Below are 117,393 nucleotides of genomic sequence, written 5' to 3'. Positions count from 1 at the left end.
GAAGAGAAACATAACAACGCCATACAGTATTTAATCATTATGGGAAAATCTGTAAAACAACCATATACGAATACATATGTGCTATACTACATTTATAAATCACCCCTAATGACTTACAGATACAGTAAATATGTTAATTTATGTACCCTGTTTATGAGGCACCCCTGGCTTCATTCTAGTTTTCTGTAGAACTGTAGCCGGTGTTAGTACTCTATCTCCCTGAACAGGTATTTCTCTTTATTTATGCATAGGTATAGTTCATTTATCTAGGTGACTGGAGGGTCTGATTGCTGCTGTGGGGAGAAGCACTTGTTTAGGGTTTCTATGTGCAACAGATTGATCTGTCCTTTCTATGTCATATCAGAGTGTCATTGCTAGTCACTGGATGGTGCTATACATAGCTGGGTGCAATATGATGCAATTATGTGCCAAGCACACAGGCACCAATCACTTTGTAAACAACAATTCCTTTTGCTGTTAACAGTAATGTGGATCCCACAAATGCCTATTTTGCAGGCTGTATGCACAAAACCCACTTCATGCAAAAGTGTAGCTGCATTAATATAGTAAGAATGCAATTTTATTTTGTTAAATAATATTTTCAAAATAAAAATTCACAAACATGGTTTGGAAGAGACTTTTTTTTAAAAGTGAATTTATTAGGGAAACATTTAAAGTGTATTCAGGAGTAATTCCTTAGATTTTGAGGGTTTGTCCATGGATTTCCCTGTAAACTACTATGAGTAAGGCTGGGTCTGTCTGCAGTTGTTGATGCATACAAGTTACAAACTTGTATCAAGTATAGCCAAGTATAGCCAAAAACTTGAGTCCAAGTATAGCCATCTGGCTGTTCTATTGGTTCTATTGTAGATGTGGGATGTACTACAGCTTTTTGCAGGGAGACTTGGTTGAGTAGCTATTTTCTAATTTCTTGTTGTCCAACACAGTAGTGACAGGGTTGAGTTTTGTGACTAGGACTGGTATTAAGGCAGGAAAGATATTGTCATTTATTGGCCATTCACTGTGAAACCCAGTTTTCCCATGAGATGATTATCTTGGAAGTCTTTAACAGAGCTGCCTACATATTTAACATTTTGCTTTCATTCTACTCTATGAATAGCCAGACACAAGCCCCAACACAACTTTATCATAACATCATATTGAATATTTAGTTAGGTAATTTCTTTTTTAAAATAAGGAATTAGAAACAGATGCCAAAACCATCCTACTTATGCAGCTTGACCATTGCTCATAAAAGAAAATAAATCATATTTATAAGATCCAAATACATCAATGCATCCATCTGGTTCTCATGGAAATACAAGAAAGGGACACGATGCCTTGAATAGTTAAAGTTTTTATATTTTAGGCTTATAATTAACCATCTTAAACAACAAGCACTATTTTTAATGAAACAACAGTGCCCCACACTATGATAGAGTAGCATGTGAATGAAATATGTTTGCATTTGGTTTAAGGGTATTTACACAGTTCTTTGTTATACATATCAAGTAAATCCTCGTATATGACAGCACAAGATGGCAGCTAGTCAATGATTGTCAGGGGTGGAGATGCCAAAGGTGAAATCCAGAAATTTTCAATTTCCGGTGAAATTTCCAATAATATTACAGCTTTTATGCTGGAAGATAAGAGGCAAGGGAGGTAAAGTCACAAGTAAATTGAGGTTATAAGGGTGATATGGAGCCAGGCTTGGCTGTTGACAGCTGTGGCCATCGGCACAGGTGTGACAGGCAGTGCTTACTAGAGTATAAAATATGTACAGAAGTCTCTGGGGGATTTAAGCACAGAGATATTCAGAATGAATTATATAGAAAGAAAGCTTTGACAAAAGGTAAAATCAAATCATTTGTATATATGTAAATCATGAATGGTAACTTCACCCTGAATGTCCCATTTTACATTTATGTCAATGAGCATTGTGCCAGTTCTGCTTCTGCACAGTGGTTGGGTGCCATCTTGGGTTGGGTGTATCAATCTTTTAGGGCTCCATGTTATGTTTATATACCTTACAGCTTTTGTACAGTGGCCAATGATTTTGACAACTTGTTTGTTGGGAGACAGTTTTGCTTTTACTATTTGCTGAAGCCACAAACCTATAAGGTGATAGGATATAATAAATACAATAATTAGCTCTTAAAGGAAACATGCAAGCAGTATGGTAAAATGATTAGTCAAATACTATTATTTTTAATGTCCGAGTAACCCTTTCTATGTAATAAATATACTACATTTAATTTAAAATGTACCGCCAAATCATGCATAAATATGGTAAATGTACTCGCAGTCCGGTGTATATGGACTTGACAGCAATATCAGCCAAAGCATGGAACTGCACCATTTCAGTCCTGTTGAAAACACTGCTATACACTTAAAGGAACAGTAACACCAAAAAATGAAAGAGCTTTAAAGTAATAAAAATATAATGCACTGTTGCCCTGCACTGGTAAAACTGGTGTGTTTGCTACAGTAACACTACTATAATTTATATAATAAGCTGCTGTGTAGCCACGGGGGCAGCCATTCATGCTGGAAAAAAGGAGAAAAGGCACAGGTTACATTGCAGATAACAGATAAGCTCTGTAGAATACAATAGTGTTTTATCTGTTATCTGCTATGTGCCTGTGCCTTTTCTCCTTTGAATGGCTGCCCCCATGGCTACATAGCAGCTTATTTATATAAATTATAGTAGACTTTCTGAAGTAAACACACAACTTTTACCAGTGCAGGGCAGCAGCACATTATATTTTAGTTACTTTTATACACTTTCATTTTTTGGTGTTACTGTTCCTTTAACCTACAGCCACCATCCTATAACTAAGGAGTTATAGTGGAAGGGATTGTGTGGAATATCAGCAGATCCCACTGACGTGGGCAAATTTGGTGGCTAAGTAATATGCTGAGCATTTTTTTAATTTTGTTATATGATTCTAGCAGGGTTAATTTTGGATTCAAATACACATTTTGCACTAGGTAAAGGATGACTGTTCCCCATGCCATTTGCAGTAGCCATGCAGAATACAGACTAACTTGTATATATGTTGACAGCAAATGCATATTCTATCTATGATGAAGTTTTTTTTCATGTAATCTCCAGTTATACTTATAAATAATATACACAGTAATCTTCTGGACTCTGCATCTCCCATGCTGAATGTTCCAAAGACAATATAAAGTTAAGGTTTAAAGTAAGCTTTTGGAAGCCAAGGAATTAAAAATAATTGAGGCATTTCATTTCTCACAGACTTACTCTGTTAAGCCTGCAGTAACTTTACTGACATGCTGAGCAATGGTGTTGCTTAGCAAGTCAGTTCCATCCAAGTGCACTTAATGAATTGAATATGAATTCTTAAAGCAAGTTTACAGCATTGAAAGGCAAAGTTAGAAATCTCCTTTCTTTTCCATGCTCCTGGCTGGGTTGCATGAATAAATTATAGTAATAGTAAGGGATCAGAAGTACTTACCCCAATTAACACACCATAATAAACATGTGCTCCTGTATAGCAACACATAGCACTATATTCCCCTGGGCATGAAAACAACAGATATATCATTGCTCTTCAGTGTAGTTGGACACTCCCATTACACCGCACAGCTATTGTCCCAGACAGAAGTTCTCCATGCATGAACATTAATGGATATACTCTTGCACCACTTACTGACACTTTATAACCCTATATAAATGGTGAAAAAACCCAGACTGTTTCTATTCGATTTAACTGCAATAACAGCAGTGTAGAGCTTGCTACCTAAAACAACCAATATTTGCTTGCAAACATCCTAAGACAAAATGCCACCTGCTGATTGTTTGGTATAGGTTACTAGAAATGGGGCACTTTTTATGAAATGATCCCAAAGCCTGGAGCTGATCAGGAAGTCTGCCTAATGCAAGCTATAATGACAGACAAATGATCAGTAGACAGCTGGATTTGCTTCCATACAAGCAGAGGTATACCATTTTGCAGTTATCCATTTCATTTTCTAAGAAATAACTAGGAGGTGAAGCTTCACATGGAAAATCCTTAAGCTCTTCTTAGGATGAAAACACATGGAGCTACTAGTAGCAGCAACTTGTCACAGCTACAGACACAGACAATGCTGATCATTTACTGATTACTGAATTGTCTCTACATGTGTTTTAGCAGAGGCAATTCTCAGTATGTCCATGGCAGGGTATTGTACAGGATCCCTTATCCAGAAACCCATTATCCAGAAAGCTCCGAATTACGGAAAGCCCATCTCCCATAGACTCAATTTTAATCAAATAACTCAGAATTTTAAAACTGATTTCCTTTTTCTCTGTTATAATAAAACAGTGCCTTGTAATTGATCCCAACTAAGATATAATTAATCCTTATTGGAGGTAAAACAATCCTATTAGGTTGAATTAATGTTTTATTGATTTAGTAGACTTAAGGTATGGAGATCCAAATTACGGAAAGACCCCTTATCCGGAATACCCTTGGTCCAGAGCTATAACTGTACTATCTTTTTGGTTTCTCAATTTTTTTTTCATAAAAAATAATAAATGGTAAAGGAATAATTACTTTTGCAACAGTGAAGGAGCTAATGAGTCAGTCTGCAGATTTAGGAGAATATTAATAAAAGGTAAAAGGTGATGCTGAAATACAATGTTTAGTGCTTCTTTTTACAGCATTGTTCACAGTGTAAAAACACACTGAAGTCAATGGCATGTTGGTACTGCATAGAAATGTGCATGGGGTTGCACAGAAATGTGCATAGAAAAAAAAGTTTGAAAGAATTGTGCAACATATTTGGTATCTTAACATTTTAGTAATTAAACTGGATTCTACTTGTTTTTGTCTCATGAATTCTTGTTCATTTAAAAGGACTTTACAAAATTGTTGAACGCTGCAAATTTTGTCGGCTGTTTCGCAAAACAATCCGCCAATGGCAAAACACAGAAATTCGGCGCAAATCCATGTCTGGCGAATTATTTTACCCATCACTAACTATAATTTATACTAGCGTAGTTATTCCCCATTCTAGGAACTACAGACCTGGTTTTTTTTTTACATTTTACCAAGCCTTTAAATATTTAATTTAGCTTTAAACTGAGCATTATTGATACTAAATTAAAAAAATAATAATTGTGATTGAGACCATGCACAAAAACAACAGGCGAATGTGAGAAACAGTCATAATGTTTAACTTTGTTATCAAAAGGTTAAATCAGACATTATCATGTGGTTCCCTATTTTAAAGAGATTTATAGCATATTTCAGTGAAAATCCTTTATCAGATCTAAGCTTTCTGACAATTCTAAGGTTTCAGTATATGTAAATCTATAACATACCACAATGCCAAATATGTAGATATGTAGTTCAAAAATGGTTCTGCATGTAGAGTAAAGTAGAATGTAATGAAATAAAGTAAAACATGGTGAATAATTGTGCATAAAGTCCCCTTATATTGTGTATACACTAGGCCATATGCTCGGTATTAGGCCAATATTATAGACAATCATAGCTAAAGAGTTATACAGGCCTACTGTAATCCTTCCCAGGCATGCCCCCTAAATCCATCAGGCGTACAAACAGTAGTTGAGAAAGTATATGATCACACACAATAATCCTTCCAAGGATAATTCCCAGATACTAAACTAGATTAGTATAGCAATAAACAATGTACTGCTAAGGACGGGATTTGGTCACCTTTGCTCCCAGTCTTTGAAAAATCTGCAGCTGCACATTGTCTCCTCTAAATAGTATTATGGCAGTTATACAATACAGAATTAATGCACAATTTCTAGAAGTTTTCATGATCATGTAATCTAAAAGGGTTAAAATATAATCTTTTGCTGATATATTTGTAACACTTGTTTGGCTAGGATATGGCAAAACCCAGGCTAGTGATAGGTATAGAGCATGTGTTACATGCGACCTTAATACACAGGAGTGGGCCTCCGCTATATGGGAGGTATTAATGGAGCTGAGGGTGTAGTTGAACTACAACTAGATAGAGCTTGTGTGGTGCAGATAGAATAATGGACGCCAGAAAGGTTCTTGCTCATGAACTATAATACAAGTTTATTGGACAAGGCACAACTTAATAGTGCAGCAGGGTTTATACTCACAGACACAGCAGTATAGAACATGTGATCACCGTGGAAGATACAAAGGTGACACTTAGGCACAGAATAACCCACTTGGAGGATGCACAGAGGATCAGTTGACACCTGAGATATAGACCTTTCAGAAGGGAGTGTTCCGGCCGACTGTGGTCCAGGGGAGAGCTCCTAACACTGGTACCTGGCGTCTAATAAAACCGGTCCCTAAAGAACGACTACAGAGCCGGGGTGGACTAAACCCTTTTACAACTCCTGGTTGGGGCTATTGACTGCCCTTGCTAGATAATCTGACTGTTCTCACCACTTCTAGAGGGTGCTATTAAATAGACTAACTGTGCTGGCTTTACCTCGTTCACGGGGCCCTGTCCCCGACTTAAGGATTAGGTGTTACTCTTTACTGGGGCTTTATGCCTCCAGGCTCAATGACGTGAAGCCTGAGACAACAACAGCCAGAGAGGAAGCCACTTCCTTGTGCAAGACACTATATAGTCTGCCAAGGGGAGTGGTCAACCTGGCTAAACCTATAGGGGGTAGCCTAATAACTGTAATCTGAGTGTAGAGGGCTCTGCCCTATTACAGCACAGATAAGGAAAAGGATAGGGGATAACACCATAGGGAGCTTAACCCTATGGGTCCCTACATATTGTTCCCTTTTGATATTCTTAATGGATATACGAAAAGCTGAACATCCTGGGGGTCATTTATAAAGTTTGCGCAGCACATATTTTTTTCGAAAATGGTTGTTTGCGCATGTTTTCCCCTAAATGCTTACATTTTGCACTGTTGTGCCCATCTTTCCGTTTTTTGCAAATCGCAGTAAGATGCAAATTGCGCACAAAAATTTGCAAATGATGCGACTTGCATAAGCAGGCCCTCTGTGAGTGTTCATTAGGTGAATATAGCACCGGTTCTCTCTTTACAAATATAAATTAGCAATTTGTGAATATAACTTTGCAATTTGCAAAATCAGTTTGGCAGATTTTTTTTACGCCCCAAAGCGATTTGCCAATATGCCATATTTAAAAAGCTTTAAAGGACACGTGAAGCCTACATTTTTCTACACTGTATATCAGTTGGGCAATATTGCCAAAATGGCAATATTTGTCCAGCGTATATCTCCTCCATTTGCCAGCACCGTCACATTTTCCTAAAGAAAATAGCAGCTTTAACCTGGTGGCCATTTTGTAAATACGCTGCACAAATTTTATAAATGACCCCCCCTTGTTTATTCTATGATGGTATTATTGACTTGAGATAGTATTTATACCCTTTTCTAATCTGCTATTATTACTCAGACTCACTGGCCATGAACCTATTGTGCTTTAGTTCCATTATACAAGAAAGGAAAAGGGGGCAGTGCATAGCAATCTAGAAGGTGCAGTATTATGTAATTATAGTCATTGTGCCTCGAAAATTGTACTTGCCAGAGCTCAGCATAATCTCCTGGTTCTCGCAGCACCCACAAAGAGTGATATACGCCATGTATTTCCTTGTCGTAAATACTGATAAATATTAGGTATATTGGGCCTGATTCACTAAAGGGCGATAAAACGTGCGCTATTTTTATTGTGCGCTAAAATTTTTACCGCGGCTTAATTTTGGCGATTTTTCGCACGATTCACTATAAGCATACTCGCGCTTTTTTACGCACGATATTGCATGCGTTATTTAACTTGCAAAGACTATTTCAATGCGGTATTTGCTGGTACATGTGCTAAATTACGCCCGCGAATAGTCGCCGCAAATGAATGGTAGCTTAGAAATAGTGTATAAAAATTGTCGCCGCATATAAATGGTGTATATAAATATTAGCCACATATAAATGGTAGCATATAAATGGTATCATATAAATAGTAGATGCTTATAAATAATAGATGAGCAAATGTGTTCTGGTTATCTTTAGTGAAAAATTAGCAAATCTTTCGAAAGATCCACGAAACGGCAAAAATGTTGTGCGGGCAAAAAAATTGTTGCTGTGACTATTATTTTTTGACGCTTGTATCAATTTTTGTATGTGCGGTGAATTTTTGCGTGGCGAATTTTTTCATGCGTTTTGCCATTGGCGGATTGTTTTGCGAAACGCATGAAAAAATCCGCCGCAAAAAAATTCAACGCACGTCCAAAAATTTGCTGCGAATCCATGCCTGGCGAAGCATTTCATCACTTGTAGCCAAATATAAATAGTCGCGCAAATGAACGCACGCCATGTTAGCCATACACGCCAATACTTGCAGAAAATTACTGTATTAAAAATGAACATTTCGCTGCAAACTGGCGGCTGCGTCACTCTAGGGGAAACACATACTTGAATAAATAACACTGTAAGTCCATATTTTATTGCAAAAAATCATTTACTGTACTTTTGTATAATTTTTCGCCTGCCTGTAGTAGGTGTTAATTTTCGCATAGCCGAATGCGATATTTAACGCGCAAAAGTTATAGTGAATCATGCGATCGTATTCTTTTCAGCGCGGAAATTAACGCATGCGGTAAAACTAGTGCGAGAAATAACCCATGCGATAATACTATGGTGAATTGCGCGCACATTATTTTGCGTTTTTTAACGCAAAAAAGCGTGCAATAACTTTTATCGCACTTTAGTGAATCAGGCCCACAGTCTTTTAACAGCACAACAAAAAAAGTTATAAGGCACGGGCCTACTTCTATCACTCCTTATAAAATATTTTCCTTTGGAACTGACATAATCAAATAAAAATTAAAAACATGATATTTCTGATATTTTACATTTAAAGTCCCGCACATAGTCCTAAATGAACTGTCAGAGAAGGTTGCTTAAAATAAATACATCTTCAATATACTTAGATTCATAACATCACATTAAATTTTTAGCAATCAAAGGAATTCTGCAAGACTGATATTTAAGCGAGCAAATCTGCCCAGGAGCTTAATTAATGAAACCTCTAATAGGAATATTTGGCAAGAGATGGATGAATAGTGCCTAAATATGAAGACTGCCTTTGAAATGTTCACTATGGGAATTTTTTCCCCACTAATCCTCTGTTCTGCCAACTGAATCATACTGCCCTCAATAAGTCAAAGACATAGCATGGGGGCAGAGTGCAAGTAAAATGACATGTTATTATACTGTCTAACACCCAGCTGCTCAGGCTTGCCAAAGGTGCTTGTTTTTTTTTTTTAGCAAACGAGAGAGAGGACATCTTTTATCTGATAGAGATCTTTATTTTAATGATGATGCTGCTATGAGACACAAACACATTTTCACTTTTGTTGTTGTGTTAATGACATTCATATTTCATCATATACATGGTTAGTCTGAGTAAATCTGTTACATTTTTAAAAGCTTCAAAGTATATTTTCTAACTGCAAATCTTTTTGCACCATAATTAACTCCCATGTTTACTATAACAGTCAAACTTATTTCCACAATTGTCTATGAAATCCTTTATTCATCCAGGTTGTGATATAAACTAACTACTAGAGGCAAGTCTAACCGAACTGAAAAATTCCTATTGTTAAAGACCTACCTCTATTAGATACTATTTCCACCATTACATATGCAGTCACCTTGTTAAACAGGATCTAACTAAGATATAATTAATCCTTATGGGGGTCAAAACAAGCCTATTGGGTTTATTCAATATTTAAATGATTTTTAGCAGACTTAAGTTATGGAGATCCAAATTATGGAAAGATCTCTTATCTGGAAAACCCCAGGTCCCGAGCATTCTGGATAACAGGTCCCATACCTGTATATACAATGCCCATATAAATTGAATAAGATCCATATTTGTAATTGACAGTATATTATATTAATACTGATGTAAGAGGCTTCTTATATACATTAGTACATTGGTAAATGACTCAAAGTGATATTTAAGAATGTATTCTGCTGAGAATATGTTTCAAAATAGGTCTCAAGATATAAATTAAAAAAAATATAAATTACAAAGCTCAGATGGTTTCAGATTATAGGGTATAGGAGCTGCAGGTCATAAAAATATTATATTGCCCTTAATTTTCTTAGTATGGTAAAATATGCATGGTGTATTATAATCAAAGAGGAAATAGATATAATACATTTAATACAAATACAATTTTCTTCTGCTTATTGAATTGCTCTTATAAACCCACCAACTCACTAATCCCCTATCTTGGTTATTGCTTATAATGTAATATCCCTCTAAAGAGATCAATCATGTTTTACTGATTATGTCAAGGAGCCTAGCAACCTTCTTTTTTATCATATTCTGCTAGCTATCAACTTGTTCTTGTTTTTATAGGTCTACTACATCCAAATATTTTATGTTCTGTCTCCACATCAAAAATATACATACATACATACATCAATCTCTGCTCTGCCTCTTCCATTATTATCCATCTAAATACTTTACCACTACATGTGTATTACACATTTTCCCAAACCTATGTCTTAATATTTTCTCATCGTCACTTTTTACAACAATTTACATATAATTATATATAATACATTCCATACTTTTCTTCTTCATGGTGCAGGGCTTATTTACCTTTCTTTTACATTTAGTCAGCTCTTAAAGTAAATATAATTGCAGTACTCGCCCAGGTTATAAAAAACTATATAATACTAATGTGAAATGTACATTTTTATTGTTTGATGTGGTATAAAATCACCAGTTTTGTTGATACAATTTAAAATTGCCCATCATTAGCGATGAGCGAATCTGTCCAATTTTGCTTCAGCAGAAAATTTCCGAAACTCTAAAAAAACTTGTGAAATAGCAAAAAAATTCATGAAATGTGTCTAATAGAATTAAGTCTAAAACAATGGGACTTTTCTGAGTTTTTCTTGAAAACATTTCATCACTCATCCGAGTGGCTTCTTCAGTTCAAATGACTGGTATGGAATTCCCCAGCATTTAAACTCTTGAGGGTAGTACAGTCAAAGACATCCAATCACAATGGTTCCATTGAACTTATTCAGTTAGGTGTTGGCTGAAAAAGACAGGTGTAAGAAGGTAAGATCCAGTTACAATGGTACCATGATTCTCATTGATGCAGGTGTTAATCCTTCAACGTACATGACTGGAAGTGTGAACTGTTGTGAAACCCCGGGGTAAGGATGTCAAATCATGTTGTATGTTGATGACAAGTGGTGTCGCAGGCCCCCCTCCTCTGTTCAGGGATGGTTTTTCCAGTCTGCCATAAGTGGCCTCTTTCACACCTCTTTCAAAGAAGCCACTCAGATGAGTGGTGAAACGTTTTCAAGAATAACTCAGAAAAGTCCAGTTATTTCAGACTAAATTCTGCTGGATACTGTATATCATGACCTGGATGAATGAGAATCTTCATAGACACAAATGTGGGTATTGTACAACTTTTTTTATGTAACCGCGCCTTTTTTTGATGTGACCATGCCCTCTTACACAACTGTGCCACAAATTTTATTCAGTGATATTTTGCAGAAGTTTCCTGAAACAATGCCCCAACGGTAAGATGCAGAATTTTGTTGTAAATCTATGCCTGGTAGAAAAAAAAATTTGCTCATCACTACCCATCATATTATTGAAGACTTATTCCCATTGAATATTCCTACTTATAACAGAAGCTAAGCCACACACAGATCTTGCTATCTAAACAAACATTTAGAATCCCAGCAATGGTATGGTATAACCAATTTGTGGTGCCACCAGTTAATGAATGATGAATATCCCTTCAGCACTATGTCCCTTCTTCTTTTGTCAACAGTCTACAATGCAAGTAACATCTTGGGTAGGCTGGATAAGGCTTTGTATAACTCTTTAAATCTACTAATATTATCCCCACCTTGTGCCCCACAATTTGCCTTTACTATACAGTAATACTAGTGCTTTCCAGAAGAAGATCAACTCAAGGGGTTTGGTATTTATATGAATAATTGTAACACTTGTTTAGTAACCTGCAGCAACAATATATAACCCTTCCCTCTACTGTCAAACTACTGCTTAGTTACTACTGCATGCATAATATGTTGCCCATGTTTCTACATAACTTTAAATAAATAAAAAGTAACATAAAACATTATTATCCCCCTCTCCATATACAGTATATGTTAAATCACATACAGTAATTTTTGCAAGAAATAATCTTTATGCTGTTCCATAATTCCCTTGGTCTTACACTAATGTTGATAAGAATAAGAGGATGCATTTACATGAGCATTAAATGATTATGTTCATCCAGCTTTGAACATACACTGTGAAAATATAAAGGACCTAGGCAAGAGCATATAAAAAATTAAACAAGTTGATTTTGTGTCTCTGTGGATCAAATACAAAACCCAAACATCTGCTTAAGCGTTAATTTATTATAATGGTTTGCCTTTATTTTTAGCCACTGTCTGCGTATGATATGCACATAATGTTTAATTATTTTTTTTAATACAGTTAGTTAAATGGAAAAAAATACCATTTTCCAAGTATGACTTTCGTTTATTTCTTTCTGCTCAGATAGGCAAATTTATCTGCTTACCTGCGTTTATGAAACCACGTGGGATAAGTTAAACTGCTTCACATGACACTGTAAAATGAAATAAACAATTTCCAGACACAAGGATACAGTGAATTTACTCAGCAATGAGCAAAATAATTCTCAGAGTCAATGTATGCAGCCATAACACCAACTGCTGACTTGTTAATGCATCTGACTGGCACAATTTTATTCTCAGTGTCTCAAACCAATCTGTCACAACACACAGTTTAATGTAACTAAAAAGGAAAAGGAAGTAGGCAAAACTAGGGTATAAGAAGCTCAATGACAATGTTGGGTCTAGGTGCTGAACCCCAGACATTCAGCTTGGGGAGGTAAATGGAACACTAGTTTGAAGCAGGCACTCAAGCAGATCCCATGATAACACCAAATCATGGCTTATGATTAAGTGTCTCTGTGTATGAAACGCATAAGGCTAATGTGTGTCCTACAGTTATTTTAGAATTTTACAAACCATTAAATAGGAGCTTGTACATAGCAGCTGACCTGCAATCATATACCCTGGTTTGGGGTTAGGAATCCCTACACACTACCACTATTATTTTTTCACACAAACAGTCAAGTCCTAGATCTCCTTTCCCATGCACAGGGAGAGATGTATCTAAAAAAACAAAACAAAACAAAATGCTTTATTGAAACTATTTTTCTTTACACTATAGAGATACAGTTTCTTTACCACCTATCTTTTATTTTATTCTATTGGTTCTGTTTTCCAGTACCCTGGACAGCAGACCATTCTTTACCAGTTTTGTGTCCAGGAAAGCAGGTCTGGCCTGATAATCTGGGTTTGCTGGGTTGATTGGTGGTAGATTATTGAATATGTCAGAAAAACTCCAATAATTTTAGAGACTCAAAAAATAAAATATATTAAATTGTATACTGACCCTTGCCCCCAGTGTCCATATTGCACTGTAAAAACTGCAAACAGTGAAGATAAATGTTGATCAGGATTGGAAGAGAAACCTGAAGATTATTAAAACTGCCAGGAAATATCTGGAATAGATTTTTGGAGAACAAGAAAAAAAGCTACAAATAATGTGAATTAGTGTGGCCTTATAATAATGGATCATTTTTGCCTTTGCCGGCAATAGGTCTATTCATTTTTATGTCTTCATTTATTTTACTGTTACAATAAATATAGCTATATTTTTTCTTTGTTACCTTTAAATGTGTGTTTGCTCTTGGGAAAATATTTTTTGTAAGATGATGCCGCTGAAAATAGTACAAGGTAATCATCAGGGATTTACTGTGCTAGTAAACTGTGTAGTTGTTCAAAGCAGCAATAAATCATTCCTTTTTATATATTATACATACATAATACTGAGTGTCAGAAGTAATGCATCCTACTTAAATAAAAAGATCCACAGTTGAAGTTTAGATTGTTAAATTACATAACATAACAAGGCAAGCTTAGAAAATATAATACAGACTATCACTGTATTTCACTGTATGTTATACTTAATGTAATATCTTTATGGTTATTAGCATTTTCATAAAACTGTTTCTTTTCTTCATCAGACTGGGCATTTTTAGCAGCCCATGAAAGTAGCTTTTAAGGGTAATTTAGTTGTGTAGATTCTGATAAAATCTGAGAACAGCATTGGGTCCATTATTAATGTGAAGCCCCAATTTTTCATTGTTAATACACATACACAAAAACAAAGTGATATGGGCAGGCTATTTGATGTTTTTATGCATTACTCAACCATTATTTAGGCAGCAGTTCTGACAAACTGTCATGAAATCCCACTGGATTGCAGTGTCCTCTCAGGACTCAAAATCTAGTTCAATTACCTTTATTGTAGTGTGTGCATCACTAAGTTCTTAGAAGGTTGCCAGAGCATAATTGCTCCACAGCCGTTATGTAAATTAGACTTTGGCCAATTAAGTTAATCTGGCCATGGCCACATATTTGGCCTTTTGCCACAAATGCTAAATATTCTCCAACCTTTAAAAGGATACTGTCATGATTTTCATGGTGTACTTTTTACTGCAAATAATTCTCTCTACCCTTTAAAAATGTTTTCTTGAACCAACAAATGGTTTTTTAGCTGTAATATTGGTGTGTAGGCAGCCATCTCAATACATTGTGCCTGATTCTGAGCTTTCAGGAGTCAGGAGTCTCGACCTCCCATGTAACTGGAGGAGTCCCAAGCCAGATTTGGATTTCTTACTATTGAGTGCTATTTTGATATATACAGGGAGCTGATATCTTGCTGCCTTCCCATTGTTCTGCTGATGGGCTGCTGGGGGTGATATCTAGGGACGAGCGAACTGTCCTGTTTTGCTTTGCCGGAAAATGCAAAATGGCAAATAATTTGTGAAACAAGACTTTTTTTTCTTGTTTTGATGCGACCACGCCTATTTTCATGATTTCACACACATTTTCTTTTGATGCACGTCAAATTTTTCACGTCAAATTTTCGTGGAAGTCTTGCAAAACAATTTGCCAATGACGAAATGCGGAAATTTGCTGCGAATTCATGCCTGCCGAAAAAATTCGCTCATCACTAGTGATATCACTCCAACTTGTAGCTCAGCAGAAAAGTGTGACTGAAGTTTATCAGAGCTCAAGTGACATGGTTGAGGCACCCTGGGAAATGAAGAACATGGTTAGCCCCAAATCTAGTATATACAGTGGAGGAAATAATTATTTGACCCCTCACTGATTTTGTAAGTTTGTCCAATGACAAAGAAATGAAAAGTCTCAGAACAGTATCATTTCAATGGTAGGTTTATTTTAACAGTGGCAGATAGCACATCAAAAGGAAAATCGAAAAAATAACTTTAAATAAAAGATAGCAACTGATTTACATTTCATTGAGTGAAATAAGTTTTTGAACCCCTACCAACCATTAAGAGTTCTGGCTCCCACAGAGTGGTTAGACACTTCTACTCAATTAGTCAACCTCATTAAGGACACCTGTCTTAACTAGTCACCTGTATAAAAGACACCTGTCCACAGAATCAATCAATCAAGCAGACTCCAAACTCTCCAACATGGGAAAGACCAAAGAGCTGTCCAAGGATGTCAGAGACAAAATTGTAGACCTGCACAAGGCTGGAATGGGCTACAAAACCATTAGCAAGAAGCAGGGAGAGAAGGTGACAACTGTTGGTGCGATTGTTCGAAAATGGAAGGAGCACAAAATGACCATCAATCGACCTCGCTCTGGGGCTCCACGCAAGATCTCACCTCGTGGGGTGTCAATGATTCTGAGAAAGGTGAAAAAGCATCCTAGAACTACACGGGAGGAGTTAGTTAATGACCTCAAATTAGCAGGGACCACAGTCACCAAGAAAACCATTGGAAACACATTACACCGCAATGGATTAAAATCCTGCAGGGCTCGCAAGGTCCCCCTGCTCAAGAAGGCACATGTGCAGGCCCATCTGAAGTTTGCCAATGAACACCTGAATGATTCTGTGAGTGACTGGGAGAAGGTGCTGTGGTCTGATGAGACCAAAATAGAGCTCTTTGGCATTAACTCAACTCGCTGTGTTTGGAGGAAGAAAAATGCTGCCTATGACCCCCAAAACACCGTCCCCACCGTCAAGCATGGGGGTGGAAACATTTTGCTTTGGGGGTGTTTTTCTGCTAAGGGCACAGGACAACTTATTCGCATTAACGGGAAAATGGACGGAGCCATGTATCGTGAAATCCTGAACGACAACCTCCTTCCCTCTGCCAGGAAACTGAAAATGGGTCGTGGATGGGTGTTCCAGCACGACAATGACCCAAAACATACAGCAAAGGCAACAAAGGAGTGGCTCAAGAAGAAGCACATTAAGGTCATGGAGTGGCCTAGTCAGTCTCCGGACCTTAATCCAATAGAAAACCTATGGAGGGAGCTCAAGCTCAGAGTTGCACAGAGACAGCCTCGAAACCTTAGGGATTTAGAGATGATCTGCAAAGAGGAGTGGACCAACATTCCTCCTAAAATGTGCGCAAACTTGGTCATCAATTACAAGAAACGTTTGACCTCTGTGCTTGCAAACAAGGGTTTTTCCACTAAGTATTAAGTCTTTTTTTGTTAGAGGGTTCAAAAACTTATTTCACTCAATGAAATGCAAATCAGTTGCTATCTTTTATTTAAAGTTATTTTTTGATTTTCCTTTTGATATGCTATCTGCCACTGTTAAAATAAACCTACCATTGAAATGATACTGTTCTGAGACTTTTCTTTTTTTTGTCATTGGACAAAATCAGTGAGGGGTCAAATAATTATTTCCTCCACTGTATATATATATATATATCAGCAAGTAATTAGTGTGTTATATTAACAAATAAAATAAATCTTTATCCAGTTCATAAAAAAGCACAATTTTATGCATACAACTGGACAGTTAAAAACTATAATGTGCTTAATATCCTATATATATATATATATATATATATATATATATATATATATATATATATATATACAGTATATATATATAGATCATGATCATAGATCATGAGTTTTCAATAAATCAGACAATAAAACACAATTAATATATGGAAGGATAGTAAAAATATGCCATGTTTGCGGGAATATGATCATAATTAGTTATTCAATAACAGTTCAAGGGAGCACACTTCATTCTTTCACATGCTGTGTATGATGTGACTTATTTCATGCCAGACACATACTGTATATCCACAGCTTTCCTGTTTATAAATAGATGTGCTCAGGACATACACCAGTAAAAATGGCACATTGATTGCTGTACATTTTTGTTGGAGTGGTAACCTTTGCATTTGGAGAAATGATTGAAGACAATTATGGTTGCCACATCCAACAGAGTTCTGAAAATGCTGTGTATCAAAGCACTGATAAACAGCAATGAACAGCAGCAGTGTGAGGGAGATCTGCCATTCTGAAATACCCTGTACCACTAGAGCAATCCGCAATAATTATATGAAGAGAAATGGCAGTGTAAAATATTACAAAGAACTCATAGGGGGGAATTCACAAAAGTGGAGATAGCCCTTTTTTGGAGTAAAAGTGGTGGAAAAACTGATGGAAAACACTTTCTCCAGATTCACAAACAGAAATCCGCCTAAATTCTGACTTAACCGCCACTTTTCCATTTTTGGTGAAAGAAAGACAGTTTACAGACACTTTTGTGAATTTATCGTTTAAACAACATTTTAACGACATTTTTTCCCGACATTTTCAAAATGGAGTAAAGCTTAGTGTAACTCTGTTAGATCAATTCTAAGCTCTTCTGTTTTGTTTTGTTTCACCAGTCTCCTTTTTACACCTAAGGTAGGAGCCCCATTGGGGGATCATTAACATATTAATGGGGATTAGCAGGTTATTGTTAGGGGACAAGTTTCTGCCTAAACCTAGAACAATAGGTGCAAAAAGCCTCATTAACATTTTATAAAACAAGTAAAACACTGATTAAAAAAAGTTAAATTTATCTAAAAAGTTTTTACTTTTATAAAATATATTATTTATATATATAAAAAGTTTTTACCTCATATTTACATAATTATGCAAATTTTAGCTTAATCAATGAGGCAATAATAACATTTTGTGTGAATATATTGTAAACATTTTTATTAAAAGGAAAAGTAAAGCCTCCCAGGCAAATTTTTAGTTTTAGCAGCAGTGCCCCCTCTTTAATCCCTTCACTGACACTTTCCGCAACTTATCTGTGCCCCTATAGCATGTCCAAAACTACAGAGCTGCTTGACAGCATTGGTCCACACCTGTTCCCAGCAGCCATATTGGTGATCAGCAAACAGCATATGCACGCTGGCACCCAAACTGGGATATTGGGGTACAGAGTTGGACCAGCCCCCAACAGGGCACTGGATAAAAACCCAGTGGGCCCTAGTCCTGTTGGAGCTCTACTCACCGGGCATGTTGGTGTGGGGCTGGATTGCTGCTGACCAGTAATGAGTAGGGACTAGAGAAGAAGGTATTTAGACCCTTAAATCTTGTTACAGAAGTGGAATTACACAGAAATATATAAAAAAAAATGATAGATTGTCCTGAAAAAAATGATGTATAGTTTCCCTGTGCCAACTAAAATTACCCCTCAGGAAATGCCCCCAAAGTGAAATGGCATATGAAATGCAAAATCCTGCTGGTAAAATTCTTATTCCAAGGCTTATGTAGATTTGGGACTGGGTTTGATGGCACTCACAAATTTACTAAGAGCTAAAGGCAAATTCATAAAAAAAATGTCGGGAAAATGACAAAATCTGAAAACTGTCTGCTTAAAAAACAAATTCACAAAAGTGGAGATAGAGGTTTGTGAATTAGGTGGAAAATCCCACAAATCTATCTCCACTTTTATTTTGTCTCAATATCACTACTTTTGTGAATTCCCCCCATAGTGTATTAAGACATTTAAAAAATAAAAGTAAAGTTACCAATGTTCTTCATAAAAAATACCTGAAAAAGAAGAGCACCTTACTTTGTTTTGCAGAAGGCAGTTTCCAAATCAATATACACTTATTTTTATCTTCTGAGCGCAGATTGCATTGAAGCAATTTTCTATCATGTCTTAATTGCCTGGGCAGGCTTGAATTTTCCGAACCGCTTTTTCAAACCCTGGTGATTGATATTTGCAATTTTTTAGGACAGCGGTGATTACACTTCAGGGCTGAGATGAAACATTGATTAAATTATGTTCGCAGAAAAACAGAAAAATCATGTATTTCACTGACAAAAAGCAACTCTTCAAAACAGAGAGGTTACAATTTCGAATTGACGTTACTCTATCATGGTGTGAAACAAAACCAGAACATTTAATCCTGAGGATTTAAATCAATGCCCAGATTCTTGGCATCCAAGGCTGTAGCTACACATAATTACCCACTGTTACACATTATTCTGTTAAAGGTAGCTCTCCTTGTCTACATGATTTATTTATTATACCCCTGATTTTTTTACTTAGTGTCATCATATTCTCCATGTATATATTTATCAAAGAAAATTAAATTATAGAGAAATTAAACAATATGTTAAGACAGTTAATATAAAAGAAGTTCAGAAATACCACAGGCCAAGACAAGTGCACAAAGGTCTGTGTTAGGCTGATGCCACACGTGGCGTAGGGCTGATTTTTTCAGGTGCAGGCACATGTAGCCGATATACGCATGAAAACGCGAGAGAATGCAATATACATGTAGCCGATATGCGTATATCGGATACATGTGCCTGCACCCGAGCGTATTCCATTCATTCGGGTGCAGGCACAAGTAGCAGGCATAGGGCTATATTTTCGGCAAGCGTTTTTCTGCTTGCCGAAAAAATCAGCCCTACGCCACGTGTGGCATCAGCCTTAAGAATCTTTCTTCATTAAGAAACCAGCTGCACTTATTGGCTTAAAAGGGCAAATTACATTTGCTTACATTTAACATGAAACTAATCAGCTTCTTAAATTGATTCTATTACCTGCAAAGTAGAGGTTCTTCTGGTAAAAAAGGGAAAATTTTAGCAGCAACTTCATGTAAAGTGACCCATACATTCTAGAGCTGTGATCCCTTGCCAGTGACTTGTAAGCAACATGTTGCTCAAGATTGTAAGCTCTTTTGGGCAGGGCCCTCTTCACCTCTTGTATCGGTGACTGATTGCTTTATATGTTACTCTGTATGTCCAATGTATGAAACCCACTTATTGTACAGCGCTGCGGAATATGTTGGCGCTTTATAAATAAATGTTAATAATAATAATAATAACCCCTTGGATGTTGCTCCCAGTGGCCTTTAAGCAGGTGCTTATTTTTGACATAGCCAATTACAGCCCTTATTTGAATGCTTGTGTTTCTCTCCAGCTTTTTTTCACATTGAATTTAGCTCAAGGGTAAAAAAGTTCTAAATGTATGCCCAAATTCACTTTTGATGTTGCTCAATTGATGGGATACAAGTATATCTGAGGGGTCTAGGACTGTTACAAAAACAATATTTGGAACCAAAGATATATTAGCACAATACCTGCATGCTGCAACACAAGTGGGTCAAAGCAGGAGTTGGCAGAATTTTAAAAATGTAAGTCTGTAACCCTTTAAGCATGCATCCTTTTTGCTTTATATTTCCATTCTGTTTTGAATCACTTTTTTTCTCCTTCACCTTCAGGTTTTACAACATATTTCTAATGATCGTATCTTGCTATTTTGTAACCACTTTATCATTATCTTTATTCTTATACAGCACTAATAATGCCAGCATTGTTGTACAGTATGACAATATTACAGATATTTCGCTTTCAAGTTGTATGTTGTATTGTATTAACTAAAACACCTCAAAGAAAGCATGGGTTCACACCTCCTACCTCATGCTGTAGAATCCAGTATTTTAATCCCACGCTTCAAGCTGGATTGCAGTAAAAACATGGCAAATTGCACTCAATTTTTACATTTGCCTTGTTTAGGTAATAGAGCTGTTTGTGCCAGCCCTGTTTGAGGCTTCCATGACCATGAGACTTGCTACACAGTCTTGAGGCAACTGAGCCTGGTGTTCCCATGAAACTGTACTGCCCTCCAGTATTAAGCCAGTGTTATAGATTTAAACGTCAAATCCTGTTACTTGGAACAAACACACACAAATACTGGGCTTTTGTCAAATCCTAAAACAAATTCTGGATTTGATGCATACCTCCTAAGAAAGTACAGTTTATATAGAAACTGAGGTAACAGAATATCATAAATGAATTATGCATCCTAGCCCTAGTCCTGGCCTCCTTCTTACCTTTTGGATTGCAGAACTCATGTGATGTCCAGGAGTCACACCAGACTTCTATTCCCTCACTATCTTAGCCCTCAAATATTTTATATCTGCCACTTACTGCATAAAATACACTCCTTCATTCTTATGCTCCCTCTTATGCTTCTTGTGTACATCTTCTTTTAGCTCTTATTGTCTGCTCAGGGCAATATATAGTACCTATTCTTTTCTCACTCTAGAATTGACTCTCGCATAAAACTTTCCTTCCTAATTGCCCATTCCAATTTTTAATGTTCTGTCAGATGAGAATCCACATGAAATGTTTTCACAGTTTTAACAGCTTTCCTTAGGTAGCATTTTAGTAGCACTCCAACTTTGTCTTCTCTTGTTTACAAAGGTTAATATAATTGAAGTTACAAAGTTTGCAACAAGTCTAGTACCCTAAAGAAACTAATCAGCAACTTGCCAAACATTTGATAGATTGAACTGAGTAACTAGACCTGATGCAAACGATGACACTTTTATTACATTACCCTACCTCTTCACATAAACATCCCTTCAGTTGTGTCATGAACTATTACCATGTATCTATTTAACGATATATCATAACTAAAGTTTCCTTGGTTTCTGTAAAATGTCTGAAATCTCTAAAAATGCATTCATGAATTTAAGTAGCTAGAAGTATTTGTAGGTGACTGACTGTGCTTTCCAGCAGTGTCAATTTGCAGAATATCCAGAAAACAATTCTTTATTAAAAGAGGTTTAGAGTCAAGGGAGAACATAAGGTACTTCCAGAACCTTTTCTCTTAAATACAGTATAATTTGGGCTCTAGTAAACAAATAAATAACGAATTGATTTTATATTGGATTTGTTACAAATAAGAAGCAATTGGAGTGTTTCAAGGGAAACAAACCCTTTCTTTATCAGGAAAGTAAGACAAAGGAAGGGTTTGTTCCCCCTGAAATGTTGATCTTTTCTGCATAAGTCAGTCTGTGGCTTGAAATAAAAGATCAAGTGCTGCAATATTATACACAATTTACTTTTGTTCCTTTATGAAACCTGCCTAGTTGATCCAGGGAGGGTAAAAAGCCTCATATGAAGCATTTTCAAATTCTTCCTGATTCCAGAATGGAAATTTGACCTTCTTTGTACTAAGAGCTACTTTCAGTTTTCCACTGTAAAAACATTTTTTTTATTTTATTTTAAAATGGAATTCTTCAAATTTGAATGCATGCCTACATGTCTGCTAGAAGAGCCTACTTGTAAATAAAGCATTAGAAATTTATAATATGGTCGCCTTATATATTTATACATAGTTATTATATCTCCTATTACGAGATAGTGACACCTTTGGTTTTGTGATTATATTTTTTTAATAGCAATAATAACTTTTCATTGCATAATTACTGACATAAACAAATAAGTTCAACCTTACTTGATGGTTGAACTTGATGGCAAGGTTGAACTTGATGGCCGTATGACTTTTTTCAACCTAACCTACTATGTTACTATGTATAAACCAACAAATTAGTAAAATATATAACTGCAAGGCTGATGGTACTCTAGGAGATTAGTCGCCTGCAATAAATCTCCCCAACTAACCCCCTGCAAATGCTTTCCCACTGGCAATAATGTAAATCTCCAGTAGCCTGAACCTGTCTTGTGGGGAAACTTTGGGCTTCCTTGGGAAATCAAAAGCACCATGTATATTTTTCCACTGGTGATTCACATTATTGCCAGTAGGAAAGCATTTGTGTTCCATAAAAAAAGCACTCCACTTTCTCATATGGAGAAGGATACTACTTCTTGAAGGGGTCGAGTACTGTTGCTTTATTCTTGCTGATGTTTTTTAACATTTCTTATCTCACTTTGGCTTCTTTAAGGGCAAACATTAGGACATCCCTCATCCCTGCTTGTCTGTATACATAGTAAAGAAGGGGGGAAGCAAACCCTGTGAGGGGTTGTAGTAGCAGGTGTGCTAAAGTGTTTGGTGGGTCCCTGAGGTGAGGTTCTTTGGTGGGCCTCAGGTTCCCCATTCTGACATGTATACACAGAAGAAAAGAGCTGACTTGATTTTTTTGTATCCCTAATAACTAAATGATTACCATTAAAACAAACACATTAAATACACCAATCTTGTCCTGCCTATAAACAAGTGCAGGGCAAATATGTTCACTGTGCAAATCATTCTGCACTGCATGAAGTTTATAAATGAGCACCCCTTGTGCGTGCTGCCTGTGCTGTGAACAATTGTGTAAAGAAATCAAAGAGTAATATGGTGTTATATCTAAATGAATCTGATAAGTCAAAAAAGAAAACATAACTGGGCAATAGCCACTATTAGTATAAATAGGAGGTCACTGGATTTAAAGAGTACAAACAGCCAAGAAGTAAAAACAAACTTTTACCTGTTCAACACAGGATCTTATAAAATATAACCCATGCAGGAGCACTTACGGCAACAGAATGTTGATTTGTGCAAATAAGAAAAACTCGATTACTAAATTTCATTTTACATCACCTCAAAGAAGATTTGCTCATTAAACGTGGCAAACACTTTGATTTATATCATAATCTTGATTTTAAAGTTTTATTTGAAATTGCCTTCAGTTGGTTTCTAAATTGCTTGCAACTGAAATCGAATATTTTACACTTCATTTTACACTTTATACTTCATTTTACGTTAGATAATAAAAATTATGTCCATGTTTCTAATTGGAATGCACATTTCTATTCACCACTTCTCATTTGTCTTCTGTCTTCAATATTTCTCCCTCTTCCCAACCCTCCCCCTCGTCGCTGCAGCACTTTGCATTCAAAATAACCTTGCAATGACTTATCTATACTCATTTGCATAAGGCATACAGGGGCTCTAAAACAGAAATTACAAGAAGCCAGAATGAATCGGATATGCATGCATTCAACAAGTATATTAGTGAATATAAATATATAAAATTGGTAATACTTTTCTATTTTTACATTGGTCATAAGACTTTATTCAAAATTATATTTTCTCTTTTTTAGGGATAGTTGCTTGAAGGTAGGAAACATTAGAATGTTATTACTGTAGCTTATTTGAAAGTGTACATGTGTTTTCTTGGCACCCCATTTGTTTTTAGGGGGTTGAAACAAATTCGGTATTTCTTGTTTGCATTTATGTGCCAATAAATAGAAGTATTTGTAATTCTGAGTACCCTGTATGTATGAGGGTTAGACATAAGAGCCCCTGAATAAACACATCAGGTAAGGCTTTATTTGTTACTGCAAGTGCAGTGGGCACATATTAGTGCACATATCAACGCAATTAATTAAAGGTAATTGTGCTCAAACTCACTCCAAGCATAGTTGCTCTGAATGCCAGTGAGTCTATTCATTGTGCTCTAATGCACACGTTTTAACGTATAGATATTGTACATAGCATATTCAAGTAATACAGGTATGAGATCTCTTATCCGGAAACCCATTATCCAGAAAGCTCCGAATTACGGAAAGCCCATCTCCCATAGACTCCATTTTAATCAAATAATTCAGAATTTTAAAACTGATTTCCTTTTTCTGTGTAGTAATAAAACAGTACCTTGTAATTGATCTCAGCTAAGATATAAATAATCCTAATTGGATGCAAAACAATCCTATTGGGTTTAATTAATGTTTTATTGATCTTTTAGTAGACTTAAGGTATGGAGATCCAAATTACGGAAAGACCCCTCATCCGGCATACCCTTGGTTCCGAGCATTCTGGATAACGGGTCCTATACCTGTACATAGTATAACAATAACAACAGACTTGCTGCAAGCGAATTTTGCACTGATGGCATTTTTAATGCACTTTTGGGCCCCTGATAGATATTGACACCAGACAGGGGTGTACAGAAAAGTGCAAATTAATAACTGCATCTAAATCACAGTAACAGAGTTCAGATTTTTTTAAAGGACAAATGACATAAACAAATGACATGAAACAAAGATAATTATACAACTAATATAGCATGGTTAGTGAACTTTGCATGATGTCATTTAAAAAGCTTTGGAAGCAACTGAGAAATGCAAACTGGGTTTTACTCTCAGTATTTGGAACATTTTTATTTTAAAAGAAATTACCTTTAAAGGGACACTAGCCTAAATATCTTCCAAGGGCTGTGGCACACGGGGAGGTTAGACGCCCGTGACAAATCGCCGGTGGGATGGCATTTCTGTGAGATTAGTCGCCCAGGAAAAGGGAGATTTGTCGCAGGTGACTAATCTCCCCGTGTGCCACAGGCCTTAAGTGATACTGACACAGAAAAACTACTCTTCAAATAATTAATGTACATTAAAAGTTATCTATAGGTCATGTTGATCGTTTTTCACTGATAGGGCTGCTTCTGTAAGTAAGTGTTACCTGAAGTTCCTAAACTGACTGTTTTGCCAACCTGAATGTCCCTTCTCAGCCTGTCAGTTATAGCTTCTAATGCTAACGGACTCCGGGTTCATGTTATGGTGAGACTGTGTCAACTGGAGGGACTACCAGTCCTCCACTGACTCCTGAGCTTTCAGAATAGTTCTGAGGTTCTAACACAGACCTTACAGTATACCTCTTTGCCCTAAACAAACAATCATGCAGTGAGCTCTATTCTATCTGTCCCACTAGGCTATAAGATGAAGATGCTTTAGCATATTTATAGCACATAATAAAACATTATTTAATGTTAGCAATTTATTAGGAAAAAATCCCACTAAAATGAGGGCACAGAAATAGCCCAGTACATTGAAAATGAACTTTTACTGCCTATGAATACATGTATAATTACATCCACAGAGTAGGCCTTGGATAATCCTGCTGTATATTTAAACTGACAAATAGCTGCAGGAACAGTCTCATGTGAAGTTAAATTAATATAAATTAGATTCAGACGTAAGACTCCAGTTATCGCAAGTAAACATCTTGGATTTCAAATAATTCTTTATTTTGCAAATTAAATGCATTATGTAATGAAATATGTCATAAATCCAGAGGTTTCTCCTGCTCCAGATTCCTCATGGCTGCAGTTCAGAATGGCTTGTAACTTTTCAATCAGTACTAAGTGCTGCATGCTGTTTAGCTGCAAGATTAAATTGACTCGGGAAATAGGTTTACGGCCCTTTGTTAATCTGTGGTAGATACAATCATGATAAAAATGAAACACTTAAACACATTCGCCCATTCACATTGATGTGCTGCATATGAAGATATGAAGGTTTTAACAGTATGTGCATTAACACTTAATTTTTCCAAGGTAGAAAGATTATACCACTGTCTATTATAATAAGCAGGGTTACTGCATTAGAGCATATATATTTGACTTACAGAAACATTTAATAATGCTTAAAATAATTTTTGTTGTACAGGTGTGTGACCTAGTTTACTAGAATGCTGGGGACCTCGGGTCTTCTGGATAAGAGGTCTTCTCATTATTTGGATCTCCATACTTTGTATACTAAAGTATTTAAACATTAAATAAACCCAATATGATTGTTTTGCCTTCAGTACAAGTACTGTCTTATTATTACAGAGAAAAATAATTTTTGTTTTATAAATTGAATGATATGATTAAAATGGAGGAGATGGCCATTCTGTAATTAGAGCTTTCTGGATAATTGGTTTCTGGATAATGGATCCCATACCCACACAGTATAAGAAATATGGAATAGATTATTCTGCACCGACAGGGTTATTCACCAAAGTTTAAAACTGACATAAAATTGTTTCAGACCTGTATTAGGTCTATGCCACAAGAGAATAATTTGAATAAAGCTCATGTTTCACAAAAGATCCCTGAGTTGTGGCTCATTTCTTCTGTTAAACTTATTAATTACCCAATAGCTCTCTATGTCAGGTTGCCTATATAAAAATATTTTTGTTTCAGTACATTTTAATTTAATATTAAATAGGGCGTGCTATTTGCCCCTTGTTCGATACAATTTGTCACCTTTAAACCAATTCTTTATAGTCACATGGCAATAGGTGGCAACAGGTTAAGCTTGGTAAGACATTCAGGATTTGTCCAAATCTAAGTCCTTTGGTGCATTCCTACTAGAGGTTACAGTATCGAAGTTCCATGAAGAGGAACAAAAAGAAATGCTGTGCACAGTGCGGCGAAAATTTGTTTGACCATGCCCGTTTTTATGACCACGCTCCTGAATACCACTCCCATTTCTGGGGGTTTTGGGGTCTTGCTGTATGTGTTTTTACTATTTTGAATGAAGGTGAAATTGCCCTTTAAGCTGCAAGTCTCAGTTCCCCCAACAGACCTATTTATCTTATTAGTTACAGTTGTATCTAAGTGCAGGTGTTGAGTATTCTGAGCTCTCTGCCAAAATCCGACTTATCTAATTAACTTTGAGAAACTGTGTATCTTTTTTGGTGCTCAGTGCAGGAGATCAAAGGCAAATTAGGGCATTTTCAATAAGAATCTGGTACTGCAGGCCGAGTTGTTAAAATCGGGACTGTCCCGCGAAAATCAGGACAGTTTGGAGGTATCAGGTTCTATACTGAAGATACCAGATTAACTATTTAGAATATAAAGATAATTCATGCATAACTGGTGCTTATAGGACTGGGGGGTAGTAAACTGCTTTTAGACTTTGCTATACTGTGTTTATAATATTATAGTCAAATACAAATGCTCTGCAGCCTGTGCTTGTTACTAGATACAACAGCTTATTTTGTTTATGAACTAGTACAAAATAGTACTAGTATAACATAATAGTGAATATTATAATATGCTGCTTTACATGGACACCTACATAACAAATGTTCTATTAGAGCCATTAAAATTATGCTGTAGATCAGGGCTCTCCAACTGGTGGCACGCCTGTCTGGCTGCTGTGACTGCTTACCTTTGTGTAAACTTTAAATGGTATCAGTACTAAGATTAACAGGCCCCCTGAATTGCTCATACCTCAGATTCAGGCTGTAAGCCCCTGTATTATTTAAACATGTAATCCCCTGTACTGTTCACACCTTTTAATTGCTGCATTGTTTACCCCCTGCATTGTTCACACCTCAGACTCATGCTCTAATCACCCACATTGTTCTTCTGCTCACACCTCCTCCTATTGGAGCAGTGCCAGCATTGCGTCACTGTATGTACTACCTGTCCTATGCTACCCGTGTGTATGGCACACACAGGCAGCATAGGGCAGGCAGAGTATGGTACACACTGGCAGCATAGGGCATGCAGAGTATGGCACACACTGGCAGCATAGGGCAGGCAGAGTATGGCACACACAGGTGGGGTAGGGCAGGCAGAGTATGGCACACACATGCTCTATGCTGCCTGTGTGTGTCATACTCTGTCTACTCTATGCTGACTCTGCATGCCCTATGCTGACAGTGTGTGCCATACACTGCCTGCCCTAAGCTGCCTGTGGAAGGGGGAACTGGAAGGGGTTTGTTCTGGGAGTTTTTTTAGCATTTGGAAATAGTCATTATATGGTCCCTAAGTTTACTAATTATATGCTGGTGGTTGCTGTGCTATCCACAGGGGAGGAGGAGGCATATGGATTTAGGGTATATTGTAATATGACATAATAAACTTCTTTCATATGAATGAAGGGTGATATCCCTACAGTGAGAACCAACCATTTGGGTTTTTTCTGCACTACCACCATTAATGTGGGTATGGTCTTAAAAGCTCTTGTTATAACATGGGTGTGGTTTGAAGTGGGTGTGGGTTAAAAAGGGGAATGATCAAAATAGACTTTCATTATCAGCCCTCCACCATGTAGGCCTGAAAAATTCGGGCCCTCGGTACCACAGAAGTAGGGCAGCACTGCTGTAGATATATATTTAAGATATGAGCAGATTTCACAAGGTAAAATACTTTCTAGTAAACCAATAACAATTACTCATGTTATGTCTTCTTAAATGATGACTATATAATAAACTCTCTAATACTTTATTTACCAGTAGGTCCTTCTAGCAGACACAAGGACATTCTGATTAGAAATAAGGCAGCTTCATCTTAAAGAGATACTGACACCAGAAATTAAACCCTTTTTTACATCTAACATAACACTGTCTTTGCATAATATTTATAATTTTGATTTAAAAGTATTTGCCTAATGCTTTTACATTAATTATCCAATCTCCCATGTTTATGTACAAGGGGGCTACCATATTTGTGAAGTAGAAGTCCGTTAGAATTAGAAGCTATAACTGTCAGGTTTAGGAACTTCAAGTAACAATAACTTACAAAAGCAGCCCTACCAGTGAAAAATTATCAACATGACCTATAGGTAACTTTTAATTTACATTCATATTTTGAATAGAAGTTTTTTAGTGTCAGTATCACTTTAATATTCAGAATTTTTTAGGTTGTACTAGCAGATACATTAGATAGCTTGAAGAAGGGGTTGGATGGCTTTTTAGCAACTGAGAAAAATTTAGAAATATTAAATAGCTTTTAGTAAAAGTTGATCCAGGGCCATCTTGCCATCTTGGAGTCAGGAGAGATTTTCCCCTCTGAGGCAATCTGGGAAGGGATTTTTTGCATCTAGCAGTTGTGTGTCTTTTTTTTAACCTAAGCTACTATTTTAGTATGTTACTATGTCCAGTGTTATGTGGTGTGTGGGTGGCAGGATAAGCAATAACCTGGATTTAAACCACTGATCTATATGTATTGGTTATTTTAGATAAAACATCTATAGGAACTGTGAACAATTTCTATTTCCTTGTTCAACAGAGGACAGCAGTGCCACATGGTGGTAGATTTAGAATATTATTGTTCTTTATCTTTCCTCAATAATCTTGATTAACTTGATACTATGTGTGTATATACTGTATATATGTATGTATGTATGTATGTGTGTGTATATATATATATATATACATGTTTTTATAAATAACACGATATATAACATTTAAGTTATTACCTTAAAGGAGAAGGAAAGGCTAATAAAGAGTTAATCTCCAGCTGCAGGCATACCTTCAGTTCTCGTAATAGTGCCCTTAAGTCTCCCCATATTTCTCCCGTTCAAATGATCAGAAGCCTTGTAGGAAAAAAACCCGCTAAGCTGTGTAAAGAAAATTCCCATAAAGCCTCGCTCCTGCACCAAGCCCAAGAACGGCGTACATATGCAGTTTGTAAGACTATGAGGAAGCTTTCTGCTGATTGGCTCAGATCCACATTCCTAATTGGGGGGGAGGGACTTCTTAGCATTCTTTAGGGAGGGGGGAGCAGGAGGAGGGGAGAGAGGAGAGAGCTGCATGTCTCTGGCAGAATCAAACAAACAGACAAGAAATCCTGTGTTTCTTTTAAAAGAGAACACAGTGCAGTGTTATTGTAAGTGCTTATGGCTGTGTTTACATAGACATTTCTGATAAAGCTTACTTACTTAGTTTTTACCTTTCCTTCTCCTTTAAAGCTTACTTTAAAACAGGATATAATTTTAGCCATTCACTTTGTGTTTTGCAGTGGCCCTAGTGGGCCCCGGCAGCCCAGACTCGATCCCTGTTGCCGCTTCCCCTGGCTGCTGATGGTCTTCCTCTGACATGTTTCACTTACGTGTGCTCAAGGTAGGACGTCTGGCAGGTGGCAGCGGCCCCTGCAGGGGGTTGGGGGGGGTGCAGTGGGGGCCCCTGAGGGAGATGTAGGTGACGCAGCTGGTGGGGGAACCTGGGGGGGGGTGTGGTGCCCCTGGGGCGGCAGCCCCAGTGGGCCCTGCACCCCCAGTCCGAACCTGGACTTGTTTACTAACATAGGTAATAAATATCACATACCAACTATAATGCTGCTTATTTCAACTAATCAGTAATTAGATGTGAACTGTTACCCAAATGAAACATTTGCACACCCTGCAAAGCTAAGAAAACAAACCTAGATTTATAGGCTCTAACTCTTTAAAATGTGGGTTGTTGTTTGTCCAAATGAAATCTACCCATTAAAACCGAGAGAATGCTGGCACTTAAGCTATTAATTGTACACAGCTGCTTTTAGTATGTGTTAGTGTGTCAGGTTCTTTGGCAGGCCCAAGACATACTCTGAGTCCATTTAGTTATACTGTAGACTAGGGATCCCCAACCTTTTTTTTTACCTGTGAGCAACATTCAAATGTAAAAAGAGTTGGGGTGCAATACAAGCATGAAAATGGTAACTGGAGGTGCCATATAAGGGCTATGATTGGCTATTTAGTAGCCCCTATGTGGATTGCAGCCTACAGAAGGCTCTGTTTGGCTTTACACTGGGTTTTATGCATCCAAAAGTATTCAAAAAATGAGCACCTACTTTGAGGCCACTGGGAGCAACATCCAAGGGGTTGGTGAGCAACATGTTGCTCACGAGCTACTGGTTGGGGATCACAGCTGTAGACAGTGCCAAATGAAACAGGTTTTTATATAGGTTCATAGTGGAAATAAGCATGTGCTGATGCCCATTTATTAACCATTAACCACCAAAACAGAACTCACAGCTGCAAAGAGATAATACAAGTATTGTGTGTTATGTGTTACAAAGATAAGGGTATACAGTACAAAAGATGACCCTTGTGGATGGTATGATACTTTTTCATATGGGGCCATACGTTAAACACGGAAGGTCATTCCTGGCTGTATTTTGCAAAGTACATTCACTCATTTGGCCTTATTACCAAGTACTTCAGCACAAGGATAATAACCATAGTAAATGAGCCCTGTTTAATAAAACTGGAAAATGTACTTCTGTAATTGAACACTGGATGTCAGTATGAAGTAATATAACAGCCATGCACACGGTTTTGCAGCAATTACTATAAACCAACAGAAAACAACTGATACCGCACTGAACATTTTTAATACAGATATAAAAAATACTCCCCACTTTACATGGCATAACATGCAAAAGGGATCCAGCTATTTAAGAAATTATCTCTGGTTTACACGAGGGTTTAATAGGGCACTTGACATATAATAGCTCTTAATGAATTCATATGTTGTTTGGTCTTTATTTTATTAAAATTAAAAAGTATAAAAATGTCTGTAATTTCAAGAGATTTCTGCATTGTTCTTTTTATTAATTATCTGTATTTTATGGAAAACAGATTACTCACTTATATAGTACCCTTATGGTGAAAATGTCTATTCAGCCTTTGATTAATTTGTCCCCAAGGCTTTATTTACTACATGCCAAAACTCCATGGAACACAGTATATAATCTACTGTTCATACTTATTAGAATTGTATATCCTTGCAAAAGGCCTTGTGTGAATTGTGGATCCTCTTACATTTGAATCCTCAACGTTTGGGGAGCTCAGGGTAAAAATTAGGAGCTAGAAGACACCTGTTCATTTTCCAGTTGAACAAATCAGTTTTACAGAATACAGCTTACAGGTGGTGGTGAACTGCAATGCAGTTATAGTCTAAAGACAAAGAGCTACAACAAATTGAGCTCCTTTCCAAATACCCCAGCTGTCACTATTGGTGCTCCATATAGTTTTTATGGAAAATTAATATTCATTAAATTATTTATCTGTTAACGTATAAGCCAAATTGGGGGTTCCTGTTATTACTAATAATGAAGTGTGTGTGGATGAAATGGAATGAAAAACATAAGTAGATACAAATAGTTCTCTAGTAGATAGTGTTGTGGATACCATAGTTTACCAGTAGGAAAACTACTACTATATTTCTCAACAAACGATTGTAAGGTTGCTGAAAACATTTCCTTTTTTGAGGACAGGAAGGAAGAGGAAAGTAAGAAAATAAACTGATTTACTGTGTTGGACCTTAAAAAGAACACAAACAGCAGGCAGGTGCAGGTCTAGTCAGATAAACTTCATTAAATAATGATCATGTGCAATGTTTCATGATGTTTAGTACTTTTGCCCCTAAATCAGTTTCTGAAAACAGGAAAAGTCAAAATGATCATTTGGAAAATTCATGATGAAGTTTCTACTACCTCATTGTGGAAAGTAGGAAACTTACTAAGTTGTTTCATAACACACATTAGTTTTCCTGTTTTTTTTTTGTAAATTTTTTCAAACCTGGTGCTGACCTGTCCACAATATCTTTAAGGTTTCTCTGGACTAATACTTCATTATTAGTAAATTTTGCCCACATGCATTTGCATATAGAATATTTTGGCCTAGTAAGGGGGAAAAGTTGGACAGAACTGATATTTCACATAGTAATTAACATCTGCTTAGACTTAATTTCTATATAAAACATCTATCAAGAATATTAAGATATGCAAATTAAAAATATAATTTGCATTTGAAAAGCAACATACAATTACCTAGTGTGGCTCAGTGGTTTCAGTGATGCTATTATTTCATTACACCTTTTATATTTGATATAAATTGTTTTCTTAGCAGCTGAATCATGAAAGTTATGTTGAACATAACTATGAGGTTAGACTGTCGAGGTTGGGGTTGTTTTCTCTGGAAAAGAGGCGCTTGCGAGGGGACATGATTACTCTGTATAAGTACATTAGAGGGGATTATAGGCAGATGGGGGGTGTTGTGTTTTCCCATAAAAATGATCAATGCACCAGAGGCCACCCCTTTAGATTAGAGGAACAGAGTTTCCATTTGAAGCAGCGTAGTGGTTTTTCACGGTGAGGGCAGTGAGGTTGTGGAATGCCCTTCCTAGAGATGTGGTAATGGCAGATTCTGTTAATAGTTACATAGTTACATAGGGTTGAAAAAAGACCAGAGTCCATCAAGTTCAACCCGTCCAAGTAAACCCAGCACACACAACCCACACCTACCAATCTATACACTCACATACATAAACTATATATACAACCACTAGTACTAACTGTAGATATTAGTATCACAATAGCCTTGGATATTCTGATCGTTCAAGAACTCATCCAGGCCCCTCTTAAAGGCATTAACAGAATCTGCCATTACCACATCTCTAGGAAGGGCATTCCACAACCTCACTGCCCTCACCGTGAAAAACCACCTACGCTGCTTCAAATGGAAGCTCCGTTCCTCTAATCTAAAGGGGTGGCTTCTGGTGCGTTGATTGTTTTTATGGGAAAAAAGAACATCCCCCATCTGCCTATAATCCCCTCTAATGTACTTGTACAGAGTAATCATGTCCCCTCGCAAGCGCCTTTTTTCCAGAGAAAACAACCCCAACCTTGACAGTATAACCTCATAGTTTAAATCTTCCATCCTCTAACCAGTTTAGTTGCAGTCTCTGCACTCTCTCCAGCTCATTAATATCCTTCTTAAGGACTGGAGCCCAAAACTGCACTGCATACTCAAGGTGAGGCCTTACCAGGGACCTATAAAGGGGCAAAATTATGTTCTCATCCCTTGAGTCAATGCCCTTTTTTATACAAGACAGCACTTTATTTGCTTTAGTAGCCACAGAATGACACTGCCTGGAATTAGACAACTTGTTATCTACAAAAACCCCTAGATTCTTCTCCAATAAGGATACCCCCAACACACTACCATTCAGTAGATAGTTTGCGTTTATATTATTTCTACCAAAATGCATAACTTTGCACTTATCAACAATGAACCTCATTTTCCAGTTTGCTGCCCAGTTTTCCAATTTTGTCAAATCGCTCTGCAAAGCGGCAGCATCCTGCATGGAACTTATAGTTTTGCACAATTTTGTGTCATCAGCAAAAATAGAAACAGTACTGTCTATGCCCTCCTCCAGGTCATTAATAAACAAGTTAAAAAGCAAAGGCCCAAGGACTGACCCCTGCGGTACTCCACTAACCACACTGGTCCAATTAGAAAATGTTCCATTTACCACCACTCTTTGTACTCTATCCTTCAGCCAGTTCTCTATCCAATTACAAATATTATGTTCTAGGCCAATATCCCTCAATTTGATCATTAACCTTCTGTGAGGTACTATATCAAACGCTTTAGCAAGTAGATGACATCAATTGCCATTCCAGCATCGAGGTTCCCACTCACCTCCTCATAAATGGCAACTAAATTAGTCTGGCAAGATCTGTTACGCATAAAACCATGCTGGCACAAACTAATAGTATTGTGAACTTACTGAACATTGTATCATGCCTACAAGTATCATGTACAAGTTAATGCCTTTAAGAGGGGCCTGGCATAGTATCCAAGGCTATTGTGATACTAATATCTACAGTTAGTATTAATGTTTTTATATATAGTTTATGTATGTGAGTGTATAGATTGGTAAGTATAGGTTGTGTGTGCTGGGTTTACTTGGAAGGGTGGAACTTGATGGACTCTTTTTTCAACCCTATGTAACTATGGAACTATGTAACATGGTCTCTTGGATTAAATGAAAACAAATTCATTCACTTTCTATGGAAGCCCATAAGTTTGTATTAAAAATGTAAACCAAAAGTAGCATTCTAGCAGAACCAGCAACATCAACACCGAGGACAGAACCAATAAATTCCACTCTTAGTCCTCGTTTTGTTAAGTACAGTAACTACATTTTGATCAACTAGTTATTAGTTGTGTACAGAAAAACAGTATATTTTTTAGTAATCTTATGTATGGGATCTGTGTAGCTCAAATTATACTGTTTATTTTTCTAAACCCATTTTGTAGAGCTTGTAGAATCATCTGTTTTTACTTAAGAATTTGCATATCAATTAGTTGCTTCCTACACATCAATTAGTCTTAGTCACTTCCATGTGACTCTCAGTTTTTTGGAAACTCTTAGTTCTGCAGCTCTTGAAACAGATGTTTTTCAACATTAAAAACTAGAACTTCAATTATTATTGTAATAAACCCAAACCAGGAACATCCCTCCTAGGTACAAACACCATCAATACACAAAAACAGATAAAAATGAGTGTAGGAAAGGCCAGCCCAGGGATGACTTTGACATACGTGGCCAGCTTGAATATATTTCAATATATGGACAAACAATCTCTGTTTTGTTTAAAGGGGAGGGCAATTTTTGGTGGTAGTTTAATGCACTAAATGGATAGATACATAGATATAAAAGGTGCCACACTTGACAGGCTCAGTTACAAAGCAACTGATTTTAAAGGAGAAAGAAAGGCCAAATATTAGGCTCCCTCCAGTAATTATAATCACTTACCTGATACCCGGTGCTGCTGTTAGAAGAAAACTGCCCAGTCCTGGGTAGTTCTAATAAGCACCATGGCACCCCAGGCTGGGGCAGTGCTGGGACAATTCCTAGTCACTGGGGTGGTGCCTAACATGTCACCCCCAGGGTTTCCACCTTTCATTCTTTATTTTACAAAAAAAACAAGATTTTTTTTTGCTTTTTTGCACATTAAATCAGTTGCTTTGTACTGAGCCTGTTACGTTTAGTAATTTTTGTGTCTGTTCACGCTGTTTTCTTGCACCCAGGCAGGTTGGTTGCTATTTGGTTGAGTGAGTGCTCCCTCATTTTGCTGTATATAGTACATATATATATTATCATATACAACAGGAAATATACTGTTTATACTCGAGTATAAGCCGAGTTTTTGAGCACCAAAAATGTGCTTAAAAAGACACCCTCGGCTTATACTCGAGTATATACGTCAGCACCACCCCCCCCCACTGTGGACGGAAGGGCCCAGCCGGTGCCAACGGCTCGCGTCGGTGTGCATGCGCGTGCGCACAATCATGGCTTTGGGCTTAGGAGCGCGTATATACAGCGCACGGCTTTGGGCAATGCGCGTATATGAGGAGCACAGGGAACTTGTTTGTGCTAGAATACGCGTATATGAGGAGCACGGGGGAACTTGTCATGGCACCGCATGTGTGAGTATATACGGCAGCACCCCCTCAACCCCCCCGTGGACGGACGGGTCCCGCCGGTGGCTAGAGAAGCGCATGGGGAACTTGTTATGTGAGCACTCACAGCAACAGCACGGCTTCTAAAGGAAGCTGAAATGTCAAGAGCTCCTATGGACTTTACAGCAGGCTGAAGTACAAGGTATAAGTTAACAGTTATAGCCATGTTATATAGGTATAAGCAAAGCACAGTGTTTTATTTACAATGGTAGTGTTCAAAGTGTATAATAATGTATAATATCAGTGCAAATATGTGTTTTAGTAGAGTGAAGCACACTTACATAGCATTACTATATATGGTACCCTCAGCAGAATTTACCAAAGCTTGCCAGTTGCTTGAATTTCCATCTCATGTATGAAAGTAATTAAAATTAAGGATACACAGAATCCAGGATTCATCCAAATTAACACCTCTGGCCTTAAAATCATGTGACTTTTTTTCACATAAACACGGACTTTGAAAATTTAGAATATGCAAACCCTGGTGCACTATTACAAGTAGAAGCTTTGCTGTCAGTTGTGCTGGGAGACATGCTGCATTGCGATGGGAGCACACACACCAGGATGGCAAGTACTTGATACTTAGTATGACTCGATTCAAGTTTTTCCAGTTTTCTTAGTTAAAATTAGGTACCTCAGCTTATATTCAGATTGGCTTATACTCGAGTATATACAGTACATTAAAAACCAACAGTAATTTATCCATACGAATGAATGTCAGGTAAGGGTGTTATAGGAATACTAGTGTAAGGTGTACCCAGCAAATGTTTTATCTATTTGCTTTATTCTTTACTGCTGTGGTCTGAAGAACTTGGAGAGATATATAAAGACAGAAATACAAATTAGAGGAACTATTTAATCTCACCCTGAACACACAAATCAATTTCAAGCAGAGGATGTGGGTGATGATAACAGAAAATGCCAGCTCACGCTGACAAATGCAATGTTGTAAGCCATTCTTTTTAACCACTGGCGTTGCTTTCACTTCACTAATCACAATGACAAAATATTGTACTAGGTTCCTAAATGTGTTCTTTTCTCGTGTTGTGCTGCTGTAGATACAAATGCTCTGGAGAAGCTATCACTATCAAAAGGACATTTAAAAAAATCACCTGCTCTAATTCCCATTCTCTTAAATAGGAAATGGAGAGTGACATGGAAATGGAGAGTGTGAGCACTTTTTTTAGCCTGAAAATGCTACGTGTGCTATTAGCCTTAAACAGTAGAATAAGGACTAAAATGGAGTTACAGATAGGAGATGGTGACAGTTTGCTGTTCTAGACAGCTCTAGTAGTCCATTGAGGGGGAGATTGTGGGTGAGTACTTATGCGTTCTGGATGTTGCTGAAAGATGACTGATTAATACTTTTCACCTTGTTATGGGGTAATAGAGACCATATTTAGATGTTAGACCTCAAAGAGGACTTAACATCAATTGTGTCTTGAACCCACAAATTTGAAACAAAACACTGAGCAAATTTCTAAGTCATTTCTGGTCCAAAATGAAGAGTTGTTGCTTTGGAATATTTCTGTTTAATTGGCAAGCTCCTCAGTCATAGCCGTTAGGTCAAACTCCTTCGGGTTCTTAAAAGGGGATATATATGATAATTAAGGGAGGAATGTAATAAACAGAAAAAAAGCTTGCAAGATTAAGAATTAAATATTGCATTGCATAATATAATATTGTACATTAGACAATTGCTTGAAGGCTGTGTGTGCCTTTTCTTGTCAGAAATGTTATTAAATACCATTGCACATGGCACAAAATAAAACTCAATCATATTTTTCCTCTGGTTGATAAAATTATGCATAAAAAAATGATAATACATAGAAAAATTTTATCATATTGTCCCTTTTTCCAAATTGACTTTATTGCATTCTCCAACAGAGCTGAAGGAGGTAGTAAGGAATATTGTGGTCATTCATTCTTAAAGCACATTTTTGGTTTATTAAATTTCTAGGTGATACAGTATAATTAGTCAGGACAGGTTTTATGTTTTAGTTGGGCAAAAGACAACATGATGCTTTTTTCAAATTATATTGTAATTAGAAAAAGTTTTTTCACTTGCAGTACCACTGCAAACTGAATACTATTTCCATAAAAAAATACTGAATACTATTTCCATAAAAAAGGTCTCCCTTAAATGACAGAATCTCTTATTTTTATCAGCTAGATGGGTTTTGCTATATTTCAGATAGCTTCTTAAACTGTAGCAGCTTCTATATTTTTGTGGAATGGATTACACCTAAATGATATCATCATTGTTTTTTCCAATTTACTTCAAAACTTTCAGCCTGCTGCAGTCAAATTTGACAGCTGAGCTGACGGGGATATCTCTCTTGACTCTGATCAGCACTAGACTTTTTTGCCAGTGCCCCTCACATAGGAGGGGTGTGCTTTGGGCAGTCCATATACAAATGTGGTGCTGTACAAAAGAGAACATTTTTATGAAAAGACTTGTAGTATGCATTAAAGCTAATGTATATATTGACATACTTTGTGTGAGTTTTCTAGTAAGCACAGTACATAGTAGTCAATTTTTATGAAAGCTTGATATAGGAGGTGTCTTTTATAGTATAACTAATAACTTTCCATAACTATCCAACAGTTATAAGATACAAAAATTGTATGCTACAAAAAAATGAGAACTAGCAAACCATGTTGTTCTTTTATACCAAAAGATGGCAAAACTCATACAAAACATACTGTAGCGCACAGAGCTTATTTACTGCAATAACACTGGGCAAGCTGGCACCACTACAGTAGCCCATAAATCAATTAAAGATTTGCTTTCATTATTCTACATGCAGCTGACTGATCAAATCATTTTATTTATTTATCTGTTTCACTTAAGGGGTATTTGCAAGATAAAACGGTGGCATGGTAAGCTGTTAAGAGCATAAATATATACCCCTTAAAGAAGAAGGAAAGTTACAATCACTGAAAGGGTGCCAAAATGTTATATTTTAGTTATAAAATACATCAATTGATATATTCACACTTTAGAAGACTATCAATAAAACTAGAAAGGGAAGTTTGAGAACAAACTTCATGTTGGTTTGAAAAACATGAAGTCACTGAGAATGAAATCTGATCCGTTGTTGGCTCTGCCCACTTTTTCTAACCTTGGATCACAGTTATATACTAAAAATCACTGTGTAAAGTTTGGGGACCCTGGTATTAATAGTGTATAAATGGCAGCAACTTAATTTTCCCCCACTGACGTTCAGGGCTGAATTGTCAGATATGGAGGTAGAAACAATAGGGATTCTACCTCCAGCTGCCGATTCAGCTGTAAATGTAGATTTTGCTTGGGTGCCTTCAACGGCGCCCGATCAAAATCTTTTAGCCTGCTGATTGACTTGACAACCAATATTTGCAGCCTTTGTGATACGTTTTTCAACCCAACATAATAATAAGAAGAATTGGAAGAAGAAGCGGAAGAAAAAGAATATGTATGTTGGGTTTTTCAACCTAACATAATAATAAAAAGAAGCGGAAGAAGAAGAAGAAGAGTATGTATGTTGGGTTTTTCAACCCAACATATTAAGAAGAAGAATTGGAAGAAGAAGAAGAGTATGTATGTTGGGTTTTTCAACCTAACATAATAAGAAGAAGTGGAAGAAAAAGAAAAAGACGCAGAAATAATTAATTTGCTCTGAGGCATATGCATAACGAAATAAGGGAAATTAACTAAGAATTGCTTTTAGTGTAGTTCATTTTTTCCAGTTGGAAATATCTGCCTATAGAAGTCTCAGGCATCTCACTAACCCCTTATGCCATTATGCCAATCCACAGGAGTGCCCTGGCATTTTTGCAAAATCTTGCAATGTTCATGCCAAGTGAACTGTTCAATTATACTCATGTGACATTGTACTATTTTTCTTAGATAAAGGGCACTTACAGTGACAGACTCAGCAAGAGTTCTTCATTTTTCATTACCCATTACTCTTAAACAATTGAGATTGGTATTAGTAATGCCTTTGACATACAATGAAGAATTTTGTTGTTACAGACTTCTATAAAAACATGCCAGTTAGATCAATCATTTTTGTGAAATTGTCAGTGAGTGTAAGATCAAGGTTACATTCAAAGTTATTAACTGTACAGAAAATAAAGTCAATGGAAGGGAAAAAAAGAAGATGATTGCTGTAGAGGTAATGGACAAATTAAATTGTTGTGGAAAAAAATATATAGAGCATTTGTAATATTTAAAAAAACATTAATCTTTGGAACAGAGGTAGTTTCCTATCTCAGAATGGATGCTAATTTTACATGATAGGAAGGACCACATTTCCTCCCTTTTTTTTCTAGGTCTTCATGTCTCTTTAGGTGCCCATACACGGTAAAATATCTGAATATTTTGCTACTGCATTTGATTCTGTTCCTCCTTGTATGATTCGGATTTAACTTCCAACTCGGTTACACACAAAGGGAGAGGTCACACAAAGCTTAGATCTGCTTCTCTCAGCTCTGTGTTTTTCTGTGAGACTGAGAGAAGTGGATCTGCCTTCCTACACTGCCTGTGTACTGAAAACTACAGAATCTGCAGCCACATGAGCTCCAGTCTCCCTGTAAAATGCGAAAGCAGGCATTTTTGGGTTGACCCAAGGTCGGACTGGGGGGTGCAGGCCCCACAGGGACCATTGCTGCACCCCTTAACTCGTCTTCGCTACCTGCCCAACGTCCTTCCCTGAACGTGCATAAGTGAAACTTACTTTTAACGCGTCATGGGAGGGACACAGTGGCCAGTGGGGGGGGGGGATTGGAGGAATACATATTCTGAAGTAAAATGTTTTCTGTGACCTCGCCCTAACTGCTGCTGATTAATACACTTAGCAGTCACTGTAACCTCCTCTTGCTTTCAACCCCACTCTAGTCCGGGTCTGCTTGGACTAGCTGTACTGCCCCAGCAGTTAATAGCTGTGTTTTATTTAAAAAAACAAATACATTTAAACTAATTGTTTATATGCATGCATAGTGTTTTGTTGCCACCTAGTGACCAAAGTCATATTACAAGGTGTTTATTTCCTAGTTTGTATACCCTCCCATTCCCCTTCCTTATTGTTTGGTGTCTGTTCCTCTCATCATCTTTTTCCTGTTCCTGCTTTCCACATGTGAGGAGCTGCTCCAGAGGTTAGGAAAGAAATATTCCTTTTGACCTCCTGCACTTGTTCATCCACCCCAAATAAAGAACCTTTGTCTGGTGACTTCTGTTATCTTGCAAAGATTGCCCACAGTGGTTGTGCCCAGATCCATTCAGGTCCAGGTAGAAAGGTCTCAGGGGAAACGCAGCCACTATCACAGCAATTGGAGTCAGAATACTGGGCCACTGGAGTCCAATACATATTCTGATTAGGAATCTTAACATGGTGGAAGTTACCGGGAACAATTCAACTCTTCATTTGGGAAAGTACCTTAGATTGTAAGCTCTACGGGGCAGGGACTTCCTTCCTACTGTGTCTCATACCACATGGCACTTATATATGTATTTATTGTATTTATTTATTATATCACTTGTCCTCCCTGTGTGTAATTTTGTATTCTGTGAGATTGTACAGCGCTGCGTACCCTTGTGGCGCTTTATAAATTAAGTTATACATACATACATACATACAAGTAATATTTAGTTTCATGACCCCTCCCCCTGATTATTTTTCCTTTTGATAATTTCCTGAAAATGTAACATCCGTCAAAATTGCCAAGTGCTGTTAAAAAAATAAGAAAGTATACTGTATAACCAATTTAGAAGCACGCCCTTTGCATTTTTATAGACGGCTGTTATATTTTTCTGCTTTTCACAAGGTCTAGAGCTCACAATCTCGTTACTCAGCCAAAACACCCACAGTAGCATAAATTTGCCACCTACATCCCTAACAATTGGAATTAAGCTTCTATGGAAATTGTATTGTGAAACAAAATATTAGTAGTGTGTGGGTTTATTTAATATAGGATTTAAGCTTCAAGTTATTTATATGCCCTTAATAGGTATCTATCCTTTTAACTACTGAGGGATTTTTATTTGGGGATTATAACTGTATAGTTACAAATGGCAGTTGGTTCTCTTTTTTAAGCCTTCTTAAACCCTCATTATTCTCTATGTCCTTGATGTTAATGAGGCATTTTACAAAGCCCGAACAATGCACTGGCTACTTGGGCTCTTGGTTATTATAAATGAAAAATACATGGCAAAACAAACTAGATATATTGCTAGTAATCGTATACATTAATTTGTCACCCATTAAGTTTTAATGTACCTATTTGCCATTGCAAAGTACTTGAATGGAATGATCCATATGATGTAGGGGGACACATTTTTATATCTGAAGAAGGATGATTCCTAAACATTAAACAATACTTAAAACTAATTAAAGCACATTTAGTCGATCACTAACCAAATCAAGAGCCTTTGATTTTAGTGTATGTGTCTTAACATTGATCTTTGTAAATAGTTTCGAGCACAAATGTATCTTTGGGACTTAATATTAACACAAACCTGCTTGATTTGTTAAACCCAGAAATAAATCAACCTCTCTATGTACTGCAGTCCAGAACTTGCCAGTAATTTATAGTTTATGTTGTCTTCATGGTTTTGAAAAAGGCTTTATAGAACTGCTTGGCAAACCATGTTTTAACAGTATTGGATTTGAAAGTAAATCAGATACAAGTAAAGTGTTGGCCATGAGTGATGAAGACTAGTGGAAGTGATAACAGCTACACTGCAAATAGGAGCTGAGAGATCATGCCTTGGAATACATTTACTTTTTTGACTGTGTCATCCATCCAACCTTAATTGAATTCAGAACACTGAAATAATGCAGTGGTGGGACAGACTTGCCAAGGTGTGTATAACGTGGTCATTGCATGACTGCCTCATAAACTGAACCTTCAGGGAAATGGACAGATTTGCACACAGAAAAACATGTTTTAGGGTCCCTTCCCAGATATTAGCTATTTATCAGTATAAGGGGAAGGTTATTTAACCACCTAGCCTAGTGTTGTTTAGTGGGCCAGAGGTCATATATGCTCAATATATTTAGTGTTTGCGAGCTTTGTTAGCCAACAATGCCATAAGTTATCCCACTGCTAAATGAAATCTTATGCTATGTTTGTACTCTCTGCCAAAGTCAAGGCTTGGTTCTGCTTGTAGGACACTGTAGAAAACATTTCTGACTGACACTAAAACACATGTTTTTCCACCAAGGCTCAGGAAAAGGAAAGGCAGAAAAGTTAAAGGAACAGTAACACCAAAACATGAAAGTGTTTATACTATTTACTATTGTTTATATAAATGCGCTACTGTGCAGCCACAGGGGTAGCCATTCAAGCTGGAAAAGAGGTAAAAAGGCACAGGTTATTTAAGCAGATAACAGATAAGCTCTGTAGAATACAGTGGGAGTCTACTCAGCTTATCTATTATCCGCTATGTAACTTGTGCCTTTTCTCCTTTTTTCAATTTGATTGGCTACTCTAAGGGCTCTGGCACACGGGGAGATTAGTCGCCCGAGATAAATCTCCCGTGTCTCGGGCGACTAATCTCCCCGAAATGCCATCCCACCGGCGAAAATGTAAATCGCCGGTGGGATGGTATACGCGGCGGCGCGATTTCAGTGAAATGCCATTTTCGCCGGTGGGATGGCAATCTGGGGAGATTAGTCGCCCGCGAACAGGGAGTTTTGTCGCGGGCGACTAATCTCCCCGTGTGCCAGAGCCCTAATGGATACATGGCAGCTTTGTTTATATAAACTATAGTAGTGTTTGCTTTAATGGATGCATTCAGATTATGCTAAGGAAAGGTATGAATTATTTGATAATTCTTGCATGTCTATATAATTTACTGGCCAGCTCTTCATCATAAATGGGATTAATGACTGGATCTCTGACATTAATCTCACACAGCACCATAACAAGGACCTACAATGTACTGAATGTCTGGATGATAGAATAATTGATGGCACTTAGCCCTTTAAAAAGCAGTCAGTTTGATACAATAGGGGAATCAGCTTTGTAATTTATCTCATATTTGATTTAATTCAGTTAAGGGACCATCTGTACAGATTCTTTATGGCAGCATAGAAAAACATTGGAGATCACAGACAGTGCTGAGACAAAACACCATTCCAAGTAAACAAACCCACTTGTGTATAATCCTGGAGAAGCTATGAAAATACTTCATGACCATCAACAACCAAACACTTGCAAATGTCGGATTTATGTATGGTATTTGTAAGCCATTTGAGTTCATATTCACTGAAAAACTCATCTGCAAGTATGATATGTTGTTTTGAAAGAAGGAAGATTACTGCATTGCCTAAAATACCAGATAACTGTGCAGTTTTAAAAGTGTCAGGCCAGCCCATCTCACAAGGGAACAACTTTAAGTGGCAGGTTAAAAAATTACTTCCAATGGAATAAATGGCTGCATGACACAATCATCTGATATGTATGCTCATATAGACTCTCAAAAGGTGGAGATATTGTACATAACTTCAACTGATTCCAAAAAGGAAGTAATGCAATTGGAAAGTTCAGCCAATGAATATATTCTCCCAGGGATGTTTATGTTGGAATACTAAGGAAATGGTAGGAGGAAGAGGAAGTGAAAGTATTCCAGTGGGAGGAAGAGGAGGCAGAAAGCTAGGAGATATTGACGGTGCTTTCCTAAAAGTCTGATGAAAATAAACCTGCTTTTGAAAGTTAAGGATGAAGGCAATTGAGAAAAATAAACTCTACTGATACTGATTGCATACAGAAAGGCCAACGTATGAGAAATTAAAATATTCTCTCCATGATGTTTATGTTAAGAGAAATGCTGAATAAGCAAAACTACCAGATGGAAAATAGATAGAACTTCAAGGAGGAATGCACTGGACATTATGGGTCTCAGTGGAGGGATCAGTCAGAATGTATTAATGTAATATCAGTCCAAAAAATAAACACTGTTTAATTTCCAATACATTTGAAAAGCTTGTCCTTATTCATTACATAGGTCATTCCATGTAATTAGTGGGCAGAATGACGATTTCAATGATAACCTTAAGGGGCATTGAGAGGAATAAGCATGACCCACCCTTTACATACTGGATATGTAAAGATACCCAGCAGCAGTTGGCCTTATGGGTTAAACTTTGTGCTTCAAAGTGAATAGGATATATTCATGGTGCAAGTACATTGTTAATGCTGTCATTGTTAATGTCCTGGAACATCTGTCACCTTTTATGCAAGTACCTTAATTGAATGGCACCAGTTTGCGCAGTGACTGCTTCCAATTAAACATGACTGCAACTGCTGTTGGGGGTCACCTTTTAAGATTCAATGTTTACACATGCTAGGCAGCAGAAGGTGTCCATTAGACCAGATATAAGGGGAGTAGAGAATCAACCTGTGGGGGTGTTAATCTACCTTTATTTTATCACCAAATCAATATAACAATACTGAAATTAGCACTAAATTAACCAAGACTGCAGCACTTGAAGTGATACCATATATCAAAAAACTCCAATGTATGCCTGATCCAATAGGCTGCTATGTGCAGATCATCTGTATGTCACAGACATTACATTACTCAAGTTTTCCACCACTCTTTACTCCAGGATTTCTTCTCAGCCATATTGCAGTCACTTCAAAAGGCTGCAATGCATTGCACAGCTCTTTGTAAAATAATGGTGTACATTTCTGGAGTCAAAATATACATCATAGGGGTCACTTATGACCTGGAAGGCAGGGTGCAAAGTGCAATAAATAGTTACAATAAGACATTTTTGCAATTTGCACTCTGCTTTCCACCCTAGATTAATTAATTTTTAAGCAAAGAGTCTCTCAATTGACCCCCTTGAATACAGTGCTGTCTGCATTCTACAGTGCTGTATTCATGAGGAGTAGGTAAGGGGATGTATTTAGGCATCCTCCATGTCGCTCAATAAATTGTGCTCACAAAAGGCTGCAACAGAGCTCAGTAAATAGCACCAGCCCTTTGGAAGCGCTGTCCTGTGCCTGCTCACATTGCTCTCAGCACCTCTGCTGTCACACACTATCCTACTATAACAAGCTGCTGCCACCATTAGTGATACTGTCATACAGGCAACTGCACTATTAATGAAATAATAGCTTTTCAAACACCCACTTATGTTTGGAGCTATGGCAAATAGGTCACGCTATTTTTACAAGAGTTATTACAAGAGTCTTCTTGCATTTAACATAAATGTTAATCTTTATTCACTCAATTTTTTATTCCTTTAAATAGCAACACATTTCATTATAAACACAAAATCAATAGGATGCATGATAGAAATGTAAAATTGTTTGGTGCATAGATCATGCTTACTGTCAGAAATACTGTATAGCTAGAAACTTGTATCACAATATGTTACATGTAACAGTAGAGGACATAAGAAACATACAAAATTATTATAAACAATACCAAACCACTGAAAAACAGTCAATCATACAAATAGGAAGTAAGACATTAGTAGACACTTAGGTGGGTTTTTTTCTTCTTTCTTTTATATCAATTTTGTTTTAAAATTGAAGTCACATCCACAACACAAAAAAAATCCCCTTCTAATTCTGCCTATTATAGTAGGCTGGAGTCATTGGGTCTGATAATTAACCCTGTGATGTTTTTATCATTGTGGATGGAAGACTTCATAAACTACTGAGAAAATATACAAAAAATGACAAATGGGTACATTAGAACACATTTTCATATGAAATAGATTCTTCTATAGGATGTAATTTGCGCCGATTTTTCATGCTTCAGGATCATAATCTTGATACTCCTCCTGCAATAATCCAACACAAAGAAACAAGTGTTAGGCATTTGACAGAGAAACGATTGTGTGGAAAAATTGTATTAATGAGTTGCATGCAGAACTATAGCTGGAAAATACCTAAGGCCAAACTGGCATACACACACTTTTTTAATTCACATAAAATCTCTTACTCTAGGGCTCATTTATGAATAAAGGGCAAGTGCAAAGAGCAAAATCACTAAATTACACCATTTAAATGCTATTTACAAAGGTTCATGCTTCCAAAAAACCTTGCAAAATGCATCTTGTGCCCATACACTTGTTTTCATTTTGCTTGAATTACATGCAAGATGCAAACTCCATGGTGCATGGGCAAAAGGAAACCCTGCCTTGAGGATCAGCATTATTTGGTCAGCATTCATTGAGGCAGCATTCACTTATTCAGCACTTATCTTTCAACTGTGTTTTTGTTTTTATCAGTATGTATGCAAAGCTTTTCTTTTGAGTCACTTTCTATAAGAAGGTAAAATATTTTCTAAATGTTTTATAACATTTAAGTAGTCACAGTGTAAAAAATAGGCAAAAAATAAACTTTATTGTAAGTCGCTTTATAAGATAATGGTTGTTAAAACATATATCTGGCAGGTGCAGAATTATGGATGCCATTTATACCATAACTTCTCATGTGAATTCTTTTTTACAGATGAGGGGGTGGTAACATAATAAAATGTGCAAAGTTTGCTACAGGCCTAGTAACCTATGGCAACCAATCAGCAGGTAACATCTCCTGGTCACCTGCTTAAAAGCAAACATCTCATTGGTTGGTGTAACAGCATCCAGAAAAACTTTGTGCCTTTTATGGGAGATATTTTGCACAATGCTATCTAATGACCATTGCTCTATAGATTGACCTGTTCTGAATTAGGTCTTATGAAAGTCTAAAGGGTTCAATTGTTATTCGTCTTAATGACATATTTTAATGGATTGACATTGTGGGACTTGGTGAGTCATCTTGAAATTAGTCAAATGTTTGCTCTATCTATATTATATGATGATTCTATTGTTTTATTTTAATAGACATAGAACATTGCTTTTCTCCCCAGTAGCAGTTCTATATTACTGAAGAGCCACAAATACTTGCTTTCGTTAATGCCTCTACTCTACACTCAGGCCAAGGGTACAGAAAACACACAGTGTGCTAAAGGAAAAGGAGGGCTTCTAGTCTGTGAAAGATGTCTTTGACTAATACATGGGTTATGCACCCTTTCACTTCATAGTGTGTGCAGATCTTGTTCTGCTCCTGTGACAGTTACTTGCCTGATACCTTGTTGGGCATCTAGCAAGCTAATGCAACACTGCTACATTATTGCATATAAGGGGGTGATTTATCAACGCTCAAGTTTGATTTTTTCACGATTCAAGTTCTTTTGCACTAAAAAAACTCGAATTATGGTTCAACAACTCAAATGTCTGATATTTATTAAGTGCAAAAAAAACAAAAGCTCAAATGTAAAACTTTGCCATGTAAAAGCTTTCAAGGTTCTATAGAAGTCAATGGGAGTTGTCCTAGGCAAAGTCAAATCATATTTTCAATTCAAGATATTTGAGTTTTTTCAATATTGTAAATTCAAGGTATTTGAGTTTTTTTTTATATAAACAAGTTATCCTTATTAATAAATAAGCAAGCATTCAATATGCAAGTTTATTTGATTTAGAAAAACAAACTCAAATTTACAAACTCAAAAATTGATAAATAGCCCATAAGTGTGTGGGGACAGATTTGCTTCAGGATAAGTGGCACAGCAGGCTCATCACCTATAACTATTAAAATAAAGTAACATTTGACCAGGCATAAGGCTGCCCTATAAAGATCTTTAGGCAGACTGAGAATTAAGTTTCATTTTAGAGATAAAGAAGACGCTTGCACTTATCTCACACTTACTGAAAAATGTACAGCAATTTATGGAACACCAATTTGCACAGTTATAAAATTTCTAGACAATATGATACCAGACAGCAAATATCTTTAGAGCTCTAAAGCAATGAAAATGTGCAGTGTACTCTCTTAGAAATGGTTATTGCAGGAACATTAGATCATTTCTACATGAGACTGAATATGAAGTTTATCGATGATAATATGAGCCTCATATAAATCATTTGAGTCAACAAAGGACATTCTCTTCCACTACTAGCTTATAACTGGAACATTTTTATGTTTCAGTATCATTGACTTTATATTTCCAGCCATAGCGCTAAAGTACCTCTATAAGACATACTTTATAACACGACAAATCAAAGTGTAAAAAAATAATCTAATATATCTAATATGCATGCAAATTGGCCATGTGTTTAATTTTGAAGCTCATTAAAGGCCCAAACATTATTCTGGGATTTCAGATGTCAGTCATTGCTTTGCAGGTAACCACAGAAAATAAAACCAGCTAGAGAATATATGGAATGGTTAGAAAATATCCTATTCATTTTGGTCAGCTTAAAGGAACAGTAACACCAAAAAATGAAAGTGTATAAAAGTAACTAAAATATAATGTGCTGCTGCCCTGCACTGGTAAAAGTTGTGTGTTTACTTCAGAAAGTCTACTATAATTTATATAAATAAGCTGCTATGTAGCCATGGAGGCAGCCATTCAAAGGAGAAAAGGCACAGGCACATAGCAAATAACAGATAAAACACTATTGTATTCTACAGAACTTATCTGTTATCTGCTATGTAACCTGTGCCTTTTCTCCTTTTTTCCAGCTTGAATGGCTGCCCCCGTGGCTACACAGCAGCTTATTATATAAATTATAGTAGTGTTACTGTAGCAAACACACCAGTTTTACCAGTGCAGGGCAACAGTGCATTATATTGTTATTACTTTAAAGCTCTTTCATTTTTTTGTGTTACTGTTCCTTTAAAAAGTTTATTTTCTACTAAGAGTTAAGAATTGAGGTTTAATAGCCCCCATGGCTTTAAATCTCTACAGGCTAATTTCTCTTAGTTATTAGGCAGAAGTGCCTTTATCAAAGTTAGATCATTTACACATGTATACTAGAGTGAACACTTCCCGTCACACTTTGATATAGTGCCGGGAATGGGGTGGCACTTCCTCTTTGGCTTCCACCTGAGGAACAGGGTGGATGTTGCTGGGAGCCTGAGACTTAGGCCTCTGGCCTCTTAAAGGAAAGGTCCCAAGGGGAGTCAGCCCTTGGTGAAGTTGGGAAACAGGGCCCCGTAAATTAGATATTTAATAGTGGCAGGTGAAGCGCCCATACCAGGACACTCTAGGAGTGCAAGTCAGTTAGGGTTGAGCTAGAAAGAGCAGTCCTGAGCTCCACATAGGAGTGGCAGATTGGAGGTATCTTTCCGAAGCAATATTGCCTGTGGTTTAGGGATCCCAGTAAATAGGGAATCGGTATAGGGAATTCCCAAAAGGTGATCTAAGCCACTTTGGGATGTCACAGAGGTGAAATGAGATTCCTGCTAAGTCTGCCTTCGGGGGGAGTCTCAACCTGCATTACATTCTACTTTCATGTTGCCTGTATTACTGCATGAAATTGCAGAACACTCTCACAATCCTCTTCCACTTAGTGAAAGCCCATTCTGGGTATGAGAGTCCAGTGTAACCCATGTTCTACTTGCACTGGTCTGGGAAGGCAGTTGTTGAGCGATAATAAGGTTAAAATATGTAAAATGAAAAATAGCCACTATTTCCACTTTATTAATCATTTTAAAAGCTCTTTGGCTGAGTCACCACTTAAACTGCAATCCAAAACGAATACAGCTTTAGTCAGCACACCAGATGACCATGGTCTAAAACATAAGCCTTTATTCATTCAAAACACTAAGCCTAATGCGTTTCATGCACACTATCCCAGACTTTAAAAACCAAACTGCAAGCTTGAAATCTAAGGGTCTCCACAAAAATATTTCAGATAGTGTAAAAGCACCCCAATGTATGTTTTTAATGCTACATGAAGATTTTTTTTCAGCTTCTGAATTTTTTTAATAATTATGTGCCTATAATTTCATAATTGCATGTGAGAATGGCTAATATAAGAATGGTTGCTTTTTTAATCAACACTTATTGATGTTTTAGCAAGTATTTTAACAGCAGACTTTACACAGAAAATGTTTACCTCAGGCGGCATTTCATATGTTTCATCTGGATTTACCGGCATATTTTCTGAATTTTCCACTGTCCCTTCCTGGCCGAAGCCGCTTTCATTCTGCAATTAAAAGAAATTACATTCTTTTTTTAAACAATTTTTATAAGCTTTTATTGCGTATTATCATTTTAATTTAACACTTCTTCAAGAATAAAAAATAACTGTATAACAGAGGTATAATTATATTTATATATGCTAACCATGATTTATAATTACAAATGCTGACCTTTTTAAGCTTCATTTTTATATATAAAATTTATTATATGCTGTTCACAGACCAAACAAAGCAAAACATTTATACATCTTAATTCCAAAATGGCCCCCTTCCTGAAATAAATACTATGCTTTAGAACCAGAAACTACTTTCTTGCTGCAGCAATCAAATTGCGCAAGGCAATTCTTATAATAAAATTTGATTTTTAAATGTTACAGATGATGGATGAGAACCATACAGCACTTCAGCTGATGCTAAACCACAATTCCCATAATATTCAGACAGCCAGTGTCTGAATGATGATGCTTGGAACTGTACTTTAATTTAGCAAAACAGATAAAGAGCACAACGAGAAACACATCTGACAGGCCATTCGTGCAAAAGTAGAAAGAAAGCTAAAGGATATCTGTTATCAGAATCAAACTTTATAGCAGTATCTGAAAACAATATATACCTTGAATAGTGATACCCCTTCACATTGTTAGACATTCCAGGACAGAATTAAGAGTTCACAATAGATAATATGATAGATATATCATCGATATATGGGGCATTGCCCTTTTATGAATTGGTATAAAAATACTTCTTGAACATCAACAAAGAATGCTCTGCAGTCCCAGATTAAGCATTGATTTTTCCAGTGCTCCTTTTTACTATATCATTTAGAAAAATGTTGCTTCTGTAGAAGTTATAGTCTATATATACACATATGTCTTTTCAGCCATTGAACAATGCTGTTTATTGTTTTGTAAGGCCAACAACAAGCTAACAATGTTTTTAACACTTTACTATTTAAGAGGCAAAGTTCACCCATGGCCCATAAATATGAAATCTGTTATCAATAAACCGTTATCCAGAAAGCTCCATAAGGAAAAATTTCTGATCCTAACTGTACTGCATAAATCCATATTGGTGGCAAAACAATCAGCAGAGTTAAGGTATGTAAATCAAAATTATGGAAAGATCATTTATCTAGAAGACCAAAACACTTTGGATAAAGTTTTGTGTGTTACTTGCTCCTTAAACAGACTTGACATATACCATACTTGATAAGAAGGTAGGAAGAATCAGTGATCCTTTTACATATATAAGTATATAACAATATGTAATTTCCCCTGTAAATTATTAACCTACAGCTATTTTATGTGCAAGCCTACTGCAATAATCATATCATTTCTAAAGAATGTCACAGAAAACATGTTTTGGATTGTTCTAGCTCCACTACATCTCTCATATTGACCTTTCTTCTTGTAATGATCCTTCTCTGACATAAACATGAAATTCATTGTACTATAAAAATTGTTTGGGAAGCTAAATTCAATTGTTCTTTCCAGAAAACCAGATTATTTCTTTTCCTTAGGAATAATCAGTGTGTGTGAATGCACATGAAATGTATAAAGGTTATACAAGACAAATGGGTGTCCATTGATTAAGTCCATATATACTGACCCATATATCAAAACAATTGTCCTTAATTTATGGTAACTATTTATTTCATCTTACACAGAGTAGTTATATCATGCACTCACGCACCTACTTTTTTCCCTAAATGTTTAGCTTGAATATTATTATTATTAACATTTATTTATAAAGCGCCAACATATTCCGCAGCACTGTACAATAAGTGGGTTTCATACATTGGACATACAGAGTAACATATAAAGCAATCAATAACCAACACAAAAGGTGAAGAGGGCCCTGCCCAAAAGAGCTTACAATCTACAAGGAGAAGATATTTTCTATTCCTAACTGTGGTAAGTCTCTGCATATATAATCTGCTTCATTATCTGCCTCTATATCTTATACCTCATATTCATGTTTAGAAATATGACTTACCTCTTCATCCTCTCTTTGTCCACTTTCACTCTTTCATTTCCTGGTAAACAAGAGCATGCAGCACCCATTCTAAGAATCTCTTCCTTGATCTGGCTGAGCTTTATAATTTACTGTAATATGTCCCTTCTCCTTTCAAGGCTACTTTAGATTTTATACAAACGGACTATTCACATCCTCCTCCAACTTTCACATTCTGATTTCCACCCTCTACTGAATCAGCAAAATATTTTTTCAGTTGTGCCAGGTTTAAATGTCACTGCTCAACCAACCTACTGTATAAATACTACCATTGCTCTACCATCATAAATGGCTTGAATAAATTTCAAATCTTAAAACAACCCAGCATCCTTTGTAAGAAATGATAATTTGCTGTTAGTTAGTTAGTTAGTTAGTTGCTGTTAGTTTTTGATACCAGAATTCTACCACAAAGAGCAGATGACGATGGGATTTTATTCTTGCGTGCATGTATGCATACCTTTATTCATAAAACTATAAGAAAATGCTTTACAATTGGTAGGACCATAACATTTTTTTTAGACGTACATATTATGCATGTGTGTGTTTCCATAATTTGCTAAAACGAAATATGGTTGACTATATTCCAGGATGGAAATCATGTTTTGTCTCACACAACAAAAACATCTTTAAAAGTAAAGCTATCCACATGTACAAATTTTTCTCACAATTCGGTCAATTTTCAGTTTTTCAGAAATGTCTTTATGCATTAGCCTTCAAAAAAAACAATTTTGATTAATCTAGCAATCAAAATAAGTTGTTTGACCATACACTATATTTAGCCAGTAATCGGGAACAACCAAAAGCATCTGAGCTGTGGCCTTTATGAAAATTTGCCACCGTATAATTCATCAGTTTACCAGAATCCAGCTAAATTGTGTGTGTGTCAGCATATTGATACCATGTATACTTCACTATGCACTATACAGGGCAGAAATGCTGAACCCAGGAACGACACGGCAGGTCGCGAACAGGGAAAGAAAAAGGAGCAGCCCCCTGATCCATATCAGTTCCTCTTGATACGTGCATCCTATACTCTGTTTGAGTGTATTGGGAAGTTTTATTTGTATTAAAGTATTTAAGTTTTTACACATATGGCGTATGTTATCACCAGTGTTAAAAAACACATGAGAGTGCACATTGTGAAGCAATAACAGTATTACACTATATTTTTTTTTTCTTTTCTTTTTTTTCTTCCTCATAAGACCTCATCGCTAAGTCTAAAGCAGAAGAGGGCACTTTGGAGTATTTAATTGAACTGTATTTGACCTGGGACACGAGGTATCTGAAGTCAGGAGCATACACTGAAAATTGCACTTATTTATATTTGTAAAAATACTTCAAAGATACATGGTCTCAGAATGCACAACTATAAATTCAGAAGAAATGAATGATAATGACATAATTCATTATATGATGGTGCAGGACCACACAACATGTATTGACAAGTGGCTTTTGTATCAGCTGCTAGTATACATAGAAAAACAAAATCTCTTTTTTTTTTTAACTGGACATAGATTTTTAACAGTAGACCTCTGATGACCCTTTAATGCCCTTAAGGGTCCCCAACCTTTCTTACTTGTGAGCCACAGTCAAATATAAAAAGACTTGGAGAGCAACACAAGTAAAGTAAAAGTTCATGGCGGTGCCAAATAAGGGGTAAGATTGGCTATTATGTAGCCTCTATGCACATTATCAGCTTACAGGAGGCTTTATTTGGTAGTAAATCTTGTTTTTATTCAACCAAAACATGGCAACAAGTCAGGAATTCAAAAATAACTCCCTGGTTTGGGGGCACTGAGAGCAACATCCAAGGGGTTGGGGAGCAACATGTTGCTCCTGAGCCACTGGTTGGGGTTCACTGCTTTAATGAGTAGATTTTGTACTACCCTTTGGGTTATATCGACAAAGTGAAAGTTTTTAGAATATCTAGGCTACTAGCTCAACTGCTTTAAATAGCCTTTCTTGAATACGGAATGCATGGATTTTTTTATAACAGTAATGCAAAAACAGTAATAAAATATACTGCAGTTGTAGCTAAAGATATATAACCATATCAATTTACAGGGAAAAGCAAATGTCTAAAGATGTTCTTTAAAGTATTTCACACATTTTAATTTATGTTAGCTACACAATTTTCTAAACCCTTGTAGAATAAATTCCAAGAGCCATTAGGGAACTGTGGAAGTATTGAAATGACAAGTAGAGATGCTTACTGGCGTAATTTTCCATTAACCTTTCAGCAATGCTTAAATAATGAGATTTTGTAATGCATAGGTGTCTTTAACAGTATCTGCCAATGGGCTCTAAATAAAGAACAACAATATCCTTATTAAATGTGTTTATGTCTTATGTGCCCAACAGGGATTTATATTTAACACTATACTTACAGCAATCATATTCTGAGAGCATGACTTTTGTAGACCTCACAGATGGTAAGAGCATCAGCAGTGAGATAAGGTTAAGTACCATGTTTAGACATGTCAGCTATATTACACCTTAGACCACAGCATTTTATGTATAAGATGTGAGGGCTAGATGCACAAATAATTATACCCCCACTCATTAAACAACTTGCAGTAGGATATAAAAAAGTACAACATAAAATTAGAATGAATACAAAATGGGCCTCTTACGTCTGTGTTGCTGCCCTTTCATGATTCAAAGCAGCTACTCCCCCATTACTCACGCTCAGGTCTGCTTGTCTGGGCTAAAACAAATTGATCAGTCTTGTTTGGCCATTCTTGTAAATTGTCAACTAGTACACTCAGATTCCTTCATTTTGAACAAAAAAGGTTTTCATCCCATACTTGTAGAAAGCCATGAATGGCATTTGGCAGCTGTCCCTACATTGTAAAATCATTATATTCTATATAGCTTAGCCATGTCCTTCTTTTATACTGGAACCCAAAGAGTTCTCTATATGAGGCCTTAGCAGTGCTTTATAAAGGAAAATAATAACACTCTTTGAGAGTCAATACCTGCTTGTCTGTATTTAATGGGGATATTCAAAACAGGTGATTATATGACATGGCTGGGCCACACTACATGAAATGGCAAGTGCCTTTTGTATCAGCTGCTGGTATAATGCTTAAAAAAGGCTGTGCAGTGGAGCCTACACACTATAAAAATGCTATTTTCTGATACAAATCTTTTTACATACAAAAGCTGTCAAAGTGACATAGAGTAGAGAACAGCATGTATTTGATAAAGGGGAATGCAAATTAGTAATTGTAGTGAATAGAATAAAATGAAAATCTGTACACATTTCAACATTATATCCAAGGGAAAGGCTATACCCAATACTGGGCTATTTTTATTTAGAAACCTTAACTGTGGCAATTAGAAAATCGCATATGAAAATGTCTGAGAAAGCTTTACATGGTTTACATGGTTTCCCATAGGTCTACTGGCATTTAGTAAGTATTCAGATACACTTATTAGAGATAAACAAACAGCTGAGAAACATTTCAAACTTTATTCTATTTTTCAGAAATGTTTTACCGCATAAAAAGGAGTGATAAAAAAGATTTTCTAAGCAAAATGTCTACCTGTGCAAAAATATGTTAGTGAATTTTTAAACCAAATTTTGCTGGAATGCTAGAATATTTACTATACAGGTATGGGACCTATTATCCAGAATGCTCGGGACCTGGGATTTTCCAGGTAAGGGATCTTTCTGTAATTTGGATCTCCATAACTTAAGTCTGCTAAAAATCATTAAAATATTGAATAAACCCAATAGGCTTGTTTTGCCTCAAATAAGGATTAATTATTATTACAAATTACTGTTTTATTATTAGAGAGAAAAAGGAAATCATTTTTAAAAATTATTTGCTTATAATGGAGTCTATGGGAGATGGCTTTTCTGTAATTCAGAACTTTCTGGATAACAGGTTTCCGGATAAGGGATCCCATACCTGTATTCTGGACACAGGCTGCTGTTTAATACTATTCATCATGTCTGAGTAATCAGACACTTGGTAAAGAGGTAAAGCCTTAACATGCTGTAGTACATATGAGAGGAAAATGCATTACCTTGAAAAAATGTAAAAAGAGAGAAACAGAAAAAAATGCCCCAAATTAGACTTTATGTAAATAGAAAAAAAAGCCACATTAAGGGCATAAGCCATTTTTACTCATATTCCTGTGGCAGATAAAATTGAATTTATTGTTAACACATCTGCCTCTTACACTGAGCGGCTCAACAACTTCATTATTACTCTACAAACATTACCAACAAAGGCCCGGACATAATTGAATAAAATGGTCCACACTTCTCTAATAATGAATAGTTTTGGCATCTCTTAAATTTATAATACTTAATCTCTTTTTGTAGAGAATGGTGTGTGACATATCACAGTTCAGAGGAATACAAAGGAGCAGATTTGTGTCACTATATTACAGTTTTAGCATTCACATCAAAATGCACTTCTGGGGATTCTGTTTGGTATAATGGAATAGTAATAAATGGTTTTTGTTTGCTGCTTGTCTAATAATATAAAATGGTGTAAATTTGGGTGGGCATGAAGAGAAACTAGAGGAGTGCAACTAATGGACTGACAGAGAGATACTGTAAAGATACTAGCCAGTTAGCACTATTAAACATCAAAGAGTTTGCAGAAGGGCAAAAAGATGAATTAAAGAGGTTATCACTTTAAATTCATTTTTAGTATGATGTAAATTGTGATTTATCTGAGACAGTTTGCAAGTCCTCTCTGGGTCCTAATTACCTTAGCAACCAGGCAATGTTGTGAATGAGAGCCTGGAAGATAAATAAGAAAGAGGTTGAATAGAAAGATAATGAATAAAAAATAACAATAATACAAAAATTGTAGTCTCACAGAGCAATACTTTTTAGCTGCCAAGGGTCAGTGACTTCCATTTGGGAGCTGGAAAGAATCAAAAGATGGCAAATAATTCCAGAACTATAAAAAAGTTTCTAAGAATTGTCCATTCTATAACATACTTACAAGTAAACTTGAAGTTGAATTTCCCGTTTAAGATTTGAAGGAAATGAACACTGCAGAAGATGCTGCTTATTTTGTTTAAGAAGTTACTTTGAGTTATTTCAGTCCCTAATGTCTTTCTCCCCTGAACTACAAGCAAATTATAAAATCACTCATTGTGATGAATAAGAGCAAAGAAAAATAAATTAGAGATCCTTTATTATTAAGCCATACTATGACTTGTTTTATGAAAACTATGACGTTCAGTACAACATTGGAAATACAAAGCATGTTACATGGTATTTTAAAGGAGAACTAAGGCCTAACTAAAGAACATAAACAAAAATGTTTTGGGCTTCTGTACCAGCCTAAGGTCATCACAGCCCTTTAGTAGGGAAGACCTGTGCCTCTGAATATGCCCCCAGTATATCCCCATCTTCTTTTCTGTCGATTCACTGAACATAGTCTGTACTGCTGTCAGTAACGGAGCTTAGGGACTGACGCACAATACAAGTGCAATCTGTACATACTGAAAACAATATCTATACTAATTAGTACAGATAATTTCTACATTGCAGCCCAGAAACTAGTGCATTCTGCATCAGAATTTAATAATCAGGCCTGTAGCATCAGCGTATCTATCCTTCTATCTATCTATCTATCTATCTATCTATCTATCATCTATTCTGTCTGTCTATCTATCCTCTATTTAGCTCTATTTCAGAGTATATGGCTTATTGCAGTTCAGATGTACTTAGCCAACTTTTTTCCTTTACTTTTTTTCTCTGAGAATCTCACACTGCATAGATATATATATATGAATGATGGCACTGGCCTTCATCTGTTATATATGTTTCACTTTTAACCATCTTATTGTAAGCAATCATTGTTAACGCAGGTAACTCTATGCCATTACAGAATAATGCTGGGATGTGCTATACAAAGAAAACGAGTTACCTAAGTAACTTTTCTTTTTCCATAAAACAGCAGGGACCAAATTCCTCTGGTTCTATTATATATTTGTGTTAAAATACTGCTAAAAACTCTGCTGTATAATCTGTATTTGCTTATATACAAATGAAACAGACTATAAAGGTGCAGTACATTTTAAAATGTAACATTTTACAGAGAAAAAACATTCAGTACAATGAAAAGGGCGTTGGACTGTGCTAAGCAGATAGTATTAAAACTTTTGTTTTTTCTTTAGGTTTAGGTATATCAGAGAACGTTTTATCTTCATCTTTACTTACTTGAAATTGTGTCTAGTTTTTATATACTATATTTTCATGACTCTACCTCCTACCAATAAAGAGCATTGTGGAAAAAGCACCACCATACTGCCATTCTTGGCATACACACTCAAACTTTCACTCTGCTCTCACACTTCCTCCTCTGCCCTGACTATCTTGTCTATAAATACAGCTCTGCTCTGACTTCCTCCCTGAATCTTCATTCTCCTCTCCTCCCTCATTGCCAACAAGCCTCCATTCCCAGACTCTAGTTAAACATTTCCACTGTGCTACTTTGCTACTTTCCAAAATGGCCATTATATCAGGTTTAAAATACAAACACCCACTTAAACTCCTCATCCCTTCCTTGCTTTGCTCCTGTACTCCCTCATCTGAATGGCTATGGAAAAAATCTTGTGCACATCCTGACTTTCTTCGCTGAAGTTTCTTCTCTCTGGCTTTAACACTGCTTTCTTTCAGGCTGATCAATCATACTCATTAACATGCATTAATCTAAACCATTGCTCCTTTTTTATCTGTTCAGTTAACTGCTCAAACCCCTATCTGTAGCACAATCATTACCTGTTATCTCACCCCAACAATTCACAAACCACTTCAAATCCAAACTTGACCTGATACGCAAATCCATCACCCCTGTCTCTTTTCAAGCCTTTTGCTCAACATGAAGCTCCCTTGAGCATCAATTGGCTTCTTCCTCCCTGTCTCTAAGCTGTTTTCCTCCTCTCCTGCCACTAACCTGCTCTCTTGGTCCCATTCTGTCACACTTTTTAAAAGATCTATCATGCATTGTGTTCCTGCCCTAACACACATATTCAACTCATCCCTCTCAACTGGTATATTCCCATTCACCTTCAAGCATGCCCTTGACACACCAATACTCAGGACACCTTCCTCTGATTCAACTTGTCTTGATAAATATAGGCCTTATTCCTACCCTTCCCCCAAGCTCTTAGAACAGATTGTCAACAGTTTACTGAACCTCTTGCATACCAACCATCTTCTTAACCCCTTTTATGAAAATGGTTTTACATTCATCTGACTGTGGGGAAGAGCACAAGTTGCCCATTGAACTTGCAGAAGTAAATGAGCCCTTACATGTCCAGAACATAACTGCTTATATTTCCACATAAACCTGGTCCCCTTCCTTCATTTAACATTACAGTCAACAAACTGACTCTACATGCAGTCTCACAAGGCTATTACTAGCTGGTCTTCCAGAATCTTATCTGTACCCACTGCAATCCATCATCACTGCTGCAGTCACATCATCTTGTCTGCATCTAAATCTCTCTTGACCACCTCATTAGTAAAGTCTCTCTCCTGGCTCCCAGTAACCCGAAACATTAAAGGAGTGCATGCATTTGTGGTTCTATATAAAAATACATACATAAAAGAAAAGTAGAAAAAGTGCAGTAACTTTCAGTGCAAGCTTGGCAATAATGAATATGTAGCAGCACCTTTGAAAGTACATTTATTATTTACTCAGCTTCAAAATAAATTTTTTAATTTTTTCTTTCAAATATTACAAGAGGCTATGGATATATGATGTAATTGACTTTGTATATTGACAAATCACCAAGAAACTGTAACTTTTCATACAAAACAGCAAATTATTTTAAGTTCAGTTTTAATTCAATTTTAAGTACAGTTCAAAGATAAATAGAGACAGTAGTCAAAAACAGCACTTCTGTACTGTATATCTTAGAGTAATTAATAGATTGAACACTTTTCTGGTGATTAAATGTCACATTTTTTACCAGTAGATCTCACATACAAGAGACATATGTTCCAAAAACATTATTTCTAGAAAACACAGTATATCTTTAAATATTTTTAGCCAAAATCACATGTATATGTTAAGTATGATATTCAGGTAAATTGCCGGTGGACCTACTATGTTTTGTACTAACCAGTAACTTCATAGATATAATGATGGGGACTAGAACAGTGCCCCACAAAGTGCTTACCCATAAAAATAAAATAAATCAATAATTATTGTATATAAATAATGCATATATGCTTTATGGGAGAGGATGGTAGAATCCTACACAAGTCCCATTTCTGAAACTGGGACCCATCACATATGTAAGACCCACACTCAGACCTCCAACCCCATTATGCCCGCTTGTACCTGCTACCAGATTTGACTGGTATAGCTACCTTATCAGCAATCCACTACCCAGTGGCGACCATGAAACTTGCATTGATGTTGGTGCAAACTGGAAATGCTAACACCAGAAAGTACATCATCAGAAGACAGAGGTGAAACAAGGAATAAAGGAGTAAAATTTGCTTATATTGAGACCCCGTGACCCAACCCACAGTTCTGCTGACCTGCCAGCCATATGGGCATCTGCAGGTTCTACCTGCAACCTGCAAAATACCCTTTTTGCAGGTTACCTGTGTAAGCTCAACCTTATGCATTGGAGGGTTACATATAAAAGGGGTAGATCAAAATTCTGCATCAGGAAAAAGTCCAATGACTGCAATGTGTGTTGTGTAAAAAAACACTCGCTATAAAAATGCTCATTGACTTCAACATGTGTTGTGTGGAAACAAACACTGCAAAAAATCCACCCATTGACGTCAATGCATTTTGCGTGAGGAAAAATGCTGTAAAAAAAAACTCCCATTGACTTCAAGACATTTCATAAATTTTAAAGCAGTTTTGCAAATTTTTGGGGAAAGATTTTGGGACAGATTAACTCTAGTCACAAATACGGAGTTGAATTAATTGATAATGTCAAATGAATGAGCATCCATTTTTGGACCTACACTAACTGAGAGACCAGAGGGCACCCTTTGATAGGATGCACTAGAACAGAGTTTAGTTCTTTCATTTGAATTTCAATTAGTTGCCCTAGCTTTTGGGCTGTAGTAATATAGAAATAGAAAGTAGGTCACTATAAGATAGGCTAGAATTATTATACAGCTGCAGAATCTCTGAAATTTTGTTTTACTAAAATAGCATGTCTTCTAGGAATTAAATACTAATCGCTCATACACATCTTATTAGTAAGTACCTCACGTGCAGTAGTTCACACAGTATATGGCTAATACTGGCATTATTCCTCTGAGCGTTTGGGGCACCACTCTAATTAAGAAAGCAATGGGAATTCCAGTCTAATCAATTTAATCCAGAAGGCGTCATCAAGTGCCAAGATCCATCACTGTCATCGTTACAGACGCAGTTTCCACCAACCGCTTAATGCACTAAACTGCCTTTGGGAGAGAAATTCATAATACTACTGTAATTAGTGGAGGAATGATGCAGGTAAGATAGTGAAGTTTGCAAAGTCTCTACTGCTTTCATCTAATTGTATCTTGGGGTTTTCTTGCCAGAGACTGAAAGTTTCATAAAGCATTAATTGCCCATCTGAGAAAAGTAATTGAATTTTCATTTGTTTTAGAAGGTGCTCTTCGGGTAAAATATATTTTACCTTTCTAAGGATTCTTTTAATCTCTTAATACATGACACTTCTATGATTGCCAGGTTAAGATTGTAGCAAGTTAAAATACTGTGACTGTGTGCCAGTATGGATGTTGATATTAAGACTATCTAGCTTTAGAGCTCAAAGAGATGAACAAATTGCTTGTGACAGTTAATCAATTATATGTTTAAAAGCTGAACAAAGTCACACAAAGGATTAGGCCAAAAATGATATGAGGTATAGGAGGCCTCTAATAGCAAAAATGCATATATTCTATATTATAGCCCCTTTTCTTATATCATTCCTCAGTAATGTTTCTGTGATAACCCAGAGCACGAGTATGTGTAGTACTGCAGCAACAAATAAGAATACTGTCAGGACAATTTTTACTGCCATAGAAGTGCTGTATAGTGAACCTTGTAAATCAAGCAGTGTCAGACTGGGCTACCTAAGCCCACCAGAGAACCTCACCCCAGGGTCCAACCCAACACATTAACACACCTGCTTCCACAATCCCTCACAGATTTATCTCCCCCCACTATCCACACAGGGCTGTCTCAGCAAAGTATTGGGTGGGGCTAACATTTTTGCAATTCCTTTTAGCATAACTACTCAAATAAGCCAATAAGATCACTCTAGAAACTGTAGCATTAGTATTCATAGTTACATAGGGTTGGAAAAAGACCAGTGTCCATCAAGTTCAACCCATCCGAGTAAACCCAGCACACCTAACCCACACCTACCAATCTATACACTCACATACATAAACTATAAATACAACCACTAATACTAACTGTAGATATTAGTATCACAATAGCCTTGGATATTCTGATTGTTCAAGAACTCATCTAGGCCCCTCTTAAAGGCATTAACAGAATCTGCCATTACCACATCTCTAGGAAGAGCATTCCACAACCTCACTGCCCTCGCTGTGAAAAACCACCTACGCTGCTTCAAATGGAAGCTCTGTTCCTCTAATCTAAAGGGGTGACCTCTGGTGCGTTGATTGTTTTTATGGGAAAAAAGAACATCCCCCATCTGCCTATAATCCCCTCTAATGTACTTGTACAGAGTAATCATGTCCCCTCGCAAGCTCAACAGTCTCACCTCATAGTTTAAATCTTCCATCCCCTTTACCAGTTTAGTTGCACGTCTCTGCACTCTCTCCAGCTCATTAATATCCTTCTTAAGGACTGGAGCCCAAAACTGCACCGCATTCTCAAGGTGAGGCCTTACCAGGGACCTATAAAGGGGCAAAATTATGTTCTCATCCCTTGAGTCAATGCCCTTTTTTATACAAGACAGCACTTTATCTGCTTTAGTAGCCACAGAATGACACTCCCTGAAATTAGACAACAAAAACCCCTAGATCCTTCTCCATTAAGGATACCCCAACACACTACCATTCAGTAGATAGTTCGCGTTTATATTATTCCTACCAAAATGCATAACTTTGCACTTATCAACATTGAACCTCATTTTCCAGTTTGCTGCCCAGTTTTCTAATTTTGTCAAATCGCTCTGCAAAGCGGCAGCATCCTGCATGGAACTTATAGTTTTGCACAATTTTGTGTCATCAGCAAAAATAGAAACAGTACTCTCTATGCCCTCCTCCAGGTCATTAATAAACAAGTTAAAAAGCAAAGGACCAAGGACTGACCCCTGCGGTACTCCACTAACCACACTGGTCCAATTAGAAAATGTTCCATTGTACTCTATCCTTCAGCCAGTTCTCTATCCAATTACAAATATTATGTTCTAGGCCAATATTCCTTAATTTGATCATTAACCTTCTGTGAGGTACTGTATCAAATGCTTTAGCAAAGTCCAAGTAGATGACATCAACTGCCATTCCAGCATCGAGGTTCCTACTCACCTCCTCATAAAAGGCGACTAAATTAGTCTGGCAAGATCTGTTACGCATAAAACCATGCTGGCACAAACTAATAGTATTGTGAACTGCAATGTATTCAAGTACCCTATCCCTTATTACCCCTTCCAAAAGTTTTTCTACTACTGATGTCAGACTAACAGGCCTATAGTTTTCAGGCTGAGAACGGGATCCCTTTTTAAATAACGGCACCACATTAGCAATCCGCCAGTCTCTCGGCACCATGCCAGACCTCAATGAATCCTGAAAAATTAAGTGAAGAGGTTTGGCAATCACAGCGCTCAGCTCATTTAATACCCTGGGATGAATCCCATCCGGCCCTGGACCTTTGTTTACCTTTACATGTTCAAGTCTCTTTTGAATTTCCTCCCGAGTGACCCATGCGTCAGTAGCTAAATTACTAGAACTGGGCATATTAAAAGGGAAGCCTTCATTATCTGGCTCCTCAGATGTATAGACAGATGAAAAATAAGAGTTCAAAATTTCTGCTTTTTCCCCATTCTCATCAACCAACTTACCCCCCCGTGATAATAAGGTTCCCACCCCTTCTTGCTTCATTTTTTTACTATTCACATAATTAAAAAATAATTTTGGATTCTTTTTACTCCTAGCTGCAATATCCCTTTCCATTTCTATTTTAGCTTGCTTGATAGCTTTTTTGCATGCTTTATTTACTTCCTTGTACCTGATGAAATTTTCTGCTGTCCCAGCTGTCCCTAAAAGCACGTCTTTTCTTACCAACCTCGACACTAACACCTTTATTCAGCCATAAAGGTTTTGCTTTGCGATGCCTCTCCTTGCTTACAAGGGGGATATACTGTTGTGTATACCTGCAAAGCAATGTTTCTCTGAATGTATTCATTATTTCCCAATGCAAATAAGCAGGGATTAACAATTCGGACAATTGTTAAGTCTACAAGCTATTTTAAACTGTCGTATGAGTGGTAAACATTGGTAACACAAACAAAAGCTAAATCAACCCATATCTTGGTTTTTAAGAACAAACTTGAGATTAAGGTTGATTTAGTTTGGTTAGAAAAATAAAGAGCATTTGTTAGATATTTACAATTCAGCGATATGGGATGGGAATTATAATACTGCTATAATATAGCTAGGGTAGGTCAAACATTTCAAGACTAAGACTGTCAGACAGGAACTCTTTGTGGTATAACTGATTCATGTAGAATCACGAGAAAGCCATAAGATGTTCATTGAAAGCTGTCTTTATATAAGCAGGTCATTTGAAAAAATGGCATTTGCATAGACTATCTACCAACTAGACTAATACCTGTAGGGTATTAGAAATTGTTCACAAATTTCATATAATGGGAATTCCCCCCTGCAGATGCAACTTTCCTTATGCTCCTTCTGCTTGTAAATGCGCAGACTTAAGAGAGTAAATAAGAAAAGGGAAATTAGCAGTAAACAATCCCAGGAAGAACCCTTTGCTGAGTAGGAATCCAAATAACCATTGTGACTAGGGAATCCTGCATCTGTAGGGAGATACACAATAGGGCAGAATTTTAATGTAAATTAAGTTTTTGTGACTTCTTAACACGATAGCTAGGAAATTTTTTTTTCTTCAATTCTTTATTTTCCAATTTTTGTATACGGGAAAGGGTACAGAAGGAAAAGGGGAGGGTATGGGGAGGGGAACATTGTTATTGTACATCTTTTTCATTTCTAACAATTGAGTTTTTAGCAATAGCATTCAACAAGTCATATCTACGTATTCATTTATACAGTAAGAATTCTATATGCAATTTTCTGTAAAGTCAAGAGCTGATCTGAATGACCGAGATTAAACATTATAAAGAGTTTAGATAATTTAACCACGGTGATAGCTAGGAAATTTAGTGTTGTCTGAGAGATGCATTTTTCCTGTTTTTTATTTGGGTACTATTTCCGTGTTATTTAAAGGTAAACTAACCTGTTTATATTAGGGTTAATATGCACATTAGACTATAAATGTTCAGTGAAATCAATTGGCATTGTTTATTTTACCCTGAGAGCCCTATTTATGTATATATTTTGTTCATTCTTGCCATTTTGTCCCAGTCATATCATAGACTGTGGTAAAAGAGGGGGATCAAGAGACCATAGTATTGATCGGCAAAACTGTGAGACTATAGTCAGCAAAATGACATGGCAATAAAAAAGTTCCTTTCTGTATGAAAAACAATGTGATCACTAAATACTAATTCACTGATTTATACCAACAGACACAAGCACATATACTCTAAATTTAGATAAGGTTATAATTAGAATTTACTGGGGCTAATAATAATATGGATGTGCAGATGGTTTTCTGTACCAAACATTGATCAAAACCCCCTTGATGTCCCTTCATATTTAAAATATAGAAAAAAAATGCATGCATATATATGAATAGAGATAGTTACAACCAGTTCAATAAATGTAACATCAAAATTAGAGGCCCTTGCCCAGAAGTGGGAAGCAAAAGTATGTATTTTTATAAGCAGACTCTTGGGCATAAGGGACCAGAATTATGTATTTGTGCCACCCACCCCCAATGATAAGATAACCTCTGGTAAGCAGCATATGGACTAGCTTTATCTAGTATTCATTACTGTCCAAGTTAAAAAAAAACATAGCAGTATTTCAACAATTATCTCAGTTCATTTGACCAAGGCATGGAAGGCATTTCACTGTGGTGTAGGTGGCGTAAAAAAACCTCTGCCTTGTTGCTCAGCACATTTTATTCTCTCGTGATATTTAGTCAATAACAACTGAAATGAAAAGAATAATGCCTTTGTATTACATGTGCTAATTTCCTACCATATGCTGCTTCAACAAAATATGGTATGCAGTAAACAAGCATAGACAGAAACACACAACTGCACATTTCTTTATAAAGAACAGAGCACTTCTGTTTCCTTCTCTTAAGAGACTTGTATTCATCATTGAAAGGCTCTGCTATGCTTTTATTCCATACTGATGTATCAAACAGATTTCTGTTAATTGTGTCTGTGCAGAGTGAGAATGTCAGTAGAGCAGACTTACCCATAAAAAATACTTGGAAAAGTCAAAGATTAATGTAACCTTAACTTTTTACCTAGGTAAGGAAATTGCCTAGCTAAATGGATGTTGAGGTAAGAATGGGAGGTCATGGCAGTACAGGGTACCAGGAGACAGGAACAAGGAATCTTGAGCACAGAACTAGAAAGGTACAGGAACATGGATAAGCAAGAACTCAGGAACAGCACTTCACATAACAAGGTAACCAATTCAGAATCAATATAGGATACTGAATCAAACAATCAAACAACCCACGAATTAACAAAAATGATCCAGCAAGGACCAAACACGGGAGGGACCTTTTAAAGGGACCAAAATAAATAATTACCAATACCTGGCAAAAGGCAGGAAAAAAAGGCTACAAGGAACTACCAAAATAATGGTTTGCCAGCAACTCAAAGTCAAAGCAAGTTTGAGAGGTACCTGCAAAGCCTCTGAACAGGGTGTGCAGGGTTTAAGTCTCGATAGTTCCTAACAGAGGATCCATATTTATGCTTTGAGATTTGAATAAATAAAAGTCACTGCATGCAAACAGAGCAATCAATTTAGGAGAGATTGGTGACAGAAAAACACTTGGACAGCCTTCTGCCATTGATGTAAGACTTTGCATAAATCAATGCTGTAAAAGTGACAGCTCTGGTAAGTCTGGAACAGTGAAGACTAGAATATAGGTTGAGTAAGTCTGAGCGCAGACAGAAGAGCAAAAAGAAGTTCTGCCTTAATTGTATGACTGACATGAAACAATGAGGGAAGATCTGTGGTGGAAGAAACAAAGTCTTCAAGATTAATCAGCAACCACTGAAAAAGCTAAACCACTAAAAACCACTAAAAAGGCTTCAATCACCCCTCTAAAGGTTATATAATGAATCTAAGGGACTTTGCCACTCTCCTTACCACAGGGGTTATTTACATGTTGAAATGCCATTGTGGTAAGGCCTCTGTGGTATGGGTAAAACTAAAAGAGAGTTTCGATCTAGAATTAAGGAACACAGAAGGTCAATATACAACTGTGACTTAGAAAAAAATGACATACGTAACACCAGTGAGCAAACATTTTAAAACACAAGTCACAATTGACATGGCTGGTTTTACAAGTGGTGAATGTTCCCTCTAGGGGAGGCGACTATAACAGGTTATTACTACAAAAGGAAATTATGTGGATTGACAGCCTTAATTCCATCACCCCTATGGGCCTAAACAAAAGTCTGAATTTTTCTTGCTTCTTCTAATTTTTGTGGCTCTTTCTATTGTATGTGGAAACTGCTGACATATTTTGCTTCAATATTATTGATTCAATGTCTTTTTCCCTACAGCCACTACTATATTTCCATGAATGGGAATTTTCTTTAATGATGGACTATATGGCTAATATTTTGTTTGTCTTTCACAGGTATTTTTTTTGAATCATTATGTTAATATAATTACTGTACTATGTTAATACACTTATTTGCATAAAGATATACAGATATACATCTGTTATCTCTCCCTGCTACTCTCTTCCCTCTACCTACCTCATTTACAACATGTGCCAGTGATCAAGCATTTAAAGGCCTTTATAAGCCTGCACCTTACAACTCAACCGTTGCTTGTTCATCAAAGCTCCTGAGCCTGATCTAGCCTGTAATTCCTGGTTGCTGTGTCGCTACCTGGTTCCTGTGTCCCTGCCTGATTCCTGCCCAGATAGCCTTGTCCCTTGTTCCTGTTCATCAGTTCCCATACAGTTCCCAATTCCTGTTGCTGTGGGTTCCCTGGTTTGACCTCTGGCCTGTTTCTCGATTCTGCTGGTTTGCAGCCTGTGCAGACCGCAGCCTGCCTTCCTCTTGGACCTTGCCTTTTTTATGACAATTCTGACCTTCCAGCCTGTTGGACTGGACTCTGACTGCACCTGTCACTTGCCTCAAGCATAGGCTTGAATGTTGGACTATTGTTACTTAGTTTTACTTCATTCTGTTTTCTTTTTCTTTAATTATTCCTTAATCTGTCCTTAAAAGGGAAGGAAAGGCTAAGTCACTTGGGGGTGCTAAAATGTTAGGCACCCCCAAGTGACTTAAATCGCTTAACCCGTACCCCGGGCTGGTGCCCCTGTTAGGAGAAAACCCGCAACAGCCCGGGGGACCTGGGGCGATGCGCTTTCTCCTTCCGCCTTCTCTGTTAAAGTTCAGCTTTTTACTCTACTGCACATGCGCGCGCAGCGAAGAAGGAAGGAGGAAGCGATCGCTGCTACCCCGGGCTGGTGCTGTTCTCTCCATACAGGGGCACCAGCCCGGGGTACAAGGTAGGCGATTAAAGTCACTTGGGGGTGCCTAACATTTTGGCACCCCCAAGTGACTTAGCTTTTCCTTCTCCTTTAAATCTGTGATTAAATCTTTCTTTCCCACAAGCTTTAATAAATCCCCTGAAAACTGAACAGAAATGTTTGAAGGGGCAATATATGCCTATGTACATTTTTAATAAACATGGACACAATAAATAGTATTTATAAAAAAATGTAGTCTGTGTATTCTTTTTATTTAAAAATCCCATTATAAAGCTATAAGTAATGATAAGCAAATTTTTTGCTAGGCAAATTTACAGCAAAATTCCTCATTTAGCCATTGGCGAATTTTTTTTGCGAAACGGATGAAAAAATTTGGTTCAGCAAGTAAGGAACAAGATGCACCAAAAAAAGTTGCTGGCACATCAAAAACAGTGGCAGTCACATAAAAAAAGTCAAACTGTAGCCACGTTTTTCGCATTTTTGTAGTTTCTGGGAACTTTCCAGGGAAGTAAAATTGGACAGATTCACTCATCACTAGCTATAATAATATATTGTTTTTTTGTTTATCCTTGAACTTACTTTCCTATAAACAGGGTATATTTTTTATAGGAACCTAATGAGATCTGTATTAACAAACCCTGAGCTGCAGCATTAGTTAGATTTTGATATAAGGAGCAGCTTATTATACAGGGTGGTATAGCTGTGGGCTGGTAATTTGTTTTACTAGTCCTGGAAACTGTGACTACACAGAACCAGGAAGTGAAAGAGAAAACAAAAAAAACCCATGATATTTTTGGGTTAAAAAATAGGCAACAAGTATGTTCAGTATAAGCCCTATTTATTGAGAACATTTTGAAAAAAGGAGGCATGCTTCCTCTTCAATAGTAATAGAAATGCTTGCTGGGTGAGGTGTGGCTTGTTATCAACCACACATGGCCAGAACTGAAGGAACTGCCAATACCAGATTATATACAAGACAATGTAGTCTGTACAGAATACAACATGAATAAAATTGATCTGTTTCAGTTAGTATAATGAATGGTAATATGTAATTGGTTGCTATGGGTTACTGGCAAAATTTTCTGTAATATGCCTTCCTAACCACATGGAAAACATCCCATTCAAACACAATGGATAGGATGAATAAACATAGAGGTGCAGAAATGTGAACTGCATCAAGAATTTCCCCATGATGTATATGGCAAAAAAGATCTCTATATAAGCAAAAAATAATTAACATATTGTTCTTCCTGTTCTCTTCAAGCTCTGGTTCACTTTGGGATGTCATAGCAAGACTTTGCAAGTCCCGTCATAGAAGACAAATCACAGATACAACAAGACAAAATAAACCCTATAATCTACTTTTATTCATGACAGAGAAAATTGAACCTATAAAGCAATAAACATGTAACCTACCATCCACAACAAAACAGCTCATCTTTTGAAAATAATTCCTTTTTGCTTAGTGTGTTTATACTTTTCATGTTAGCAGTTACATAACATTCAACATTTGGATCTTTTTCTAATAGAAATCTGTAGATGCCCCCTTAAACAATGAACATGTAGACAGAAAGTGTAATTTAGAGTCTAGATACTCTAGACAACAAAGCTTATTAAAGTTTGCCCATTTACTACTATTAGACACACACAGTTTACTGATCACCACTACTTGCATTGCTTCCATTTCACACATGCATTTGTAGGTCATACTAATGGGTGCTAAGTGACAATTGGGGGGGGGGGGGTAGTAGGGTCTTAATAGCTGCCATTAGCATTGCTCAAAATGCCAGCCTTAACATACAGAAGATAAAATCTAATATTATTGTAATCTAGTTATAAAAATGTCCTTTATTTTTTATATTTACCTTAAACGGGATATGTTGTGTGAAAAGCAAGCATGTGGCAGTGCATTATATTCCTCTAAATATAGAAGTAATTAGTGATCTCGCTTCGCTACAAAATTCACAAATCTCTCAAAAGATTCGCAAAACGGCGAAAATGTTGCACGTAAAGAAAAAAAAATGATGCATGCGACAATTCTTTTTATACATCAGACCAGCAGGGCAGAACTACTATCATCTGTAAGGCAATTTGTCATTGGTCAGTGGAAGATTGGAGTTTAATGATGAAACCCAACCTCTGAATGTCTGAGAGTCCAAGCCAGGGTAGTTTTGTAAGGAGTAATACATACAACAGGGGGTATCTTTAAATTAATTTTTCCGCAGATATTAAATAAGGAATGATTTAGAAACTGCATGTGCAGTTGCAGTCTCGCAACTTTTTTTTTTTTCTGCAGTTGTTGCTTGAATGTGCTCTTTTTCATTAAAGGTACTGTTGTATAGTGTAGATATAGTATATACAGTAATTACAAATATACTTGAGATTCCAATATTTACCACAACCAGGTAAAAGGAAACAACCACGGTTCTTTTCCAGAGATAAAGCAAATTTATTTTGATTATCCAGCCCAGAGACAAAGCCCTTCTCCCTAACCTAACTCTTTTCTTTGTGTGTGTGTCTATGTGTGTCAGTTTCTTTCTATCTAGGGATGTAGCCTGCTAGGGATGTAGCGAACCTCAAAAAAAAAGTTTGCGAACATGTTCGTGAACTTACGCCAAAAAGTGCAAATATTCGTGAACTTTGCGAACCCCATAGACTTCAATGGGAAGGCGAACTTTAAAACCTAGAAAAGCCATTTCTGGCCAGGAAACTGATTTTAAACTTGTTTAAAGGGTGCCACAACCTGGACAGTGGCATGCAGGAGGGGGATCAAGGGCAAAAAATTCTCTGAAAAATACTTTGTTGACACAGCGTTGCGTAAGACCGCAAAGGCAGGTGGCAGACCTAGCGGAAATACGCAGCGTTTTTTGCTATTTCGTACTATTAGCACCATGGAAACGGGATTTGCTTACACCAGTACTAGGCTGAAAAACGTCATGTGTGGCTTGTGCGGTGCTTTTAGGCCGAGAAAAAACGCAGCGGAAAAAAACCGTGGCGAACCAAAATTGTGAACATACGCGAAAAGTTCGTGAACTTCCGAACACCCGGCGAACAGTTCGCTACATCTCTAAGGCCTGCATTAAGTGACACAGCGAATAGAGAATGCATGTAGATTCAGATTGCTGAGAAAAGGATAGTACAGAGGAACCTGATTTTTATTGATTTTATATAGATTTATATAGGTAAAGATTATATTAAATCTTCATTTTTATGATAGTTTCGCGTTCAGCTGAGTCAAACTAAATTTTTTGTTAATGTTACATCATTTTGTGCTGTGTCATAAAATATCTTTGTATATTTAAGTGTTATTATGCTTTGAAAAGAGGTAATAAAATGAAGTCCAATTAGGAAGGCTATGAGAAACATTTGCTTTGCCCTCTTTTTTGAATCCATTGCAAATACCTCATTTTCTGAGCATCTGGTATTCTCAGTTCCCTATTATTGCTGTTAGCAACACCCTGTGATATTTTTCACAGCCAAGCGCAGGCCTTCTGTTGTCATTAAAGCTAATGATTGGGTTACTAATGCTTTAAAACTCTTATGCTGCTCTGAATTTCATCTTGCTGTCCTAAAGTGAAACGATTGATGTACCAGTGTTCCAAATATTACATATCTCATACATTCAATTTTAAATGTGCAATGAAAAAAAAAATATGCCAGTTCTTTCAATGTGCTTTCATCCTCTGACAGTTACTGTGAAGGCTGAGGAATCTTTGAAGTCGGATTGCACCATAAGCTTTGCAAAGGTCTAAAACAGCTACACACATTTCCCCCGCATTACTATGGTCTATAAGATATTTTAGGCTTTGGCATTTTCTATCTCAAATAAAGTTATGGTGAGGCAAGAGAAACAGTTATAATTGTAGATAGATTTGTTTAGACCTGTGCAATGAACTGTGCTTTCCACAATGCTTTGCTTCTGTGTAGATATTGGATCTTTTGGGTGTACCAATTACTGTCTCAGTATGTTCCTAAGTTTGAAAAACACTGGGATTTGAGGCTTGTTTAAAAATGTTTCTGAGTTTCTCAAATACTTTAGCTACATATGGAATTAATATATTATTTTGTTGGCTCTGTGTGTCTACTATATTTGTAATTCTGCTTGATTTCAAGCTATTCTAAAAAGGCTATTCTAAAAAAAACACAATATATTCAATTGTTTTTTAAATCTAGAACAATTATATCTACTACTATATAGGAATTATTTATGAGTGCAAAATTGATTTGCAGTTGGCAGGGGGTAATGCGTCAGACCCAGTGTTGCAACAAAATTGTTGCAGTTGTGTTTGCAAATCTGATGCAACTAACCTGAAATTTTAAATTATATTAAAATTATATTTCATAGTAACATGGTAATTGGATTATGGTGCTTGCATTACCCTTAAGGGTTGAAATCACTGGGAAATTCCATACCACTAATCTGAAGTGAAGAAGCTGTTCAGATGAAAACATTTCAAGGTACAATTCAAGGAACAATTCCAGTTGAGTTACTACTACTAGATATATCATGAACTGGATAAATGAAAACTTTAATAGATGCTTCATCTTGTCACTTCCAGATACATCAACCTTTTGTTCCTGTTATAAATGTTGTATTTAACACAATTAAGCTCCAGTTTCATAAAGTAATTGTAACCCTTTTTTGGCTGAAAAGCACTTAAACACCAGGCTATTGGTAGAACATGGGGTACAAGTGACTCTCTTCCTGAGGATGGGCCTTCACTTAGGTGGAAGAGACCTGGATGGAGCTGAGAATGTAGTTGAATTCACGACGGGCTGTGTAATGTAGGTGTATAATTATGGATGCCAGAGAGGTTCTGTAGTTGAACTATAATACAGATTTTATTTGTCCAAGACACGATGAAATTTGCACAGGGATAATAAATACTCACATACACCAAGCAGAGATAGCAGAACCCACTGAGGATAACAAAGGAGGATGCCACCGGTTTATCCCACCTCTTTTGGAGTCTGGGCAGAGTAAAGCACCTGTCAGCTGGGCACCACTTTGGAAGGCAGTCTGGATAGTTATTTCAATCCTCAGGTTGATAACCTTTAACTCTTGTAGGTCCTACGGCTGGGCAAAGATCAGGGTTTATACTAACCTGTATCCTGTCACTAGTCCGTGGCCCTGAGCTTAGGCAACATTGCCGGATGTAAGAAATACTTCCAACTGTCTTCTAGTAGGGGCCTGAGCTGCCCTTGCTATCTTGATCTTACTACACTCACTCCTCCTAGAAGGTGCTATAACAAGAACTGCTATTCTTATCTAACCTCAGGGCCCTGTCCCCAACTTCTCAGGAGTAGGTATTAATCTCTGGGGTATGGCTTGGCTGTATTGGGCCTGTTTCTGCACCCAGGCTCAGTGGAGCTGTTCTTAGGTAACAGAAAGGCAGCCAAAGAGGAAGCCACTCCTCCTTGCTAGACATTATATCAGTCTGCAATGAGAGTGGTCAACCTGACTAAACCAATGGGATATAAAGTATAGTGCAAACTAGATACATAGGACTCTGCCTAGTAACAGTAGAATAAGTGAGGACGTAGGATTTAAACCCATAGTTGAGCTAAACCCTATTGGTCCCTACATAATAAACATAATTGTCAAAGCTCCAGCTTTCAAACAAATTTCAAAACTTGCCTAATCATTTGGCCCAACCCTAAAAATAATAGAAAGCCAAAACGTTTATTTACTTGTCTGGATTCTGCATTCTGGGTAAATGGCCAGCAAGACAAATGAATGTGGTTGGAAAACAAAAGAACTCTCGGTGGTTTTATAATGTCTGAAGACAACAAATGCAAAGTAAATGTATAAAAACTAACAATGTTGCTACATTATCTGCATGGAAGATACAGTATATAATTAAGAAGTGACTTCAGTTGCCATTGTAATTTCATAGGCACATTTCAACTGAGTGGAGCGGTTGATAGAGTAAAGAGCACACATTTGCATTATCACCTCCAGCAATGTGAAATTACACAATTTGCACTTGAGTTATGACATGTTAATACCATGTCATTGCATCTTGAGAATTAAACATACAACATACATTAAAAAAATCCATACATAAAGTACCATTCTGCTCTCTAGCTCTTAAACTCTGATTTAATAAAGCGCACACACAAAGCCTACAATTCATTTCCATTATTAATATGGCTAGTGTTTGTGCTGAGTGCATACTGCTTCATCTTAGATAATGACTGATTTTATTAATACTGGTTGGAACACCTAATAAATTATAAAAATATTTTAATAAAATTGCATATATTCAATATATACATTACATTACTACTACAATATAAATAACAGAAATCTGCAAAAATAAAACAATATGAAAGAATGTATAAATACTTACTGTGGTTTAATAACTACCCAAATAAACATGCAAAAAATCCCCCTCTGAAATTAGTAGCCTTGGGATATAATAGTATGTTAATTAAATTAAATAAGTTTAATTTATAGCAGTGTCTCTGCTTATCAAATCTCTCATTAATATGGACCAAGGACAATTATTTACCTGATACTCTGCTTCTGTGTAAGTAGCAATTGCCTTAGGGATTTATTAGAGAGACCCAAAGGAAGATCTAGTGCTCAGTAATTGACCAAGGTGGCTTTGATTTAAATAGTTTCCTGTAATATAACTATACACTCAGAGAATGAATGTATGAAGGCTGCCTTCAACAGGCTTTATGTAATTCCATATATATATAGTGACAGATCAGGGAAGTAGGTCAAGCATTCTACAGGTGGACCTATGCTCCACTCTGCTGTGTATGGCTGCACTGAAGCAGGTGATTTTATGCCTTTTTTGCACGGTGCAGCCTGCCGATGTGTGCCGAATTTTTTACACAGCATAATAAATCTGCCCCTTTGTTTGACCTCGCCCTTACACTGCAGACAAAAAAACAGATACTGGGTAACACAAGTAGTTACATACAATCCACATTTAAAGGCCATCAAATGAATAGTAGTACATATTTTACAAAAATGAAAGGTTAAAAAGAATATTTCCAGACCCACATCTAAGGCAACTTACATTCTATCACAGTGTAGAATAAATGGAGCACATACATAGAAGCAAAGAATGTATAACATGAGCAACTATCTTATTATTATACAAAAGGATCTTACTAACAAGAGGAATACAAAATCTAAGGCCCCTATGCCTGTACCCCTGTCTACTTAGCACCTAATATAAGAAGACCTGTCAAATCTTTAGAAAGATAGATGCCTACCAATCACTTCACAGCACTAACAACAGTTCAAGATATTTGAAAATGTTTAGGGTGATTTCAGAAAGGACAATGAAAGGAAAATTTGAGAATAGAAACAAATTAAAACAGAGACCCTTCTATGTAATAAAAGGTACTAAGTTTGCCCAGTAGCAGTAATCCATAGCAACCAATAAGATGTTTGCTTTTAAACAGGTGATCAGTAAATTCTACCAGCTGATTGGTAGCTATGGATTACTGCTTCTGGGCAAACTTAGTACCTTTATTACATAACACCCCTGTCCAGAACTTTAAATGATCTTTAATACTTAATAAGACTTCAAACTGGCCTGAATTTTATGACAAATGATCTAAACAGAGATCAGAGTTCTTAATATCAATATAGAAATGCAAACATATAAATCAATATCAAAGCCACTCTATCTTCATCATAATCAGCTTGTCAATTAACTTAAATGTTCTAAAAGCTTGTTCTGATTATCTAACAAGGTAGAATGCTTTTACTCTGCTCTGTATGAAACACACTTCGTTAACTGAACTTGGTGAAAACTAGAACATGCTTTAAGTGGGTGTTTGCTTGGCCTGAATCGTAATATCTTTTTGTAGTCACATTTTCCTCTGAAACCTTTGCTTGAAACGAATGGCAAGAACTGCATTAGTATCTACGTATATCCAGTACATAAACAGTTTGTTCTTTCAGAATAATCTACATTTGTCCAGTTAACCATACTCTCTTGTGATAAAATTATCCAAAGGAGGGCTACCAGAAACCTTTATATAAAACTATGTATCTTCATCTCAATGAAAAAGTTTTGTATGGGAAAATACAATTTTCTTTTGAAAAAGAAAATATAAGCACATGCACATGTTGTAATATGTTTAACATATCTGCATTTTCTAACCACTGAACAACACCCTGATTAGTAAAGTAGGAAAACCACTAGATTATCCCTTCATGGTGTGAGTAATACCCATTGTGAATTCAGTATGAGTTATTATTCTGTGTCTTACTGTGAGGTTCTAGTTGAGGTGAGAATCACATATAGCAGTACCCTACCCTTATAAGCAGCTGAAAAAGGTACCTTTAATTATCTCTAGCTCTACATTTCATATTGTAGCTTCATAAAAACAATGCTTCCAGGCAAATAGAATCATGTCATTGGTTGCAGTGTTATTGCTTTTGGGCTAAAAGAGGAAAGGAAAAAAAAAACAATTTTGCTTTTCCTTATTCTTTACCATTATACTTGTGTGATGACAGCAATCCCAACCAGGGGAAATATGTCAAACATCTTAGCAAGGGTGGGTTAGTGCGCACTAAAATTTTACAGTCCAATGTTCAGCTTTGTTATGTTAAACCTTGGAAAAAATAGTGCACTGAAATCTCTTTGTACTTGTACTGTATTCCTTAAAGGGGAATCACACACATCCATGTTCTAAGAAAATTTGCAAATGCGCTTCTTTTTTTATTTATTGTGAGTTTACAATTATTTATGTTTTGCATCCTGCAGCTCTCCAGTTTGGAAATTAAACATGTATCTGACTCTAGCAACCAGGTAACCGTTTATTAGTTAGTTTCGGGAGTTATAATAGAAATGAATAGCCATAGGTGGCCATACACTAGGATCTGCCAAATGCCAAATGAGCGGACCTTTCCCCCAATATAGGAGTAGCCCAATCATTTAGCCCTCAGGCCAAAAGATTATAATAACAGGAATATAAGCTGTTGGAGCAATTACTGCATCAAATAATCAAATTTTTTTTTAATGCATATGCCCCTTGACATTCCAATTTAGAAAACTAAACTGCATCACACAGCAAGTGCTAACGATAGCATTGCCATTATTAAAAATGTCGATGTTTGTAATTTGCAGTTGTTCAACCCCGGGTCACTTCCAATCTACCTTAATCCCTTACTCTAGCTCCCATTCTAGCCTCCATAATCCTGCCTTAAGCTGGGTATACACGCACCGATGATATCGTACGAAACCTTGTTTCGTACAATATTCGGTGCGTGTATGGCAAGTTGGCAAGACAACCAATATTATAGAAGACTGCGGATATCGGTCGACTCACCGATTGGGCGGGTTAAAGGATTTTGATTGGGCACCATTGAAGGCGCCTGAGCAAAATCTACCTTCAGGGCTGAATCGGCAGAATCTTTTGTGTGACTGATGGTCACATGAGAGATCGAAAATCATCACGTGTGTGGCCACCTTTACTCATCAAATCACTGCCAATCTTTACATCATGACATGCCCCCTCATGGCCCTCTTCCACACCACTTTGTCATCAGCCATATCCATTTCCCTACCAGCCAGTATAGTCTGTAATAGAAGGTAGAAACCCTAGGTAAAGAAGATAAGAGAGAAGCAGACTAACTGATTGCTAACATGATTGCCCACAGCAGATCAGTACTGGGTGAACAGAAAAATTTATATCTGAAATGAGCAAACAGGTATGGGATCTAGATCGATTATCCAGAAACCCATTATCCTGAAATCTCTGACATACACAAATACAATTTTCTCTAGAGTCCTAATTAAACATACAGTTCTCATGTATTTTAATGGTTTTCTTTTTCTCTGTACTGATAAAATGGTCTCTTGTATGTGAAGGTAACCAAGCTGCATAAATCAATGTTAGTGGCAAAAAAAACCTCATATACATTATTAATGTCTAAATATTTTTGTAGCTTTATAGTGATGCAGTTTATGAAAAGAGCCCTTATTTAAAACCCCCAGTTTCCAATCATTCCAAATAATAGATCCCATACCTGTGTATATATTCATTTCTTTGTAATATGTCTTTTGAGTATCTATTTAATATACTCAGCCTTTCATTTGATAAAGTCTCTTCTGTATGCCTGCACAGTGGGCCCTTTCCTTTAAAATCTATCAGAGTGATTGACCATGATAGACTAATGGCATTTCTATGACACTAAAAAACCACAGAAGCTGCATCATATTGTGAATACATCTCCTATGTGTCATTTTATACAAGAATACCTGTCTGATGTGCTCTGTAGACATGGAAAAATAAGAGAAAATCTGTCCCCCATGGGAGTTGAAACCAGAAAGTCATGGCATATGTGAATAACAACATTAGCATAAGTCAATTTGTTGTATTCGTGGGATTTTGTTCTTCCTGCTATGACTGAATGTTAGATACCTAACCTTGACAGTTCGGCTATCCTTGAAAAACAAAGATACCATACAGATAAGGGAAATGCATCACTGTATAAACCAGATCAGACCAGATGGTTTTAGCAGTCAGGAGTATATTCAGTGAGCAGACGCGCAGCCTTTCATTTTAAAACCAATCATGACAAGAACGATGAGGGTCGAGAGCATTGTGCTTTGGGTAAATATATCTGCCTGTTGTACAAAGTATAATATTGCTGACTGATCCACACAGTATAGAATAGACATACCTTAAAACTGGTGCAATCTGCTATATTTCAAAGAAAGAAAACTAAAATCTTCTACTCCTTTTACCAACTGCCAATAACCACAGTGCATTTTTCATACTCTCATTAACAAGAAATAAGCCTAATTAATAAATTATCATGCAGAAACCCATCTACTCATCCACTACATATGCAATAATATGTGATTTACATAGTACTTGACTTACAAGAGACTGCAAGCCCTTTACAGCAAACAAACACACACAAAAAAAACAGGTATATTTGGGTACACAAGCTGTGCTGAGACAACAGGACCTAGTTACTTTTCAAGGTCAAGTTGAGGTACCGCTGAGAATAAAATTCACAATCACAGCTAGATCTGACAAAGAGAAAAAAATATATATATATGTAGATACGACAGGCGTATTTTCTTATATTTACTAAAAAAAAAAAGACTCTGTTTACAGACTAATGTAGCAAATTTTCTCTTGCCAATTCTTTATGGAAATTCACCACTGCATTTGACCCATACATTTGTAGTGGAGAAAATTTTCTAGAAAATACACATCATAAAGAAATGATATGTGGGATATTAGCATGGATGAGATGATGTAAAAAAGGAAATGCTAAAGTGCCACCATTGGGATCACCTGACTGTAGCCTGGAAAGATGGGAGCTACAACACCAACACCTGATCCCAGTGCTGGCCAATAAAAGGGCAACCATGTGAAAGGTTTAACCTTTAAAGCAAGAAGATAATATTCAGTCCCTGTGTAAAATGTATAATGAAGCAGTATAATCCTCAATGAATCAGATGAAAGTAAGTGTAGGACCTAAGACCAGGCAATACAGTATATAGACAAACAATCCTGTTTTGTTTAAAGGAGGGCACATAATGTCTTAATAGCTTTTATATATATTGATAAGGGGTGAGTGCAGAGGATATCTTGTTTCTGTCTATATGACCTATACTTAACTTTTTAAAATTTAGCGGTCAGCACAACTTCCCCTTTTTTGCTATAGTATATATTTATATATATATATATATATATATATATACAGTCCACAAAATTTTCAGCACACCAAACCCGTAATATAAATCACCTGGGTGCTACCTCCATGTGTCTAATTATCCAGAAGTCCAAGAATTTGGTGCACACCAGGATATCTTTTCAAAAATTAAAACGTTACTTTTATTTAAACATGCTGTTAAAACAGGCCAACGTTTCGGTCTCCTCCTAAGACCATTATCAAGACCCTTGATAATGGTCTTAGGAGGAGACCGAAACGTTGGCCTGTTTTAACAGCATGTTTAAATAAAAGTAACGTTTTAATTTTTGAAAAGATATCCTGGTGTGCACCAAATTCTTGGACTTCTATATATATATATATATACACAGGTATAGGACCCGTTATCCGGAAACCCATTATCCTGAAAGCTCTGAATTAGGGGAAGGCATTCTCCCATAGACTGCATTATAAACAAATAATTCAAATTTTGAAAAATGATTTCCTTTTTCTCTGTAATAATAGAACAGTACCTTGTACATAATCCCAGCTAAGATGCAATTAATCCTTTACTGGATTCAAAGCAATCCTGTTGGGTTTTTGATGTTTAAATTATTTTTATTAGACTTCAGGCATGATGATCCAAATTACAGAGAGACCCCTTATCCAGAAAACCCCAGGTCGCAAGCATTCTGGATAACACATCCCATACCTGCACAAACACATACTGTTTATAAATATATATATATATACAGTATATAAATATATATATGATAAAGGTCCTAATGAGGACCGAAACGTTGGTTTTTAAACAATGAGTTTTCAATAAAAAAAATTTTTTCGAATTTTAAGGGTGTGCCGGCCATGGATTATTTCATGCTATATATATATATATATATATATATAAAACAAAAATAGGAACCACCGGCACTCACGTGTAACCGACAAGTATGCCTGGGTGAACACCAGTACAATTAAAGATTTTTATTTTGCACCTAAGTCCTGTGAGAGTGGCTTCTTGCCTATCCTTTTATATATATATATATATATACAGAAAAGAACAGAGCACACCCTAATAGTAATCAAATGCCCCAGGTGCTTGCAAAAACCATGTATATAGCAAGACAATGAGCCGCACACGCAGGGACTTTATTAGAAAACAAAATTTTTTTTAATGAAAACGATCCAACGTTTCGAGCACCAACTGTGCTCTTCCTCAGGGACAAACCAAAAAGGTTTTTCATATTTTGTAATAAAATTTATCTTTTTTCAAATAATTTAAATCCTGTGAGTGCTGACACTTTTTTTATCTTATTATGTATATGTATATATATATATGAGAGAAAAAGAGCAAAATGAATAATTCTAGTAGTAGAATGAATGAATCAGATAAAATTGAGTGTAGGACTGGACAGGTGGGGGATGAAAAAGGGGATTGCTTTTTCTACAAAAATCCAAAAATAGGAAAAAAAGCTCCAGCAGATTAACTGCAAAACATTTATTATGGGTAGTGGTAACACGACATGTTTCGGGTTAATACCCTTTATCAAGTGTACAAAGACCATAACCATGTGATCTCATTTAAAGCCAAATTGACCTATGACCCACCAAGCACACAGCATTTCAGGAAACTTTCTTAAAGTGATAGTATAATAAGTTAACAAGTTAAACATAAGTGAAGGGTCATTATATAATATACCTTGTGTAAAAAATGCTATAGTTAAATATGGTAATGTTTCATTATACATTAACATTAAAGTGATAGTGCAGCAATTAGCATAAATAATGCCACAATGTGCATAGATTTGTTTAGGTTTGTTAAAATAGCATAAAAGGTAATAATTTATAAGATAATCAAAAACAAGTGCAAAGTGAATAAAGCATACAGTCCAAATACTAAGTCCGTAAGTGTTGATCCAATGTCCTTGGAAATCCATTAAAAACAGTTCCATAAAAGAGGAAGGGAGGTCCAGTTGAACCGAATCCACAAGAAACACTCCTGGGGGCCACTGCACGTTTACACGTGTCTAACCACACCAATGATAGGAAACTGCCCATACAGGGCCTATCCAGGGTAATGTAATCCTTTATATATTGAAATTGCCTATACATGTTTAAATGCAACATTTTCAAATCATTTACGTATAAATTATTGTTGCGAAATGGATACAATAAGCTGCAAAATATGCAAAAAGTTACTAATGAAGTATTACTTTTAACAGGCCAGCCTTATTATATATCTCTATCTCCTGTAATAGGTGACTCACCCATACCAATTTTTTTATTTTTATACAGCAGGAAATCCGTGTTTCGCAACGGCTAGCAGGCTAACTTTATTCACCTGAAAAATAGAGTGGACAATACATAATTGAACCTACAGGAAACAGAGTAAACTATATTGTTCATTCATACCTCTGGGCATGACACAGTCTAGGCGCCTTATCCACCTAGCCTCTCTTTGTAATAGCAGCTTCTTCCAATCCCCACCTCTTACAGGTTTTTGTACCACCTCCAACACTTTCCATTTTAACTGACAGGCACTGTGCTTATTATCAATAAAGTGCCGTGACACAGATGTATCCGTGTAAGAATCCTTCTTAAAATTCCGAATATAGTTCTTATGCTCTTTTATACGTGTATTAACCGGACGGAAGGTTTTTCCCACGTATAGCATTCCGCACGGGCACTTTAATACATATATCACAAACTTGCTCTTACAAGTGGCATATGCTTTTAAAGGGATTTCCACTCCACTTAGTGGATGGTGTATGTTAGACCCCTTAATAATGGAACTGCAGCAATTGCATTCCATACATGGAAAAGTGCCTATCTTAGGTTTGCCTTCAAACAATGTCTTTGTACTAAATGATTGTGTTGGACATAAGATGTCCTTAAGAGACGAACCTCTTTTATACGCAAACCTAGGAAGCTTGCTGAATAAACTGCCATGTTTTGTATCTGATTGTAATATGGGCCAGTACTTTCTAATCACATTTTCTATTTTCCGGCTTTTCTTATCAAATTTCCCCACAAAAGTCATTCTATTGTCATTACAAATATGAGATTTAGGCTTTAATAATTGCTCACGAGGCAACTTACCAACCTCATTAGCGACATGTTCTAATTTTTGTTTGGGGTAACCCCTATCCATAAAACGCTTTGTCAAATCATTAGCAGCATCTCTATACAAAGAGTCATTAGAAGCGATTTTCCTTGCCCGAATATACTGACCCTTAGGTATTGCTTTCAATGTAAGGGGGTGGTGGCAGCTCCTGATATGCAAAAGGTTATTCCTATCCATTTTTTTGCGATATAGCCCTGTGACTAGTTTATTACCATCCAATTTAATGTTGACGTCAAGAAAATTAATCTCAGTAGTAGAGGTCTCAAAAGTGAATTTAACCGTTGGGTGTGATTTATTTGCTTCAGATACCATTTGCTCAAATTTACCAATCGGACCAACCCATAAAATTAAGGTATCATCCACATACCTGAAATACTGTTTAATATATGGTAAATAGGTCTTGTTAAGAAACAATTTTTTCTCCAACTCATAAACAAAAAGGTTGGCAAGGGATGGCGCGACCGCTGACCCCATTGACGTGCCTTGTTGCTGCCAGAAAAATTGCCCATCGTACATGAAATAGTTTTTCTTTAACACTATTTCAAGGCAGTCCAGAATAAAGTAAATCAGGGCATTAGATAAATTTGTATCCAATAGTGCGTTTTCCACACAACTTAGAGCCTCCTCCTGTGGTATTGATGTAAAAAGGCTTTCAATATCAATACTACAGAGGATAATGTCACCTTCCAATGGACCCAAAGCATTCAATTTATTTAATAAATCGGTAGTATCTTTAAGGCAGGTGGGTAAATTGCTGACCAATTTTTGCAAGTGAAAATCAACAAATTTAGAAAGTGGTTCAAGGACTGAACCCACACCTGACACAATTGGTCTACCTGGAGGATTAATTAAAGTTTTATGAATCTTGGGCAGTATATATAATAATGGAATTTTAGGAAATTCTGTAGTAAGAAAATCCCTGGTACTCTTATCAATAGTGCCCATAAGGAATGCATCATAAACCATTGTATCTATAGTATTTTTAATCTTACCCGTGGGATCTGAGTCTATAGTACAATAGTGCCCCTGGATATTCAATAACCGCATTACTTCTTCATTATATTTGTCTCTATCTAGGACCACCACCGCTCCCCCCTTATCTGCCTTTTTAATTATAATGTTGTGGTTATTTTTGAGAGTAATCAGTGCATGTCGTTCCCTTTTAGTGAGATTGGGGTGATATTTGGTTCCTATATCATTATCCCAAATATCTTTAACTTCATTAGTTACCACTTTGACAAAAGTATCCAAAGACACACTTGTAACATCAGGTAAATAATTACTTTTCTTTTTAAGACCCGGATATTGGACCTGGGTCCCTGTTTGGGTCTCAGTAAAACACATTTTTATCTTAAGGGATCTAATAAACCTAAAAAAGTCTACTTCCCAATCAAAAAATTCAGTGAAATAATCAGGTACAAAGAAAAGTAATTATTTACCTGATGTTACAAGTGTGTCTTTGGATACTTTTGTCAAAGTGGTAACTAATGAAGTTAAAGATATTTGGGATAATGATATAGGAACCAAATATCACCCCAATCTCACTAAAAGGGAACGACATGCACTGATTACTCTCAAAAATAACCACAACATTATAATTAAAAAGGCAGATAAGGGGGGAGCGGTGGTGGTCCTAGATAGAGACAAATATAATGAAGAAGTAATGCGGTTATTGAATATCCAGGGGCACTATTGTACTATAGACTCAGATCCCACGGGTAAGATTAAAAATACTATAGATACAATGGTTTATGATGCATTCCTTATGGGCACTATTGATAAGAGTACCAGGGATTTTCTTACTACAGAATTTCCTAAAATTCCATTATTATATATACTGCCCAAGATTCATAAAACTTTAATTAATCCTCCAGGTAGACCAATTGTGTCAGGTGTGGGTTCAGTCCTTGAACCACTTTCTAAATTTGTTGATTTTCACTTGCAAAAATTGGTCAGCAATTTACCCACCTGCCTTAAAGATACTACCGATTTATTAAATAAATTGAATGCTTTGGGTCCATTGGAAGGTGACATTATCCTCTGTAGTATTGATATTGAAAGCCTTTTTACATCAATACCACAGGAGGAGGCTCTAAGTTGTGTGGAAAACGCACTATTGGATACAAATTTATCTAATGCCCTGATTTACTTTATTCTGGACTGCCTTGAAATAGTGTTAAAGAAAAACTATTTCATGTACGATGGGCAATTTTTCTGGCAGCAACAAGGCACGTCAATGGGGTCAGCGGTCGCGCCATCCCTTGCCAACCTTTTTGTTTATGAGTTGGAGAAAAAATTGTTTCTTAACAAGACCTATTTACCATATATTAAACAGTATTTCAGGTATGTGGATGATACCTTAATTTTATGGGTTGGTCCGATTGGTAAATTTGAGCAAATGGTATCTGAAGCAAATAAATCACACCCAACGGTTAAATTCACTTTTGAGACCTCTACTACTGAGATTAATTTTCTTGACGTCAACATTAAATTGGATGGTAATAAACTAGTCACAGGGCTATATCGCAAAAAAATGGATAGGAATAACCTTTTGCATATCAGGAGCTGCCACCACCCCCTTACATTGAAAGCAATACCTAAGGGTCAGTATATTCGGGCAAGGAAAATCGCTTCTAATGACTCTTTGTATAGAGATGCTGCTAATGATTTGACAAAGCGTTTTATGGATAGGGGTTACCCCAAACAAAAATTAGAACATGTCGCTAATGAGGTTGGTAAGTTGCCTCGTGAGCAATTATTAAAGCCTAAATCTCATATTTGTAATGACAATAGAATGACTTTTGTGGGGAAATTTGATAAGAAAAGCCGGAAAATAGAAAATGTGATTAGAAAGTACTGGCCCATATTACAATCAGATACAAAACATGGCAGTTTATTCAGCAAGCTTCCTAGGTTTGCGTATAAAAGAGGTTCGTCTCTTAAGGACATCTTATGTCCAACACAATCATTTAGTACAAAGACATTGTTTGAAGGCAAACCTAAGATAGGCACTTTTCCATGTATGGAATGCAATTGCTGCAGTTCCATTATTAAGGGGTCTAACATACACCATCCACTAAGTGGAGTGGAAATCCCTTTAAAAGCATATGCCACTTGTAAGAGCAAGTTTGTGATATATGTATTAAAGTGCCCGTGCGGAATGCTATACGTGGGAAAAACCTTCCGTCCGGTTAATACACGTATAAAAGAGCATAAGAACTATATTCGGAATTTTAAGAAGGATTCTTACACGGATACATCTGTGTCACGGCACTTTATTGATAATAAGCACAGTGCCTGTCAGTTAAAATGGAAAGTGTTGGAGGTGGTACAAAAACCTGTAAGAGGTGGGGATTGGAAGAAGCTGCTATTACAAAGAGAGGCTAGGTGGATAAGGCGCCTAGACTGTGTCATGCCCAGAGGTATGAATGAACAATATAGTTTACTCTGTTTCCTGTAGGTTCAATTATGTATTGTCCACTCTATTTTTCAGGTGAATAAAGTTAGCCTGCTAGCCGTTGCGAAACACGGATTTCCTGCTGTATAAAAATAAAAAAATTGGTATGGGTGAGTCACCTATTACAGGAGATAGAGATATATAATAAGGCTGGCCTGTTAAAAGTAATACTTCATTAGTAACTTTTTGCATATTTTGCAGCTTATTGTATCCATTTCGCAACAATAATTTATACGTAAATGATTTGAAAATGTTGCATTTAAACATGTATAGGCAATTTCAATATATAAAGGATTACATTACCCTGGATAGGCCCTGTATGGGCAGTTTCCTATCATTGGTGTGGTTAGACACGTGTAAACGTGCAGTGGCCCCCAGGAGTGTTTCTTGTGGATTCGGTTCAACTGGACCTCCCTTCCTCTTTTATGGAACTGTTTTTAATGGATTTCCAAGGACATTGGATCAACACTTACGGACTTAGTATTTGGACTGTATGCTTTATTCACTTTGCACTTGTTTTTGATTATCTTATAAATTATTACCTTTTATGCTATTTTAACAAACCTAAACAAATCTATGCACATTGTGGCATTATTTATGCTAATTGCTGCACTATCACTTTAATGTTAATGTATAATGAAACATTACCATATTTAACTATAGCATTTTTTACACAAGGTATATTATATAATGACCCTTCACTTATGTTTAACTTGTTAACTTATTATACTATCACTTTAAGAAAGTTTCCTGAAATGCTGTGTGCTTGGTGGGTCATAGGTCAATTTGGCTTTAAATGAGATCACATGGTTATGGTCTTTGTACACTTGATAAAGGGTATTAACCCGAAACATGTCGTGTTACCACTACCCATAATAAATGTTTTGCAGTTAATCTGCTGGAGCTTTTTTTCCTATTTTTGGATTTTTGCAGTTGTATTTGGTTGCAGCACAGAGCAACAACTAGGAGCTAAAGCATTTTTCGTAAGTACTTTATACAAAGTTCACCAATAATTTTTCATTTTTGATTGCTTTTTCTAGTAGCTTAGTACACAGATAGGTGATAATAGGTGAGTGCAGAGGAGCCTTGCCTCTATCTATCTATCTATCTATCTATCTATCTAGATATAGATCTATCTATATTCTAACTGAGCACCAAAAGCCATGTAAAATTAACAGAAAAACCTTTTTTAAATATGCATGCAGTGATGTATATATTACAAAACAGTGTTTTCAATGGCTTTTTATAGACTGCTTTTAGAAAGTCCCATTTGGCAGAGAGAAAGAAACTTAAAGATTTTTTACACATGTTATTATGGGAAACACACTGATGAAAAAGACATAAATGTTAATTGCCACTTAAAATTACATTTAGTGAATTTCATTTCTTGGTGTTACTGGTTCATTTAGAAATTAAATTATTAATACATTTTCAGTTCATTGTTTTAACTAGCATTCGTTATTTGACCTTCCATATCTCTTGCAAAACCTCCTGTAGGGTGATAGTGTCCTTAAAAAAAGCTAGCAGGAAATTAAGCAACAACAATAAGCCTGTTTATAGACCCTACAGAAAGATACCATCAAATAGCAAACAGTAGGATTACCCTGTAGTATGCATACTTCAGCAAATAATTTTTACAATTTTAATAATTTACAGTGTTCCTGTAAACATCAGTGGAATAATGCCATCTAGTGCTTAAAAACAGCTTAATGTTTACATTACCTTTCGTTCTAGCTAACTGACATGGAAGCTCCCACTTTAATGAACAAATACAGAAGCAGCTATAGTCCTTCTCAGCAGCTGATCGCCATTCTTATTTATTTCTGTTGTTTTACGTTAAAATGTATTTGACAGTAATATTATAACAAACATAAACTTTGCTCATTAAAGATACATCTAATAATTAGGCATTGTAGTGCACTGTCAAATAGGTCATTATTTCACAGATACAGGTATGGGATCTACAATCCAGAAATCCACTAACCAGAAAGCGGGAGAATGAGAGGCAAGGCAAGTATTCTATTTAGGTAAACAGTTAATAATAATAATAATAAAACAGTGTTGTGCACTTAATAAATAAAAATTGTCCATGAACTTTGTATAAAATACAGGTATAGGACCTGTTATCCAGAATGCTCAGCACCAAGGGTATTCCGGATAAGGGGTCTTTCCGTAATTTGGATCTCGATACCTTAAGTCTACTAAAAAAATCAATAAAACATTAGTTAAACCCAATAGGATTGTTTTGCATCCAATAAGGATTATTTATATATTAGTTGGGATCAATTACAAGGTACTGTTTTATTACTACAGAGAAAAAGGAAATCAGTTTTAAAATTCGGAATTATTTGGTTAAAATGGAGTCTATGGGAGACGGGCTTTCCGTAATTTGGAACTTTCTGGATAATGGGTTTCCGGATAAGGGGTCCGATACCTGTACTTGTGAAAAAAAGCTTTAGCATCTAGTTGTTGCTCTGTGTTGCAACCAAATACAATTGTAGAAATCCAAAAACAGGAAAAAAGGGTATTGACCCAAAACATGTTGTGTCACCACTACCCACAATAAATAGTTTGCAGCAAACCTGTTTTTGGTTTTCTACTATTGTGCACTTAATAGTAACTAAGCTGAAAAAATTCATGTTGGTTGCAAAAGAATCTTACTGTTTTTTGTGTTTAGATGTATTTTTGTAGCCTTAAAAAGATATTGACACCAGAAATTAAACCTGTTTTACATCTATCCTAACATTGTCTTTTCATGCTTTTATAAATTTGCGTTTAAAGTATTTGCCTGGTGCTTTTATATCACCTATTATATCCCCCGGGTTCCTCTATAAAAGGGCTGCCATATTTATGTTGCATTAGTCCCTTAGCATTAGAAGCTATTATTGACAGCTTGAGAAGGGACAGTCAGGTTGGCAAAACAGTCAGTTTTCAGTGCAAAACAATCAACATAGATAGATAGGTCAGTATAGGTTTGTGTGTGCTGGGTTTACTTGGAAGAGTTGAACTTGATGTAACTATGACCTATAGATGACTTTTAAAGGACAAGGAAAGGCTAAGTCACTTGGGGGTGCCAAAATGTTAGGCACCCCCAAGTGACTTTAATCGCTTACCTTGTACCCCGGGCTGGTGCCCGTTAGGAGAAAACCGCCCCAGCCCGGGGTACCTGTAGCGATGCGCTTCCTCCTTCCTGCTTCGTTTTGCCGGGGCCCCACGACAGGCGCATGCGCAATAGTGAAAAGCCGACTTCTCTGTTAAAGTTCGGCTTTTCACTCTACTGCGCATGCATGTGAGCGAACAGGAAGGAGGAAGCGATCGCTGCTACCCCGGGCTGGTGCTGTTCTCTCCGAACAGGGGCACCAGTCCGGGGTAAAAGGTAGGTGATTTAAGTCACTTGGGGGTGCCTAACATTTTGGCACCCCCAAGTGACTTTGCCTTTCCTTCTCCTTTAATGTACATTAAGATTTTTTTGTGATTTTTTAGTGTCAGTATCACTTTAAGGAACAGGGTTCCAAATTACAATTTTAGAAAACCAAAAGGCCCCAAAGATTTCAGTTAACAGATCTCATATGAGCACCAAAGACACACATACTATTCTCTGTCAACACTAGAATAGTTTTGTTTAATTTAAAGTCTTTTGCTCGTCTACATTGCTTCTATAGTAGGCTTATCATTTTGGGTTTTTCTTCTAGAATGCAGTACAGGATATTTTATTGGCCACCACACTCTCCTTTGGCTCTACAGACTACATTGTATGACAACATTATGGCCTTCCAACATTCCGTATAAGTAATAGCAGACCTAAATCAACAAGTGTGAGCCAATTGCATGTGTAGGTACAACTCACAAAGTATTAATTGGAAAAAAACCTTCTTCTTTAGGCATGTGATAATAATTCCTGTGCTCTGAACCTTGTACAGGTATGGGATCCCTTATCCAGAAACTCATTATCCAGAAAGCTCAGAATTACAGAAAGCCCATCTCCCATAGACTCCATTTTAATCAAATAATATAGAATTTTAAAACTGATTTCCTTTTTCTCTGTAGTAATAAAACAGTACCTTGTAACTGATCCCAGCTAAGATATAAATAATCCTTATTGGATGCAAAACAATCCTATGGGGTTTAATTAATGTTTTATTGATTTTTTAATAGACTTAAGGTATGGTATCCCGAGCATTCTGGATAATGGGTCCTATACCTGTACCTTATTCAGTGAAGTAGGTTCAACTGTGTATAGATGTAATACCTCCATCAGTTGTGTTTCAGTGTTTCAATTATTTTGCACTTTACATAGGTCAAGCTGCCCATACATGCACAGAAACGAGGTTTCGTACAATATATGGTGCCTGTATAGTGTATTGACCAGGCGACTAATATGGCAAAAGCCTTGGATATCAGTCACCTCATCAATCGGTTGGGCGGAACAGAAGATTTTGATCAGGCACGGTTGAAGGCATCCAACCAAAGGCATGCTTTTAGGGCTGAATCGTCTAATGGGGTAGAATTCCTACTCTTTCTACCACCATATCTGATGATTCAGCTCTGAACGTTAGTGGAGGGTACAAACAATCTTTCTTAAAGATCGTACTTGTAACGTGTATGGCCACCTTAAGTCTGCATAAGTCTGACTACCACTAAACTATGTGATGTCAGAGATTTCCAGATTAGGCATGATATAGTAGCACATAGAAAAGACTGATGAACTCATAAATAAATAGATATTTTTAGTTTTAAGTTTAGTTTAGTTTCCCAGCTTGAAATTGTAAAGGCAACATATAAGAGTGTAGCAACCCATACCCTCAGACAAAGGAACAATCTAAGTACATGATTCTAGTGCTTGCAGATCATACATAAAATCACCATCTAAGGTTATCAGATTTATCTCAAAATTCTAGTAAAAAAGCTTCTACAGAATCTACTCTTAAAAGGCTTAAAATGGAACATGATGAATTTAACATATTTGATTAATCAGATCCCTGTGATTCTTTTCACATCTCATGCATTTGTAATATTTTACATACTTACATCTGAATTCATTAACACAATTAGTATCACTTCCTTGTGTCAGCACAGTAATCCATAGAAACCACTCAGAATTTAGCTTTATTCAGTCAACTGCAAGTCCATGAAAAAGTCTCTTTGGTTGCTATGGATAACTGTGCTTAAGCTAATTTGCCCCTATAATGGTAAAGAAGCCAACTGAGTTAATCCATTAGTTAGTAAATATATAAATTTTGCAATTAAACACAGATGTGAATTAATATCAATCACCATACAGTATATTGATTTTAGCAAAAACATTTTGATAAGTATGCTTCATTGAGCATGTATATTTTTATCTGATACAGACACTCAGACCAATCAATTGCAATACTACAGCATTAAAAAGTATTATGTGTTGAGTTTTTTAAATGATCATTTATACTTATTAAAATGTATTTAATTATAATAATTTTATTTTATTTTTTAATGACTAATTAACATTTATCTCTGATTCAATCACTGTATTTGCTGATTCCCTAATTTTTTCAGTAGTGATGAGCGAATCCGGTTTTGTTTGATTGTTGCAAATCTTTTAAAAGATTCACGAAATGGCAAAAATGTCGCGCTCAAAAACAATTTGTTGCGCGCATCATTTTTTGATGCGTGTTTTTGACACACATCACTTTTTATGTGCGCCGAATTTTCCCGGGCCGAATTTTGACGCTCGTTTCACTAAACAATCCACCAAAGGCGAAATTCCCCATGAATCCATGCCAGGCAAACTATTTTGCCCATCACAAGTGTTCAGTTTATATTTTGCTCTGTTTTACTTAGCAATAAGAAAGGAAAAAGAATAGCCTAATAGCTGCTGCACATATTCCTTCGAAGTTTGTATTGACCTAAAAAGGCTAATGCTTGGATCGTTCATACGAAAGTTTCGAGTTTTATTACATATGGGAACTTAAGTCTTTCAAAGACTACATAATATATAATAAATTTAAAAAAGCATTTACCTTTTGATCCTTCTTTACCAGTCCTGTTGCTGCAGCAATATTTCCGGCTCCTTCAACTGTCTTTTGTGCAACTGCAGTTACTCCTGTGACTACTGCTCCACCAACATTAGACACCTGCTCTTTGGTCTTTTCAGCAACTGATGTACAATAAACAAACAAAATTCAATGCTCATGCTCTATAAGATGTTTGGTTCATAAAAATGAAATATGGAAAAAAGCAAATAATTAGGCAATAGTATTCTGTGCCCACATTTATGTTTCTTTTAGCAATGCAGAATACCCCCAAACAATGTAGGTCTCTATAAAAATAAAATGCATAAACAAGCTCATATGTAAAACCCTGCTTCACCCAAATAAACCATAAAAATATACTTTTGTAGTAGTATGTGCTATTAGGTACTCCTAATTAGAAAATTGCCATTTTAAGAATTAAGGGCCACCTCCTAGGATCATAGGATTCACAAACAAGCAGGACCGGATTTGTGGCGAGGCTACAAAGGCCTGGCCTAGGGCAGCAACAATTTAGGGGTACGCCCGCCACACTGAAATTCTGAAATTTGCTCCCATATTGACCAATAGGGACCTCTCCCCACTGCTCCGCATGTCACAAAATGGTGGCTCAAGGGAAAGGATGGAAAAGGGCAATATTTGCTGATATATATATTCCAGTTTGGCAAGATTTTTTAATTGATCACTTAACATAATATAAACTATCTGTTGGTTATGTTTTCATTCTGGGGGTATAGTTTTCCTTTAACCAAAAATAATAGAGCATGTGTTTCTGAATGCATTTAGCTTGTAAAGTCTTAAAACCTTTAGGCTAATGTCCCGCGGGGAGATTAGTCTCGCTTCAAAAGTTTCCTTTCTGCAGGCAACTTTGTGCCACTACGGAAAAACTAAGCAATGCGTAGGGCTTTCCACCGGTGATTCCCTTTATTGCCAGTGAAAAGGTTTTTTGGGAAGATTAGTTGCCCACAGTAGCAGAAATTTATCGCAGCCAACTAATCTGCTGTAGGACATTAGCCTTAAGGTCCCCATCCATGGGCCAATTATAGCTGCCGATATCGGCCCCTTGGACCGATTCGGCAGCTTATCTGCCCGTGTAGGGGCAGAACCGAGGGGCCTGGCCGACCGATATCTGGCCTGAAATTGGCCAGATATCGATTGGGCAAGTTAGAAAATCCAGTCGGATCGGAGACCGCATCGGCTCGTTCATGTGGTCCCCGAACCGACTGCCCCATTGCCACGTGTAGAATTCGATCGTTTGGCCCAGGGCCAAACGATCGAATTCGCCTACATGCCTCCCCGATATCGCCCACCCGTAGGTGGGGATATCGGGTGAAGATCCGCTCGCTTGGCGACATCGCCCGTGTATGGCCAGCTTTAGAATTCAGTATTCTCTAAATTTTTATTTAACACTCAGAACACAGCTTTCCCCGTGTGATTATTTTATTGCCATTCTGGAAAAAGAAAAGGGCAAATCTTGCTTTTGGCTGAGATTCTAGATACACAGAATGAGAGCCACTGTCACAAAAGACAAAGCAAGATCATTTACCCTTTATCCAAAAGTCTCATTAATATTTACTACACTGCTGCTTGGAGATAACGGTGGCTGTTTGAACAAAGAGAGTGAAAGAGATAAGCCTGCTTTATATATAAATATGTGAAATCAGATCCTCTTATGAGACAGAAAATAGCACAGTAAAACACTTATAAAGCTTTGATAATAATGACATTACAATTATGATAATGGCTTTATAATAAAAGGGGGTGTCCATTTACAATCTATGATTAAAACTAATTCAGTAAAACATTTGCTTGGTTTTGTATGCATTTTGTGTAAATGTCTCACAAAACATGGGTTGAGAGGCAAATGTTAAACCAGACAGATGTGCTCCCACTGCACTTTTGCCACTGCTTGGTAATTAAAGGAACAGTAACACCAAAAAATGAAAGAGCTTTAAAGTAATAAAAATATAATGCACTGTTGCCCTGCACTGGTACAGCTGGTGTGTTTGCTACAGTAACACTACTATAGTTTATATAATAAGCTGCTGTGTAGCCAAGGGGGCAGCCATTCAGGCTGGAAAAAAGGAGAAAAGGCACAGGTTGCATAGCAGATAACAGATAGGTTCTGTAGAATACAATAGTGTTTTATCTGTTATCTGCTATGTGCCTGTGCCTTTTCTCCTTTGAATGGCTGCCTCCATGGCTACATAGCAGCTTATTTATATAAATTATAGTAGACTTTCTGAAGTAAACACACAACTTTTACCAGTGCAGGGCAGCAGCACATTATATTTTAGTTACTTTTATACACTTTCATTTTTTGGTGTTACTGTTCCTTTAAGTCTGCTGTATGCAGAAAAAGAACAATACTGTTGTCCTGAGTGAGGACACATTTGATTGATATTAATTGCATTTTCATATAGTAATATTTAATACACTGACCACCATAATTTGTCATTTAGACTACCCAGAACATAGGCTCAAGACTTTATTAGATTAAATTTATTTTAGGACATTTTTAATTATGTTCAGTCAAAATACACCTTCCATGCGATCCCAGTTTCTCATCCATTATTCCAGTTCATTCTCATCATAATACAAACCCTAAAACAATTGGTATAACTGGTTGGTTAAAATAAGCTGAGAATGAGTCATGGTTTTGGAAAAATCTTTAGTGGATCTTAAGATGAAGTGGGTTAAAACATAATGTAATATTTTGCACCGCTTTTGGTAAGCTCTTCAATAATAGCCCTATGACAGCCATAACTATTAAAGCCTTTCAGCCTGTATGGGGATGAGTGGTCAAATATTATATTTTAATGGGATCTGTACATAATATCCAAAGCATCATCATAAGGAGCAAGCCGGGAGCAGGTTCCTGAATCTGAGTTGAGAGCCCCCCCCAAGAAGTGAGTTGTTCCACGTGACATACCATACACAGACACAAAGGGCAGCTTATAAACTACAACAAAGGGCAGCTTATAAACTACAACAAGGTGAGCTGAAATGTAGAAGCTTAGAAAACTACTCAAAAGGTAGTTGATTTTCTACTTAAGTGCATGGAAACATTCATTTCAGAAAATAGCTCAGATGAACCTTTACAATATTCTGTATTTGTAAGGCATTGTTATTTATAGGGCATAGATATTGATTTTATCTACCAAGGTGTCCTGAAGATGTCATTTTTTATAATGTTGACATTTTGCAGGGCACAAAAGGACACTTGAGTAAGGATGTATTGATGGACATTAGGTCTTGCATTAAAGTTCAAACTGCTCTGAATCCACGGTTGCTGTCATTTGTGCTATATCCACATTTTGTGAAACATTGCTTTGTTTGAATATATAAGGCACAGCAATTTTTCAGGTACTTAATACAGAGTACATTTTAGATGTATATCCTGAGCATGGAACTCATTTAATGTTTAAAAATACAGATGCACACATAATAATTGTGTCCAAAAAACACCTTTTTGCTTACAGTAGGCCTAATAAAAGTTAACTTAGCAATGACTTTTTTTATGTTTTAGATCTGCTACAATCTAAAAATGTTTGTAAAGAAAGCACTGTAATACACCCCTTGGCAATACCATACTAAATTATACATGGGTAGTATATTTCTGCATTTTGTGCGATATTTTATTCATTTAGTCATTGGTTCCAAAATACATTTATTCCTTGAATGCATTTAGATTAGATTTACTGTATTTTCTACATGGTTACATGATGTTGAGTTAATATTTGATTTTTTTTTTTAAAAAATGATTTTAATTTACAGTTGAACCTACCTGTTGTTACTCCATGTACAACACCTTCCTTTGTTTTTGAACCTTAAGATAAAAAGAGAAGTAGGTTTATCAATAGAATTGAAAAAAAAAAGATTGCTATTAATTCCTGTTTTTTTTTAATATTATGTTATTTATACACATAGCAGTGAAGGCATGGCAACTCAAAATGCACAATCGAAGCTTGGAGTCCATTGGAAATTAAGAGGAAGATTTATTAATGATTAAATAAGGAATTCTTCAAGTTTCCTTCAGGATTCCTAGCTATCATTTGATTGAATGAAACATTGGCAAGCCTTCAGGGATTTGATAACTCAACCTCCAAAAGATTCACTTGTATGAGGTATTGCATCCCCCAAAAAAAGGATACGGTTAATGTTATGTTTCTTCTAATGAATCTGACTAATATTGATATAATAATATAATAGTGATATTGATCAAACCCACTTTGGAAGTATCAACACAATATTTCTTTAGAAGATCATTAGAACATCTATGAAATGTGATCAATGCATAGGCAATCAGTAGGATATGTTATGTGTTGGTAGTTGCATTAATAATTACTAATGTTCATTATGACAAATAGTCATTCAGTTTATAGATAAGTGCACAGTGTGAACACCGTTGAGTGGCCCCCTCCAAAGTGGGAAAGTGGGAAACAACCAACAGACAAGGCCTGGAAGTATACACTGCATGAGAAAGATTGCCTGAATCATTTTAAGTGGATGCAGTTGTACAATTTGTGGAAGCTGGATCACCTGATGATCTTCTTGATAGCTGAATAATTAGTATAGCTAATAACTTTGTTTCAAATATGGTTCAGATCAAGAACATTTTTTTACAAGCAGCCAATTTCAAATTATATTTCAGTGCAGTGCTCTTAGTTGAAAATATTCATTTACTTTCACATTCATTTTGAGATTATTGCTTTACTATAGAGGTATGGCATCCCTTATTCCTGAAAAACTGTTCTCCATAATTCCAAATTATGGAAAGGTCATCTTCCCCAAAATCCATTTTAAGCAAATAATTCTGATTTTTAAAAAATAATTTCTTTTTTAGTTGTAATAATAAACAGTACCTTGTACTTGATGCTAACTAAGCTGCATAAATCTATATTGATGGCACAACAAGCCTATTGGGTTTCTTTAAAACTTCAGTTATTTTTAACAGACTTAAGTTATGGAGATCCAAATTACAGAAATTTCCCTTATCCAGAAAACCACAGGTCTCAAGCATTCCAGATAAAAGACCTGTACCTATACCTGTATTAATAAGACCATGCTTAACTACAACAAAAAGCCTAAATCTACTCATTAACTGTTTTGCTTTTATATGTTTTAATTGTTAACATATTCACAATTTGGGGTTGCTAGGTTTATACATATGCAATTATAGAAATGTTTACTCTTAAGAGTTTAGAGACTTTTGAGATCTGAGATCTTTGGGATGGTTCTCTCAACTATTCAGTAACATATGTTCTTATGGGGTAGGGTTTTTCAACTCATAGTAATTAACTCATTGGGCTAATATAATAACCCTTAGCAACTAAATCTTTGTTTTTTTAAGAACTGACCAGTAAAATATTTGCTGATTGTTATGGGTTACTGGACAAGTAGAAACCCATTTGTTGACTGTGTATGCATACAGAGATGTTTCAGCTCTCATTAAGGGTGTGTGCTCTGTGCACTTACCTAAGAACCTAATATTTTTTCTCTGATACCATGGAGTTCAAAGATTAGTAGTTATTAATGCAACTATCAATATATAAATTTTTTAAAATCTACAATTTTTTTATTAGCTATACTATGGGAACATTGATCTCTATGTTATAACCTATTAAACATGTGTGTGTAGAATGAAGCATAGTACAGTGCTTAAAAACAGAGCCATGTCTTCGACCATGTTAATTATTTTGTCCCCTAAGGATAACAAAAGGCAATTAGCTAACTCAAAATGCAATAGCTTAGATAAAGGTCATCTATTGTCAAATAAGTGACCTAAAGTTACCAGAACAGCTCCTCAATCTTGTTGTGTGACAAGGGTGTTGTATATACTATTTACTTTCACACATGCTTATAGATATACACTTACACATGCATGCAACTATATTGCTTCTCTTAGGAATTTGACCATAAATTTCAGCAGAACTGTATTATGTGTTTTATTTTTCCACTAAAGTCAGAGAAGATAGCATCTGGTGAAAAAAGTTAAATCACATTTCTTGTGTGCACATATGTAATAAAATAAATATTTTATAGTTGCATTGCCTTTATAGTTAATTACTGTGAAGTGAAACAAATGGAATATGAACACAGTTAAATTTCCCTATGGGATTTCACCTCCTTATTAGTGTCAATTTTTAAGTAATCACAGTTGTCTTTATTAGTCTTACTAAAATCAGTTTATTAAGTTCTACATTAAAATTACAGTAATCTACAAGCTATCACAATAGTAAACTGATTTCTTATACACAGGCCAGACAATATGGCGTTACATTGAACAATACAAAGGATAGGTGTGTGTTTAGTGAAAGGATGGTCTGCTGCCTTTGTAAGACAAGTACAGGTCTCCTACTGCCCATTCACTAGGTTTTATTGATTTGAATTAATCCCCACTGTGTGTTCATTTATATTTAAAAAGTTGGTGCTAAATATATTTCATTTCCATAATAAAATAAATATCAAGCTAAACACAAATTAAATGGAACAAACATGTGGTTTATAAGTAATATAGTAATAGAATATGGATGTATGAATGCAGAGCTCAGTGCCAGACAGCTGTTGTGAAAGCTAATGAATGGATAGTATGTGTAAAAAAAGTGGATTTAATATAAGGTATGCAAATGCAATTCTGTCTATTTATTGATCTTTGGTTAGGCCATATGTATTGCAACAATGGACATGCTCGGCATAATAGATTTGCTTAGATTAGAAAGGATTTTCCCTGGAAGAGAATTAGTTAGATAATCTGTATGCTTTTAGTTTAACTGCTAGTCTTAAGTGTATGAGTTCCTTTGGGGTTTTGTGGAGCATAAAGTATTGCCACTGGACTGCAGGCTGTCAGGTAAAAAATTATGGGTAAGGTTATCATCGGTCAGGAAGTACACCTCATTATTAAATTATGCATGATCCAGTTGACTGGCTCATGGATCCAAAGATCAGAATAATTTGGTGTGGCCAAATCTGGATAATTTTTTTAGCCTGCCATTTAATGACTTGTATAGGTCTGAAATAGAACCCTGTGTGTGGGTTATGTTTATCATTGATTTAATCTGTTATTACTCATTATGACTTGGCATTTAATATACAACTTTTTGTGATGCACCATATTGTCATAGAGTAAATATTGTGCCCTAAAACCAGAACTACATCTTACCCCATACAAAGGTTATTGTGCCAAATATTTTTTTTGCATGGCAGGCAGTACAGATGCCAGGACTCTGCAATTTAATTTAAATTATTTAAATTGGTAGAACTGATGATGGCAGATTACACTTAAGCTTGCTGCAGATCCATCCAAAAGTTGCTAGCAGTATGAACAAACCCATTGGCTAGGGTCATACCAGGTGAATTTTCAGCCTGCAGATAAAACAGGCCAAGAATCTGACCCTATGCTCCTAACTGGTTCATGGGAGTGCCTGCACCCAGAGTCAATCCACAGTCCGAGAATCCGTCTGCTTTGGCACTTTTATTATTTTGGCTGTTGGTGTGAACATGCCTTTTGGTTATTGTGGCTGCACCTAATCAGATCAATATGTTGCAAAAAGATGTGAAAATTCCTCCTGTTCCGATGGCTATGGGATAGAAGCACAGAACAGATAATAATATATAGTAGCAGTACTTTTATCTTTGTAAGAAACCCCTTTTGTGAAAAGTGCTCAAATAACAATACGATTGTGTTAAGTGCAAATAAAGTGCAAATAAAGAAGCCTATACAGTGAAACGCATCAGGTGTGATGCATTTCTAACAGCCCTACTGGAGACTTGTGGAAGAAGCAAGACGCCAAGTGCCTTTCCTTTCACTGCAGTTCCAGACTGTTGGGGGCTTTTATTCTGAGTGCCACTGAGAGATTTTTTTAACATTGTAAAATTTTACCATATATCGTGCTCTTCCTGCGCCTAACAAATGAGAAAGTACAATATGCTGAAGGAATTTTACAAGTTGTGAAGCTACAATAACTTTCTGGCTCAGGTCTATTGTAGCTTTGGCTGAAATAGGGAAAAGGTGACCTTGTACCTCATAGTCTTTAATCCAAATGTTTTAAAAATCTTAAATAAATCTTTTTGTTACATACAATGGAAAGAAAAAAAAAGTCCTTGCTCATTGAGGGGTTAAAGAAGGTTTTATTTTAGTTCTTAGGACTGACCTTCTCAGTTCTTTATTGGAGGCTGAGATTAGTAATCCTTTTCAATCTACAGTTTTATTACTCAGGTTTAATCATTACTAATGTCTCCTCCCATTTTTCATTGTGTTTGTAAAACTGTTTTATTCTGTCAGTTTTGATGGATTATTTGACTATTTTTGAGGGCAGAGTTCATATTTACTGCCTTCATAAATTGAATAGTAATGTAAACTGATATATTGCTTGTGATCTTATCCTGAATAGACTATATATATGGTAAGGGTTATTTAGAATGACATTCCTTTTAGGTACCATGATTAGCTCTCCTAGTGAAACTCAGCAGGCATAATGAAGATGACAGAATGTCTTAGGCATTACGCACATATGCAACTTTAATGTTGCTACATTTGTCCAATTCCTGTAGCACTGACATTGCATCATTCCTATTTTCCGTGCAACTATCAAATGCATGACACAACTTTATGTAATTTTAATGTGGTCAAAGTGTATTCCTAAATAAAAAATGTGCTGTATATAAAGTACATGCACTTAAAAATCAGATATGATGCAACCGAGAAACAGGCATGTGGCTGAACAGATTGGACCCATGATGAGGTATACTGTGACCCCCTGTGATACTTGCACTAATTTGACCAGATCACACTCCAGCAAGTTGTGTCTGAATAGCAAAAATAGATACAGATATGTTTAAAACCTAATTGAAATCAACATATATTTTCAACAAAGACAACAAAAATCATGGGCAATGCATACAGAAACCTATTGGCCCAATTCTTGTCTCTTCTATTGCTTGATAAATGTTTCCACTTCATAGCTAAAAGTGTTTGTAAGCCATACGTTACTGTATGTCTATATTGTACTCAAGCTTGACAACCTATTCAATTATAATCTCAGTATAAATTACAAAGTGAATCTAATTCCACTACAAAGATGAAGAGGTAAGGTTGATTTAACTCTGTTTTAAATTCAGTAGGCTTTTAGGTGGAACAGAACCACAAAAAATAGAAAGTAGTTTACACTGTATGTACTAGACTTTAATTGGAAACAATGACACTGCTATTAATGTTTTATAGATATTTAAGTACTGCATTCTCTTGGTAATTTAGGACTATCATTTGCAAACAAAACAGCACTAAATTATATATTGTTCAACAGGTTGTGGATTGCAAAAATCACATTTATATTTCTGACAACTCAAATGCACTCAGTACACACAGTATGGAGTGCGAATACAAGGCCTATGAGCCAAAAGGTACAAAGATCCAGAGCCTCTTCAGGCCTACAGTTGATACTGGAGTCTGTAGTCCTGTAAAAAGTTCACAAAGTAGAATTGCTTATTCCTTTCATTGATGCAAGCTACACTGCAAGCCATAAGTGCAACAAAACTTCAATAGTCTGTTATTCGTTTAGCTTCTAAAGTATACTCACAAACAGGAACATGATACAACTAGTATTCCAACTTAATTACTGTGGGAGTCAGCTGGAAGCAGTGAGATAAGCAGGAAAGCCACTAAAGTTTGCCATATATAGGGAAAATCTAGATGTTGACTTTGCTGAGATTGCAGGTTATTGACACTTAATCAGACAATGATAGGGTAAGATGAAAAATCCTTCCAGGATAAGCATGTACTACCTGGGTAAAATGTTTTTAGTGATTGCGTGAAACCCAGGTACAAATTGAGCAATAAGAAAGGGCTACAGACAGGAGGGGTCATTTATTAATTTCCTGTGAGTGCGGGCTGCGCCTCTTGACACTCCCTAACTTGTGCATCTGAATGACCCGCAAGTTAGGGGTTCGGTAGGGGTACACCTATGTGCCGCATCCTGCCTGTCACTCTTGGATTAAGCACTGCATAATGCAGACAGCACTAGGTCCAAGGGGCATGCCCCAGGCCTGTGGCAAGTTAGACAATGCAGGCTGATTGCAGCCTTTTTTGCACACTGTCCCCTAAGGACAAATGCTGGCATGCTTAGGGGTGCATTTTCACAATTTAAGGCACTATTCACTTACCACATCAACCAGCCCAAAATGCTGATCATTGTGTAGTCTGCACTTTTGTTGGTACATCTGGCTTAAGGCAGAATGCAAAGCAAAAAGATCCTATATATAATCGCTACCTTGAGCAGATGTTAAGTGTAAGGTTCTGGTTATGCAATGCATTCACAAATATTCCTTGTCACCATGAATCACAGAAAAGGGGCATCTACGGTTATGTGCACCTGGTACCCCTTATATGGCAGTTGCTATTGTATTATTGACAGTCAGATAAAATATTTCTTACCAGTATGTTATAAAGGCTTGTTTGAAAAAAAAAAAACACAAAAAAACAAGGTAATAGGTGATCTAATAAAAGACGCACAGGCCTGGGGTACTTCTGTATGAGCACTACATTGCTAATCTTTCTCCATTTCTTTAATCCTCAATTTGGCCCTATGCCAGGTGTGGCTAGAAAAGATGGATTTTTGCTTTTAGGCTTTCCACTATACTGCACATGTAAACCCAGATGCGGAAGTAGAAGAAGATCCAGAAGAAGTAGGTGGTGCAGTTTTTTTGTTTTACAAACAAGAGCACCAGCCTAGGGATCAGGTAAGCTCTTATAATCACTATGGGATCACCCTCCCCCATGAATATCCCTTTTTTATTTCTTTAAAAAAAATTTCACAATACCACTTACCACAACTTCTTTTTCAGGTTAAAATTGTATAACCTTTGTGTTCAGACAACTTATTGGCAAAATATAAGTTATAGATACGTAATATCAGGAGTAAAGTTTGCTACACTTCTCATCACCTATACCAATCAATCAGCAAGTAGCATTTACTGGCCACCTGTTTAAAAGTAAGCATCTTTTTGGATGCTATGGGTTTCTGCTCCTGGGCAAAGTTGTTTGCATTATACATTTTGAGTGGAGAAATAAATATAGATGTTGCCCTCAAGCAAACAAACTGCAAAGTATAGTGGACTGATGTATAAAGAGTATAACACACATAATTTCAGTATATTAGCTTTCATATATATATATGGTGTGTCTATGTTCTCTCCTGCAATATGAGAAAGGAATTATTTTTATATAGCACTTTTCTGTTGTGGGACTTTGCAGCAATCAAGCCAGCAATTATAGCCATACTAAGTATGGCAGGACATGGGGAGGTTACGTGACTTGTCCAGGGACACAAGCAATTGTCACAGGGAATCAAAGCAAACCATATTTGAAAAGAAACATGTTAAGAAGCACTGGCTAACATATGCAGATATAAAGGTATAAGTTGCAGGGTAAAGCTTTTGCTCACCTTTACTCCAGGCAGGGTTAAGCCAACTGGGTCTGTTTTACAGTTTGGAGAGGGAGCTGTTTCCCCTTTCACATTGAAAGTGTTTCCTTGGCACTTCTGTAGTTGATAATGGGTGTCAGGATTCCTTAGTCTTTATAAATGGGAGGCACCACATGCTCTTTCTCTATGGACTTCCACTTCAGAAAGGAGGAGGTGTTGCTAAAGAGCCTGAGGCAGGAAGCCTCAGTAAGGGCCTGAATTAGAGAAAGGCCTGAGTATATAAGAAAAGTTAACCCTAAGGCAGTGATCCCCAACCAGGGGTTTGCAAGCAACCTGTTGCTCAATACCCCCTTTGATGTTGCTTCCAGTAGCCTCAAAGTAGGTACCCATTTTTAAATTTCTGGCTTGAGGCAGGTTTTGGAAGCACAGAGATGCTCCAAACAGAACCTCCCTCAGGCTAGCAGTCCACATGGGTCCACCATATAGCCAATCACAGCCTTTATTTCACATCTTCAAGGGAATGTTTTTATGTTTGTGTGGTTACCCAACACTTTTTTTACATCTAAGTGTAGCTCACAAGTAAAAAAGGTTGGCGATCCCTGTTGGGATCCCCTAAGGTAACCCAACCCTTAGAAAAGTAGGGACTGGAGGACACTGTGAATAAGGAGTGAGTACCGTATATACTCGAGTATAAGCTGATTCGAATATAAGCCGAGGTACCTAATTTTACCTAAGAAAACTGGAAAAACTTATTGACTCGAGTATAAGCCTAGGGTGGGAAATGCTACCGCTACTGCTAAGTTTCAATAATCAAATAAATAACAGATAAATAAATAGATAACTTTAGGGAAAGAAAAATGCTACAGCAGCAGACAAAAGCAAGTTTGGGAACGCTAAGGAAGCTGCCATATTAATTACAAGTACTTGGACCCCAGTATACAAGTCCCACCACAGTACTACAATAGTAGTTACAAGGACAAAATAATTCTTGATGCTGGACTTAATGCAAATTTAATTTTTGTAAATAACAAGTTATTGTACCAATTACTTACTATGGTTCGTTGTGTGCACCCACCCTCTCTCCCTCCACTTGTGTCCGTGCATAAATACCTCCCCCTACCTCCCTCCACTTGTGTCGGTGCATACATACCTCCCCCCTACCTCCCTCCCTCCACTTGTGTCCCTGTTAGATTGATTTGCCTTATCTGCATTGAATCCCTCTTTTAAATCAGAGCTGGCTTCCCCATTCATATAGTTGTTTGTAACTTCCATTCTGTTTAAGGGCAGCACCAATTGAATCACAGGAACACGTTCGAACCCCTACCTCCCTCCACTTGTTTCCGTGCAGGGAACATGTAATGCGTTCGGACCCCTTGTGTCCGTCCTGCTGACTCTTGTGTCGGTGCAGCAGGTAACATGTAACGCAATCGTGAGGTGAGTCAGTGCGTGCGCATGTAACACGCGTTACATGTTCCCTGCACAGACAGGTAAATAAACATTTAAAATGTGTCGGAGGGAGGGAGGTAGGGGTCCGAGCGCGTTACATGTTACCTGCATGGACTCAAAAGTCGGCAGGGCGGACACAAGTGGAGGGAGGGAGATGGGGGGAGGTATACTCGAGTATAAGCCGAGGGTTAATTTTTGAGCACATTTTTAGTACTGAAAAACTCGGCTTATACTCGAGTATATACGGTAATAACCTAGCTCCTGTTATAGTACAAGGTTAGCTAGTTCTAGTGACTAAGAGCAGTTCTGTGCTCCACCATGGAGGAGTAGTGGGTTTAGTATTCCCAGATGAAATCTATCAAAGCAGGGCATCCAGTGTTTTTGGGGTCAGGGTAGAGAATAGTCCTTAGGAGAACTGCTGGACAACCGCTGGGACTGACACTTGTTATGAGATCATGCATGAATGTGCTGTACGGCATAGTGCTGAATTTATTGGCTTATACATTATACCAAGTATTTACAGTTTTTGTGTGTATTATAAATATGAACATTAAGTTCATGGCTAAGAACTTCTGGTTTCCAGAATACTGTTTGTGCTCTGTCTACACCATTAAGTGGAAAGCTAGTTCTGGGTCAGAAAAAGAACTACACAAATGATGGAGCAAACATAGCATAAAATATAGAGAGCACTAGGCAGTACACGGGAGCACTTACCGCTTAGACAGTGTGCTGCATGCGGATCCTCCCCCCCAGGATCCAAAAATCCACACCGATAGTTTCCTATAGTTTTTAGCCAAGGAGTGACTCCTTGGCTAAAAACTATAGGAAACTATCGGTGTGGGAGGAATAGATGTAAGGCATGTCATTATTTAAAAGTCCCTAAAGTTTTCATTAGCACCCAGACAGGGAAAGAGTTTGCTATCAAACAGTATTTTAACTGTCTATCTAAACAAGTGGTCTATTTGGTTACTTGTGCTTGTGGCTCCCAATATGTAGGGAAAATGAAACGTAATTTTGCTACACGAATACTAGAACATGCCTCAGCTCTAGAAAGGGGCGATTTAAGGTCTGCAGTAGCAAAACATATTACAGAGAAGCATAATGGGAAATGTAGTTTTTCTTTCCAGATAATAGATAGACCCCTTTTTCAAGTGAGGAAAGGAGATAGGGAAAGGAGATTACTAAAAAGAGAAGCTTTCTGGATCTTTAATTTAAATTCTTTAGATACTAAGGGTGGTATGAACAAAGAATGGGAATTGTCCTGTTTTTATTAGGCAAAATAACATGTCATGATTCTCTGGATTTACCCACCCTCCTTTTATTATGCTTTGTTGTGGGGAGGTATGGGTTAACTGTCCCTGGTTTTTGAACGGGGGTTGTAGGTCATGGGTATATAATCCCCCTCCCCTTTAAGGATTTTAATGCTTCTGAGGAAGTGGCGGGAGGCCACGAAACGCGTCAAGCGCCAAAGTCCTCTCAAGGGATGTACTTGTGCCTTTTAAGAAATATGGAATAAAAGACTGTTTTTATCTTCAGTGGTGCTCCGCTTTTTGTTTTATAGCAAAAATAGCATAGCATACCATATTAAATAATTGAAAATAGATGTTAGGGAAATCATATCAACATATATCAGCATATGTACAAACACTTACCTCTCCATCAAGTTAGCACTACTATGTCCTAAGAACACTCCTTCCTCTCTGTATATTGTTTTCACAGTAGTATAAAAAGACACAGGCCAGAGAAGGCCAAAATACCACTGGGATTTGATAAACTTAATGTGTTTAAGTAGTATACATTTATTATTTAGTTAGCTGCCACATGCCATAACAATCATCAATTTTATAGGTTTCAGAGGAGCTCATATTTTGGTTTCTATCCTCAATGATAAGGTTGGCTGGTGGTATTCAGTGTCTGATATTTTGGGAAGTCTCTGTGGAAGATGGAATACTGTTTGACTTTAAATGGCTGGCAAAGTCTTTACAGGCTCCTGAAACTGGTGAAGATAAGTAGATGGTCCAGTTCCATTGATATCTGAAGAATGTTAGCTTCAGCACATGTAATATGCACCTCCTATTCATAGGTTTGACTATAAATATGTGCACTGTGCAAACTTTATTCTATGTACATATTTTAATTTTAAAGGACACGTGAACCCCCCACAAACATGTAATAAGTAAGCAGCCTCTTTGAAATATTTAACTACATGTCACTCTTGTTGTTAAAAGGTTAATAGTAAGGCTGCAGCATCCCGTTAATCACTTAGGATTCCTTCTTCTTCTGTAACCCACTCAGCCCCCTTCCTCAGGAATATGCTTTGACTGTTGGCTACTGGGCATGCTCAGTTCTTCTCAACTCAGATTACTAGACTCTCCAGTCTAGCAGACAATTAGGAGATGGCATTGCTGGTTCCCATAGAAGCTCTGCTCTAGCTGTCTGCTTCTATTTTTCTCCTAGCCATGTCTTCTGAGCTCAGATTAAACATTAGAGTGCTCAAACCAACCAAAAATGTTTATCAAAGTAAGTTTTGCCTGTGTAAGCCTGCAGTCTCAGTTGCATGAATTTTACAGCATAAAGTTGCTGTTTGCAAATACATCACTAATAATGGCGGGTGGGTGAAAGCTACTATCTGTTTTAGGAAAATAATATGGTGCTGGTGAACTTTGGGGATATATGCAGTACAAATGATGCTGTCTGAGTGAGGGAGATGTACCCAAATTATATACATAATAGGAACATGTAGGGTTTACACAAGAGAACTAAGGACATTTAGTTTTGTGTTATTATTAAAATGTAGTGTACTGGACCACAACTCAGGTCTTTTGTAGGTTTCAGGGGGCAGTGTGTCCCATAATCTTCCCTAGTTGACCTTTCTGGTCTGGTTCCTATGCCTCTTTCCTTTGCCTGAGCACTTGGAGAACTATATTGATGTGTTCACCCTTCTATTTTACAGATCTGTAGAATATATTGAACTATGTTCTTTCTATCCCTCTCCCTAATTTTTTAATTGTCATTATAAAGAGTAGCATTTAAATTTAGTCATTATTTATTTGTATTGTGTAAATTAGATTTGCAATATACCTTCAAAAGAAACAACACTTTGTAAAATCATAATGTAAAGAATATGTGTAACAGGCTACAATGTGATTAGAACTGGGCAATCTATTATCAAGCCTACAGTTTCTGTAGTGGTCTGTCTTGTGGCTTACAAAACTGTACAGTGGGCTATTGCTTCTAAAACAGACATGTATGGGATTTACCACCAAGGAGATCCTCTGTGATCTCCAGGGGTTACAGATCCATTCTGCCATGGACAACTACTGCTACAAACTTCTACACAATAAACAAATGTTAAAGGGTATTTGCATTTGTATTCCAAGGACACGGAAGACAAATGATAGATCCTATTGTGTTTTTTGCAGGGTGATGAAAAATGGAGATAAGGATTGTAATTGAACAGATGACATTATATTGATTAGTTTTTTACCTACCTACGTAGAGAACACCCTCTTTTGTCTTTCCTGCTGCTTCTGCCACTCCCTGTTTGGTTTTTTCTGCAGCTGCCACAACACCCTCTTTAGCTTTAGAAAGCCCTTTCATGAATACATCCATAGCTAATAAATTTATTCTAGTGGCTCTGCAAAAGACAAATGCATACAAACACATTAGGACAGGTCATTTGATTATAGTGTAACTCATTACATTTGAACAGCATCTACAAAATAAAATATCTGTAACTGATTAGTATAGGATTTAAAAAACAATCTCTCGGTGCAACCCTTGTCTATCCTTAATCAGTCCAATCAGCAAGATATGCTATATATATGTATTATATTGCCAAAAATGGATTTCTGAAACATGAAACGCCATTTGTCTAATACTTCTTTACTACATTACAACATGCAACAGAGTATTTCAACAGGACGAGTCGGTCTATGATGGTAGTATTTTACAAAGGTCTGTAACTTACCAAAATATTGTAAATAATAATGCAATAGCTGTTGTCAGGATGAAAAAGCTTTACAATAATTATTTTTAATCCAACAAAAACTTTATTCTTAAGGAAAAAAGATAATCCCTGTTGTTAAAATGTACCTAATTATTTAAGATGTTTGATAGGTGATGAAGATCAAAGTGTATGTATGTCTGTGATTGTGAGAGTCTCTCTTTATACAGATATGTATGAGTGTGTGTGCAAGAATGAATATTTGAGTGTGTTTGTATGCAAGAGTGGTGCTGTGTATGTGTGAGAGAGTTTGTGTGGGGGTGGTTGAGGGAGAGTCAGAGAAAGGGAATGGGAGAGAAACAGACACAATATACCGTACTTCACACAGGCAAAAAGATTAAAGATAAAATTGAGCATTTAACCCACAGAAACCTTCATACTTCCTATTCTCCTTATATAAGACAAACAACCATGTGCATCATTCTCCGTTGCATTAAGGACACAGGTGACAAGCTATCCCGTGAGCAACTGTCAGCTGCTTAAACTAGGTCTGGGTGAAAATGCCAGATAGAACATTTAAAAAAGCTCATAGTGAGCAGAATAAATACACTTAATATCCTACATGGCATGTTATATAGATGTAAATGCAATACTTACATTAACCTTTGCTCCCCAAAATTAGTCCAACAGGAATGATATCTGTGCGTGTATAAACAATAAAAAAGGAATCAAGTCTCTTCTTCAGTACATAACTGCCAAATAAATCCCCTGAGAGGTATGTGCATATGTAACAACCTGATGGAATCAAAGCATTCAAAGCAGGTACCAGAGAAACCACACCTATCAGCTCTTCATAAACAGAAGGAATTTTAGAAGGGGTAAAAAATAAGAGATTAATACTTTTACTCAGTAGGAGCAACCTATGTCCTCCGTATTTTTCTTCCCTTCCCCTACACCCTCCACACCTCCCTCCTCCCGTCTTTCCTTTCCACATGCCTGATTTGTCAGTGTGAAAATTGAATAATCGTAGCCAGCCTCCCCAAGCTGGACCACTTGTAATCCGACTGCTGCTCGAGCAAACAATGAGAACCATTATCAACAGAAATATTTGAGATTAAGAGGTCTGCCTTGCATCGGAAAATTATTGTTCCCGTCACCTTCATTTGTAATGTAGGTGCTGGAAAGCAACAATCAAATCTGCCCACAAAACACCACCAACAAAAAAGAGTAATATCGTCTACTACAGACATGCAAATGATCTGCTACCTTACCCTAGCAGCTGCTGTATGCCTGCTGTGCTGAATTATTTATTGCTAAATATCTGCACTTGCCACAATAAATATTTCTTACAACAAGCTTGCAGTCACTAAGGTGATAGCAGATATGTAACAGGCAAGCATTTAAGCGCTCTCTCCAATTACTAATGACAGTAAGAAGAGAAGAATAACACTAAACAGCTAAAATATTACAAAGCCTTACCAAAACTGAATTCTAGTATTTACTATATTATGTAGATGGTTCCTTTCAACCCAGGGAATTGGTCAGTGGAAGGACAATGTAATTATGCCCTAAATACTCCAATTCATAACTGTAACTAAAGAATGTGGAACCTTTAGATAATTACATTTTGCAGACCCATTCTGGTTACTGGTAATGATAACATCTTATTATCAACCTTATCCACAATAATTCATTCTGACCATTATCCATGCACTGCTATGAAATGCTATAAGATCAGCAACCAGTTTCATTCCTAAAAAACAGGAGTACTATTATTATCATCCCTTATTTACATATTATATATATATATATATATATATATATATATATAGTAGTAAGAAACCAGGAAAACAAATAAATCCCTTGGGAAACTACAACCAAATGGTACCCAGTAGAGAATCAATCTATTTTTCCAACACAGCAAGGCTTCCAAGCTAATTTAAGTGCTCATTTTCTAATCCCCAGGTTACATGTGCAAGAGTGCGACACTTAATGCCTTTTTGCACTTTACACAATGTATTGTGTGTGTGGTACAGTACATAACCCCTTTGTTATTCAAGAAAGCTACAACGACAGAGGAATAATTCACAGAATTGTTCTGAAGATTCTTCTGTTGGAGGAGAGGTGTCTTTTAAAACAATATGCAAAAAGTACAACTAGCACAAGCCCTACTAATTGAACTCATGTTAAACAAGGGGGTATGTTGCTCCTGTACTTCAAAAAAGACATGGCATCTGTCACACAAAAAGCCCATTTCATTTTGTGCATTTGTGATTTGTGTTTTAACACCTAGTTATTCTTATGGTCTTAGTTCTGATCACCACTGTCTTATTTTGCATTCTCTAATCCACCGTAGAGTTAAAGAATTTGAAGTCCAGAATATTTTGGATTAAATAGTTTGTAGGAGGCTATTGCAATATCTTGTACAGTGGAAGGGTTATTCACCCCAAGAAAATTCCTATGAATTCCCTTCCAATGTCCAGGTCGTGCGGCTTCCAATTTTTTCCTTATATATATCTATGTATATTGAAATTGGTTGCTAATCTTATAGCATTTCATAGCAGTGCATGGATAATGGTCAGAATGAATTATTGTGGATAAGGTTGATAAATAAAAAGTATCCTGAGAAACTAGCTACCATCACCATCCTGAGGCCAGGCTTTGAGGGGGCAATGTCAGGCATCTTGGGCATCGCAACACACCCAATCATGTAGGTGGGTTGGACTGTGCTCCTCCTGACTTTCCATTTGCATATCCTGGGCCACACATTGTTGTGTGCATAGGCATGCATGGTGCTATGATTGCCTGCATGTGCAGATGCATGTGATCATGCAGGGTGATTTCCTAGACTGACACCGAGCACTATTTAATTGTCTGATTGATTTCTGTTTTTTGGTTCTCTGACAGTTTGGCTGTTCTTGATTCCTGCTTGCCATGACCGACCTGTCCTTGGACTTTGCAAATCTGAACTTCTGTTCTGACTTGAACGTGCCTTGATTATTCTGTATCCATATTTCTCTACAGAAGTACTGCTGAACCCCCTATCCGGCTACACAGCTGAGCTCATCCTCAGTCTTACCTCATGTTCCAAGTACTCAATCGGAGGTGTAGAAGAGGCCGAATAGAGAGTCCTGGAAAATGTCTGAAGCAAGTATCTGTTCTGACTTTAAATATTAAAATACTGTCACTTCTACTCTGAGTGATCAGCAGTTTCAATTTACCTATTTAGAATCTGAAAATAAATGTGAGTGTCCCACACCACCTTTAGGACACAATTATTCTAGCATATCACCATCAAGCTCTTATCTTTAATATTAGATATTTTCTCTTCCAAATATGGAATGGATTTAGACACACCCTTTGCAAAGGCAAAAATGTTTGAGGAAAAAAATGAATTGAGAAATGTAAGCATTATGTGGGCATCCACCAAAGAAAACCATCTGAAATGGCAAGTTAGGTTGCATCACAAACGTGCTATATCTTTTTAAAACTACTTATTGCCTTGTTTGGCAAGTTAGGTTGCATCACAAACATGCTATCTCTTTTTAAACCTACTTATTGTCAAAATAAATGTAGTAGGGTATTTGCCCACGCAAGTTCATGATCTTCTTAATTGGCTGCAGGTCAAACCCAGAGGGACACATAGTAATCTGTTCCCTACACCTTATGTCTTCTTATTCCTGCTGGAAGAATATGTTTCATGTGGCTTTTGTCATTTACATGTTTGAATCTGTATTGAGAACCATTATATTAGCTTCCTGTGTATTTTTAGAATTTTGTTGGGGGATTATTTTCCAGTGATGAATGCAGTCTTAAATTGGTGTAATGTCACCCTCTGTGGGGGGTGTAATTCTTGTTTGAATGGGTGTGTGTGCATTGATGGGATTAAACAATATGTTTTGATTTATAGGGATAGCGTCAATGACTGTGATTTCGTTTTAGCCTTTTATTGCATCCTACAGATTACCGCTGATGTGTGTATATAAATATGTGTATATATATATATATATATATATATACAAAAAATACAGCTCATCCCATGAATCAATATTTTCTTTGGGGGGAGAAAGACCATACCTGCTTTTCTCTTTATATGGCATGACCTATTCCAAAGAAACCATTCAGTGATTAAGCGAATAAATACCTTCTTAGCTGCAAAGCTATCCTTAAAGGGGCTGGGTTGGGAGAGCAAGTATTCAATTAGGGATATATATTCTCTATATATTTGTATGGTAAGGGGAAGTGGCTATTCCCTAATTGAATACTTGCTCTCCCAACCCTGCCCCTTTAAGGATAGCCTTGCAGCTAAGAAGGTATTTATTCGCTTAATCACTGAATGGTTTCTTTGGAATAGGTCATGCCATATAAAGAGAAAAGCAGGTATGGTCTTTCTCCCCCCAAAGAAAATATATTCTCTTTTTTTGCTAGGTTAGGACTGACGCAAGGCCACTGCCTTGACAGGGCGCATCAGCTTATGCATACTTTGTACAAACCGTGTAACTAAACGTGTTTCTTTTCACTAAAATGCAGACATTTGTCCTTCAGTGTGTGCAAAATTGGTTTTTAATTTTCTCATGAAGCTTTGTAATGGAGTGCTGGGGTAATGTGTATAGTATATATACAGTATATATATATATAAATATATATATATATATATATATATATATATATATATATATATATATATATATATATGTATTTGCTTAAGTAATGACCATCACAGCATTCTGTGAAATGCCAGAAAAAATAGGGAAAGAAAAAGCTTTATTTTAATCAAACAGTTGTTCTATTTACACTGCATGATTTCCAAGAGAAATGTATAAATTATATGCTAATGAAGTACTAGAGTCATCCCTGCGTACTGCTTTAATATGTAGCTTTTACTGTTTCTAATAAACCTTTTCTATTCTATCCTGTCTGAAACACACAAAAGAAGAGCAGAGAGGCCAGGCAGAGTGAAAACATGTATTTAGTTTAAAGTATACAGGATGGCAAAGAGAATGCAACAATGTTGTTTAAAATGAACCCATATAATTAGGTTGATGATTTTTTTTTTTAAATTCTGCCAGTTCTTATGCTTCAGTGAATTGATGGGTGGGATTGCTCAGGATAATGAAGAATAATTAAACCCATGTTTAAGGCAATTCTAGTCTCTGACCTTGGTTTTGCTGTTGCTATCTGTAATGGAGACAGATAATGCTGTGTTTTCAGTCTTACATTTGTTCAGCTTTGAACTGTATGGGGACCAGTCGCTCAATCAAAACAAAACAAGAAAAAGTAAAAAGACACAATTTTTTCATTGCTATAATTTGTAAAAGTACTTTTTCAGTAATCTTTTATCAACCTCACAGTATGAAAGATGAAAAAACCGCTTGATTCTGCTTGCCTAAAGAGATCATAGTATATTTTTATGTGTGCTATTTGTCCTATATAAAAGCTATTGGTGCTTTTTGAAGACATCATATTAATTGTGGGTTACAACTGTCTTTTCAAGAGAGCAGAGAATATTGAGCACTGCAAAGTCACTTAATGGGAAAACATGAAAGTGAAGCAAGATATCCTGTTGCATTAGC

The 117,393-nt window shown here is 36.6% G+C and overlaps 1 protein-coding gene across 3 annotated transcripts; it reads right to left on the bottom strand.

Moving 5' to 3' along the window:
- Positions 1–47,161: 47,161 nt before the first annotated feature.
- On the bottom strand, positions 47,162–112,761 carry snca (synuclein alpha). Of its 3 annotated transcripts, XM_031897325.1 has the most exons (7): positions 111,970–112,075; positions 111,845–111,872; positions 111,366–111,511; positions 98,796–98,837; positions 95,000–95,136; positions 51,864–51,953; positions 47,162–47,756 (listed from the first exon to the last, which is right to left on the bottom strand). In XM_031897325.1, exons 3-7 carry the CDS (start codon positions 111,484–111,486, stop codon positions 47,724–47,726), a joined length of 423 nt encoding a protein of 140 aa, XP_031753185.1. In that variant the 5' UTR covers positions 111,487–111,511; positions 111,845–111,872; positions 111,970–112,075; the 3' UTR covers positions 47,162–47,723.
- Positions 112,762–117,393: the final 4,632 nt, after the last annotated feature.

Source organism: Xenopus tropicalis, chromosome 1, assembly GCF_000004195.4.
Source record: "Xenopus tropicalis strain Nigerian chromosome 1, UCB_Xtro_10.0, whole genome shotgun sequence".
Taxonomy (NCBI): Eukaryota; Metazoa; Chordata; class Amphibia; order Anura; family Pipidae; genus Xenopus; species Xenopus tropicalis.
The sequence above is the reverse complement of the archived record's forward strand: the minus strand, read 5'-3'. Positions and strand labels throughout refer to the sequence as shown.

Excerpts from the sequence above, each read along its gene's own strand:
- snca (XM_031897325.1), bottom strand. The coding sequence starts at position 111,486 with ATGGATGTATTCATGAAAGGGCTTTCTAAAGCTAAAGAGGGTGTTGTG. Across the intron at positions 95,137-98,795 it reads TGTACATGGAGTAACAACAG|TTGCTGAAAAGACCAAAGAG; the intron begins GTAGGTTCAACT and ends ATTGTACATCAG. Across the intron at positions 51,954-94,999 it reads TGGTAAAGAAGGATCAAAAG|AATGAAAGCGGCTTCGGCCA; the intron begins GTAAATGCTTTT and ends TTTTAATTGCAG.